This window comes from Taudactylus pleione, unplaced genomic scaffold, assembly GCF_031769625.1.
Source record: "Taudactylus pleione unplaced genomic scaffold, aTauple2 ptg000009l, whole genome shotgun sequence".
Taxonomy (NCBI): Eukaryota; Metazoa; Chordata; class Amphibia; order Anura; family Myobatrachidae; genus Taudactylus; species Taudactylus pleione.
This window is the reverse complement of record NW_028284412.1, coordinates 4,647,429-4,763,554: the sequence shown is the minus strand read 5'-3', so window position 1 is coordinate 4,763,554 and position 116,126 is coordinate 4,647,429. Positions and strand designations below refer to the sequence as shown.

The 116,126-nt window shown below is 44.9% G+C and overlaps 3 protein-coding genes across 5 annotated transcripts; 1 reads left to right on the top strand and 2 right to left on the bottom strand.

Annotated features, from left to right (window-relative positions):
• Positions 1-7,348: 7,348 nt before the first annotated feature.
• CMC4 (C-X9-C motif containing 4) lies at positions 7,349-17,869 on the bottom strand. 2 transcript variants are annotated; one of them, XM_088465955.1, is made up of 4 exons: positions 17,792-17,869; positions 12,126-12,193; positions 11,895-12,037; positions 7,349-7,863 (listed from the first exon to the last, which is right to left on the bottom strand). In XM_088465955.1, the coding sequence occupies exons 2-4, from the start codon at positions 12,184-12,186 to the stop codon at positions 7,840-7,842; spliced, it is 228 nt and encodes a 75-aa protein (XP_088322081.1). In that variant the 5' UTR covers positions 12,187-12,193; positions 17,792-17,869; the 3' UTR covers positions 7,349-7,839. The 2 variants fall into 2 exon arrangements, with proteins under 2 accessions (XP_088322081.1, XP_088322072.1); XM_088465946.1 differs by lacking the exon at positions 7,349-7,863 and having other exon boundaries at positions 11,686-12,037.
• Positions 17,870-18,053: 184 nt separating this feature from the next.
• Positions 18,054-46,712, top strand: BRCC3 (BRCA1/BRCA2-containing complex subunit 3). 2 transcript variants are annotated; one of them, XM_088466996.1, is made up of 8 exons: positions 18,056-18,211; positions 22,888-23,008; positions 30,100-30,186; positions 30,287-30,375; positions 34,334-34,389; positions 44,258-44,389; positions 45,298-45,341; positions 46,182-46,712. In XM_088466996.1, the coding sequence occupies exons 1-8, from the start codon at positions 18,107-18,109 to the stop codon at positions 46,331-46,333; spliced, it is 786 nt and encodes a 261-aa protein (XP_088323122.1). In that variant the 5' UTR covers positions 18,056-18,106; the 3' UTR covers positions 46,334-46,712. The 2 variants fall into 2 exon arrangements, with proteins under 2 accessions (XP_088323132.1, XP_088323122.1); XM_088467006.1 differs by lacking the exons at positions 45,298-45,341; positions 46,182-46,712 and adding an exon at positions 44,849-45,240 and having other exon boundaries at positions 18,054-18,211.
• A 2,883-nt stretch (positions 46,713-49,595) lies between these two features.
• On the bottom strand, positions 49,596-94,014 carry MPP1 (MAGUK p55 scaffold protein 1). The gene is made up of 12 exons (XM_088466987.1): positions 93,557-94,014; positions 93,188-93,316; positions 80,548-80,626; positions 79,974-80,059; positions 78,834-78,902; positions 75,666-75,856; positions 74,168-74,271; positions 73,995-74,075; positions 72,270-72,350; positions 67,791-67,993; positions 67,286-67,357; positions 49,596-50,887 (listed from the first exon to the last, which is right to left on the bottom strand). The coding sequence occupies exons 1-12, from the start codon at positions 93,674-93,676 to the stop codon at positions 50,711-50,713; spliced, it is 1,392 nt and encodes a 463-aa protein (XP_088323113.1). The 5' UTR covers positions 93,677-94,014; the 3' UTR covers positions 49,596-50,710.
• Positions 94,015-116,126: the final 22,112 nt, after the last annotated feature.

Genomic DNA, 116,126 nt, shown 5'->3' with positions numbered 1-116,126 from the left:
TGTTGTCACAGGGTCCTTGCCTTTACCTGGACCTGTATCGTCTGTCTTTGGACCTTAGGAGGGATGTCTCAAGAGCCACGCCGTCAAAGGATTCTCTTGATCTGTCATCAATACGATGCTTAGAGCACGTAAGACAGCTTCTGCTAGGATCTACCACAGAGTGTGGCATACATATTTCCAATGGTGTCCAAGAAATTACGACCCTCAGGTGATTCGGATTTCCAGAGTCAAGCTGGATTGGATCTCGATCTCTGCCTGGCCTCGTTGAAAGTGCATGTGTCTGCTCTCAGTATGGTTCCAATGTAGACTTGCTCCACTACTGGATATCCACACCGTCCTCCGGATTCAACTTCTCTTTGTCCCCCCAGTGGCTCCTTTGGGATTTGGCGGTAGTTCCTTTGGGTCCTCCATTTGAATCACTAGATTTGGTGGAACAAGTGGTTAACGGCTAAGACTCTTTCTTCTGGCGATTGCATCCGCCAAGAGTTGGGGGTGCTATCCTGTTGCTCCTCTTTTCTGATATTTCAACAGGACAGGGCTGTGCTTTGGACTCGCTCTGGGTTCCTTCCTAAAGTTGTCCCTAGTTTACACATTAATGAGGAAATTATAGTCCCAGCCTTTCAATCACTGGACCTCTCGACAGGTGAGGCCCCTTTGGACGTGGTCTGCGCCCGCAGGATTTATGTGGACCGTACCAGTTGCCTCCTAAAATTGGACTCATTTGTGTTCTCAATTTCACAAGAAAGGATGGCCAGCCAACAAACATTGGCTAGATGGCTTTGTTTCACTATCTCTGAGGCCTACACGCAGGCCTTCCTGTTGCGGCTTCTGTTACTGCTCATTCCACTTGCTCTGTGGGTCCCTCATGGGCAGCTCACTGTGGCCCCTCGGCTGTTCAGCTGTGTAAGGCGGCCATGTGGTCTTCTGTCCAGACTTTTCTAAGGTTCTTTGCCTTTGATACCTTTGCCTCTCAGGATGCGTCCTTTGGGCACCGAATTCTACTCAGCGCGAGAGCGTCCCCACCCTTAAAAGGACTGCTTTGGGACATCCCCCAAGGTCTCCCTGTGAAACCTATGGACCCTGAAGAATTATGGTAAGAACTTGCCTTTTAACTTTCTTCGAAGTCCACAGGGCACCCGCCCTGACGCACCTGGCTTCTTATGGGCTGTGGACTCTCATATTACGCGGTTGATCAAAAGTTCTACCTTGCCTATTCAGTCTGCTTCCTCGCTGAAGGATCCCACAGATAAAAAGGTAGAAGCTGGTCTGAAATGTATATATTCCCTTTCAGGAGCCTCTGCTCGCCCATCCATGGCTATTGCTTGGGTAGCCAAAGCAATTGAAGGCTGGACAGATGCCCTCGAGGCGCTCCTTCATGAGGATGCCTCTCAGGACATGATTTCATTTGTGGCTCACATTAGTGAAGCAGCCTCCTACATAGGGGATGCTATGCTGGATGTAAATCTTTTAACCTTCAGAATATCGTCCATGTCAGTGTCTGTCCATCGCTCTCTGTGGCTACGGTCCTGGAAGGCGGATGCAGATGCTAAAAAAAAGCCTTGGAATCACTCCCTTACAATGGGGACATTCTTTTTGGCCCTGACTTGGACAAGATTGTCACTACTTTGGCAGCCTTTAAGACTGCTTTTCTGCTCCAGCTGCTAAATGGACAACGTCCTTTAGAGGGTTTCACCCCCAATATAAACCTAGGGGCCAGTCCTTTCCTCGACAGGATTCCTCGAAATCGGCCAAACCTAGGCTCAAGCAGGTCTGGGCCACCCACTGTCCTGCTGCAAAATCAGAGGATAAACCATCTGCCTGACTGGGCGGGGTTCCCAGGGTAGGAGGCCGACTTCTTCTCTTTGCCCAGCACTGGACTCAGATCATCTCAGACGCTTGGGTACAGGAAGTAGTCTCTTACGGGTACACCCTCTCTTTACTAAGAAGACCACCCCACCAGTTTTTCCACATGGGCTCTCCTTCGGACCCAATCAAAACGCTGCTTATACAACAGGTTATTCAGTCATTACTGCAGGTGGGTGTGATAGTTCCGGTCCCTCTGCCTCAGAGAGGGACAGGTTGTTGTTCCACCTTGTTTCTGGTTCAGAAGCCGAATGGGACTTACCATCCTATTCTCAATCTCAAATTCCCTGAAAAAGTTTCAGGGTGCTCAGGTTTCAGCTGGAAACTCTGCACTCTATGGTGCTAGCTATGGAACCGAGAGACTTTATGGTGTCCTAGGACATTCAGGATGCTTACCTTTTTATATACTTATAGTGCCTTCTCACCAAACATTTCTCAGGTTTGCTGTTCAACTACAACATTTTCAGTTCCAGGCTCTGCCCTTTGAACTTTCTACAGCCCCCCGGGTCTTTACCAAAATTATGGCTGTCAGGGAGTCAGACTACTACCATACCTGGACGACCTCTTGCTATTCGCACACTACCCAGAGGTTCTTCAACAACACCTTCAGGTTACCATTGCCTTTCTGCTAGATCATGGCTGGTTAATCAATTGGAAAAAATCCTTCCTGTTCCCTTCCCAATGAATGGTCCATCTGGGGGCTCTTCTAGATACTCAGGTTCAAAGAATCTTCCCGACAGCGGACAAGATAGCCACACTACAACATGTGCAGACTATGCCACACTCGCCGTGTGTCCATTCACCCAGTGATCAGTGGCATAACTAGGGCAGGGCGAGTGGGGTGCGTGCCCATGGCGCCGCTGGCCACAGTACCGGCCCGCCCTAGTTAGCCAGTGTAGCGCCGACCGCAATGAGTGCGGTCAGCGCTGCACATTTACACAGGACCGGCGCTAGGCTTCCAGCGCTGGTCCTGTGCTGCACACCTGAGCCAGTTCCCTCCCCCTGAGCACTTGCCCAATAGCGCTAGGAGGCGGGCTCAGGCTATGCATAACACATGCATCGCCGTCGGCGATGCGTGTGTTAAACAGCAGCCAATGAGAGTCAGACTCTCATTGCTGCAGCACCCACTGCAAGAGCCGGGCTTCCGTCCGGCTCCTGCAGTGGGTAATGGGACAGACGTCATGAAGTGTGTCCCATAATGCTGAGCGCGCCAGCCCGGGAGGACTGGCGGGCGGCGGGAGCATGGATTCAGGTAAGTATATTTTTTTATATATATATATATATATATATATATATTTTATTTTTTTTTCTTTAACCTATCTGCACTAATGGGGGCACAATGGGGGAGGGGAGTGGCTACTACTGGGGGGACCTCTACTGGGGGTGGGGGTGCAATGGGGGAGGGGTGGCTACTAGTGGGGGCACCATTATTGGGAGGACCTCTACTGGGGGCACTTAATCGGGAGGGGGAACCTCTACTGGGGACTACTACTTGGGGGGGGGAACTACCACTGGGGGCATTATAAAAGGGGCCTACTACTAGAGGCACTGCACTCGGGACCACTACTGGGAGCAATAATAGGAAGGGCCACTACAGGGGGCACTGGATAGGGGGGATCACTACTGGGTGCCTGCATAAGGGGGCCACTACTGGGAAAACTGCATGGGGGGGGAACTACCACTGGGGGCATTATAAAAGGGGCCTACTACTAGAGGCACTGCACTCGGGACCACTACTGGGAGCAATAATAGGAAGGGCCACTACAGGGGGCACTGGATAGGGGGGATCACTACTGGGTGCCTGCATAAGGGGGCCACTACTGGGAAAACTGCATGGGGGGGGAACTACTGCTGGGGGCACTGAGTAAGGGGAACTAATTGGGGGCTGTATAAGGGGGACCACTACTGGGGATACTGTATAAGGGACACTACTATGGGCCTGCATAAGAGGGACCATAATTCCATACTGGGGGTACTGTATAAGGGGTACTACTGGGGTTAAGGTGCATATGGATAGGAATGTTCAGTGTGAAAATAAAGGGGTGTATCATGTTGACACGCCCCATTTTTAAGTGACCACGCCCATTTTTTTGCCACGCGCGCCCACATCTGGGGGGGCTCCCTTTTCAAATTTGCCCTGGGCTCCAAATACCCTAGTTATGCCACTGCCAGTGATGCAGGTCCTGGGATCCATGGTCTCTACCTTCAACATGGTGGAATATGCCCAATTCCATTCAAGACCCCTAAAGCTCTTAATCCGGCTGACCGGTCTGCACTCTTTCAAGGACCATTGGACAATGGTCGAGACAACCCTACCGATCAATATGTTGGAACTTCGAGCGGTATACAAAGCCCTCACTATGGCACAGCATGTTCTTCAAGGACTGCCTGTGCAGGTACAGTCTGACAATGCCATGGCAGTAGCCTACCTCAATCACCAAGGAGGCACTCGCAGTCGGCCAGCCATGTCAGAAATGGATCGCATTCTCATATGGGCCGAAAAACACCTTCCGGCAATCTCAGCCGTCGCCATTCCCAGAGTTCTGATTTATGAAGCGGACTTCCTCAGTTGTCACGATGTGCAAGCCGGAGAATGGTCTCTCCACCCGGAAGTATTTCAACTTCTTGTGGACAGGTGGGGTCTCCCAGAGGTGGATCTCATGGCCTCGCAACACAATCACAAACTGGTGATGTACGGATCAAGAACAAGAGACGCCGCAGCAGTCTTTGTAGACGCATTGTCCATAAAATGAGACATCCCTCTTAATGGCTAAGGCAGAGTTTCCCAAAGTCTGCCATTACAGTCCACGTTTTAGGGATATCCATGCTTGAGCACAGGTGACTTATTTAGTACCTCAATTAATTTGATTTAACCATCTGCACTCAAGCGTGGATATCCCTAATACATGGACTAATGGCAGACTTTGGGAACCTCTAGGCTAAGGGATTCTCTCCTGCTGTAGTACAGGCTATGCCCAGGGCGCATAAACCAGTTTCTGCCAGGATCTATCAGAGTGTGCCATGCTTTCTTTCAGTGGTGTAGTGCCAGACGTTAAGAGCCGCACATTTTTCAGGTCTCTAGAATCCTTGCCTGCCTTCAGTCTGGACTGGAACTTTGACTTCGCCTGGCCTCACTTAAAGTTCATGTCTCTGTTTTGTCTTATTTGGTTCCAACACAAGATTGCTACATTACCGGATGTTCACACCATTGTACAGGGTGTTCTCCGCATTCAACCTCCCTTTGTCCCTCCTTGGGATTTGTCTGTGGTTCTTCAGGCTCTGCAGGGCCCTCCATTTGAACCCCTGGAATCAGTGGATCTCAAATGGTTAACAGCAAAGACTATCTTCTGGCTATTGCTTCTGCCCGAAGGGTGTCAGACTTGGGTGCACTGTCTTGTCGCCCCCCCCTTCTGATTTTTCACCCAGATAGGGTGGTTCTTCGTACTCGCCCTGGTTTTCTTCCCAAGGTGGTCTCTAGATGAGGAAATTGTAGTCCTGGCCTTCTGTTTACCCGGTATTTCAGCTGGAGAGGCTTCCTTGGATGTGTCTCATGCCCTCAGGATCTATGTAGACCGTACTAGTTCCTTTAGGAAAACAGATTCTCTATTTGTCTTCCTATGGATTCCATAAGAAGGGCTGTCCTGCTAACAAACAGACCCTGGCCAGATGGATTTGTATGGCTATCTCTCAGCCCTACTTGCACTCGGGTCTCCCTGTGCCAGCTACCATCACTGCTCATTCCACTCGCTCTGTGGGACATTCGTGGGCAGCTCGCCGTGGCTGAACAGCTTTGTAAGGCGACCACGTGGTCCTCTGTCCACACCTTTCTGCGCTACCCTGAAGAAGAAAATGAGTTCTGGTTTAACTTACCTTTTGTTAACTTCGAAGTCCATAGGGTCCACAGGGCACCTGTCCTGACGCCCCTGGCTTCTCTGGGTTGGTTTCCTGGTCTCCATCTCCCTTGTGTAAGAGTGTCTTTTCTGTGTACCAGTCTTTCTTCTCTCCTGTCCTCCTCCTGCCGCTGGCTTGCTAACTAACTGAAGGGCCTCTGGCTTAGGGGTGGGGTATAGGGGGAAGGACCAGTGCATTATGGGAGTTAACAACTTTAACTGTCTGGTCCTAATCTCCACCTAAACTCCAAGGTATCCCTGTGGGCCCTATGGACTTCAAAGAAAGAGTTAACAAAGGTAAGTTACCATAACACTCATTTTCCATGTCACCCAGCAGGTGCACAGGTGTAGTCATGACTCACTGATACATTTTAAAAGATCCACAGGTGGAGCTAATTATTTCACTTGTGATGCTGTGAGGAGACCTGGAAAACATGCACTATTTGGGGTACTGAGGACCAAGTTTGAGAACCTGTTGTATATAGGATAGCTACATTGATCAGAAGCTCCATATTCTAATGTCACCTTCCTATCTGAGGACAAGGCAATAAAAGAATAAGTAGTCTACCAGAACTGTAAGTTTCCTTTTATGTTCTGTGTTACTGTAGCCCCAAACGGTTTCAAGAATAGGTGGTTTGACTGCTGCAAAGAAGAGAGATTAGGCTTCCCAAATAAGCCTCGAAGGTAACGTGTAGAGTAGGTGTTTTCTCCTGTCGTTCAGAGCCTCTATAAAAATGATCAAGGATCCATAAGGTAACAGATCCTTCAATTCATTAAGTCAGTAATATGTAATCTGTAAAGCCCCAATCTATGGAAAACTTTCTTTAGAGAATAAAAATATTAGGACTTAACACTCTTACTGCAACTTCAGTGAGCCATAAATAAATGTTGACTACAATTTCTGAGTTAAATTTAAACCTGGGCTCTGTTCTAGGGTGCATTTGAAGTTAAAAATCAAACACAGGACAGCAAGCCCTGCAATTGCACTGAAATATAGAGCAGTGTTGGTTTAACTTCAATATGGGTTTAATTATAACCCATCTGCCATGGACAGTCATTTAATTCCATAGTGTTTTCCTAAATTAAACTGCTTACACACTAATACTTCATTTTAATTGCAACATTAAAGTGAACTCTTCCAACCAGTACACCTGCAAGTAGCTGTCATTTATCGTCCCCCTGGCGCTTCCTCCAAATTCCTTGACAACTTTGCTTCCTGGCTCCCTCACTTTCCTCAGACCTTCCCTCCATTATCCTAGGTGACTTCAATATTCCAATTGATATCCCCACTGAATCCTCTGCTTCCAAACTCCTTACCCTAACATCTTCATTGGTCTCTCCCAATGGACCTCCTCACCCATTCAAATCCCCAATGTCTCTTCACCACCCTCAGCTCCTATCCAAAATGCTTGGGACCAGGGGTATTTTGGATAATGGAATATTCCATATTTTGGAATAATTGCATAACATAATGAAATATCTTGGGAATAGGACCCAAATATACACACAGAATGCATTTATGTGTTATATACACCTTATACACACAGCCTGCAGGTAATTTTATACAATATATTCTTTCATTTTGTGGTTCAAATAAAGTTTGTGTACAGAAATGAAATTCATTTATGTTTCATATACACCTTATACACACAGCCTGAAGGTAATTATAAAATATTTATAATAAACTTTGCCTTAGACAAAGTTTGTGTACATTGAATCATCAAAAATCAAAGGTTTCATTATCTCAGTCATGCCAAAATTATTCCTTATTTCTGAATATTTGGATATGGGAGACTCAACCTGTACTAGAAAATAAAATAATTTCCAAATAATTTGCATTCTTTTTATAAATGTGTGGAATAAACTCTTTTGTACTCATTTTACCCTTGATTTCCACATATTATCCCAAACTCCATTACAGTCCAGGTTTTAAGGTTATCTATGCTTGAGTCCAGATGGTTAAATCAAATTGACGGAGGTGTTAATTAAGTCACCTGTGCTCAAGCATGGATATCCTTAAAACCTGGACTGTAATGGTGGAGTTTATACAAAATATCCTTATCACTTCCAGTTCTTTGCTTTCTCTTCATTGAGTGTAAGTTTCCATCATCTGCAGGAGGAGGACAAGACAGTATGTTATATTCCACATTTAGGGCAGGGCACTGGAAGAAAATGGACACCTCCCTCTCTCTAACCCCTGTTTCACCAGTTTGTTTTATACCAGTATCATACATAGGATGTTAGGCATATTATTTGAAATACCTTTATCTGATCATAACACCCTTTAATACTTTATTCCATTTTTCTACTCATCTGATTTGCACACTTTTACATTTAATCAATATATTATTTTTAATGTTTGTACTATTATGCATTTTTTTATATTTCCATCTATTTATATACTTCTAAAAACCTGCACTTTGGTGAATATACCCCTTATAGTTCATTTTCCACTATACTCTTTCATCCGTATACTATTTACTCATCTTCTTTTTACTCATTTACCCTTTAATTATCCATGTCACTGCCTCTTGTCACCATAATAGCACACTAAACTATATAAGACATCTACCAATCTGTTTAAATATCCATTGATTTGTTTTTGTAACTCAAGGTAGCTAACATCATCTGTCTTCTTTTTTCACCACCTATCAATGAACCATGTTGTCCAGAGCAGGCCCGCCAAGAGCCGCGGCGGGCCCGGGTAACGGGGGCGTGGCGGCCACACCCCCTTTGGGAAAAAAAAATATTTTCAGTGCCGCGAAGCGGCGTGTTGGCGATGGGGTGCTCTGAGCCTCCTCAGACCGATGCAAAGCCAGTGGGGGCGCGATCAGTGTGATCGCTCCCCCCCACAGGCATAGGAGACTGCTGTGGCTGTTGCTCACCAGCCACGAGCAGTCTCCCACTGCAGCTCAGAACACGCCGTGTGCTGTGCTGCTGTGAGGGAGGGGGTGGGGCGTTGGGCCCGGGCAATTTGTCCCCGCCCCCCCCTCTCGGCGCCCCTGGTCCTGAGACAACTGACTCTGGACATCCATATCTTCAACACAGTTATGAATGTCTAAGCCTTACTATGGGCTGCGTTATCCTGGCAGTTCTCTAATCTGAATGCTCATGATGCCAATGAGCAGAGCCGGTCTCCATGTTACATTCTCAGGAAGCAGAACAAGACAAACATTCATGGACCTTGTGGTATTTTGAAGATCTTTACCCCTTTTTCTAGCGCAACCTAGAGTTTTGGAACACTCCTAAGGCAACCTAGAGTTTTGGAACACTCCTAAGGCAGTACTCAAACCCGGCCCTCAGAACCCCAAACAGTTCACGTTTTCTAGGTCATCCAGCAGCTGCACAGGTGTATTCATTACTCAGTGACACATTTAAAAAGAGCCACATGTGGAGGTGAGGAGACCTGATAAGCTTGTACTGTTTGGGGTCCTGAGGACCGAGTTGTGTCCTACAGCATTGAATTCTTTACTTTCATGATTTCTCTGTCAGATGTGGGCTCTATTGAACTGGGAGCTTTGAAGCTAGAAGGTCTGCTAAAAAAAAAAAAAATCTATTTGCCATTGCTACAGTAGTTGTATGGTTAGGCCGGCATTTGTCACTGCCTGGAAAGCAAAGATTTCTTATAAGTGGGTGGAATGCACAGAAGGTTTGAAGTAGAGTATGACCATGGAGAAGCTAATGCTGCTAGATTTTTGTACTCTTGATGTGTCACATTGGGATGTAGTTGAGATCCCTACACCAGTCAGAATCCTGGCACCAGCACCCCGATGGTAAGTAGTGGGGTTAGAGGGAAGGTTAGGCACTAGGGAGTGAGGGTTAGGTTTAGGCAGCGGGAGGGGATAGGGTTAGGATACTTAACAACAGGTGTTAGTCATGAGCGCCGGCATCCTGTACCCAACCCATCACCTTATTTAGAGGATGCAACATAGGACTCTGCCAGAATAGCAATGACAGCAGATGCCAGTATGGTGTTGGCTTACACTATCCCATGGTTTCTGCAATCCTTGGACATAAAGGACAATCACACACCTTTCTTGGAGGACAATAATGATGATGAAGCATTTCCTTAATTTTTGCCTACCAGGTGGCCACTTTTAATTTTGGTCCTTTTCTTTTGGCCAGTGTTATGGCCAACTGATCTTCACCAGAGTATTTATTGATGAAGGACCAATTAGGTCAGAAACGCGGTAAGCTGTGGCTCGTATTGAGGTGGACCCTAGGTGACCAGAGGGACGTGATTGCTGTATGCCTGAGACTACAGGGATATCCGGAACCCCTGTCTACCCAACAACTTGGCTACTGGAAATCACTGACCGTTGTTGTGTGCCACTGATGGGTTTTACCAATACGCTTTATATCTTCTATGTTTGTAAGTGCTACTTTATATTAAACATCCAGTTTTAAAAGGATTACTGCATTATTTTTTTTCTGTTTGTGTTTTTTCCCCAACTGATAATGCTATAAGCATAAAGGAAGGGGGAGACACTTTTTTTCAGATCCAAGAGGGATACGTAAAGAATTTCAACAAAGATCCAAACTTACGTCTGGATCTGTACAAATATAGATAATACAGATATTGGTGATTATCCTTATTTGAGTGCTTTGGCACAGGTGACGCATGCACCACTGATTTTTCTGTGAATATGTCTATTAGGCAGCGCAGTTACACTGGTGTAAATATCTTTCTCTGAGTGTCTGCTACTACCAATTCTTGGGGAGAGAGCACTGCAAGGTTGCATGATTCTTATGGGGTACATCCACTAGCAGACTGTACTATATTGTAATCGTATCACAGACTGTGCTGTGCCTACAGTGAACGATCAGTCGTTCAGTGTAGGCTTCCTCCCTCATCCCCGAACATGGCCAATCTGTCGTTATCGGCAGATTGACCAGCATCTTCGGATGATGATAGAGGTCAAAAATGACCAGCGAGAACGCTCAACGCTGGTCGTTTTCGATATTTTCATGGCAGATTTGCGAACAATTGAACTATAACGATATCGTTCAATCGCTCATCTTAATCGGGTAGTGGATTTAGGGGTATATTTACTATAGTGAGCGTTTTCTTAAGTGGAGATGTTGCCCATGGCAACCAATCAGATTCTAGCTATTATCTTCTATAAGGTGTTAAGGGGCACATCCACTTGGTGACTAGTGCAGGACTGAACATATCGTTCAGTCATTCATTAAACTGTGCAGTGCCCACACTGAATGATATATTGCTCACTGCGGGCACCCTTCTTCATCCCTGAACATGGTCAATCTGTCGTTGACCGGCATGTTCAGGCGACGATTGATGTCAGAAACCACCAGCGGGAGCGCACATCGCTCAACATTTTAGTGCTCGATTAATGAGCAATTGAACGATATCGTTATCGTTCAATCGCTCATTAATATCGCCTAGTGGATGTGCGCCTTTAGTTAAATGTTAAGTAGAATCTGATTGGTTGCTATAGGCAACATCTCCACTTCTAAAAACTCTCACTTTAGTAAATTTACCCCTTATGGTAAAGATCCCTTTTCACATCTTAAATAATTGAGGGCCTGTTCCTGAGTCACATATAAAGCGGTCTCAATTCTGGATGGCTACAGTGATTCTAAGTACTACCCACCCCCAGCCCTCTGGCCGCGAGTGCAGCCTTCAACACTACCCTACTCCATGCTTGGTGCAGTAGATCAACTGTAAATGACGTGCACACTCACTGAAAACCCCTTCAACATGTGTATGACCTTGTATGTGCGCACACAATACTGGAGCGAAAACACACAAAATACATAGCATGTCCTACTCTGCATCAGTCCTAAACAAAGATTCAATATGCTTTTGGAAAATCTAAATATACTACTAGTCTAGTAAAAATATTTGGCTATAAACTGTGTGACCTATGCAGAGATTGATGGATTATAAGAATTATTCACTAAAATTAAGTAAGTTTTGTTACATTTATCTATACATACATATAATCACACAATAAAATGTATAAAGTGCATTGTTGGACTTTATAGAGAACATACTTGGATTTGTTTGGAGTCCTATCGTATTTTATAAGTCACTGTCACAACCTGCAGGTTCCAGTCCTAGCTGGACAGCTCTAGATGTCAAAGAAGTAGGTTTTGTTTAGATGAATGCACACTGACCCCTTGGTTTTCAGGTTCTTCCTTAGTCCCTTGCTGCTTATTGAAGCCAGAGCAGCAGACGGAGTTCTGGTTTACCAACTTAGAACAGCAGACATGCATTGCTTGGAACTCGTTCTCACATCTGCTCTCCATGTAATTGTTCACTGTGAATGCAGAACACAAGTTAGACAATTTGCTGAATCGTTAGGGAAATGCCTGATCCACCAACTCGCACTGCTTATGGGAGCTCACCTTGCAGGCACTTCTGGATTGCACATGCTGCTTTCTGGCAGGGATCCTTTTTCCGAGACATCAGCGCCCTGGTATAGTGAGGTGGTTTTTTAGAGAGAGACCTCAATATAAATGATTTCCAAAGTTAACTGGCCAATAAAAAGAAACCTAAAAAAAAGGCTAATCCACACATTATAAAATTAATAAAAAAATTAATAAATATATCAGGCCTGATTCGAAGGTGCACACTAACTGCACGCAATGCCGATATTTACACAGTTGGCCGATGTTGGGAGTACTGCGCATGCATCCCGATGGCTTCCGCTGGGGGTGGCTTGGCAGATGCAGGTGTCTCACTGACAGTGGCTACATCTAAAGACGCAGAAGCGCAGACACAGGACGCCATGTTAAAATGGAGAAATTGCACCTGCCATATGGCTGGTGCAAGCTTCGATGGTGCAGAGGTGATGCATCTAAAAAAGCACTGAGATGGATTAGCGCCACAGCCAGTGGGCGTCTCAGTAGGAAGATCATCGGTTGCGGAATTATCATAAAGACGCGACAAAGGGTTGTACAAAAGTACCACTACCTAAACAGTATGTGGATGAATAAGAGTTGTGCACAATATGGCTGCATCTGTGGCCACTTCGCTTGCTTGGAAATAAATACGGATTTCTGGCTGAAATCAGAGTTGGGCGCATTTATGCCACCGCGTTGCCCCTACACATCCATTTGTATGTGCCCCTATATCCGCGCATGTGCATCAGCCTGTCCTGGGTGCAGGTGATCCATCTGAAGTCAGCTGGATCTCCGTGTACGCTCGCCTGTAAATAGCGCAAAATTCTGTCTAAACGCCATGGAACACTTATCCAACATGTGCAGTTGCTGACAATAATGGGATCTGTCGTGCATGTGACTCTGAACCAGGCCCTATAATATGTATGACAAATGTTCATTCAAATATTATATAATATCAAAAATTTTAATCACTGAATATTCTTTCATAAGGACAAAGCATTTAAGCATCGATATAAAGAACACAAAAATAACATGAAAAATTTAGATAAAACATTAATGAAAAAGTAGAAAAATAGACACGAAAAGTAAAAAATAGACAGAATTATTACATAATACTATACTAGGAGCTGAGTCTCTATTCCACCAGTGGCGGAAGTGTTTAGATGTTTATGTATTTCTCCAAAATTATTTATAATTTTTTAAGGTGCGTACACACGGTACGATATCTATGAACGATAACGATATAATTTAACGATAAATCGCTCATATCGTTAATTTTTATGCAGCTAACGACCAACGATACGCGTTCCCACATGGACGATAACGATATCTATGGTCGTCCGTACATGCAGGCCAACTTGGACGATTTCATCAAGATTTGCCTGTTCAGAGTTGTGGCAGGATGACTTCACTGAAAGATATGTATCATAGATATCTTTCAGTGTGTACCTCCAATATTGTTTGCCCTGCACTACAGAAAGTTCAAGGGAAATCGTTCAGCGATATCGTTGGTTGTGCAGATCGTACCATGTACCACTAATACTCTGGTGGCTAGCCAGCCGCGTTAGTCGGCTGCTGGCCACCGGGAAGAGAGGAGGCGGCCCCGGAGGGGGAATGCACATGGGCCCCCTCCTCTCTAAAGACGCCCCTGCAGGTTGGTGTGGATTGCTATGGCTGGAGGAGAGATTAAGAATATCCCCATGGCTCGTATTACTTGGACTGTAGCTTTGTGGAAGTGGGACTATATAGAGAACTCCCAAGAAAATGATCCTAGGCAATAACCAAGAGCATAGGGCCTGATTCAGACCCACTCGCGAGCGGCTGTCCGCTCGCAAGTGGGTCGATGGTCTGCACTGTGCATGCGCACGACGGAGGGAGCTCCGTCGTGCGCATGCGCGAGACGCGACGAGCGAAGGACTTTCCTTCGCTCGTAGTGTTTGATCAAAGGGGCATGCTGTCGATGTTGATTGACAGCACGCCCCCTTTGGTGGGCGTGCCGGGGGCGTGCCTCCCAGACGGAGGCGTTCCCAAGGGAACGCCTACCGTCAGAAGCCGGCCCCACTGACATCACTAGTGATGTCAGTGGGAGTGATTTTGGCTCTGATAGAGCCAAAATCACTCCTGGCCTTGCGGTTGAGAAACTCAACCGCAGGCTTCTGCTCGCAGTGGCGATGGTCGCGATGGTCAAGACCATCGCGACCATCATCCTGCACGCTCGTATATGCTGTGGGTGGTGACCCACAGCTGTACGAGCAACCAGGAGGACGCTCCATATCTATGGAGATGGGCCCTGATTCAGAGCAAGCGCTCTGGTCAGAGCGTCCGGCTCTGAATCAGGGCCATAGTCTTAGCCAGTCACTTCATCCAGACAGTTACCCACAGTGAGACCCAAGCAGGCTCTTCTGCCCAAGCCATTACTTCACCACCAGCACAGGAGGATCCTTTTGTGGCTCCTACCATTAACCTTAAACCATCACTGATGATTATGACTCGGACAGTCCTATCTGACATTAGGTTTGACTTGGAGAATTTTGAAACGATAAGTTAGGAACTGGGATAAATTCCCGAAAACTGGCTAAACCTAGCCTTTACCTAAAGCTATCCAATTAATGATAGAACCAGCTCCATTAGATGCAGGACACCAGTGTCAGTTTACATGTGGGGCCACGGCAGGCGGCTAACAGATAAAATCAGTATCCAGCAGAGGTCAGGGAAAAATGCTTGCAAACAAGGTCAATAACCAAAAAGGAAAAAAAACTGAAGAATAGTAGTGCTCCATATATGATCTGGTAGTGTGGGAATGCTGCTGCCAGAAAAAGAAGAATGTGCTATTCAACAACACTAATGATAGAATATGTTTGAATCATAATAAAAATTTATTTGGATAGTAAAAAAATGTAATTATTATAAATGGACAATTGCATAATATAGGATATGAAGACCTAAACATTGAACTTTCATTTTGCTCTGTCTGAATACAACAGTTTACTTGCACAAATTTGATCAACACAATCCATTTTGTTTTAGATTTTTTAATGTAATTATATGCATAAATTATGTATTGTCATATGTTTTTCTTATGTACTATTTAGGTCTTCATATCCTATATTATGCAATTGTCCATTTATAATAATTACAGTTTTTTTACTATCCAAATACATTTTTATTATGATTCAAACATATTCTATCATTAGTGTTGCTGAATAGCGCAGCCTATATATTTATTTTTCAGGGTCAATATCCAGGCAATGGTCAAGTTGGCATCAATCCAGTATCCAGGGAAGGGTCCCATCAAAAGGCAGACAGTACCAAGAAGCAGGATTTAGCAACAAACAGCATGGGTGAAACTATCATCGGCTTGAAACAAGGTACCCTGCCATATTAGGAACAGAGGCCCTGATTCAGAGCCGGACGGTCTGACAGAGCGCTCGCTCTGAATCAGCGCCGGGCTTTTTTCTTTATTCAACGGCCTCCTAGCCGCTCGCATAGCTGTGGGTGACCACCCACAGCTATAGCGCGCGGCCAGGAAGGTGGGCGCGATGGTCAAGACCATCGCGACCATCGGGCTTGCGACGAGATCCTTGTGGTACGATCTCGTTGCCGCAAGCCCCAAAGATATTTCGGCTCAAACAGAGCCGAAATCTCTACCACTGATATCACTCGTGATGTCAGTGGGGCCAACACCAGACGGAGGCGTTCACATGGGAACGCCTCCGTTTGGGCAGCCACTCCCACAACCAGCCCCCCAAAGGGGGAGTGCTGTCACTCAACATCGACAGCACGCCCCATTTGGTACGAGACCCGGAGCGACGGAGTGCCCATCGCTATCCGGGTCTCGCACGTGCGCACGACGGAGCCGGCTCCGTCGTGCGCATGCGCTACCATCGACCCGGTTGCGAGCGCTCAGCGCTCACGACCGGGTCTGAATCAGGCCCAGAGATACAATCAGAAGGCCAGAGGAGAGTCAGAGAGACAGAGAGAGACGCTGTACCTATCCAAAGAGGCTACCTGTGTCCCTAAAAAGGATAAAATCTAATATGAGTTCTTGGTTACCCAACAGCTTATATCCTTGCGCTGGATTTGTGTCTGCTAGTCCAACTTGCCAGTAACCAGCTGGCCCAATTATATAACACACTCTAGAAGAGAATCAAGGATAGAACTGCACTGTCGGTGTGTCTATGAATTACAAAAATAATATCGTTTGACCGACAATTTTAAATATTGACCAAGGCTTCTCTCAATTTTTTTTTTTATTTTTAATAAAGATGTATCACATTAACAACACATATTACACTACACACACATATATATAAAACAATAAAAAATGCAATATAGCAATTGTACACATTCTCTAACTAGGGTTAGGCTCCTGTTGGACTGATAATAAAGCAACTTTGTGAGCCTGATGGAAGCAAGAAACAGCTTCTTTTTGTAAGCTAATATTGTCTGATAAAATGACTGTAATCCTGTGTGTTGTGCCTGTGTAATAAAGTTATTTTATTTCACTCACTATTGCTCATTAATTTTGTAGCCACAAGGTGTACCAGACGGAATCGGTATGTAAAGCCGGCGGCTAAACAGCCACTGGATCAAATACCGACAGCGGCAGCCCACCAGGTAGAAATCCCGACAGCTGAAGGTAAGTATCCTAACCTCCCCCCGTTAGTGCCTACACCAAACCGACCCTAAACCTAACCCCCCCTAGTGGTGCCTAACACTAACCCCCTCTTCCCCTACCCTAACCTTCCCAGGGGATGCCTAACCCTAAGTCCCCCGGGGGTCTCTAAACCGAACCCTCCCCCACCCACGGCTAGATGCTGAGACACCCGGCATACCTTCGTTCGGTATGACGGGTGTCGGGATTCCGTAGTGGGGCTAATGATAGGTGTTGGGATTTCGACACCTATCTTTTGTCCCATGTCGGGATATCAGCGGGCGGGATTGCGCCTGCCGGTATCCTGACTGCTTCCCGTACCATACTGGTACATAACGCTGACTACAGTGTCCTCCCAATACTCCATTAAGGTTTACCTGTAGCCCCAACTTTTATTAAACAGTGAGAAGTCTAAAGGTGAGCAGTGACTTGCGGTGAGATAAATGGCTGGGGAGGCACTGGCTAGTATCAGAGCAAGATTTAGATACATATATGAACCCGAGGGTTCATGTGGGCAATATACAAAGGTGCAGCAGTATATAGTGCTGGAAATTTGGTGTGTTTTACTCCACAGTTTTGACTATAAACATGATTAGAATACAAAGAAAATATTTATATTTTCTTTCAATTTTTTCTTATAATTTTTATAGTCAGAACTCTGGAGTATACCTAAGTATGACAGGAAAGGCTCTGCTAACCTGCCTTACCTGACCGCACATCACTGAAGGTGAGGGTAAATTTGTAATACATATATGATACAGATGAGAACAGGTGTTTTCTGTAGTATGTTGAAGACAACATTGCAAAGTTTTATAATAGTGCAAATGAGCACATACCAAATAACTCATGAATGCTCATCTGAAATTGTACTTTCTTGGTGGTCAGTTCTCCCTTTTTATCAGGTGAACATGGTCTCCTTGTAACCAGTGTAGAACAAGAACTCAAACAAATTAGCCATATATATGTACGTATGGCAATACTGTCATGGCATGAACATGTAAGATAAGGCACGTACCCCTGTGCTTGTAAACCTCAATAAGCCTGGATGCAGCAGGCTGATGACGTCAGGGTCCTCCGTGAAAGGGATTTAGACATTATTTACATTACTTGTTTAAAACCATAGTGAATTGTCCCGCTTTTTGGGTGCCTGAATTAGTTAAGTCGCCATTTTATTGAAGATCAAAACTGCTGGTAGTGTACCCAATTGGCCCCAACAAAATGAAGCCGGTAACGGATACAAGTATCTGTAGAAATGTATACTGTATTTTGAAACGCAAATACCGGCACAAGAGCCCGCGTTAGTTGTGTGTGGAAGTGGTGAGGACGGAAGATGGCGGTGCAGGCCGTGCACATAGAAGGAGATGCCTTTCTGGTCTGTGTGGCTCATTCGCTAAGCACTGAGCGGGAGGAGGTCATGGGCTTGTGTATAGGCGAGGTAATCGCAATCACAACGTGTCTTGTATCTCTGTGTTATTCATGTATAGCAGGCGATTGCTTTTCAGTAATAAAGTTCATGGTACTCTATTAGCACGGATTTCCCAGAACTGCCTGTTTTCCAGATTTTCTATTCTTACACTTACTGAGCCATACTAAAAGCCATAATTGTTATGTATTACTTTACTGGTATGTATTGCAGGGAGATTTGCATGTACATATGTACTGTTGAATGAAGGTAGAAACAAGGGTAAAATTCACACCAAAATAAGGAAGGAAATGACATATATCATGGGGCTGCATTACTAATGGGCATGATTCAATCAGTCCCGATCATTGTTCGGGCGCTAATGGATCCCCCAATTAGCTCCGAAGTCCAGCCCAACGCTGGCACTTATCAGGATTTTTTTTTCAGGACCTGATGTGTTCCAAAAAATGATCCCTGAAAAGCACAGTTGTTCCGCCACTGCAATGGCGAAAACACATAGGTTCATGAACTTATCATAGATCCTATGTGTTTTCGGGCGCATTAAACTATTTGTTCGCCCGAAACAAATAGGATAGGGTGAAAAAAAAATGGCTAAAAACATATTATAAAAACAAAAAAATATCAGGGCTAATTGGGTACCGCCCAATGTATTACACTTTCTGTGTTCCATGATAAAAGTCTGATGTCTTTTTGCTAGCGGTTCAGTTTAAACAGACTAATAAACAGTTTCTGGGTCTAGACTCCTTAATGATGAAAACATAATTTTTTAATTTTGAATGTTTAAATGGTGATAACTTAGTCTATCAAAGCAACTTTTGTATTTTAAGATTAATATGGCTTATTTTTTTTTAGTAAACCTATTGGATTAAGTAATTGGCATCTCTTTAGACCCTAGGTCTAATAATCAGCATGTTTTGATGTTTTGGGTGATTTTCAGGGTTTGCCATACAAAAAAAAACTACACAGCGCTGTTCATATGCTCCACTTGCCATGTTATCTTATGACCGTGGAGATTCCGGCGCTCAGAATCCCGACACCGGCATCCTGATCGTCGGAATTCCGAAGGTAAGTAGCGGGGTTTGGGGGAGGGTAAAGCTGGCCACACACTAGACCAACTTACATCCAACCAGCCAACTTGTTGATTGGTTGGAATGAAAATCTGGTAACGTATGGGAGTAAATGATGATCAGCAATTTGCTCCTAAATGCCAGAAAACAGATGAAAATGGTCGTCAGACAAGTTTGTTAAATGTTTGATCTAAACTATTTGTTCAAACAACAGTTTTGGTCCATTTTCCAGCTTTTGGGAGCAAATTGCTGATTGCATTCCTTACCAGATTTTCATTCCAACCAATCAACTAGTTGGCTGGTTGGATGTAAGTTGGTCTAGTGTGTGGCCAGCTTTAGGTTTAGGCACTAGGGGGGGAGGTTAGGGTCAAGCATCGGGGAGAGAGAGTTAGGGGAGGGGGAAGGTTGGAATACCGACAGAATACTGACCGGCAAGTGTCGGTATTCTAACCCTGATGGAATGCCAGCATCGGAATTTTGTCTGCCGAGACCCCTAGCGCTGGCATCCTGCACCTAGTGTTCACTCTAGGTCCGGCAGCAGGCAGGGCGCCGTACCTAGAGCTAGGGTACTATTGCGCACGCCCGAATAGGGGTCGTGGTCAAAGAAAAGGGGGCGTGTCTTTATGACGCGTCCCCTTTTCGTCACTCCTGGGGGCGTGCCCGGCACTTACGGACACGCCGGGCAGCCCCCAAGCACTGCGGTCACAGTGAATGGATGCCAGGCGCATGCGCCCGGCATCCATTCACCGACCGTGACCGCTGCACCACCGTTTTGACCACCCATGGGACACTGTGACCCGTGGGTGGAGACAAAACCCGCAGGATGTCTCAGCAGGGCGCCGCACTGGAGGGCAGGGTGATTTCTGCCCTTCAGAAATAGGGCAGGGCACGGCGCCCCACTAAAACAGCCTAGCGGGAACGCTACTGTACTCATCCCATTATAACCAACACTATAAATAACCTATTTCCTGCGCAACTAGCTGCCAAGAACCCAGTTAGCGTAAGTGTACCCCACTCTAATAACAATATCACAACCACAATACAATACAAGTAACTTAGGTTCGGCGCTCGATGGAATTCTTTCAAAGTCTATTCTATTCCTTGTGGGATATGAAGTATCTCTCTGTATCCAGACAATCTTTACTTGTTTCCCTCAAATCAAAGAGAGAAGGAATTGTAGAATACACCACCAAGAAAAAGAAATATCTTACATCCTAGATTCTTGTTATCAGCTGACATGCCTCCCCCGATATCCTCGTTAATTGCAGCGAATGAAGTATGAAGAAGTTTTATTTGAACAACAATAATGTAGAGTGTTTTTTTATTGTTGTTCAAATAAAACTTCTGTGGTTTCCTGCTATGTTATTTGTATTTCCATGTCCGGAGTTCTTTCGCTGCAATTAACATGGATATCGGGGGAGACATGTCAGTTGATAACAAGAATCTAGGATGTAAGATATTTAATTTTCTTTTTCTTGGTGGTATATTCTAGAAATCCTTCTCTCTTTGATTTGAGGGAAACAAGAAAAGATTGTATGGATACAGAGAGATACTTCATATCCCGCAAGGAATATAATAGACTTTGAAAGAATTTAACTGAGCGCCGAACCTAAGTTATTTGTATTATATTGTGGTTGTGACCCATCCCATAATAACCAGAGATCATTTATTACAGTACAGCTGCATCTTCCAATATTTTGTCAGTAACTGCTGGAAGGAAATTGCTGTTGAAAAATTCTAAAATAGCATTTACTGAGTGTCTGTGGTAACATCTGTACAGTGATTTGTTTATAGCTGTATTTTTTTTTTTTTTTAATGACAATTGTAGAGCTCTGCTTATGCTGGTCATACACTCTACAATTATCTGTCAAATCTGTCTGGTGGGAAGGAAAGTCTGGTCCGTTTTCTAGTGTTTGGGAGCAAATTTCTATTGTCATTTGCTCCCACACATTAACAGGTTTTCATTCCAACCAGCCAGATTGGACAGATATCTGACAGATAATTACATAGTGTATGCCCAGCATTAGTGATACTCCCCTTAGTGGAGGTAAAGGCAGTGTTGCAGGAGTATGTAATCCAGAATGCCATGATTTTCCAACCAGTAAACTACAGCATTCTGAAAATAACAATTCCTATATGAAAATGCTGCATTTTCATATATTTTCTTTCAAATACTGGTGAAACCTACAGTTGACTAATTTTTACCCTTATTTCTATTTTTGTTTAATCTTTTGCAACTGCATTACAAAATGAAAGCACACACTACACCACCTTTCGCTCCCAACCATTGACTTGCCCTCTGCTTTCAAATCTCTTATTGTCCCTGTTCTTAAGAAACCTTGTCTTTGCCCTTCGTCTCGCTCCTCTACTAAGCTAGTGCTCTGCTCCCCTTTGTCTTGAATTAGTTGTCTTCAACTATCTCATCTACTTTCACTCCTCTCATCACTTCTCTTACACTCCTTGATCTACCTGTGGCTTTTGAGACTGTTGATCACTTTGACACACTTTACTCCATTGGCCTTTATGACCCTGCCCTCTTTGGGTTCATCTCCTACTTCTCAGATTGTTCTTCAGTGTCTCAGCTTCTGACTCTTGTTCCCCTCCCTCTTCCTGTCTTCATTGGGGCTAATGCGATTTGTCATTCATTAGTGACTTTAACTGATTTAAACTGGCAGCAGGAAGCAATGCTAAATCAGGTTTGTTTAGGACTGATGCCTGTGGACACTTCTTTGGTCAAAACCACCAATCATCAGGGATTTGACAAACCGCTGTATAGTAAATCTAGCCTTTGTTGTTCACCCCAAGGTTATGTTTATGGCCGTGATCTCTTCGCTATGTAATAGACACCTCCTCTCTGTGAACCCATACTCTCCTTCAGCCTTTACTACCACCTCTACGCAGATAACACCCAAAATCCACCTTTCCTCCCCCCATCTCTCACATTCTGCCCTATCCTGCTAGTCCACTTGCCTCTCCATCAGGTTGACTCAAAGCTTCTTTAGCATGTCCAAACTTCATCTCCCTTGCAAATAACAACTTCATTACTGCTGCTCCATATTCCTTGCCTCACCCTACCATACCCTGCCACTACCTGCAATCCTTTCAAACACTCCCTCAAAACTGACTTCTACATGCACATCTGTCCTACTTCCTTCTAATCTAGACTCATGGCTGAAATGAATTGGAACGCAGGTATTGGGTGGAAGAATAAGCTTGTTACTCACTTTAGAAAAGAAAAGAACACATTCACTTTCGCCCAAAATAATTTTCGTATCCTTCGGCTTGTTGTAATTCTATATAACTTAATTTATAGTGTAAACACTTGGATTAGAGGTAGTATATTAGCCTAATAAATCTTTTTTTGTTTTTCTGCTTGATTCTACCTGGGCTGAGCGATCTCTCAGGTGTCATTCCATTCAATTTATATTTGTTCATGAATCATTTTGAGACCATTATGTAGGCTGTTAGGGCCAGGATGGTTAATGTTAATGAAGATGATTGTGGAATTTGGTCAGTAGTAGTGCATTATTCCTGTGATACCATTGGTGTAAACTGGCACAGTTGTTTTAATGAATAACCAGCAGTGATGGCTATAAAATAAATTGTTATACTGTCTCACAGGTGGACACACAAAGAGTTGTGCACATTCACTCGGTGATCATCTTACGGCGTTCAGACAAGAGGAAGGATCGAGTAGAGATTTCGCCTGAGCAACTGTCGGCAGCTACTACAGAAGCTGATATATCCTAAACTACGTGTGTGCATATGTATGTATGTGTGTGTGTGTGTGTGTGTGTTCTTTGCAGCTTCCTCAGCTTGCAGTAATACCTTGTTGAATCGTCGGTAGGATACAGGCACTCACAATTCACAGTATAAATGCAGGAATTACTTTACACCCTGATGTAGATTCGAACTAAAATCAGGTGTAAGTTACTCCAGAACTGCATGTATCACTTATTTATGATTGGCACCACAGTAACTATATATAGCCATTTACTAGCATACTGCCTTATTTAAATTTTGAGATATAATTGACCTTGAAAGACCATCATGGTTATGAGCATTGATATAGAGGATGGCAGGTTTGGAAGAAAGAATCTCTGTGTGCACCCTATATTGTCTATCAGTTTGCAATCTAGGACAGTTGTGTACACAGATTTGAATGGACAAATATGTCGGCCGTCGTATCGCAAGTCACATAGCAAGGTGCTTTTTGTATGGGCTGCTTAAGACTTTCTACTTCAGGGTCCATAGGGTATCCACAGGATACCTTTGGGTATAGGTGATGACGTCAGGCATCGGGCACCATAGAGTTAAGTTTCAGCCTCCCAGGATGCACTAGGGTCCCCCTCCTATACCCCACCCCCGAGCCAAGGCATCTCAGTTTAGTTTGGTGCCCGGCCGGAGTCGGATGCACCTGTTAGAAGGGGGCCATGAAGAGCCCTTGAAGTTTCTTCAATACAGCTGTGGCTGCACATCTGGAAGTACAGCATGGACAGTCAGTCCTGACGTCCATGTTGTCTTCCCTACACCCCCGCCGGTACCAGAACGCCGGTACTGATCCGGGGATGCTGGTAGGCATCTGGGGTCATAGCTAGCGGTGACCCCAGATGTTTAGGACCATGGCCGGAATCAAGGGGGACAACAGGTAAGCAGCGGGGTCCCGCGGTGGGTCCCCGCTGATACATGGTCCCGAGTCCCCAGGCAGGGGGCTCCCTGGGGACTGGCTGCAGCGTGGAGCCAGGTTCTAACCTGCGCTTCCACTACTCCCCTGGGACAGCAGGACCGCGGCAGAGCGGTAGCGCTGCGGCGTCCCAGGGGTTAAATCCATGCCAGGGGAGCGCGCCTTCCCTGTCTCACAGCCGGCGCCTCCCCCGCTGCACACAGCCCTCTCTGCTCTAGCTGACTGGTCCTGTGTCAGCGCTCCTCCCCCAGGCCGGCCTCCTCTCTGCTCCTCGGTGGCCATCTTTGGAAGAAGCATGGTGAGCGCTGCTGGACGCTGATGAACGGTGGCATCGCGGTCTGGGTCCCCCTGCATACCTCTCCTCCGTTGGATTAAGGTCTGTGTATGCAGCGCTGTGTCCTACCAGGCTCTGAGTCTGTGTAGTTGAGGATCAGCGCTGATGGTGCAGGAATTGATTTCTTTGCATTGTATGTGACCAATGCTAGCGTCTGCTTCCTGTACTTTCATTTTCTATCTGTCAGCATTTAACTGTCCCTGTTCTTTCTGCTAAAGCACTTGCGGTGCGGTGCTTGCAGGGTGGTCTCACACTATACTAACGAGTATCAGTGAGAGGGGTCACATACTTTCCATTGTGTCTGAAAGTGATTTTCCTCTCCAGCTTTTATGTACTACATGCAAGGTACCTATAGCGGAGGGGGACGGTACTGCGGAGGGACTATGTCGACAGTGTTATTCGTTGACGCGGCTGATTACGGTCACGGCACACGGTACAGGAGCCGCCCTGGGCTTGTTTTGCCAAAGCGCTTACAACCCTCGTGGGCCAGTTAGCTCCGCAGCCTGCCTTCACTCAGATGGGTTTGTCCCAGCAGTCAGTGGTGTCGTCACCCATGCAGGGTTTCCCAAGACAATTGATGGTACCCCACAGTCTCCCTATTTCCCCTCCTCAGGTCTCTCATAAGCCTGCGTGGGTTAATTTGTTAACAAGCTCTGTACAGCAGTTGTCAGAAGTGTTGAAAGGGGAGTCTGTGATGCGGCCTCACAAGCGGCCGGTGGCGTCTCTGTCTGCTCCTTATGAGGATGACGACGGGACGTCCGACGATGGGGAGATTCTGGATCTTTCTGACCAGGAACCTCTCCGTCCTAAAGAGTCAGACGCTAAGTCGAAGGTGTATATACATGGCCTTATTCGTGCAGTCCGTACTGCTTTAGTTATTGAGGATGAGGAGCCTCCGGTATCAAAGTCCAAATACGCCTTTTTCAAGGACGTTAAAGGAGGTACCACAGTGTTTCCTCTTTCGGGGCAATTAGTTGACCATCTAGAGGAAGCGTGGAAACAGCCAGGCAAACGATATCAGCCTCAAAGGCGTTTAGCAGTGGCGTATCCATTTGCGGACAATTATTTTGCCAAGTGGGAGTCCCCTCCACAGGTGGATTCTCATGTGACACGCCTTGTCCGTAGTGCCACATTACCCATGCCATCCATGTCCTCCCTTAAGGATGCTACGGACCGCAAGGTGGAGATCTGCCTGAAGTCCGTCTATTCCCTTGCGGCGGGGCAGCACGGCCAGCTGTGGCCATTTGCTGGATTGCCAGAGCTATGGAGCGCTGGGCTGATACGTTGGAGGCGTCCTTCGATTCCGACTGTTCGGCTGAGCAGACGGAGTTGATCGGCAATCTCCGGGATTCGGCCACTTATATCAACGAAGCGGCCTTGGATATTAGTACCCTGGCGTCTTGAATTTCTTCGGCAGCTGTAGCTGCTCGTCGCACATTGTGGTTGCGATCTTGGAAGGTGGACGTGGATTCCAAAAAGGGTTTGGAAGCGTTGCCTTTTAATGGAGAAGTTCTCTTTGGTCCGGACCTGGACAAAATTGTAGCCACGCTGGCGCAGCCAAATCGGCATGTCTCCCGTCTGCTGCAGTTCCTTCCGGTTCAGGTACGCCGGCCTTATAGGGCCCAGGGTAGGCCTAAACCACAGTCCTTTCCCCGACAGGCTGGCCCCAAGAAATCGGCCAAGCCCCGGAAGCAGGCCTGGAGTACCAGACGTCCGGCCCCTAAGCCAGATGACAAGCCTGCGGCCTGACGGTCCGGGCCTCCCTTTGGGGGATCCCAAAGTGGGAGACCGCCTGCTGCAGTTCGCCCGGTGTTGGTCGGTCACCACGACGGACACTTGGGTTCTCGAGGTGGTCTCACACGGGTATGCCCTCTCCTTCCGGCACAGACCCCCGGCTCGATTCTTCACCACGGGTCTACCATCAGACCGGAACAAAGCCACGGATCTGCGGAAGGTCTTGCACACTATGCTCCAGGCTGGAGTTATAGTGCTTGTTCCATTCTCCCAGAGGGGCCAGGGTTTCTATTTCAATCTCTTTTTGGTGCAGAAACCCAATGGGTCGTTTCGTCCGATTCTCAACCTCAAAGCTCTCAACAAGTCTTTGCGGGTGCCTAAGTTTCGGATGGAGACCCTTCGGTCCATCATTCGGGCGCTGGAACCTGGGGACTACATGGTGTCGTTGGACATACAGGACGCTTACCTGCATGTCCCTATTCTTTTGCGCCATCAGCAGTTCCTCAGGTTTGCAAACCGCAGCAACCACTTTCAGTTCCGGGCGTTACCTTTTGGCCTGGCGACAGCATCACGTGTTTTCACCAAGGTGATGGCGGTCATGGCGGCTTCCCTGCGGCTGCAGGGAGTCCACATGTTGCTGTACTTGGGCGACCTTCTCTTAGTGGCAGGATCTCCGGAGCTCCTTCTGCGCCACTTGGACCTGACCATTGCGCTACTGCAATGGCACGGCTAGTTGATAAACTGGCAGAAGTCCACCCTGATCCCGTCTCAGCGGATTCTGCATCTCGGAGCCTTATTGGACTCGGGACAGCAAAGGATCTTTGTGACGGGGGAAAAGATCTCTGCCTTACAGTCGAGGGTGCGCCGTTGTCTGCAGAGGCACCGGGTGTCTCTGCACTCGGTAATGAGGTTACTGGGCTCCATGGTGTCGGTATTCGACATGGTGGAATATGCCCAGTTTCACTCCAGACCTCTGATCCTGTCCAAATGGAATGGACTGCCTCTGAGTCTGAAGTCCCAGACGTTGGTGCTCACTCCGGAGGTTCGCCTGTCTCTAGCCTGGTGGTTGCAGACGACCCATCTCAACAGGGGTCGTCCGTTCTGGGTGGCGAATTGGGTCCTGTTGACAACGGACGCCAGTCTTCGGGGCTGGGGAGCGGTCTCGGGTTCACACTTGTTCCAGGGCAGGTGGACTCCAGCAGATGCAAACCTTCCAATAAACATCTTGGAACTCCGAGCGGTTTTCAGTGCTCTCCAGCAGACACATCGGGTTCTCCAAGATCACCCAGTGCAGGTCCAGTCGGACAACGCTACCACCGTGGCCTACATAAACCGGCAAGGAGGAACCCGAAGTCGGGCGGCTCTCCTAGAGGTGTCTCGGATCCTGGTATGGGCGGAGCACAATCTTCCGGCCATATCAGCTGTCTTCATCCCGGGAGTGCTAAACTGGGAGGCGGACTTTCTCAGTCGCCAGGACGTTCATCCGGGGGAATGGTCCCTGCACCCGAAAGTTTTTCAACTGCTGGTGGACAGGTGGGGTCTTCCAGAGATCGACCTCATGGCGTCCCGGCACAACAACAAGTTGCCGGTGTACGGGTCTCGCACAAGAGACGAAGAGGCGTCTCTGGTGGATGCTCTGTCCGTCCGGTGGACGTTCTGGTTTGCTTATCTATTTCCTCCGTTTTCCCTTCTTCCACAGGAAATCCGGAAATTCAAACAGGAAGGAGGGACGCTCCTGTTGATAGCTCCCGCATGGCCCAGACGGCACTGGTTCTCAGACCTTCAGGGTCTGTCCGTGGACAGTCCTCTGCGGTTACCGCTCCGACCGGACCTTCTGTCAAAGGGTACTTGTCTTCACCCGGACCTGACTCGGCTGTCTTTGACGGCGTGGCTGTTGAGACGGCCATGTTAAGGTCCAGGGGGTTTTCCAGCTCTGTAGTGCGAACCATGCTAAGAGCTCGGAAACCGTCTTCCGCGAGAATATACCATCACGTGTGGCATTCTTTCTTTCAGTGGTGTCGACCGAGAGGTTATGCACCACGGGAGTTTCGTCTGTCTCGTGTACTCGCCTTCCTACAAGCGGGACTAGACCACGGGCTTCGCCTTGCTTCTTTGAAGGTGCAGGTTTCTGCCCTGTCTGTCTGGTTTCACCGTAGGATTGCTACAATCCCTGATGTACGTACCTTTATGCAGGGCGTTCTGCGAATTCAGCCACCTTTTGTTCCACCTGTTGCGCCTTGGGACTTGGCTGTGGTCCTGAGAGCTCTCCAAGGACCGCTGTTTGAACCACTGGGCTCAGTGGATCTTAAATGGCTTACAGCTAAAGGTGCATACACACGATCAGATTTTTTCTTCAGATATGGACGATAACGATTTAAAAATCGTTCAGTCGTTCATATCTGAAGGAAAATCGTTCATATCTGACATGCCTGAACAATGGACGATCAACGATGCGCGTTCCCGTTTGTCAGATAACGATATCTGACATCTGATGGGTTTGCAGTCAGACTTGGACGATTCCATTCATTTTAATGCAGTCAAAAATCGTTCAAATCGTTCACAACTTTGGTCAAATCGTCCAAATCGTTCAAATCGTTTAATCGTTCAGTCGTTCATCTGACAAATCTGACAAGTCTGACAAATCTGACCGTGTGTACGCTCCATAAGACTGTTTTCCTTCTGGCCATAGCTTCGGCCAGACGTGTTTCTGATTTAGGGGCTCTCCTGTAGACCCCCTTTCTTGATTTTTCATGGGAACAGGCCATGCTACGCACTCGTCCTGAATTTCTTCCCAAAGTTGTTTCCCAGTTTCATGTTAACGAGGAAATAGTTGTTCCAGCTTTTAACTCACCTGGCCTTTCAGTGGGTGAGGCCACTTTGGATGTTGTGCGGGCCTTAAGGACTTATGTTGACCGCACTTCTTCGTTTCGGAAGTCGGACGCCTTGTTTGTCCTCTGTGGCTTCCGTAAAAAGGGTTGGCCTGCTTCAAAGCAAACTTTGGCAGCCTGGATCCGTATGGCTATTTCTGAAGCTTATCTTCATGAAGGCCTGCCGGTTCCTCCTTCTGTGACGGCTCATTCCACTAGGTCTGTGGGTCTTCGTGGGCAGCTCGACGTGGTGCCTCTGCAGTCCAGATCTGCAAGGCTGCTACGTGGTCCTCTGTCCATACCTTTGTGAGGTATTATGCGTTTGACACCTTTGCCTCTCAGGATGCTTCCTTCGGGCGGCAGATTCTCCTTTCAGCACAGGAGCATCCCCACCCTTAAAGGATACTGCTTTGGGACATCCCCAAGGTATCCTGTGGATACCCTATGGACCCTGAAGTAGAAAATATGAGATATGGTAAGAACTTACCCTTGTTATCTCTATTTCTACGAAGTCCATAGGTTTCCACAGGACTCCCGCCCTGTCGCACCTGTGCTGCAGATGGGCTTTTCTCTGGTCACCGGTTTTTCCGTCTCCCTCTGGTGAGAATGTGATTCTTGTGTGTGTCCAGATCTTTATTCTCTCTCTTCCTTCTCCTCCTCCGTCCTATGGCTTGGTACCTAACTGAGATGCCTTGGCTCGGGGGCGGAGTATAGGAGGGGGACCTTAGTGCATCCTGGGAGGCTGAAACTTAACTCTATGGTGCCCGATGCCTGACGTCATCACCTATACCCCAAGGTATCCTGTGGAACCCTATGGACTTCGTAGAAATAGAGATAACAAGGGTAAGTTCTTACCATATCTCATATTTTTATATAAGGGAGCCCCATAGTTGCTGTTACAGTAAATCATCCTCTTTTTATTTACTTTTTGTTTTAGTGTGGAATTAAATAGGGTCTATGGTGTATTTCAATATTTAATTTGGTATTTTGTGGTGGTCCTGTAACTTTTTTTTTTTTGTTTATAGCAGTTTCTTTACTGTTTGGTACTCTTACAAAGCTGTTTTTTTGTCTGTGATTGGCAGAACAATGCACGCATGTCAAATACAATAAATGTTTGTGAATGAAGAGTGCTGTAGCTGTATTTGTAATATACATGTTTCCTTGTGATTTTATTATTATTCTCCTACTATGTTTCCCCTTAACACCTCTGCACAGACTGACGGAGATCACTGGACGCCCCGTGCGAGTTGTTGGCTGGTATCACTCCCACCCACATATCACTGTTTGGCCCTCCCATGTCGGTGAGCGTCTTGGGGAAATATACCTGAGGGAGTATACGTAGCTGTAATAGAAAGAGATGAAGGTGGCTCTCATGTGTCCCCTCTTGTCCTTCCCTTCCAGATGTGCGGACTCAGGCCATGTATCAGATGATGGATGTTGGGTTTGTTGGACTAATATTCTCCTGCTTTATAGAGGACAAGAACACAAAGGTCAGTTATAGGACTGAGGAATTCTATATGAGCCATCATTCAGTACATTCAATTTTGGACTAATATTTAACTTACCGTACTATACTGATGTATTTCTAGGAAGGGTATTGTCAAATTATTGTATTTTAGGACCTGAATAAAACCTTTTAGGATAATTTTAAATACAAAGAAACATGTTGCTTTGAGTGTAAAATATCATCATTTAAGTACATCAATGAATGATGGCGAAGCTCCATGTAATTGATGCTATTAGTGTGCCATTGTTTTAATAAAGTTTCATTTATAGTAATATGTTTTCGCGATAAACAGGCTGCTTATCAGGGAGTTTTGAATAAATATAATAGCCCCTGGGGGATGAATCATCTGCTGTAAGTTAGCACGGCTAATTAATTTCCCCCATAGTGTGTGAGCAGCGCTTACAGTTGAGGTGGAAGGGGATGGTGCAGGACACTCTCTTGACCCCCTTGTTGTCACTTAAGGCAATGTGAGTAAATTGAGCATTGTCTAAAAAATACTGCCATGCCTCCCCAGCTCCTGACTGCAGATAGACACAAAGGTGAATATGGAGACATTGGAGCCAATAGAATCCATAACCATTAGTATGCTGTTACTGGCATCAAAAACACAACACACACTGTTAAATACTTATTAGCAGCTGTAGGTGACTGGCCCTAAGCAAAGAGTAACTGTGCGAGCCTTTCTAAATCTTCATATCTATATGTGGAGCTGAATATGTTACTACTAGTAAATATGTAGATGTATTTTCTAATCTCCTTAGGCCAAAGCAATGGTGGTCAAAGCTTCCACTGATCAAATGTATTACCAGTTACTTAGATGTTGCCAACACTCAATGAGAGAACAGCTTTCTCTTTGAGTGTTGAGTGTTGTACAGTCTTTCACACTGAGAACAAGGATACAGTAGTTAAGTGTATAGCGATAATGAACTGTTGTCATCGCTAATTAAGAGTAGGCAGTAAATGTTCTTTTAAGAACGCTTCTCTTCCTCATGGCTTCTTATGGTCCTTTGGATAGAATAGTTGTGGTTGATCCTTGGATTTCCCAAATGATCTCCCAGCCATCTGTAATCGGACAGAGTGGGACAATGTGACTTCTGGGAATTTGTTTATTTTAGGGATGTGCAGGCTCGGATAGTTTTGCACGTTGAAGTCCAGGAATGATGATGTTCGTCCATGCAAGATGACGTTTTGCCTCTTTCTGAGTTCCGTTTTTTTGGAGGGAAAAATCCGAACTCAACGTGCAAACTCGAACCTATCCGAGCCTGCACATCCCTAGTTTATTTACTTGTGATTATCATAATAACATATTCTGCAGAGTTTCCTTTTGCCTTGGAACTGTCAATGCATATGAATCAATGCTGCTACATGCTCATTGATGAACTGAACAGTAATGAGACTTTACTTTGGGGCTGATGCAATTTTGAACACAAGTTAGGCGTAATTGCACCTGTGTTGTGTGCATGGAACTAAGCTTTAATATTCGCCTGTATGTCGAGTTGTACGCGCCTCTGTGGCTGTACCACCCCTATCTGTACGCTTGATTTCATAACCCTCATCAGTGCCAGTGCACACTTTCACCAGCTCAATCCCTGGTGCAAAAGATCCATCTGAAAACAGCACTAATTATGTGCATCTCAGAATTCTGTCATCGCGCCTTCATAACATGCAACCGGCCCATTACCACCCATGTACACCTCTTCATCTGGAAGTGGCAATGCGACTGAGGGCCTGATTCAGCAAGGATCGCATAGAATAGAGTAGATTTATACACGCAGGCAGCTTTGCAATGCGATCCTTGCAATGATGCAGCAGGTGGTGGTGTATGACACCCACTGCTGCATTTGCGATCCCTGAGCTGCGACGGAGGTCGAAGGCTGCGAAGATCGGTGGTCGCGATGGTGGGTGGCCGGCCAGCTGAGTACGCCACAGCTTACTCAGGCTGGACGGTTTGCGAGCCCAGCAGACTACGTCCATGCAGTCCTTGGGCTGACCACTCCCGGAAAACGTCAACTGTCAATCAGGCGGAAGCATTCAAGGGCTTGTGTGCATCTTAGCAAGACCCATTCTGCGCACTCGCAGATCCCCGATAATACTTGCGTGCACTGCTGAATCAGGCCCTGAGTTGCTTTAAGACTCTGCATCTTCCGTACTTCCATACGCTGGAGTCTGTAGCATGCGCAGTGCGAAAACCCCTAGGTATGGCCACAAAACTGACCTGCATTCACCTGTGCAGCAGCCCCTTTGTGTGACATAAATATCGTGATTATGAAGAGCAAATCCACTTGGGAAATATATTAATGTATTAGAGAAAATATAAATCTGCACATGAGTAGATGTAGTCTAATGCTGCTTGTGCAAGTATGACCTACTAGGATATTACTGGTAATTTGTGTTTAAATGGGAATACTGATTTTATTTTTTTATTTTAGTGTTCTCCCCAGAAATTTTTTCCAGCTGGGTGGCAACAAGAAGTTGCCGGGTGGAGGAACACGCAATAATAAAATGATTTAAACCCTGACCTTACAATGATGTAAACTTGAAATAACATTTTATATATTAATTCTCCTCTTATTCTTAGAGGCCCAGTTGTCTGCAGCTTTTTCATAATCAAAGTCTATAGGATCTGGTCCCTCTAGTGAAATCGTCATCACGTTATTTTAGTGCTGGCCCAACAGAATTGATTTTTTATACAGCTCCACAGATACAGTGTCCCCACTGGCAGGCTCCACAGATACAGTGTCCCCACTGGACAGTGCGCCATTGCTTTTATACAGGGGGAGGGATCTCTGCCCTCCAGCCTGACACCACCCTGTGTGATGAGCCGAACTGTACACCCTACTGCCCCGCGCCCTCCCTCCACCAATGCGCCAAGTCCCATCACCCAGAACCCATACTAATGTGTCCTTATTGTCGGCGGACACAGATGCCAGAGGGACTGGGGGACTCCGACGGGAAGAACATGTGAAGCTGCCACAGCTCGGCGTCACATCCGGTTTCCGTGGCAACAAAGACACATTGAGGGTGACCAGGCAACGGGATGCAGCGTATTGGGGCGGCGTAAAGTGCCAGGGCAGTAGGCTGTTTCTTGCCGGATGGTGCGCCCGCAAAAAACAGCCTGGGGAGAACACTGCCATTATAGATCGTTCTTAAAAAACTGAGTGATCCTTGTAGTTTTTTAGCATTTGCAGATGGTCGGTATATAGAGAGAAGTATTTGCATAATCTAAAAGCTAAATAACTTAATTTAAGGCTTAGCTTAGTCTTGGTCTGCTCTAGTTATTCGCATAGGAGACTTAAAGAAAAGACTTACTCAAGCAAAGCACAACAGCAAGACAATGCAATTACATTTATTACACACTACAACAGGCTTTCTACAATCCTTGTTCATCAATTATTGGAATTAAAGTAAAGAAATCTTTGAGAGAGGATCAAACCTAAAATAGCAAATGTTAGAGCTATGGTTAAGTTGGATTCAATTTACACATGTATATTAAAATTGATATAGATGAACCCCTTTTGTCCCAGCGCACTGCAGATGTTGAAATGGGGGAAAATTACAGAGGCGCTCATTGTTGGTAACTGTTGCTGGAGCCAGTAGGGGTGGAGCTTGATGACATCATTGCGTTCTCGGCACAATGAGTTAATAAGCCCTGCCCCTTCACAACAGAAGTCCATTATAAAGTGCTAGGGCATGCTGGGAGAGCACTAAAAGCTCTTTCCCCAAACCTGGCACCCGAAGACTTGGGGGAACCCTCATTTGAAAGACCCGCGTCCTCTCTTTGAATTGCTGTGGACCCTAAGAGGTTATTCATTAGTCTGCTAATCGGAAGGGGAGGGTATTGGGGGAAATCACAAAAGTGTATCTTGTTTGTAATATTTCATTGTTCAATTTCTCATCTGACTTTCATTTATGTTGCTCATTTTTCCACCCCAACTACTCAGACGGGACGTATTCTGTACACCTGTTTCCAGTCAGTCCAAGCCCAGAAGAGCACTGAGTGAGTCATGTTATCATTCCATCTTCTATTGCTTTAGGTTGAACTGTACTTCCACTTACATCATCTTCTAGATCTGGGTCTTTTTTCCCCCCATATATTTTGTTTCTGTTTTTATTCTGTATATTTTTCCATTTACTGTGATGTATCTGTCCTCCTTTTGCTATTTTTCTCCATTTTCTGAGGCATTCGCTGATTATTATTTGAATGATGCAATGCTCTGCTGTACTGGACAGCGGGGAAAGCAGGTCATATATATAAAACAAGGTCATTCTGACAGTGGGTATTATGGCGGTGGAGAGAGTACATTAGTAATGGTAATTATCAGTGGGAGTATGCTAAGAGGTCAATCCTATTAGGTGCGAGTTGCGATTTTCACTCCAAATTCGCATAGCAAATTCATTTTGCAATCCAATTAGCACATCGCACTGATCAGTCAGACTGAATTCGTAACTTTCCACTCGCACCTCCCTGAGGGTGAGAGATGGAAAGGAAAATCTTTATTTTAAGGTTAAACTGTGGGGACACTGTGCAAGTACCCCTTGGACATCTCCCCTAATGACCAAATAGGCATTTGGAGGTTTCTAATTAGCTTATTTAGTCCAATAATTACATGTCATTTATCGAGGTAAAAAAAAAAAAAGTCCTCAAATTACCACAAAATCAACTTTTTCGTTAGTTTAGGCACCCCAAATATAATTACAATAATTTTTTAATTGAAAAATAATTGTTTTTATAATTTTTTTTCCAATTTTTCAAGGTGCCCTCAAAGTACCCCAAAATCACCCTTTCCTATTTTTTTTTTTTTTGCATTTTTTCGTTTCATTCGTTTGAGATTAAACTAAAAAAGTTTGTTTTTTATCATTTTCTTGCATTTAAAAAGAAAAAGCACAAATCAGCCATTTGACACAATTTCAAAACCTATAGTACCTTCCTACTGGCCACAAACAGTCTTCTATACGGTCCAAAAAAATAACAATAGGAGGCGCTGCTCAAATATATAGATAATTTATTAATAGTTCTCAACATTAATAAGACCCATATATATTCATCAACTGGTGTCTTTCCTATTAATTTACCAAATGGTCATATAATAGACATGCATGCACACAATTAACATGAAATAAATTTTAATATTATTTAAAACCAATACATTTAATATATATCGCTAAGCCACAATAGCTTGATATTAATAATTAGAATCCAATATATATTGGCCACTCAATTTTTAATTGGTCATAACCTTCTGCAATCAATACCTCTGAAGACAGTGTATCACCTAGTACACTACTCAATTAGTAGTTGCTTATAATCCTTTGCTGCCAATAATGGCCTCTCCAATTAGTATTAATTAGTAGTCTCAGTCACATGCAATATAGTTTGTAGGATCCAATGTTAGTACCTAAGCATGCTTATTACTTATCATTTTTCATAATTACCACATATGGCTTATCTCACGTTTTTTTCTGTGATCCTCCTTAGTAATTATCCACTGTCCAGATTTATAGAGTGTATCGAGCCAATATTTGATCAGCCTCCTCTCAGCCTGCTGCCAGAGTCTCCACAGTACAGACTGGGGAATTGATTTTAAATAATGCACACCTGTTTTGGAGAGTAATCTCTCACTTTACTCAGTAGCCCACAGAATGACTATAATAGCCTGTTGTATTGTTTCCACTGCACAGTCTAATGGAATGAACTCCACTTCTTGGGAGCAGATTTCTCACTCCTCCTCAGCGTGGATCGCAGGCTGGCTGTGTATGATCTCCACTTGTGTGGCCACAGACCTCTCACTCCTCCGCAGCACAGATTGCAGGCTAGCTGTATATGATCTCAGCACTCTGCCCTGTTCAGTTACAGGCTGGCTGCGTATGGCCTCCACTTTGTGGTTACAGACCTCTCACTCTTCCGCAGCATATATTGAGGACTGGCCGAAAGTGGTCTCAGCGCTCTGTCCTAGTCGTAACGCGTTTCCCCGCCTCCTAATCAGCGGCTTCCTCAGACGAAAAGACGCAATGATCCATACTCTCACATGAGCTTGTTTTTATATGTCGCTCCCATCCTGGCTCCATTGCCTACACCTGTCATCACAGCTGGTACATATTTACCATTCCTCCAGCTCTCATTCACCGGATGCAGACCATATATGGCTCTCCTAAACTTTTAGCCGGAAGTCTTGCGTTCCAGCGGCCATATTTGTTTTTAACACATATTTATTAGATTCTATTTGCATGTTCGTTCCAGCAGCCATTAAGCTTTTAATACAATTTCCTATACTTATACTGCATCAATAACCAATGCTAAAAAAACTATCTATAAATTAATATATTAAATCAAGAGACAGACCAATATTTTAATAATTAGATACCATAATAAATAAAAATAAATACATAGATAAAAATTAATAAATAAACATAAATACATCTTAAAATCCATCTTTTACCTCACCTCTCATATATGATTCATTTATCTGGGTATACTATAGAAATATATAATGTACACAAACAATTGTATACATACATAAATATATATATATATATTTATAAGAATTGTATACTGTTTGATTAGTTGGTAGATATAATTATTCAATAATTCATCAATATGTCTTTTATGTTCCATAAACCTAATTATTATTCCTAAACCTAAATATTCATTTATTGATGAATTCTAGAACCAATCCGTTATATAAACATATTTCAGATTGTCAGGCTGTATGGATAGAATAAACATAGTAGCAATTGAACAGGTTAATAAAACAGCTAAGGGGGGGGGGGGGTGATAGGTTTAACCTTCTTTGTAGGCGGGAGGCTTTTTGGATATATCAACTTAAGACTTTAGATCCAGGAGGCCTTAATGACACCATCGAACTAAATAATATATGAAATTTATGAATTATTATCCCTTATAATCCCTTACATTTATTGATATTTATGTATCTCTCTCTATGAATATTCAGAGTGCTATATCTATGTGGTATTTCTGTCTATTAATTTTTTCCTGTGAATATAGATCAATAGATTATTGAATAATTATATCTACCAACTAATCAAACAGTATACAATTCTTATAGTTTTTTTATATATATATATATATATATATATATATATATGTGTGTGTGTGTATACACTTGTTTGTGTACATTTATTATATATTTCTATAGTATACCCAGATAAATGGGGTCATATATGAGAGGTGAGGTAAAAGATGGATTTTAAGATGTATTTATTTATTAATTTTTATCTATGTATTTATTTATATTTATTATGGTATCTAATTATTAAAATATTGGTCTGTCTCTTGATTTAATATATTAATTTATAGATATAGTATTTTTAGCATTGGTTATTGATGCAGTATAAGTATAGGAAATTGTATTAAAAGTTTAATGGCTGCTGGAACGCACATGCAAATAGAATCTAATAAATATGTGTTAAAAACAAATATGGCCGCTGGAACGCAAGACTTCCGGCTAAAAGTTTAGGAGAGCCATATATGGTCTGCATCCGGTGAATGAGAGCTGGAGGAATGGTAAATATGTACCAGCTGTGATGACAGGTGTAGGCAATGGAGCCAGGATGGGAGCGACATATAAAAACAAGCTCATGTGAGAGTATGGATCATTACGTCTTTTCGTCTGAGGAAGCCGCTGATTAGGAGGCGGGGAAACGCGTTACGACTAGGACAGAGCGCTGAGACCACTTACGGCCAGTACTCAATATATGCTGCTGAAGAGTGAGAGGTCTGTAACCACAAAGTGGAGACCATACGCAGCCAGCCTGTAACTGAACAGGGCAGAGTGCTGAGATCATATACAGCTAGCCTGCAATCTGTGCTGCGGAGGAGTGAGAGGTCTGTGGCCACACAAGTGGAGACCATACGCAGCCAGCCTGTAACTGAACAGGGCAGAGTGCTGAGATCATATACAGCTAGCCTGCAATCTGTGCTGCGGAGGAGTGAGGGGTCTGTAACCACAAAGTGGAGACCATAAGCAGCCAGCCTGTAACTGAACAGGGCAGAGTGCTGAGATCATATACAGCTAACCTGCAATCTGTGCTGCAGAGGAGTGAGAGGTCTGTGGCCACACAAGTGGAGATCATACACAGCCAGCCTGCGATCCACGCTGAGGAGGAGTGAGAAATCTGCTCCCAAGAAGTGGAGTTCATTCCATTAGACTGTGCAGTGGAAACAATACAACAGGCTATTGTAGTCATTCTGTGGGCTACTGAGTAAAGTGAGAGATTACTCTCCAAAACAGGTGTGCATTATTTAAAATCAATTCCCCAGTCTGTACTGTGGAGACTCTGGCAGCAGGCTGAGAGGAGGCTGATCAAATATTGGCTCGATACACTCTATAAATCTGGACAGTGGATAATTACTAAGGAGGATCACAGAAAAAAACGTGAGGTAAGCCATATGTGGTAATAATGAAAAATGATAAGTAATAAGCATGCTTAGGTACTAACATTGGATCCTACTAACTATATTGCATGTGACTGAGACTACTAATTGGAGAGGCCATTATTGGCAGCAAAGGATTATAAGCAACTACTAATTGAGTAGTGTACTAGGTGATACACTGTCTTCAGAGGTATTGATTGCAGAAGGTTATGACCAATTAAAAATTGAGTGGCCAATATATATTGGATTCTAATTATTAATATCAAGGAATTGTGGCTAATGTGGCTTAGCGATATATATTAAATGTATTGGTTTTAAATAATAATAAAATTTATTTCATGTTAATTGTGTGCATGCATGTCTATTATATGACCATTTGGTAAATTAATAGGAAAGACACCAGTTGATGAATATATATGGGTCTTATTAATGTTGAGAACTATTAATAAATTATCTATATATTTGAGCAGCGCCTCCTATTGTTATTATTTTGTGTGGTTTCTCCTGAATTGGATGTAATAATAGCAAACATCCACCATAAGAGGCAGCAGCTCAAATATTGTTGACATTTTGCGGTGGACTGAGCGCCAAGTAAAATACTAATATTTTTCTATACGGTCCTGCTAACGAAATTATCCATTTTGGGGGGCCCAGGATGGTCACACCACATTTTCATGCATTTCTCGCAAATCTCATTTGGCAGTCAATTCGCACCCCTCCGCTGCCAGTAGAGCAAATAGACATTTTTTATTGGATTGTACAATTCTCAGGAGCGCGCTTCACGGCGAAGTGTGCGAATTTAAAGAAACAAACTCGCTACTCGCACCTAATTGGATCGAGTCCTAAGTTCTAATAAAGCCCTGGAATTTCAGAGGGCATCTGAAGATAATGGGCAATGGCTGCAGGAGTGTCATTGTGAGGATTTGCATAAATGGGAAGCAGCACAGGAAAGTCTTTGTATGCATGAGCGAGAGGTGGCTAGCAGCGGTGATGTGCACAGAGGTAGATCTAAGATGGCAAGAGGTAGAGCATGTTGAGATGAGATTTCCGATGAATGAACGGGTGGTGGTTTTAAGGGCTTTGCAGGAAAGGGTGAATATATTTTAATGTATTCTGAAGAAAAAAGGAAGCCAGTGGTGGGATTTGCAAAGCGGTGGAGAGGGGAAGGTCAGTCTTGCTGTGGTGTTTAAGAATGAATGAATCAGGCATAGATGGATGGAGAGTGCCCGATAGGAGAAAGTTACAGAAGCCAAGGTAGGAAGTGATGAGAAAGTGGATAAGAGTTTTGGTAGCTTCAATGGTAAGATAAGGGTATATTGTGACAATATTTCTGAGGTAGGCGACCAGACTGGGAGAGAGGCTGGAGACAAAAAGGAAGCAGGCTTGGGAGAGTGAGGAAATTGCGCTGTTATTGGCAGTTAGGCAGGTTTGAGAGACGTGGTGTCCAGTTGGTTACATAAGATATAAAAGAAGGGGTAAGGTCAAAGGAGACGAGTCCGATTTTGTGGTCATCAATGTAGAGGTGGTACTAGAGGCCGAATGAGCAATTTAATTCCCCAAGAAATAGATTTGTATACTGAAAAAGCAGAGATTCAACAGAGAACTTCTCCATTAATATAGTTTAGAGTGTAAAGGATATACAGTAAGAGCCCTTACAAAAACTTAAATGGGAGAAAATAACTGATTATGATTAAAAACTAGTTAGCAGCCTGTCAAAATGACTGGACATTGTTGCACCCACAAAAAGTCCAGTTGAGTGCTGAATGGGGTCACTTTTCGGTCATTTCTGCTCAGCATCCCGGGGGGGGGGGGGGGGGTGTTTGGGGCTGAGGTGAGGGGCAGCGGAAGCCTTTTTTTTAACTTTTTTTATTTTTGTGTGTAGATGGTGAGTTCTTACTCTTTTTTTGTAGAATGCCACTTACACTTAGGAGGGCCTGCTAATTACTCCTGCTCTCTTGGTCCCCTTTAAAACCATTCAACCCTTCATAACAGATATTGCATGATAAATACATGGGTGCTTTCTTTCTCCAATGCGTCGTATATGACCTCTTCTGGTTGGCTGTGCTGCATGGTCAATCAGAAGATATCGTTAACTATGTAGTACACATCATGTATTGTGTATGGACAACCAGGCGTTATGTCTTTCCGATTTGGCCCCTGAAGACGTCACCTCTTGCCACTCCCAGCCAGTGATCTTAAAGATGGTGTTTCTAGTGTGTGCATGATAAAACAAAAATGAGTGTTCTTGGGTGGCGCTTATTGTTAATAAAAGATGCCTAATGTAGATAAGAATGGGAATAATAGATCACCCAACACTTTCAAGAAAATAGCAATTCCATTTATTCCACAATAAAACAACAAACATTAACAAGACTTAAAAAGCATCCAAATTATGTGCAAATAATATCAAACAAAGAAGTAAGGTTCCAATTGACAGCCTCTCACCAAAGTTTGACGCTGCACTGGGATGGTCCCGGGCTCGGCACCACTGCAGAGGGCTTAAAGAGTCCAAAGTAGGCGGGGTCCCAAAGAACTCCCTCTGGTTCACATGCGGTCACTTCCTGCAACACGTTTCGGATCTCCAAGGATCCTTCCTCAGGCAAGGTCAACTATAACAATAAATAGTATATGATCAAATGACCCATTAAATGGTTCCGTTGCTTAAAGGATTGCACACTCAATATAGTTCTGGGATGAAGGGAAATTGGAACGGCCATCGCGTTGGATTGGCATCGTTGTTTCCTAAGACAAAGTGCTTCACGGAAAAGAGCAGCACTCACCGATAAGTGAGTAAAACTTATCAGAAGACCCAGACACCACCAAGATTGAGATTGTGGTTATCACCAAACCAGGTTGTGACCCCATGTATACTCGTATCTGTAGTCCAATCTTTCTCATGAACATAGGCTCCCTCGTCCATCCCAAACAAATTTGTTTCATTCCTAATAAACAGGTGTTGTATATTGCTAGGAGAATAATTGATCTCATCCATGCTTTTACAGTCTTGGAAATCTCCCATGGCGGATGATGGCATTAAATGCTGATAGAGCCTTCGACCATGGCCTTTCTAGCAGAAGACCCATGTGGAGATGGGGACCAAGGGTGCTGTTTGTAGGGGTTTTTGTTTTGCCATTGGTGTTTCTTCCGCTTCCTTTCCAATTAGTATTGGTAACTAGCCAGGAATGCCTCCTTTCCTTCCCGATTTATATATTAATAACCAAGCCTCTTGCTGCATGCATCTATCTATAATATGCTGATATAACAAGAGTTACAATTGGCTAGGAAGAATATAAAATTGCTTTGTTTGCTGATCTCCTAACCATTGCTAAACCACATATTGGGTCTCATTCAGACCCGGTCGCAAACGCCGATGCGCTCGCAACCGGGTCGATGGTCCCCACAGAGCATGCGCACAACGGAACCGGCTCAGTCATGCGCATGTGGGAGACCCGGCTAGCAACGGGCGCTCCGTCGCTAGGGGTCTCGTAGCAGACGGGGCGAGCTGTCGATGTTGAGTGACAGCTCGCCCCGTTTGCTGGGCGGGCCGGGGGCGTGCCTGGCCAAACGGAGGTGTTCCAGTCGGCAAGCTTGCCGTTTGGGGGCGGCGCCACTGACATCATTGATGATGTCAGTGGGGAACTTCCTGCTAAAACAGAGCAGGAAGTTCTCTGGGGCTTACGAGTGCCCACACCCTTAGGGTCTGGTCGTAAGCCCCGATGGTCGCGATGGTGATGACCATCGCGACCATCACCCTGATCGCAAGCTAAGCTGTGGGTGGTAACCCACAGCTTAGCTTGCGACCTGGAGGCAGCACTTCAAAACAAGAAGTGCCCGCCCTCATTCAGAGTGAGCGATCGCTTCTTGCGATAGACTCTGAATGAGGGCCATTATGCTCCCTGATTTGCTGAAAGAAATTCAGATTTATAGCATTATTGTAAAATAATGCAGACTAATCTGAGATACTCAAACTGAACATCACCACCCTGCTGAACTGCTCTCCATAAAAAGCAGCTTTGCATTCTATTGAAGGCTTAAAATCCTATGACAAAATGTATTCTGCTGATTTCCCCAGATTAATTGAGTTGATGAAATGTGATCTTGCAATTTGGAATAACCTCTTAGTTTGTCCATAAGGCCACAATAAAAAATTAAGTACCTACCTAAACTTTCTCCTGATTCACTTATCTGCTAACATTATGAATGTTTGCAGCGTTCTGTAATATTCATATATGGCCAAATCTGAATATACTGCTTGTCTGGTGTTTGGGTTACGTGATCTGATCATAGAGACCCATTGTAGAGGACACAAGGGGGTTAGATGATGTTTGCATACATAGCGAGATGCCTTCAGTGTCTGACCATCTTTTCGGGTGTATGCACACTGCAGTTTCTGGAAAAAGATGTAAAACGATGTATGGTTTTCTTTGCATGTGGTCAGTAACAGTACATGAAATCCGAACGGTCTTGCTGTCTTTTTTTTATGCTAGAAAAGCCTTTGTTTCTAGTATCCTCATGATAACAACTATTTCTCTTATTAGCATTGCAGTAGAGCTCTGATTGCTTCCAAGTTTTTACAGAATATAAATTGTTTTACCCATATGCTTTAACAGTGTGGTAAACAAATTATTACCTGGGCCATTCCATGTCAAATCAACATACTTTTTGTTAAAATTTTTCCTCACCAGCTCAGATTTTGTTCAAATTTGGTATATGGAGAGTATATATGTAGTCTAAGAAAAATTCTAAATTTTATTTAAATATCTTATGCCGTTTTCAAAATGTGTAAAGTTTTAAAAAATCTGTAAAAAATGCACAATCAGCATATTTAACTATGAACCCATTATCCCCCCACTTTAAAATTTTGACAAACCGTTGTTGACGCACTTTTTGAGATAATCGTGATAAAAAATTTCAGTTTGAATTTGGATAAAGTTTTTCCTCACAAAGCCTATTGTGTTGCATATCATAGGAAAGGGCATAAAAAACACAGCAAAATGACACAACTCCCACCTCCCTCGCTTAATTAGGACAGCTGCTATGGTGATTTGAAAATATGGTGGTTGTGCATTTCTTACAGATTTTTGAAAACTTTACACAGCCATATTTTGGAAACAGCATGATATATTTAAATAGTAATTTGTATTTTTCTTAGACTACATATATACTCTTCATTTACCAAATTTTAACAAAATCTGAGCTGGTGAGGTAAATCAGCGTGTTGATTTGACACGGAATGACCCACCTATGGTATTTTACAATCGCTAGTGAGAATGCTCATAGCAAACACATGTTACTTTTTTTAATTTTTCACTCAAACCACCAATTGGGGGAGCAATTTGTTTCACTTTGCTGCATAACAAATATAAATAAAATGGCAATCATGTACATTTATGAATGTGCCTAACCCTGTTCAATCAATGTAGATCTCCTACTCTATCCTTATTTCACATATATTACTGACCATGTTCAACAGGTATGAAAGAATAGAAATACCACTTCATGTGGTCCCGCATGACACCATAAGGAAAGTTTGTCTGGAGTCCGCTGTGGAGCTACCCAGAATCCTTTGCCAAGAAGAGCAGGACGCTTACCGCAGAATACACAGGTAATTTAAGGGATATTTTTATGTGAAGAAAATACAATTAAATGTTTTAAACACTAGGGAGATGGACTATGGAGGGAAATAGAACACCTATAGTACAATATAAGAGAACATGGAGTCTTGTTGGGACTATTTTATGCCATGGCAGACAGGCTCTCTCTATTCTGAATGTTAGGACACTGGCTTTTGTTAATGGCTCAGAGCTACATAAATCTGCTGGTGCACATTTGGCTTTGAGGAGAAGTTTGCATGTGAAAGATACATAATGGATGGGAAATTATTGGGCAAGTTGCAGCAGCTGTCCAATCCGCTGCGTCTGCATATAAATCTCCATTGTGAAAAAACAGTAACTAAGGATGTTCTGCCTAGAGAAGCATTGTGTAGAATGTCCACAAAACAGCCTAGTTCACTTTTTAATGCTGCATGTCCAGTCTTTCTACTTTGCTCCTCACTCCTTGCTAGTGTAGCCTGGGTTCCAGCTGGCATATGTGAATGGAGGAGGTTTGCACGTAATCATGTGACCCGCTATGAAAAGAAGTGTGTACAACCACTTTAAAGAACTCATCTAAGATAATGGTAAGGATTTGCTCAATATAGCCACTTTTACGTAGATACTTTAATGCCGTTCCCACTGAGGCCTGGACAATTTACCCCAAAAGCTAGGAACCAACTATATTGTTATACACCATTTGTGAGCTAAGCAAACATCAGACTTGTCAATGGCCAGGATATGAATGACTCAAAGTAAAAGGTCTATGGATTGCCAGTGATGAGAAGTAGCACTGTGGAAGGCTAGGCAATTACAGTACATGGTGTATGCGGTGACTATTAGTGAGCACATACATTGTATGAATCTTGTGAAAAGTCCAACATTTATGTACAATATTATAAATACTTTTTCCTCTTCTTAGTCTTGGACATCTGGATTCTGTCACCAAGATTCACAATGGTTCCAGTAAGTGATGTGATATTTTTTTTTTATTATTGCTCGATACAAGCTTCTAAGTGGCAACTAAAGTATAAAATACTGCATCAATCTATAATGCCTTTAGTTTAAAAAAAAATGATCGGTTGTCATTTGTGCATGGACATTTATTTGATGTGTGTTAATGTGTTGAGTCCTGGAATGCCTCAAGAATAGAACTGTGTGATCCCTGTGATCCACACGTGTGCAGCTGCATAGGGCGTCATTTCCTCTCCTGCACGCCACAAAACACCCTCCCACTGTCACCTGCGTGCACCAGTAGTTACACTTTTGATCAGTGTTTTGGAGAACTCTACTTCCTGAATAACACTCTAGTTCCTGTGATATCATTTATACTAAATCACGGGCAACACAGACGGTGTACTAGTTAAGGTTACTGCCTCACAGCACTAAGGTTGTGGATCGATTCCCACCACCCTACCTGTGCGGAGTTTGTATATTCTCCCTGTGCTGGCGTGGGTTTCCTCCGGGTACTCCAAATATATACAGTCAGGCTAATTGTCTCCCACAAAAATTAACCCTAGTGTGTATGTAGATGTAGTAGGGAATATAGAGTGTAAGCTCCACTGGGGCAGGGACTGATGTGAATGGCCAAATAATCTCTGTAAAGCTCTGCAGAATGTGTGCGCGCTATATAAATAACTGGTGGTTAGTAAATAAATAAATAATGAAATGAGTAAGTCAGTGATTAGATTTGAAAATAACTAAAATAAAATATTTTCTCCATGTAGTCTCATTGACTGCTAACTGGTTATTACTGTGCTGGTTACATGGTTCAAGTCTATATTTATCATGGGTATTTATTTCCAGTTTTTACAAAGAACTTATGTGGTCAGATGTCAGCAGTTAGTGGACCACTCCTGCAGTGGCTGGAAGACCGTCTACAACAGAATAAGCAGCGAGCTCAGGAGCTGGAACAAGTCAAGGAGAAACTAATGCAGGAGTTGGAGAACCTGGACTGACATACTTAATAGAGTCTTTGCTATGAAGATCCTCAGCCTGGAGAAATAGTGACGTGACATGAAGTACACATGGTAACCAAAGCTGTCTATGGATTCTGAGAATCTAAAAGTAGATATTTGGGAATGCTGACCCCCATGTGCGCCCATGTCTCCTTATACCCTCATACGACACTTCTGGGTTCAGTAACAGACACACAGACATGTCTCTTTACATTTTTAGGGTATACCTATTATAATAGACGGAGGAGTTGTGTAGTCTGTCGCCTGCCTCATGCTTTTGTTTATATCATTGTTTTGTAAATATACATCTGAGTACAATGATACAACATTTCTTCTTGAGACCTACGGAAATGCCTGTAATAAAGCTCTCTAGACAGATCTCTGTGTGTGTTTTAGAGTTTGTAACTTGGTGTAGAATGGAAGGATGTTTACCTAATCCTATTTGAATTATTCCATTTTATTATTGAATAGTAATACCAGTCATTCCTGTTTAAAAGACTTTAAGATTAGAGAATATCTGCAATATTGTGCCTATGACCACGTTGGTGTGCGTCACACTGCTTACATTATGGTGGCTGTACTGAATGTGATTGCAGTATGTATCGAGAGAAGTCTTATTTACTAAATTGGCTAACCATAGCATGGTGCATTGCCCTCTTTTCCCTGATAAAACTGTTCAAGGGGGGTCACATTTTATCTGGCTGGTGACCGTGGACTCATGCGACATGATCTGCTGACTTGTTAGTGGCAAGCAGGCTATACAAATGTGTTCTTACACATCTTTGCTGCAGTCACACCAGGTCCCATGAGACTCCGCTAGCACCGGGTGTCTTCTTCTTTTTTTTCCCAAAAATGTTTCTAATTCAAAAAGATTCCATGCTACTCTGCTAGCGTTGTGTATCATTTTTTGCCTAAAATGCGTCTCAGTTGCAATGCAATGTGACTATTTCGCCGCAGGAGACTGTGCTGATTAATTTGCTATGTGACACTTGTATATCTCTATGCGACTGAGTCCCTGAATTTGTATAGGAAGTGCAACGATGCAGCGGCCACAGCTTTTTTTTTTTCCATGCCAAGTTCTGTTTATAGGCTCAGTCACTCACATATACAAGTGTCGCATATCAAATTAATCAACAGTCTGCCGGTGCGTCCTAGTCGCATCACACCCAACACTAGCACGGGACCTGGCCGCTCACTCACACCAGGCTGAGTGGCTTATTGAGGCTAGATGGATGAGAACACATCTAAAGGCCGATTCCCCATTCTGCTGATGATAAAAACAATGCCGACCAGCGAACATCGATTAGCGGCGATCCGTTGAGGACTCTGCATAATACAGCATGTTGAAAATCCCTGACTCACTGATTTCAATAATTTTTGGTTCGGAATCTGTGAATCGAGATTGACCAACATGTTGGATTTCACTGGTGCCCCGACCCAGGCATCGGCAGAACGGGAAATTGTCCAGATAGCTGCCTGATGTATGGGCCCCATTAGATTTATCAAGCCTTCTAAAGAGGGCAAGTGGAGGTGTTACCATAGCAACCAATCAGATTTTAGCTACAGTGTAATTTTTCTATTACATGACAGCTAGAATTTGGTTGCTATGGCAACACTTCAATTTGTCCTCTAGGTTTGAAGACTCTCCCCCATGGTTTTGAATCACTGGCAAACCTAGTAATTGGCCTGCCCAAATGATCACTAGCATTGGCTGTCAGAGGCCAGAGACATGCACTATTTCTGCATCTGCCCAGAGAGCAACATAACAGGTGCTGTTATCTCATCCCTGCTAGAGTGTGATTAAATACAGGATAGGAATTGCCTACTATAGCTGCAAAATGGACACTTTGGGATACAAAGTTGAACTTTACCTTAAAAATGGGTGCAAATTGCTACCAAAAAAACTAAACCAGGAAGATATCATTTGTGTCAATATTTGAAGAGTTTATCAGAGATTATATTATGAATAATATAGAAAAACAAAGGTTTGGAATGGTTTTATAAAGGGTGTTACTAACCCTCTCCAATTAGATTTTATAAAAGGTATGTTTCAAATTGAATCTTGGTAAATACTAGGACTATGGGAAAACTCAGACACTGCTATCTAACTGGCTAAAGTATAGGAAGCATGTGTTACTAATTAACATTCAATTATCAGTGGGACACCACAGCGTCCAGTATTGGCCCTGTCCTCTGTATTTAATAATGGTGTTACAGATGTAAATGTTTCTCATTTTAGAATGGGTAGTATCTATTACAACTGATCTCTACTAGTGTTAGTATGCTGGAGATTGTAGTTCTACATCCATCAGCATGCAATAACATGGGCTGTCACTGCTGGTTGGGTACGGGATCCCGGCAGTCAGAATCTCGATGGGGTTACAATCCCAGCGCCTTCAGGTAAGTACCCTAAACCTAACCTCCCCCCTAGTCCCTAACCCCGCTACTTACCGTCGGGATGCTGGTGCTGGGATTCTGACTGGTGTCTGAATCCCAAGAGTGAGCTTCCATACTATTTCCCAAGCATCTAACTGGGAGACATTAGGTATAGGTACTCTCTCATGGTATTCTGTGCCCTCCCAGGTGGATGCTAAAAATGTTATGTATTTGCTTTAAATCCTCTCAGTCCATTGGGAAATCTGGGCACCCTCCCTTTATGCACTTAATTTGCTGTTATTGTTTGTTGTTTTCCACTTTTGTGGCTTTCCTTTTAAGGATTGTTGTTTTTGTTGGGAGAATGTAGTGTCTCCTCGCTTTCTGTACACATGGTTCTGTCCTTCAGGGCCTAGTTATACAAATACTGAAATTACTAGGATGTACGTAACATCTGACAGGCTCCTTTGGGATCTTGCATTGAATTGAATCTGCCTTAGACAGACATGGGAGTTTATCTGAGTACTTATCCTTTCTAGTTTTCTCAGTTCTACAACGATTTATGGTTTACCCTGCCTGTCCATTTTTATGCAAGAGAAATGGTAATTCGCTTATGAAATTGTCCTAGAGTTGAAAGCAAGTGAGTAAGGCAGTACACACCTAGGGGGTCTATTTATCTCCATCCAAGGCTTAGTAAAGTACCAGCCAACCAGCTCATCATTTTTGAAACACAGCCTGTGACATGGCGGGTAAGAGCTGATTGGATGGTACTTTTCTCCATCCAAGGCTTAGTAAATAGATTTACACATCTCTCGCAAGCCCCTTGATCATATTTAAGGCATCCAATATTTGATAAATCCAGCTTAAAAAAAAACAACTTACAAATATGAATATTTTATTCAATATACTTTATTGGTGTACATCCAGATGAATACAATCTCCTAGGGGAGATGTCCTCCTTCCTTGAGATTAAATGGATGTTTTTCCCTGCAACAATGAAAATGTTTCTCGACCTTAACATCAGTACAAATATAATTAACTACTAAGGGAAATGTTGGTTGACGCAGTTGGCACCTTCAAAACAGTTACACATTTTAAAGAGCATGTTATAGAGTGTTGCAGAAGAAAGCTGATGAGGATTCACAAAAATTCTTTCACCATGGAAGCAAACTGGAAGTTTTTTCCATTATTTTAAGTATGTATTTGTGATATGAGGTAAGTATGAAATTCCTTCAGGTGAACCTGCTGATACCTAGCGCAGACCGCCATTTGTGGCTTGGCCAATACTCATGAGAATGCAGTTTATCAAATGGACAATAGTTGTGACATCTAAGAGACACAACAATGAATTATGGCGCCCATACATATGTGACAGATTGCCATAATTCCCCGATTCCCTGACGTCTAGGTCGGGGCATCAGGGATTCCCCAATCCTGACCTAAAAACAATCTGGGACTTTTAACATGTAGAATTTTCCCGATTGATTGATAGACGGCGGTTTTGACCGGGGAATTGCGGCACTGAAGTATATCCTGCATCACACTGTGAACATCCAATATATTAGCTACAATCACTTTGTTTAGCCAAGAGATGTTTTAGCAACATTTTAAAGATTGTTACCCCCATCACTGCAAGACTATAGACTTATTGTGGATTGCTGAATGCAGTTATGAGCCCATCTTAATCAAACAATGGGCAAATAAATTTTTTTTTAACACTTAATGGGCAATGCACTCACAATATTCAATAAGGTGACCATGTTCAAGGCTCTGTAATAAAAGACATGCCTATTATGTCGAGGTTATTTGAACAGCCTCGTACTCTGCTCAGTTTGGCATGGCCATTTCTTCTGTTTGTATATAAATCTTAAAAGAACGTTTAGGTTTCTGTTGAGGAGAGAAAACAAAGCAGCAGCTCTAATCTTGGATACGGAGCTGTTAATGCCCTTGCCTGGAGTGGATACTGGCTTATAGCATGGGGTATAAGATTCTTGAAAAAGCTGGTCAATATACCCAAGTAACTGGCACCCATTGGGAAGAGGCACAAGCCTTATTGAAAGCCCCGAGGAGATCTTGGACAGTTTGCTCCACTTCATTATTAACCAGGATTAGGTCGAAGTATTGTGCGTAGCGAGTGCGAAGAACCTCTGAATCTGCGCGAAGTTTCTGGAGTGCATCGGACTGCGAGGAGAAGAGAGAAACAAATGTAGATAGAATACAAGGGAAAAGCAGTACAAAAATACTGTACAAACTTTATCTTTAGAAGAAAATATTTATTATATGTGAAAGGTACTAAATGTTTACATTTTGCTCAATGTTTGCAACATAATCTTTAATGATTTCCTAACATCATGGTACAGACAATTATTTATAGTCTAGGGCTATATTTTCATAGATACATTCACCCATCAATGTTCTCCACAGAATTTCCACAAACCCGAACGGCAGCATGAGGCAGCCGGGGGGGGGGGGGGATGTAGCACCACACACCCTCATCCCCTCCCACTGCCAGGCGTCCTCCGGGCAGGAGAATGGGTGACTACTAGTCCCCAATGCCTGCGGTGTAGGGTGGGCCCTGACCATTGAGCACCACTGCTGGCCAGCACACTCTTGGAGCCGGGCGGTGTTAGAAAAATGCCAGGAAGAGCATTCATCAAAAAGGTCCTGGGGAGAACACTGCCTATTAGTTTTTTGTTATATTCTGTAATAATTTATTGACTCTGCGTCATTGTACATGTACAATCTACATTCAGGTGCATAAATATTGGGACATTGACAGAATTTTCATATTTTGGCCTCTATTCACCACCACAATGGCTTTTGAAATGAAACAAACAAGATGTGCTTTAACTGCAGACTTTCAGATTTAATTTGAGGGTAATTACATCCAAATCAGGTGAACGGTGTAGGAATTACAACTGTTTCTATATGTGCCTCCCACTTTTTAAGGGGCCAAAAGTAATGGGACAAACTAAACAATCCTAAATCTAACTTTCACTTTTTAATACTTTGTTGCAAATCCTTTGCAGGCAATTACAGCCTCAAGTCTGGAATGCATAGGGGCATATTCAATTAGCCGCGGGACTTCTCCCGCGAGTAATTGTGGGGTGAAAGTCCCGCGGCACGGGGTTAAGCTATTCAATAGAATAGCTTTTCCCCCGCGTCAAAAAAACGGACTCACGCGAGAACACACTGATTCCGAGAGAACTGCGGAATCAGTGTGTTGTTCTTGCTCGCGCGAGGCCGAATAGGGCAGCCTCACGCCGATTTTACCTCGCACCTACATGAGGTGCGAGGTAAAATCAAACAGCGTGGAATCCCCACTAAATGAATCCTGTCCATCGCGCCAATTAGCCACGGGGTAAACCCCGCAGCTAATTGAATATGCCCCATAGACATTACCAGACGCTGGGTTTCATCCCTGGTGAAGCTCTGCCAGGCCTCTACTGCAAATGTCTTCAGTTCCTGCTTGTTCTTGGGGGCATTTTCCCTTCATCAAGTGAAATGCATGCTCAAATCGGATTCAGGTCAGGGGATTGACTTGGCCATCGCATAACATTCCACTTTTTAGCCTTAAAAAAAAAAACTCTTTGGTTGCTTTTGCAGTATGCTTCGGGTCATTGTCCATCTGCACTGTGAAACGCCGTCCAATGAGTTCTGAAGCATTTGACTGAATATGAGCATATAATATTGCCCGAAACACTTCAGAATTCATTCTGCTGCTCGTCAGCAGTCACATCATCAAGAAATACAAGGGAACCAGTTCCATTGGCAGCCATACATGCCTACGCCATGACACTACCACCACCATGCTTCACTGATGAGGTGGTATGCTTTGGATCATGAGCAGTTCCTTTCCTTCTCTATACTCTTCTTTTCCCATCACTCTGGTACAAGTTGATCTTTGTCTCATCTGTCCATAGGATGTTGTTCCAGAACTGTAATGGCTTTTTTAGATGTTGTTTGGAAAACTCTAATCTGGTCTTCCTGTTTTTGAGGCTCACCAATGGTTTACATCTTGTGGTGAACCCTCTATATTCACTCTTGTGAAGTCTGCTCTTGATTGTTGACTTCGACACATATACATCTACCTCCTGGAGAGTGTTCTTGATTTGGCCAACTGTTGTGAAGGGGTTTTTCTTCACCAGGGAAATAATTCTTCTGTCATCCACCACAGTTGTTTTCCGTGGTCTTCCGGGCCTTTTGGTGTTGCTGAGCTCTCCGGTGCGTTCTTTCTTTTTAAGAATGTTCCAAACAGTTGATTTGGCCACACCTAATGATTTTGCCATCTCTCTGATGGGTTTGTTTTGATTTATCAGCCTAATGATGGCTTGCTTCACTGATAGTGACAGCTCTTTGGATCTCGTATTGAGTCGACAGCAACTGATTCCAAATGTCGCACCTAGAATCAACCCCAGACCTTTTCCCTGCTTAATTGATAATGAAATGATGAGGGAATAGCCCACACCTGTCCATGAAATAGCTGTTGAGTTGATAGTCCCACTACTTTTGGCCCCTTACAAAGTGGGAGGCACATATAGAAACCGTTGTAATTCCTACACCGTTCACCTGATTTGGATGTAATTACCCTTAAATTAAATCTGAAAGTCTGCAGTTAAAGCACATCTTGTTTGTTTCATTTCAAAGCCATTGTGGTGGTGAATAGAGGCCACAATATGAAAATTCTGTCAATGTCCCAATATTTATGCACCTGACTGTATATACAATTTTGTTTTCAACTTATAAAACATAGAAAATCATCTGATTGCATTACTCCTGAAATAAGATATTGCTCATGGTTATTTTTTTTTCAATGCAGTACTCACATTATACAAATGTTTAGTCCAGAAGACTTTGATTTGTCAGAAAATACCATTAGTTTATTTAGATCTACTCACATGGCGTATGTGTAACTTTTTATTTTTCTGCCCTCCACCAAAAAATACTTTGTGGTTCTTTCTGCAGTATAAATCCAATTTTATGGGCATTAGAACCACATCTCTGTGCTTTTAAAACATTTTCTGTAGGAGTTACTATCTAGTAATTACCAAACAATAACAACCAAGGCAGATAATCTTTAAAATAAGGGTACCATGATCAGACACCTCCAGTGCCTTCCTAATCTACTTGCTGTAGTGCAGGATGTTGTTGTCTGACGATAACCACAAAAGGAGGCATTTATCATTTTATAAAGTGGAGACTTCACTCTTTCTGATGATTGGCTGACATCAGGGCAGGGGGACCCCATGCTTTCTCCCTGCTGAAGTGTAAGCCCCCCGGCTGATTAAAGGAAAATAGGGGGAACCCTATGTGGGTTTTTCCCTGCTTTTCCTCTACCAGACCAGGCTCAGATGTCCACTGCAGGTTATGATTGATTTATTTATTTTTTTGCAAGAAGGGGGGGGATGTCACACCATTTTTTTAATCATTTCATCACAGTATACAATTGATAAAATCAAAATTATTCTGCAGTACCCCTGTCCTCAACAGGAATAGAACCATAGTTGGCAGCCATGTTAAGCATTCAACATACGACTAAGCCACTGGAGCCAATTATTCAGGGGCAGCACCTATCCCTTTCTGATGGCCCTGATTGTTCTCACTGTTATTGCATAGGGGCTTGTGCAGTATGAGAAGTTTGCACTCTGAATGAGGCCGCTGTCTGCAACTTTATTGCAAGCAATAAGATACTGTACAGTAATGGTGCATACACACGGTCAGATTTTTCTTCTGATCTTTAAAAATAGTTCATATCTGAAGGAAAATCTGACATATCTGTCAGATGAACGATTTGAATGATGCGCGTTCCCGATCGTCAGATAACGATATCTGATGTGTTGTCAGACTTGGACGATTCCATTCATTTTAATGCAGTCAAAAATCGTTCAAATGTTTGGTCAAATCTGACCGTGTGTATGCTCCATTAGCTGTTAGAGGATGTCAGCATTTAACTAGAATACAAGTTTCATCATGAGAAGGTCTAATTTTATTAAAGATTGCACATGTGACATATTAGCAGTCGAGTTTGCGACTTTTACACAGGGCAAAAAAAAAAAGAACCCTGTACACTGCTGCTCTGGTGGCTAGCTGTAATGTAATGTAATTCTGTGAATAGGAGATCTATGCAGTGCTTGCTTTACTGTAGTGATTTTATCGTATGCACTATGACATTTAACAAAAGCGACATCTGGTGATGTAATTACACCTTTGGTATCTCAGTACAATGTGCTGCAACTGAATACGTTATAATGAGTCTCTTACACACACATCGAGCTAGTGTCCATAGGACATGTAGACAAGCAAGAACATATCTGTATGTGCTTAGCATTTAAAAAAAAAAAAAAACCCCTCACTATGTTATCTTGGATACATTTCTCCAGGTTATTTCCTCAGCTGTGTAAAACTCTGGATTTTATTGCTGCCCCAGCAGTTGTATATAACCTTTCATCTACTTCAATATTTTTATCCATCCCATCTATACAAGAGTTTGCATCCACCAGAAGAATGGTCACCTATTTAGTCTTTCAACTGCTACATGATCCTTGGGGGGACATTTGAGCTTCTTCGTGTAACTGGTTACACGTGACGCAGCTTATTGGCACTGAACGAACGCCTCCATTTCTCTGATTATGATACGTTTAATCATGCTATAGACAGGGTATACGGTCATCTTTTTCCTTCATTCCTGATAAAGTGAAGCAGCCAATACAGGATATATATCACCACATCCATAACTTGGAAATTAGACCTTACAGAAGTCTCACCGATCTCATTACTCTTGGTATTAACTGGCTTTAAATTTTTTTTTGTATGGAAACTGTTGGGTAAAGCCATTTTGATCCACTTAATGTGCTCTGCCATCTGCTGCTTTTAGCTGTTACCACCTATCCTGCCAGTAAAGGCCTTCACCAAGTCCTCTGTCAGGACACACTAACGGTTTCTGCCATTTAGCAGATGTTTCTCCTTAGAGGGAGAAGACTTAGGACTCGTGTGAACTACATTGAAGCAGCGCAAGAAAATATCATTACTAAACCAGGGTTACAAAACAAACCGTAACTAGTTTTGTTAGTAATGCGAACCCCTAGTCTGGGACCCTGCATCATCCATATAAGACTAGAATCAGTGTGTCAGAAGCATCTTCCTGCCTTGACAGGAAAGAGAAAGTAATAACCTTCCAGATGTTTAGTCTTTTCCTGAGAAGGGGACAGGGAGGAAGAGAAAATCTCCTTTATTAAAGGACTGCTGCTTCATGACATCCCACAATAGTAACACAGACCAACTGAGCTATAAGCAAGATAACTGTAGATGCTCAAGCCACTACAACTATGTCCTTTAGTAGGAAATTGCCTAAGGGGTCTATTTACTATGCAGTGTTATGGGGGGCATCCACTAGACGATTTTATCCCTGTCCAACCTCTTAACGATTTTCCCTTGAAATATGATCTTCCACTCTGAACGATTTGCAAACGATCTAACAATAAACTATGTTGTTTTAATCTGTGATTGAGAGCTTTCAGCTATAGTGGGAAGACAGGGGTAAACGATCAAGTGAAATTGACCTGCATGTTCAGTCGATGGAGAAGACGATCAAACGACCAGCGGGAGCGCGCATCGTACATCATTAGAAACAATTACTGCACGATTTGCAAACGATGTTATCATTATCGTTCAACTTTCTACTTCAGGGTCCATAGGGGGTCCACAGGGTTGACCTTGGGGTATAGGTTGGGAACCAAATCCGGGCACCACGCAGTTAAAGCTTTTAGCTCCCAGGATGCACTTGGGTCCACTCTCCCTATAACCCCGCCCCCCAGCCAGAGGCACCTCAGTTTAAGTTGGTGCCCGGCCGGAGTTGGGTCACCGTTACTGCAGGGGGGCTGCTTAGCAGCCCCTAAGCTTAAGAGTTTTATTTTATTATTTTTTACTACTCTTCAGAGCGGCAGCATCAGACTGTCCAATGGACGTCTGAGCTGCCGCTCCTACACCCCGCCGGCACTGCGACGCCAGTACAGATCTGGGGATCGCAGCGGGACCCCAGAGTCTGTACTAGCCGGGCTCTGGAGGAATCCCTGGGCTGCTGCCGGATCGACGGGGACAGGTAAGTCGCGTGGTCACCGCTTGCGGTGATCCACATGTGAATATGCAGCCTTATGCCTCCGCTCTCTGGGGACAGACCGGAGGCGCTAGCGGTGGCGGCGGGCTCCCCCTCCATGGAGGCATACCCCGCGTGTCCACAGCCCACCAGGGATTATAGCAGCAGCAGGAGCCGGCATCCCGGGGGGTTAATTGCTAGCCAGGGGAGGAAGCCTTCCCTGTCTAGCAGCTCCTCCCCTCAGCTCAGCGCGCCTTTCAATAATACAGTCTGGCGTCGCTGAGCTGCTTCCTCCGCGGGCCACGCTTCTTCTGAGGTCTCCAGTGGCCATTTTCTCTCTGTGGTGCTGCAGAACTCTTAGGATGTCAGTGAGCCCAGTCCCCCTGCATACCTGGCCATTTTGGGTGAGTGTACACAGCGCTATAGCCTTCCCAGACACTGAATCTGGGCAGTTGAATGTAGCGACATTGTGCAGTATATTATATGTCATGCTTATGTATGTGTATATATATTTTTCTGCATTGTATGTGACTTATGCTAGTGCTGACTGTCTGCTTTTTCTCTCACCTGTCAGTGTATATCTATCCCCTTTCTTTATCTGCCCTAATACAGGTGGACCTGGGGTGGTTCTGAGACCTCACATATATATATTTGTTAATATCTGTGAGGTTTGTCACATACTGTTGCGTGCTGCACGTTGCCATATTTTAGATGGAACTGTGAGTTGCATACGCTGATAATGGGTCCCTGCAGCTAATCTTAGCGTCAGTCAGGACCGGTATGGCGCTGCTTAATATTTCCGTCAAGATAGTCACATATATCTGACCAGGAGATTGCACACGATACTGCACCCATTATTGCTATCCTGCAAGTCATAGCCTGCAGGAATTAGTGTGGAGGATTTTAACTCAGAAAGGTTTATGTATGCGGCACCATCTGGTGCAGGGCCCCTTGCACGACCCCCTTAAAGGGCGGTTTGTTTCTCAGGATCCTCTCCTTTGAGGATCGCCGGGCGGGCCCCATTGTCGTCACTCGCTTGGAGTTACTTCACCATACTGCCCTTTTGAACTCTGGGTATCTCGCAATTTCTTGCAATTTACCCCTGTGCAACAGACTGTCGCTCCCCGCCGGGGTTTTTCACAGTACATGAATTACCTCCGATACCACATCGGTCTGTCATTCCCCTTGCAGGGATTACCACAACGGCCACCCTGGTGGATGTCGTTTTATACGAAATACTAATTGGCGTGATATACGCCCTGTGGTTACTGACCAGTGGCTCTGCCGTGAACTGGATGGTATATTCGGCTCTTTCCCTCTCACATGGGGGGAGCCGATTTCAAGTATTATTATCCCTGCTTTGGGGCTGGTAGCCAGGTTCATTCTGGATATAGAGAATGTCGATCCTGCACCTGTATCATACATCTCCCGTTTTCTGCCCAAGGGTGGATCTCATAGCGGGAGTCTGGCTGTCGCCAGATACGAGGAGTCACGAAGGCCTCCTGTTTCCCATTCCCTGAGGGTCCTCACAAGTAATGGAAATCCCCTTCTGGGATGGATTTGTATGTTAATCATCGGGTTACAGGCATTAATACGCCTCCCATCCCGGCCTGGACGGATTTTACGGATCCGTAGGTGGTAACTTTGCCTGAAATCAATGTACTCGTTTTCAGGGCCTGTTGCCCGTCCTACCATGGCCATCGCATGGTGATGCTTTTGTGACGTTTTTCCCCTCCAACACGTCTGAGGTTCAAATATCTTTTGCCGCTCACATAAAATATGCAGTGGTCATATGTGGGATTACCTCATGGGATGCCGGTCTTCTAACTTTCAGGGTTTCGGCGGCGTCTGTATCCGCCGCAGTACCCTATGGCTGCGTTATGGGAAAGCAGAGGTGCACACTCCTTCCATGGGGAAGATCTTGTTTGGTCCTGACCTTGACAAGATCGTTGCATCATTGGCAGTATCACTAATGGGGAGATACCGTCTTTAGCTACTCCCACTACATTCGGACTAACTCTGTTAAGTCTTTTTGTCCTCAGGGTCAGCCTAAAGGCCTGTTTTTTCCTAGGCTGTCGGCCTCCATGGGGGCCACCATATCCAGTACCGAGCAGTCCTGGACTTCCGGACGACCCTGTTTCTACACCTGAGGATATACCCTCAGCCTGACGGGACAGGTCTACATCTGGGGAATTTCCAGAGTGAGGTACTGATTCTCAACGGCCTCTCATTGCTCAGGCAGCCTCCTCACAGGCATTGTTACACGGGCCCTTCTTCAGACCTGATCAGGGCCTTACAATCCCAGAAAGCTATACAGTCTTTGTGGTAAGCAGAGCTATTTCGGCCAACCTCACTATCTCAGTGAGGGACTGGTTGTTCTACTTTCTTTCTGGGGCGGTGACCGACTGGTCCTCCTTTGCCTATACTCTGTCTCAAATCCCTGAATCAGATTCCAACGGTGCCTTGACTCAGGTGGAATCGTCCATGCTTCATCATCCGATGTTTGGAACCTGGGGTTTTTCTGGTATATCCGAGTATTCAGGATACGTACCTACGGGTACATACAGAGCCCTCTCATCAGCATGGGTTCAGGTTTGCTGTGCCACAGCAACACTTGTAAGTTTCGGGCTCTGCCTTTTGGGGCTGTCCTCAACTCCACCGGGGTTTACCAGCTTTATGGATTTTCTGACAGTTCACCTGTTCAGTGTATCCGAATGCTCCTTTCTCTGGACGGTCTCCTGCTTTTAGCAGGATCACCAAGGTACTTTACCGCCAGGTCAGGATAACCGTGGCTTCTTCTCGGCACAGATAATTAGTCAACGGAGAAAAAGTCCTCCCTGCATCCCTCACAGGGTTTTCTTCATCTGGGAGCACTGCTGGATTCTCAGAATCTGAGAATTTTTCTGGCGTAAGACAAGATCTCCACTCTTCAACTTGGAGTGTGCGGATATCTACACAGTCGACATATGTCATTACTCTTTGTGATGCGTGGTCTACCAGAGTGTCTACCTTTTGGTAGGGTGGAATGTGCTCAGTTCCATTCCAGGCCTTGCCATAATTGACTCCCCTCCAGATGGATCGAGTTTTTTCCATCGGATCGCTGTTCGAACGATGATACTTTCTCTGGAGGCGAGTTGGTCTCTGTCCGGGTGGCTATGGCCATCTCGTCCAGGGTGTTCTTTGCTACAGACAGTGTCTGGTCCGCATTCGTTTCGGGGCAGTTGGACGTCTGTCGTTTCTGCCCTGCCACTTAACTTGTTGATACTTTAGGCTGTCTTGGACCTTCACTCTGGCCTAACCCATATGTCACGGTAAACCTGAATAGGTTCAGTCCGACAGTGTCACAACAGTGACTTCCATCTAGGCAACACTGGTAGTTGGGTGGCAATGTCAGGAATGTTACCCATTCTGACATAGTACAAGGGTCTTCTCCTGGCCAACTCTGCGGTGTTTATTCCCGGAGCTCTCCATTGGGAAGCGGGCTTCCTCAGCCGTCACGGCGTGCATCCCGGGGACTAGTCTCTTCTCCAAGAGAGGTTTCAACTCCTGGTGAGCAGAGGGGGGCCTCCCTGAGGGGATTGATCCCCATGGCCTTCTGACTCGATCACACATTACCGGTGTTACAGTCCAGCTCTAGGAGTACTGAAGCTACCTTCAGTGACTCTTTGTCAGTGAAGTGGTCCTTCCACTTTGTGTACCTGTGTCCTCCGGTCTCCCTTCTTCCTCGAGGTCTTCGGAAGTTTAATTCGAGACGGAGGGGCTTTCCTTCTGGGGGCTCCAGGTCGTCCCAGACATCACTGGTACTAAGATTTTTCGGAGTCTCCTCATCGATGCTCCGTTCCTCCTGTCTCAGGGTCCTTGTTTTTCCCTGGATCGCTTGTCTTTAACTGCGCCCCTACTGTGGTCCTCGGGCTTCCCTGGCTCTGTCTTCATTGAGATGTTTAGAGCAGATAGGCCAGACTTTGCTGGGATCTGCCACGGACTGTGGCATACATAATTCTTATGGTATCATACCTGTCGATACGATCCTCCGGTGTCCAGGATTTCCAGATATTCTGGCATTCCTTCCAGCTGGCTTGGGTTTCACCCTTGGCCTGGCCTTCCTGACAGTGCGGATCTCTACACTGTCGGTATGGTTAAGATATGGAATTGCTCCGCTCTGGTATCCAGTTCATCCTCTGGAGTGTTTTCTGGATTATGCCTCCACTTGTCCTCCCTAGGGACTCCTGGGGAGTTAGTAGCGGTTCTTTGTTCCCTCCGGGGACAGTCAATGGAACCGCTGGTTGTGATAGCCATTACATGGTCTATTGTTTTTTCTCTCTCTCTCTCTCGTTTTCTCTCTCTCTCTCTCTCGTTTTCTCTCTCTCGCTCTCTCGCTCTCTCTCTCTCGCTCTCTCGTTTTCTCTCTCTCTCTCTCTTTTTAAATCAACCAGGAGAGTGTCTGAATTGGGAGTGTTCTCATGTGACTCCCTCTTCTGGAGGGCATCATGTCAGGGTGTGAGTTGCTCTCGCCCTGTGTTTCTTCTTAAAGTGGTTTTTAGGTTCCATATTATTCTGGAACTTATGGTATGGCCATTCAGTTCCCAGTCCTCTCGGCTGGTGTGGCCTCATGGACTGTGGTCCGGCCTCTTTGGCTTTGTGATCCGTTCAAGTTCCTTATGGTAATCGGACTCCTTATTGGTGGTCTGCGGTTTCTGGTTTTAACAGGAAACGATGGCCGGCCTATAATGAAATGTTGGCTGGATGGCCTCGTATGTCTTCCTCTGGGGCCTACCCATGGGTGGGCTTTTCTGTCGTTGAGGCTTGTTTTTTTTCTCGGGCCGTGTAACCCTAGTGGGCGGCTCGTCGTGGCGCCTCGGCTGTTTTGCCTTACTAGGTGTCCACGTGGTCTTCTGTCCATACCTTTTTAAGGTTCTAGGCATTGGTTTCCTTTGCCTCTCAGGATGCTTCCTTTTTGGCAACGGATTCTCCTCTCAGCACAGGAGCGTCCCCACCCTTGGTTGAACTGCTTTGCGACATCCCCAAGGTCAACCCTGTGGACCCCCTATGGACCCTGAAGTAGAAAACAAGAGATATGGTAAGAACTTATCTTTGTTATCTCTGTTTCTACGAAGTCCATAGGGTCCACAGGGCGCCCACCCTGACGCACCTGGCTTCATATGGGCTGTGTTACTGGTCACCGGTTTCCCGTCTCCTTTTCTGTGAGTATGGTTCTAGAGTGTTCCAGTTTTCTCTCTCTTTCTCTCCTCCTCCGGCCTTTGGCTACTTACAAACTGAGGTGCCTCTGGCTGGGGGGCGGGGTTATAGGGAGAGTGGACCCAAGTGCATCCTGGGAGCTAAAAGCTTTAACTGTGTGGTGCCCGGATTTGGTTCCCAACCTATACCCCAAGGTCAACCCTGTGGACCCTATGGACTTCGTAGAAACAGAGATAACAAAGGTAAGTTCTTACCATATCTCTTGTTTTATCGTCTAGTGGATACCCCCCTTTAGGAGACAGAGTGAAAAGTGATAAGATGCCAGCCAATCAGCTCCCAACTGTAATTTTTTCAATCACAGCCTATGATCATCGCTCCCTTGCTGACAACTTCTCCCACTTATTGATGCTCAGCATGTGACAGGCAGCTTAGAAGGAACCAATCAGTCCCTTCTGTGCAGGAAGCAGCAGCCAACGCAGTCTCGTGTGATTATCGGCCCCTCCAAGTTCTTTCCACTGCTTAGTGGGGAACAGAAGTTCCCTTCTCCGTCAGTGAGCTCCAGAATGCCAATTCAAAGGCATTTTGGGGCACAGAAACAGGCCACTGCCATCACAACCCAGCCCCTCATTGAAGAGGACAGGATTTAATCTCATATGAAGTAGATAGTATGGGCCAGCCAGGAGCATAAATAGGCCAGCACGTGACCATGCCAGGCAAGTGGTTAAAACCTACTGCTTTATGGTGAAGGATGGTGGTGTTTGCATAGAAGTCAATGGAAAGATTTGGGTACTAGCTGAGGCACTTAAGAGCACTGTACGGAACATAAGAAACTGAGGAAATTTGACTGCCCTGACCAGAGCATCAGAATCTATAAACCTTAGTCCAATTCTAAAGAGACAGCTGAAGCAGACTCTTCCCAATGCTATAGCAGGATTGGAAGGGACCTCTTATAGCCCCCGGCAGTAAAAGCAGTCTCAAAAGCACCTCTCCAAGGAGGACGTGGCCTAAGCCAGGCTAGTTCCTTGGTAGCTGGAGAAAACCCCTGGACTACCTGGAAACCCTAGGAGCAGACTAACAGTTGCTGCGCTGTCAGGAGAAAAGCTTGTGCTAAAGCTCCTGGTTGTTTCCCTTTAGCACTGAAAAGGCCTGCAGGCAACGTGGGTCAATGCATTTGTGTTTCACAAGCAGAACAAACCAGACCCCAGATCTGACCTTGCCACAGAAAATTTAGTTTGACATTTTTACACAGGTACCCTCTTTTCTGGACATACTCCCCTTTACAGACATGCTGAAACACAGGGTAATGTAGGAGTAGACAATACAGATTTAACAAGCTAAATGAAGTCACCATGTACCAATTTTACAAGTACAACAGTTTAAAAATTCTCATTGCTATAGCCTGCTTGTAAATATATGAAAAAACTCCCCTCAAACCCTAATGGTACAGATGGAATCTGTATGCCATGTTAGATGTCGGGATACCTCCTGTCAATATACCAACAACAGCATCCGATGGTTGGTATCAAATGTACCCTGCCCACTGCTTCAGGTTTATGCCAATATTGCATTCATCAGGTAGCAGACATTACATTACTGTAACTGCAAACCTGAGCTGGCATCCATACTCATGTCTTGTGAATGAAACCACTCACTCAGCCAGCTTTGAAACTTAGTCTTTTCCCTGTTACACAATAATGTGCTCACTTGTGTTTTACATCCGTTTCTCCCTTCGGTTGTGCAACAGGTGCCAAGTTCCCAGGCTCCTCACAATACCCCATTGCTTAAGGTGCCCACCCAGGGATGAAAGAAATCGAGGTATTCATTTTAATATAATGAAAAGGTGTGTCACAAAAATGCAGCTTTTGCATGGACATGACTGCGCAGGATATGTTAAAGGGTATAAACATGTAGCTTGCCTTTTTTTTTTACTTGGTTGTAATGTTGTGTGGGAAGGGTGACAAGCCTATGAAGATGAACAAGCAAAGGTTTGACCAAAAGGTTATAGGATATTCTGCTTCCCTGCTAGCTATAATTATGTCAACTTGTATATCCCACATAAGGACATCCAGGGAGATTACCTGCCAGATCCTTGCTAACACCAGTCATAAAAAGGCGCGTGTCCTGTTTAGGGACAGAGATCAAATAATTGTTGTTTATACCCACAGACAGTCAGGCTACAGCAGTGTAGGTTTAATAACTTAATCTAGCGTTCCCACTAGGCTATTTTAGCGGGGCGTGGCACCCTGCCCCCTTCTGGAGGACAAAAAGCACCCTGCCCTCCAGGAGGAGGACGACAAAAAGGACCCTGCCCTCACAGCCTGCGGGTGCCGTTCTCACCCGCAGGACGCAGTGTCCCGCGGGTGGAGAAACATGCAGTGACCCAGTCACCGCCGCAGAATAGACGCCGGGCCCATGCGCCCGGCATCTATTCTCCCTTTCTGCAGCGCTTGGTGGCTGCCCGGCATGTCCATAAGCACCGGGCACACCCCCAAGTATGACGAAAAGGGGACATGTCTTATAGACACACCCCTTTTCAGGCACACGCATAAGGTTGCCCTCTCTAGCTCCGGCGCCCTACCTGCCACCGGAGCTAGAGAGAACACCATTAATCCATGTGCACGTTTCTACCCTTTGATTTTATTTTTTGGAATTGTAATTTGTGTGAACCTTTTTATTTATAATAATCTTGGAACATTGCTTCGAAGATATTCTTGAATTAAAACATTACTTTTGGACTGTGTTTTTATGACCCAAGGCCTCATTTGGCCCATGTTACCTATTTTTACTAAGTGTGCATAATCATATAGGCTTACCCTGTATTTAATACTAAAGTTCCTCTTTGCTGGTGGCAGTTCGGTTTATTTAACCACGCGTTCTCAGGTAGCCAGTATAAGTCATGGGCAGTGATCCTCAGATTGGCGTATCTGGAGAAATCAGCCAGTGGTCTGTAACAGTCTTCTTTAAATAAATATTGTTTGGGTACCAGGATGTATTTTATAGATTCCAAAGAAATTCCACACCTTTTACCCAGACTCCAATTGAAAGCCCCAAAACCTGTGCTACACATTATGCACTTTTCTTCAAAGCTACAGATTTTCCACTACACTCATGTTACATTTGTCCACCCACAAGGTGGAGAATAAAGTGACAAGAGAACATAGGAAATAAGGCCAGATTATTGAGAATGCACAAACAATTGAGGCAGATATTTTCATTCTTGACAACAGATCCTATAATGTAAGGAAGGAGTTTGTGGATATCCAACAGTTTCATTGGTGAAACGATCGTTCAGACACACTACACAATAAATGAGGCAGATCAACAGGTTATTGGCAAATCAGCCCAATAATTGGATAGTGTGTAGATAGCTTACTAATTCATCTCACAGTAAACTAATGATAGCTTACTAATTCATCTCACAGTAAAGCTCCATAGACACAGGATGATTCGCTCCATAAGCGACATTGGCCAGTGTGTCCCCAGCAGGGGTGTACTCAGTGTCGTTCATTGTTTTGGGGCAAAAACTGAATGATATTTTGGATGACTGAACGATAACATTATCAAACAATCACCCAAAATATCACTGCATGTGTACACACCTAGAGAGCCAAAAGAGAAATTCACTGTGGAAACGCACGCCACACAAATTATCACAACAAATATCAGAAGGATTCCTCTATACCAGAGGTTCCCAAACTTCACCATTACAGTCCAGGTTTTGAGGATATCCATGCTTGAGCACAGATTGACTTAATTAAGTAGTCAGTTAATCTGCTTTAGCCATCTGGAGTTAAGCATGGCTATCCTTAGACACCTGGACTATAATGGCAGTTTGGAAGCTTCTGCTCTATACATTTGATTTTACCTGCTTAAGAGACCACAATTTGTTCTTTGTAACCATATTACTCCTAAAAACACTAATTAAATATATGTAAACACCTCTGAAGGTTCTCTTTTAAAAAGGGATACAGTTAAAAGACCGACAGTTGGGATGCTGGCACCGGAATCCGACACCAGTCAGACTCCCGGCATCACAATGCTAAGTAGCAGGATTAGGCACTAGAGGGCAAGAGTTATGTTTAGGGTGCAGAGAAGGGGAGGTTAGGTTTAGGCACCAGGGAGGATTAGGGTAGGGAGAGAGGGAAGGTTAGAATACTGACCAACAAGTGCCAGGATTCTAACCCTGACAGAATGCCAGGGTCAGGAGTCTGACCGCCAACATCCCGTACCCATCCCCTTTTAAATAGTCCACACAATCTAGATTGCTAATTGCAATTTAAGCGATTCAGAATGGTTTCGCAGTTTGGGTCTTGGTTGCAACGCCATGAGACCAATCTGATCAAAAAGATGCTACAACATTCAGCACGCCACATGGCATATTGAGGCTAGGCGTAGGACACATCTGTACATGTTGAACCCCTACCATGGGCATCTTAGTCATAACCACAAAGACCACTAGTGCAGAGGTACCCAAACACAGCCCTCAGGGCATTCCAACAGTTCAGGAATCAGAGATATTATGGATGAGTACGGGTGTTGACGCAAATTGAGAGCGGTACCAATTAATCACCTGTGGTCAAGCACAGATCCTTAAAACCTGGACTGTTAGGGTGCCATGAGGATAGAGACTGTTCTAACCACTAGGGCAGAGGTTTCCAGTCATTTTAAAAGCAGTCTTCATCCCATAACCCCAGCCAAATAGGCCTCTGTCAAAGTAACTGGATTCCTATTCCAGCTACAGTAGCCAAGTTTATGGGAAAAGGAACCCTCCAATTATTTGTATTAACATAGGCATCAGACACTAGAGGCCGATTCGGACATGCCCACAAGTCTGTTTTGCAGATGGATCTTCCAACTTTTATCACTGCACATACTTTGTAGTAGAGCTAATGCAACTTTGATACAAGCTTGTCTCCAAATCTCCATTTACAGGTCAGTGGGTGTACCTGGGCGTTCACATGTAGGATAAGTGATCCAAGGGTGTGTTGTGGGCATGCAGGCAATATTGCAGCTATTCACAAGTGATTTTATGCAGCAATCAGATTTCAGAGCTCTTTCCACAAGGCTAGGGGCTGATGCAAATGCGTGCCTGTATAGATGATATCAATCTGCATATGAACGTAGTTAAGGGTGGTGCAGCCACACAGATGTGATCAACTCTGAATTCAGGCAAATACCTGCCTTTATCTCCAAGCACAGAAGACCTGTAACTGCTTCCTACAGAAATCAGGACTGCTCACCATGCACAAACCGTTACTGCTTTTTACACAGCAGTATTTTCATTCACTCACCTGATCGGTAACAGTGGGAGATATAAACACAATGAAAGGCGCCAATTCTGCTGTACGAACCATCTTCAGGGTCTAGGAAACAAAATTCCAGGTGAGTTGTCCCGCAGTATGGGAAAATAGCAAAAAACATATACAAGCTCTATTGTACATTGTGCTAAACTATTGTTATGCAAAGACCAAAGCTTGGTTATGCGTGATGCTGCTGCATCCTAGCACTGGTTAATGAGCGGATGAAACAAACCAAGAAAAAAGGAGTAGAGGTATTCCTGTCATTCTAGATACAGCGTACAGGATGTACACAGAAGTGCTCAGAATACAGATACAGGAGGTGACTACTGCCAGCGACAAGTCTGTACCCTGCCTGGGGTATAATCCTAGTAGGAATACTATTAATACAATACTTCAGTGTCCCTATCCGGGCCTAACTAGGGCACCACTTATTCCCAACATTAGCCACAGGGTATGGTTTTTACAGTAACCACATTAATCTGTAGAAAATTCTCACCTGTGGCTCTATGTCGAGAACGGCCACCTTTCCTTCTTTATGGATGTCCTTTACAGTCTGGATCTTTGTCCCAAACATGAATCCACTAAAACTGCCAAACTCCAGAAACTGATTTTCTGAGATCCCTTGGCTCATTTCCTCCACTGACACAAAATGATAGGCGGCTCCATCCTCTTCTCCACGCTTTGGGGGCCGAGAGGTGTCTTGGGAGGAAAAAAAAAAAAAAATTAAGTCTAGAGACTTTTCTAGAATCTTCTGCCAAATCACCTCTTAAAATTTCCACCCGATCCTGGCAACTGGATGAACTATGCTGTTCGTTACATCTCTGCCTATGCACTCACTGGATTGTATCACAATGCTACTTAAAAGTAAACTAAAGATTTGAAATAAATAAATAAATAATAATAATGTTTAATTCTACTGCTATGTCCTCAATGGGCATCGCACACTTCCAATATAACAGGCTTAAAAGGAGTGCTGGCCATACACGGGATGACTGATCACACAATTTGGGCAGTTTGTACAGGTTGGACAGACCAATCATTTGAAAAAAAAGAGTTGTATTAGGAGTCTTCTGCAACCACAATGCGCGTCCCCTCCATCATCTAGTTGGATTGCAGATCAGATGGTTTTGCAGAGATCTCAACTGATCGTGTAGGACAGTGATTTTCAACCTTTCAACTTGAGTCACACAGCTCAAGATTTTAAAATTGCCAAGGCACACCATCCGGCAATGCGGGGTGCGAGACAGATGAAAAAACACACATACATTGGCCTCCGCAGGAAAAAAACACACATACATTGGCCTCCGCAGGAATAAAACACACATACATTGGCCTCCGCAGGAATAAAACACACATACATTGGCCTCCGCAGGAATAAAACACACATACATTGGCCTCCGCAGGAATAAAACACACATACATTGGCCCCACAGAAAAAACATTTATATTGGCTGGCCACACAGAATAAACCACAATGCTCTCCACACAAAAAAATCAACACTGGCTGACCCCTACAGAAAAAACCCCACATTGCTCCCATGTTAAAAATAAATAAAGATTTATTGGCACCTACCAGGCTGTGCACAGCTGTCAGTGCAGCAGAGTGCAGCCGTCGGGTGGAGTGGGCCGGTAAGCACACTAGAGGACAGGCGGAGAGCACAGGTGGAGCGAGAGGGAGGGCTGGGGGAATCAGGCGGGATGACTGGCTGGCTGAGCGGGCAGGCGTGACCTGTGATATCACGCCGCCGCGCCTACAGAGTCACGGCCCGGGAGCGCCTGAGCTTCCCAGAAGAGCTCAGCGGCAGCACTGCCCGGGCCGCAATGACTGTACTGCAGTAATCTGATCGGCGGCTCTGACAGCAGACTCCAACGGCGGCTTGGCACACTAAACTACCCACGGCACACCGGTGTGCCGCGGCACAGCGGTTGAAAACCGCTGGTGTAGGAATTGACACATTATGTGATCAAATCGTATGGTCGTATGTGAAATAGTTGCATTTTAAATACAGATAGTCCTGTATCTGAAGGGAAGAATTTTCAAGGGAAATCGTACAACTGATCTGACCAACTTTTGAATCTCTGTGTATGGCCACCTTCAGTCTCTCGGTGTTGCGTTAGAGATGCACTGGATGCCTGCTAGATAGCTACAGACACCTCCAGCCAGTGCTGTCAGAGCATGGAGCCATCTTGAGAGCTATCTAGGAGGATTGGAAGGAGTGGAGGATGTTCAAAAATCAAAGAATGGGGACCATAGAGGATGGGAAGGGAGTGACCCCTTTCAGCACTTGGAGCCCCCCCAACTGCCCAGCAAGGCAAGGGAGAAAAGAGGAGACACCAGGGTGCAAGAGTCTGGAAGGTCATGGGGGAGGCAGCACGAGGCTGGTGAGAACATTGGGGGATGTGACAGGAGAGGCACAGGGGAGTGAAACTATATGGCAGCCACACTAGCTCACAACACAGCAGAAAAAATGTTCAAATTACTAGTACACAATGAAAAGCATTTGCAATGTCTGATCTATGCAGCCAACTAGCAGTAGACACTTCAATGGCTGAGCAATACCATTACCAACTTTTTGAAGCCATATGGCCTGCATAACAGACCACTTTGAAGGGGTAAATCTGCAAAGCAAAATAGTGGCTTTGAATAAAACTGCAGCTTTAAATTTCCTGTTTGAACACCCGGGAAAAGTGGTGGCTTTGTTTAGTAAATTTACCCCCAAGATGTCTGAAAAATATAAAAAAAAAATGCACCAAGTATCTTACAGAAAAAGTGGATTAGTGAATTTCTCCACATTTTCCACCTAAAGGAATGAACAGAAATCCCCAATGCTGCACTGGGAAGTGTTCCTTTTCCGATAAAGAAACGGCCATGCTCAGTCTAGGTACATAGTGAGCTGCCAGAGCGCAGAGCCTGCCATATACATCTGTATAGAAATAGTCAGCTCAACCATGTGGGTATTAAGGGTATTGTGTGATCAAATACATTCATCTTGGCAGGACACGAGTCTACAAAATAATTTTCCACCAGAAAGGCAACGGTGGCTTATATACAAGTATATATGATAAAATGTAGATAATGTGGTAGAATATATAATACCACATGATCTAATCCCTTCTTAAAATGGCAAGACCACAATGTAAAAATATAATTCTATTTTAAAGTGACTTGCATTAAAATATATTAGGTTAATACATCCATATTTAGCAATATACAATGGTAACCAAGTTGTACTTTAGAACAGTCCGCAATAAACAGTCCGTCTGTAGAGCATTATGGTTTCGTTAAATCGCTCCAAATAATAGCGGCTACTGTGCAGCTTTGAGACTGCCTGTCCCACCCTCACCATAATTATAATTTAACCTAATTCAGAGAGGTTAGTTAATGCAGCAACGTCACAGGCAGCTTGGTGATGAAGTCACAGAAATAGGGAGGAATTCATTAGGAGTGAAGTTCTATATGCTGCACTTAAAGAACCATTTGTTTAGCAGATTTAGGTTTCATTAGAAATTAACTGAGCTTTATTACAGGGTTTTATTTATTTATTAAAGGCTTGTTTCATCTTTATGGTCCTGATCACTGAACATTTACCAGCATTAAAACTAGTAGATGTTAGCTAGAAAGTAATGTTAAGATGTAACAGTAGGCCCACGGATTTGCTTTATGCTTTTTTTTACATCCAGACAAAAGTCACTATTTTAAAAATACCAACAAGACATTGTAGCACCTAGAGGGAATATTCGGAGTGACCATTACAGACACTATGGGCTCGATCCAATTAGGTGCAATGGCGTTAAAACGCCGGCAATGGCTTATTAGCTTAGCACTTTCAGGCGAATCCAGACGGTAGTCAAGCACGGCCACTGTTGCGATGACTCGCACACGCAAGTACATCGCACCTAATTGGATTGAGTCCTGAGTTTAGAGTAATAGTCCTTATGTAATATTTAATTTTAGTCTTTATCAGAAGGCCAACTCCACCCAAAACTCACATTTGTGTACTGACATGGAGTCCCACATTAATTAAGGTGTATTTTTACCCAAAGGTTCATTTAGGAGGGGGCGACCATTTTTTCCCCCCATCCTGTACAGAGATACATTCAGTATCTCAGCGCAGGGAATGTCAGTGTTTAGAAAACCGGCGCAGGAATCTCTAAACCTGTCAGAATCCTGGCTACCCTGAAGGTTAGTAGCAAGGTTGGGGGAAGGTTAGGATACCTACCGACAGGTGTCTGTATCCTAACCAGTCAGGATTTTGTCCACCGGGATTCCGAGCGACAGCATCCCGTACCCACTTTCACACCATATGGCTTAGGGGGAAATTAAATTCTTAGCGATGTGCTGCCAAACACTGATGTCCAGCTGCGCACAGTACAGTTTAATATGGCAGGCAATGGTCACTCATTTTTCTGAGTACCTCTATAGGGTGCAAGGAAAATGAGCAAAGATTGGTTGCCAAGTGGCTTTGCCCAACTTCACAAGAAATTACATAGCGTCCAAATGTATTTAAATAAAAAACACAAACAGGAGCTCCAAAAGAAGAGCGTCCCGAAATGTGTTTGAAGTGATGGCTGATTCGGTCACTTCTTTGGAACCCTGGTGTTGTTCTGCTGACCACACCTGGTCATTGCTGGGGAGGCCTCTTATGGAACCCTCTCCCAGTCATTTCTGAGTTATGTATCCCATAGGCTACAGTGGCTAACACTTGCTTCTACGGTCAAAAGGAGGGCCTGTGGTAAATATCTGATGTCCTTCAATGCTGAATCCCAGGGATCCTCTATTTGTGGTTACCTCCCCGAAAACACATCCTGGGGAGTCCGAATGTAAACACTTAATGATTCTACAAAAGCAGGTACAACACTTCCACTAAATTCTTCAACAGGGAATGGAAATGGAGAAGACAAAATGGACAAAAGCAACAGTGGAATGACCAAAGGTATTAATAGTGTACAAAAGGTAAAGGTATGAGACACTCACGTGGTGCAGGGTAGCTGAATCGGTCAGGATATTTGGTAAGCAAAGTATTTTTTATGTGACTGCGCCCAACTCCATTGACACCTGTAATAGAAAAGAAATGTTAAAAAAAATACCCAAATATTTACTGTTCTGAAAAAAGAAATGCATTTAGAATGTACACATGTACCTAAAACTAATTTGGCCCCTTTATGCTTAGTAAAAGTCTGCAAAGGTGTAGAAGTTTAACTGCAAACACATTTCTGCAGGCAACGCTGCTCTTTCAGGCCACACAAACACACTGTACAGTGCACTTAGCCTTGGAGTAAAGCTGGGTACACAGACATCAGATCTGTCAGCAGACGAATGCACAGAGCGTTCGATTGGTATGGATTTGGTCAGAATGCCGACTGCTGGGATTCCAGTGGTCAGAATGCAGTCGCCAGAATCCCGACACTTGTCAGAATACTGGTCCTGGCATCCCAACTGCCGGAATCCTGAAGACAAGTACTGGGGTTAGGGGGAGGGTTAGGCTTACTTACCTGGGGGCTTCTGCATTCTAACCTGGTCAGGATGCCGGCATTGGGATTCTGACTGCCGGGATCCCAAGCGCTGGCATCCTGTATCCAACCTGATCAGTAAGCTATACACACTTACCAGTCAGCCACTCAATATGAGGGCCTGACATCACAACTAGGCAGGCCTTTAAGTTTGCTCATAGTTGTGATGTCAGTGTCAATGATCCCGGCATAGGCTGTGCTGTAGGGCCGGCCTGATAGGTCTGTGAATGTTTTTCAGACCTATCAGGTGTACTCACCTGCAGATCTGCTACAGATTTATCACTTGTCAATCCAACGAGCAATATACCATACCTACAAGCATGTACCCAGCATTAGCCTCAACCACTCAGGTTATACATTTTACAGTTGTGTAGAACAAAATGCTGTGCCTGTGTCCAGCAGATGAATCTGCTCCCAACTCTAAATCAACCCCAAAACACAGAGTAATGACTTTCCATACCAGTTTATGGATGGCACCAATATATGCCATTTGGGGGGCACTAGATGCAGAAGTAAACCTACCACGAACTACCACTACTTGACAACACAGGTGATGCTCTTTATATCCACAATGGGAGAGATGCTACTTTTTGACTCTTCCATAATTTGACAGGAATATTACAAAACATGGACCACCACAAATAAAGCAGCTACTTTAGAATTGTATCACATGAATATGAGTTTTCCATCTCTAGAATGTAGAACCGCTACTCCCAGCTCCTATTTGCTCTAAATGAATAGCCTGCTTGCTGCCTAGGAATACTAACAGAAAATGGCCTTTGATGAGAAGGAATGTTTGGAAAGAACTGCTCTGGGTGTGCAGAAGGCAGATGGCCCCATAGGAAGTGGGAGTGACTGATACACATACTGTTACAGATCAGTGACCTTCCATCAATCCTCTCACATGGGATTCCGGCATTCAGAATTCAGCTGCCGGAATCCCAACAGTATGTAGTGGGGTTAGGGGGAGGGTTAGGCAAAGGGAAGGGGGGGTTAGCAGACTGACAGGTACGGGTATGCTAACCCTGTCGGGATGCTGGCGTCTGATTTTGGCCGCTGGGGTCCCAAACGCCAGCATCTTGTTCTATAATGGTGCAGTCTTACTCAATATATCACTTATGGACATGTGATAAAATAGTAGAGAATTATTCTCAATGTAAGCAAAGTATATTTTATGATAACTACTGACCAATCAGCACCAGGGTTCTCCTTGTGAAAGCTGGGAGGGACACGACTTCCTCATAGGAGACCACATCCAACTGATCAAAGACTGCAGATGGGAAGAAAGGTTCATTCAAAACATGTACCGGTTACACATGTTAATGAGAGTCCATGAAACAATGGGTCTGCATTTATACTCACTAGAACTATGTTTTGCCAGGTATTTATCTTTGCATTTCTTCTTTTTGCCGAATGGGCTGCAGCTTTGAGGTATCTGATTACTTGTATTGGAGCTTGCCACACGCCTGAAACAATCCAGGTACAGAAGGAGATAAAACATAAGGGACAGCTGATCTCACATTAGTACTACAGTATAAGGCACAGTTGCAGACCTGTTCCCTGGGTACAGTCTGGATCTGCATCTCTAGGAGGCAGATTTAGGGTTGGACAGAAATGTAGTGTCTGTGCTTATGCACAGAAATAAGTGCCTACATTTGTCTGTATGCAGAGCTACACACCTTTTGTGTTACACAACTCTTCCCCCTTATCAGTGCACTTGATTTGCTACTACTCATTGTCCACTTGCACATAACCAATACAAAGTGAAAATGATATGCTTGGAACCACTGGCATTGTTTCATAGCACACAATTCAATTTACTTGTCCTCACTGAATTTACCTACTTGAGAATGCGCCACTATGCCCCTTTGGTACAAGTCTTTGTAACACATGTACTTGCGTGCGCAGAGCAAAACACAAGATACACTCTGCAATCAGGCGTGTGTGCAACAATGCATCAGTCCCTGTGGTGTGGAGAGGGAGAGGGTTCGTGCACTACTTACCCAGGCCAGCAACACATCAGACAAGGAGAGTGGAGACTGCAGTAACTTACATGGTGTTCCCATCTGGATTTAACAAACCCACATTCCATAATATGCCTATACTGATATGTACAGTATGATGAAAGATTAAAGGGATTTCTTTTTATTACAATACTTTTACTGTATTTAATTTTAGCAACAGATAAAACCTTATTTGTATTAATGGTCACTTACAAAATAACCTATAAAATAAAAATAAAAAATAGGAGAGACATTAAAGTAAATACGAGGCAAAGACCTGCCCCCCAAAACGCTTTACTGGAGCAGCCCTACAATATGGTTGCTGGCTGGCCTGGTGCCAATCAACATTTGCTCTGGCTTTGAAAGGAACCTTAGTCATGGCAAAAAGACAAAACCTGGGGGAAAAAAAAAAATAAATTTTATGTAAGAATAAATAAAAGGGAATGTCTCAGGAAGGGAATACATACGATTTACCCAACAGCTGAGCAGAGTGACGGGCTCCCGGTGTACGCAAAAGTGACAGGTGTCGGGATATCGACGGCTGTCATTTAACCCCTTTCCGGGATTAGACAGTCGGGAAGCAGACAGTCGGGATTCCGTCCATCGGCTTCCCCTCAGGAAGTTATCCCCACCAATAACAGTTTCAGATTTATTTGCTGAGTGAACCTTTCAATCAATTTTTAACACTTCACTGGAGTGATGTACTGCTATTACGCCCCATTGGAATCTATCCTGTGTCCTAAATGTATATTAATTTAGGTTATCTTTACCAACACAATAGGGGTAGTAGTAAGCAACATTTCTTATCTCTTAAAATCAGTTAGGGGCCCACCATATTTTTACAGCATCAGACTTACCACTCTTGCAGTTCTGGTGAAGGTATAAGGCCAGCCTTCTCTGCTCCTTCTGTCTTTCCTTGCCACCAGTTGGAATCATCCTTGTTTATAATTTGCAGTACATCCCCAGTGCGGAAACGCAAGCCTGCCTCTCGGCATGGAATAAGTGGATCAGACAGAGGGTCGTAATCGAACAGCGCTCGCACAAACATCTGATAAAAATAAATACAGTTAACAATGGAAACAATATTGTTATATATAAATTTATTCTACTTTTTGGGATTTACTGGGGGGGAAAAAAAAAAAAAAAAAAACAGGGCAGCAGTGGTTAGCATTGCTGCTTTACAGCACTGGGCCAAGGGATGATTCCGGCCTTGTAACAGAAGTGGTCCATTGCTCATGTAGTACACACTTTAGATTGTACGTTCCAATTGTGCAGTCATGAATTATTTTGAAAGCACTACATAAGGTGGCATATTACATTTTCCTAATCTGATGAACATGATTGGGAGCCTGATTCAGAAACTACAAATGCTGAGGTTTACGTATTTGAGCAATTATCAGCGATCTGCGCACGCATCAGAGTCTGCACCAAATTTTATAACTGTTGGCGTTCACAGCAAGGATTTGGCACAATGATTGACATTCAGGGACAGTATGTGGGAGGTAACAAGTGGTGGCTCAAACGCAGGCGCGTTGCGAACGGTTTTGGGACAGGTCGCAAACTGCTTTTGCAATCTGGTAAGCAAATATTATGGCTCCAGCATACATCCATGCTGGGTTTGCTCGACCTGGCTTATTTCAATATACCCCTTTCACACTTGCTGCAGCAATAACCGGGGTTTACTGTGCAGTGAGAGAGCAACCCATCATTTCAACCCTGGTCACAAGAAGGGTTGAACACTTGTTAAACCCGATTCGCAGGGCAGTGGGAACTGGTAACCTGGGTTAAGGCAACCCGGGTCCCGTTCCCTGCATATGAAGAGCCGGCGGTTGGAGATGGTCTCATCGCCAAATGCCAGGTCACCATGCGATAGTGGTGCTGTCACTGATCCAGCATTAGTGCAGGGTATGGCCGCCAGTCAGAAAGGGGTCTCAGCTGGGTCGCACATGTGAACAAACTCCTGGGTGCGACCCAGCATTCAGATTTGAAAGGTTTTAGTAGCCATACGGTTACTCAAACCTTCCATGATGGACTGATCTGCTTCAGAAACTTCAAGTCCATGCGATTGCTTACAAAGCTGAAGAAGCTGCGACATTTGCACGCAGATGCAGAATACAAATACACAGCAGTCACGGCATCAGGGGGAATTGGTATGAAATTCGATAACAGGCAGCGGCAGCCCGACATCAGCAGAGATCCCGGCAGCGGAAGCCCGACAGCGCTGGAAATCCAGATCATGGATAGGTAAGTATTGTCTAACCTAACCCACCTAACCCTACTTAGGTTTAGGCAGCGGGGAAGGGGGTGGTTAGGGTTAGGCACTCCTAAGTCACCCGGGGGGGTGCCTAACCCTAACCCTCCCTCCCCCTGGCCTAACCCTCCCGGGGGGGGTGCCTAATCCTAAGTCCCCCCTGGGAGCCCTAAACCTAACCCTCCCCCCGCAGCTGTCCGCTCGCGGCGCCCGGCATCACTACGATCGGGATGCCGGGCGCCGGTCTCCCGGCGTCTTCATCTAGACGCCCGGCATTTCACCCTTGCCGGGATATGACAGTCGGGAATCCGGCTGCCGGTATTTAGGCAGTCGGCTTCCCGATTGCATACCCATCAGAGTCCATCTCTGATTTAAGCCCTAATAGAGTAACAGTTATTTCCAAAAACGGTTATACAGCAATTTCTATTGGCAAATGCATGGTAAGATGACAGTACCTACAATCTAAAGAGCTGGGTGGATCACAAGGTTAGTCGTCACCAAGTCCAAATTAGCTGCAGACAGTCCCAGTGGAAACTAACTGCCCCGTCCTGGACTGGCTGGTGGCAGGGCAGCCCACACTCCGTAACGCCAGCTCAGTTATATTGGAGGCACAGTACTACACTAGAGCCCTGAGAAGTCTAGCAGTGCCAGAAAAATGGCAGTCTGACTTTCAGCCTATGGAAGTGAAATTCTGCTTGGATGTAGCACCCGAGACCAAGAATGGCACAATTAGGCTGTCCTTGTTTAATACACCTAAAGATCTATGCATGTCTACCATGCTTGGCAAAAGAGGTTGGAGAGTTTAATTTAATGAATTAAATAGTAGCTCTTGTGACACCAGCCTTAGAGCTTGTGCACACAACCATCTTTAAATCTGTTTCACCATTCAGTTTGACTGGTTTGTGAAAGGGAGATTGATAAATCACAAACAATTGATCTTTATGAAGCGATGCGGGGGCAACGCATATAAGTGGTTTACCAAAACAGATAGAGGATGGCTTTCTCCTGTGTCCTCAGCCCATCAAGAAATCTAAAGTATCCATCTCCTCCACATTTATCCATCAATAACCAGTTTGGATTAGAAGCCTGGGGATATCCAGCCCAAGAGTTCCAAAGTGGCCTCCATGACATCAGTATTTCAGTCGCAGCTGCCATTTACCCCCACACCCTGTCCACTCTAACTAGGGTCTCTGCTTCAGACTCACCTTTGGGCTAAACAGATGAGCCACAGGACAATGCAGACTTACCTACCTTTTGCTTCTCCTCCCTGGGAGAAGCAGGTGGGTTGTGACAGAAGCGGGGCCCGACAGGTCACATCATTAAGCCTCCTTCACTGCAAATTGTCGCGACTGGCTTACATTTAAATAGGGGGCAGGGTTAAATGACAATTCATGGAGAAATGTGCAATTAAGCCCCACCCCCTACATGGGGACCTGCAATCACTGCAGAAATTCTCCCTTCACTAGGAAGCTGGCAGAATGCAGGAGAAGTGCCTACCCTTCCGGGGTTGCTACCCGAAAAATCGGGAGCCTCGCGCAAAAACTAGCCCTTGTAAGTAGGCTATAAAGCCCAACAACACATTCATAAATGAATACATTGGAATTCTGTATTTTTTTTAATAAGGAAGACTTATGTTAGACTGACAGGACCAAGGTGTAGGTTTATAATAGAAGAAAAAAAAGTGGTTACTGTTGTCAAAAAAGGAGCAAGGATTTAAATGAGAACATAGGAAAGCAGCAAGTAAAGTTTTTATACATAGGAATAGTAGCCATACCTGCAGTGGAGGCTTGCGGTTGCTTTGTGCTGGTGACACTTTCACAGTTACAGTTCCTTTGCTCTCTTTCTAGAGAGGAAAACAAAATCACATTACATACTTCAGTCGGGCAAGCATTCCCCGACACCAGATTAATTTTTTTTTTAGTGGTGGCAAACCCTGGCACTCCAGCTGCTGTGGGACCACATATCCTAGCATGCCCTGCCAGTTTTAGCATTCCCTAATAGCAAAACTCTGGCAGTGCATGCTGGGATATATAGTCCCACAGCAGTTGGAGTGCCAGGGTTCGCCACTACTGTCCTAGACTGATCCCTTTGGGATTAACTGAAGTCTGGTTGCTTGAGTCAGTTGCTGGATAACGTCAGACAGCGATATGGAGACAGCATGCGTGTCTTCATATCACCAAACCAATCTGGGCAGCCATGTGCTCATAAGACGAATACAGCAAACACACCAGATTTGGGGCTTGGAGCCCTGACCTACACGAAGGGAAATGGTCAGAATGAGCCCTTGAGCCCTTTAAGGAGTCAATTCAAAGTATTTACAGCCTGGGCATATGATAATAGGCCTGGGCTCACACAAACCTAGGTGGGTGGAATAAATTATACGCACGCCATGCATAAAAAGTAATTGAGAAACAAACACCATGATTGCTTAGTTGACAGATCCACATTTAAAGGGTTGATTCAGAGTCCGATGGATACAATGCATGCGTGAATGTGAATCTCCATCCTATTCCAGTTTATTCAAATCTCGGTCACATCTGTCTCTGAAGTTGGGGGTTTAGGGCAGGAAATTGGCAGCAACAATGAGAGCACAGGGTACTGGCCTGACTTGTGATCGTACCATGGGCATGTATCTAATGGTCTGTGCCATTCCGAGTCATGTGTACGGGGAAGGGAAGCCTGTTTGACGAATCACTTGCACCTAGCATGGGGCTGGTGTAAATGCCAATACTAATGATGGTGGTTGCTGCTGTTGGCGTAAAAGTCAATGCGTGCCACTGGTTTCCACTAGAATAAAATAAGCTGAATGGAATTTCAAATTAGCATAATCAGTAAACGCAGCTTCCCGAATATTTGCCTCCAAATCGGCCCCTAGGCGTTCGCATCCTTCCCATCCCAAACACCAGTATCTCACCAGTACGCTCTGCAGGTGATCCACACTTTGATTCTGGACACTTTTTCCATTTATTTCAAGGATTTCATCACCAACATGAAGGGAACCTGAGAGTAAAAACAAATTGATTTAAGAACAAATATCTGAAGTTCAAGCACAAAGTAGACATAGATAGGGCCGATCGCATACTTCTATACAAGTACATAAAAGTCTACATTATAGGGGGTTGTGTTGATTTGTAAAGCACTGTAGTAGCATCAGGATAAGCATCAATGAAAACATTGTACCAGCTAATGACGAGGATGATGGGTGGATGCATGGCACTGCATATTGAAAGCAGTCTATAAGGATTGGCATAGCCTGTGGGATTTGAGACTGTTGGAATAATTTGGCTATTCTGGCATAGCATCATCAATAACATTCACACTAAAATAAAACTTTAATGGTAAAGATACTTAATAACTTAACACCATATGAACCAATTTTATAACCATATTAGACTACACTTTAACTTCTAAAGACCACATGTTGGCAGAATAAAGTAATGATCTATATTAGAGGAACAGTGCACCTGGAGAGCTAATAAAACAGTCACCTTGTCGGTGGATAAGTCCTCCATGCAGAATTCGTGCAACAGTACATCTTTGTTGTGAATTCAACTTGAGCGTGATACCCTGCAAAAATGCAGTGACAGATAGGAGTCAATACACAATTAAAGTGGGCTCTTGTAAATGGTTACCCCAGATTGCCCAATACATTATATTAAAAAAAAAAAAAAAACTCACCTCTGTATATTTTACAGTACATAGGTGATTTTTATCTGTAGCACCTTCTGCTACTCCAAGTTTTATTGTACTCAATGCCTGGGATGGTTGTGCTATAACTTTAAGGTAGGCTAATTATTTCCTAAGACATGTCAAATGGATAATGTTTTCCTGTGCGATATATCACCACCACCATACACTGCTAGAAAGGGTCCTGTGCTGGTTGTGGAAATTACAGGGGAACCCTACTCATTTTCTCCCCCTGTAATTCCAGAACCAGATCAGAGTCTGGTGCTGGTTGTGCCAAGTACAGGGGAACCCTACACAATTTCCCTGTACTTACACAACCAGGACTGGCTATGAAAAGTCCAATGCTGGTTGTGTATTTAGAGGGGGGACACCCCACGTCTTTTTTTTTTAAACATCAACTCTTTACAAGCTTTAACAATAAAATACATATATACATCAGTGAGATGCAAGTATGTATATGTCAAAACAAACTACTCATGCTGAAAACGAAAGCATGAAGCAGCTCTATTCATTTCGGGCTTTGAAGTTAGTTTTGGAGTGGGATTTGCCTTTGATTTTTGCATTTTCATGTCCAAATAAAAACAGCAAATCCCTTCATAAACTGAAACCAGATCAAATTAGAGTGGAAAATCAAAAGCAAATCCATTCTCTTAGTAAATTTGAGATTTGCTAAAAGATTTTGCTGTTAAAGTTATTATATTCGATCTCAGATTTCAGAGATTCATAAAAATGAATCTCTAATCGAAATTTAGTAAATTTACTCCCAGGTCTCCTCATAGTACAGGCTGAGTTTCCCATATCCAAATATTCTGAAATACAGAATTTTAAAGCATGACTGAGATGGTGATGCCTTTGCTTTTTTTTATGGTTCAAATGTAGACAAACTTTGTTTAATGCACAAAATTAATACAAATATTGTATAACATCTTCAGTCTGTGTATATGAAACAAATGCATTCTGTGTTTTGATTTAAGTCCCATTCCCAAGTTATTTCATTATGGTATGCAAATATTCCAAAATACAGAAAAATCAGATCCAAAATACTTCTGGTCCCAAGCATTTTGTATACAGGTTGAGTCTCCCAAATCCAGAGACAAATACAGATCCGTGCCTTTAAGCCGACAGCCACACTGCCAATAACAACACTTTAATGTGGTGAGCTTTATATTGGGCAAGATCCTTCTAATTGTAGGCTAGAATATTTCATTGGTGTGTGGCTTATTTGTTCTAGCACAGTTGTAGCCTTAGGGAGGGATGCCTCATACAGTCTCCAATGTCAACAAAACTTATATCTCAACTCTCCGCTATTGCTTCTTTCTATTCTTTTGGTCGTTACCTTCCTCATATCAAAAGGTTTCACAACACATAATTAAATCCTTAATACTGAAACCAGCAGCATTTCAAAGGAATCTGACGAGGGGAGAAATGTGTTCCAGCGATTGTAGCTCAGCAGTTTAGCCTGTAAATGATCAATCTTTGGGATCCATTTAGCCAAGAAAAATATGGGTCTCCATAGCAACAAAAGGCTTCATCCTGAAGCGCTTTCATGGGCAGGTAAGCTCTATACTCACTTTACCCGTGTGTACACAAAACATTCTAGTGTTTGCTACCAATGTCACAATAAACGATCATGTACAAGCTGCAGAAATTAAAAATAAACATCTTTTCCTTTAACTGCACCATACATATCCATTTCACAGTTTTGACTATTTGAGATGTGCACCCCAGCCTAGTAGAAGTCGTCCTCCCCTTTCTGTGGTAGGCATACTGGATGTTCAGAGATTCCTGCAGTCAGTCCCAGACGGACTGAAACAGTAGTTTAGCTTTTCCCTTAATACCCCCTTTCAGATCTAAAATCCCAGCTTCAACCCAGGTCGGACCTAGGACACAGAGCCCGGGTTGAAGCCGGGATACCCCTTTCACACGATTATTCCCGGGTCATCCCCCTTCACAGCAAACCCAGGTCTTGCAGTGACCTGGGTCTTTTGGCATTCAGTGAGCTCTTGAAGATTCTCTCATCTCCAAGCGCCATTGTCCCCGGCCAATCAGCTTGTTTAAGGCATGACCTGCGTCTAAAAGACCCGGGTAGCACCTTTCACACTAGAGCCGGCCCTTTTACCCAGGTTGCAAGTCCCAGGAAAAATCCTGCTAGCTAGCAGGGTCGCGGGTCCAGGACTGACAACTCGGGTAGCACCCATGGGTTGATGCGCGTTCACGTGCAAAAACCCAGGATTTTGGCTCAAGTCCGAAAGGGGTATTACTGACATTATCTGGCATAAGAACAGATCTTAAGACATAGCCATTACCCTCTATATTCACTTGGCAAAGGGGATCCTCCTGTCCAAAAGGTTAAAAAGATAAGATCTCTTTAATCTTAAGCAGTGACTCACCTAATTTAATATCCATACAAACAGATGAATAGTATGGGTGACCAAATTATGCATTCTGTCAAGCTGGCTGTATTGCAAAATATCCTAAGTACAGCTGAAGGGCAATGCAAAAGATTAGCTTCATCAGATTTGTCGGCCTTTCAAACCACATTCTCCTGGTAGGAGAGTTACTCCACAGAGACCCAGTTTTAGGGATTTTCTAGATCACAGGTTCTCAAACTCGGTCCTCAGGACCCCAAACAGGGCATATTTTCCAGGTCTCCTCACAGAATCACAAGTGAAATAATTACATCACCTGTAGATCTTAAAATGTGTCAGTGAGTAATGAATATACCTGTGCACCTGCTGGGAGACCTGGAAAATGTGAACTGTGCGGCGTCCTGAGAACAGAGTTTGAGAACCACTGTTCTAGATGGTATCAATTACCAAGTGTTATTGCACGGATGATCCTCAGAGTCTTCATCTTTTAGGCAGGCATAACCGTGCCATAGGATCCCCACTTCATATTTGATGATTGCCCAATCCTGCTCCCCTTCTTGGAAAGTTTGCCTTGAATAGGGTAATCATGGGATGGTATAACCCTAACAACTCAGCTGTTTGGCTCCTGAATTTGATTATTATCTCATATCCGGCTATAAGTAAATCACTGCTTAAGCATTTCAATAATGCTACTAAATAAGTCATTCCTGTTCACTTCCCTACCCAGACAGAAGGTTTTGCTAGATTAGATCAATATATGGACATTTTCTGTTGGGTGCTGATAAGTGAGGATTTGTCTACAGTCTGGGGACACTGGTTGGAATTCAAGGAATCAAATTATTGCCTGCACTTAAATTGGAGTTTGCACTCTCGTGTGTACATGCTTATTCAGTTTATTTAGATTCCTCGATCACCAGCTTCTCAGTCTTGTCTCAGATGAGGGCCGGCTCTTTGCCTCGTCATACTTCGTCTCAGGTTATATGTCAAAACTTATTTACTGTGGCTCTGATCTCCATGGCTATACAGACTTTAGAAGCAGATTTGTTGTTTAGTGTAATGCTACAATTTCAGTCTAATTTTTCTCAGACACTTATTTGTGAAAAAGATATGGTAAGAACTTACCCTTGTTTTATCTCGATTTCTACGAAGTCCATAGGGTTCCACAGGATACCTTTGGGTATTTGATTACATCAGGCATCAGACAGAGTTAAATTTTCATCCTCCCAGGATGTACTGGGGTCACTCTCCTATACCCTGCCCCAAGGCATCTCAGTATCGTAACAAGCAATAGGCCGGAGGAGGAGAACAAAGAAGAAAGTCTGGAACACACAAGAATCACATTCTCACCAAAAGGAGACGGAAAAACCAGTGACCAGATCAAAGCCCATCTGCAGTACAGGTGTGACAGTCCTGTGGAACCCTATGGACTTCTTAGAAATAGAGATAACATGGTAAGAACTTACCAATCTCTTATTTTCTACATCAGGGTCCATAGGGTATCCACAGAATACCTTGGGGATGTCCCAATGCAGTATCCTTTAAGGGTGGGGACGCTCCTGTGCTGGAAGGAGAATCCACCGCCCGAAGGAAGCATCCTGAGAGGCAAAGGTATCAAATGCATAATACCTCACAAAAGGTATGGACAGAAGTCCACGTGGCTGCCTTGCACAGCTGAACTGCAGAGGCACCACGGCAAGCTGCCCATGAAGGACCCACAAACAGAGTAGAGTGAGCTTTAAGAGGATGGTACAGACAGACACTCATGAATATAAGCCTCAGAAATTGCCATGCGAATCAATCCTGCCAAGGTTTGCTTAGTGGCAGGCCAACCCTTCTTTTGGAAACCATAAATGATAGTTAGATTTCCTAAATGACCTGGTACGGTCAACAAATCCTAAAAGCCCGTACCACATCCAAGGAGGCCTCACCAGCAGATAGGTCTGGGGAAATAAAAGCCGGTACTATAATTTACTCATTGATGTGGAAACTAGATACCACCTTAGGTAGGAACCCAGGGCGAGTGCGCAGCACTGCCCTGTCCCTATGAAAAATTAGGAATGTGGGGCAACATGAAAGAGCCAAAATCTGACTCTCCTGGCCAAGGCAATGGCTAGAAGAAACAGTCTTAGCTGTGAGCAATTTAAATCCACTGAGCCCAGTGGTTCAAATGGTGGTCCTTGGAGAGCGCCAAGGACCACAGCCAAGTCCCAAGTAGCGACAGGTGGAACAAAGGGAGGCTGTATGCACAGTACACCTTGCATAAAAGTGTGGACATCAGGAAGTGTAGCAATCCTACGCTGAAACCACAGAGGGCGGAAATCTGCACCTTCAGTGAAGCAAGGAGACTACCTTGATCTAAGCCCGCTTGTAGGAAAGCCAAAATCCTGGAGGATCATAGCCTCTAGGTTGGTACCATTCAAAGAAAGTATGCCACTCAGGTAAATTCTTGCAGAAGCCAGCTTCCGAGCATGGTGTTAACAGAGCTGGAAAAACCCTTGAACCTCAAGAGGGCAGTCTCAACAGCCACGCCGTCAAAGACACAACCCAGGACTGGGTGATGGGAAGGACCTTGACACAACAGGTCCGGATGTAGAGGCAACCGCATCGGAGCGTCTATGGATAGGCTCCTGAGATCTGACCAGTGCCGTCTGGGCCACGCTGGAGCCATCAGCAGGAGCGTGCCGCCTTCTTGCTTGAAACTGCGGATCACTCGAGGAAGAAGGGAGAAGGTATGCAAACTGGAAGGTCCACCGGACCAACAGAGCGTCTACCAGAAGCGCCTCTGTCTCGTTCTTGACCCGCACACAGGAAGCTTGTTGTGTCGGGAGGCCATGAGGTCCATCTCTGGAAAGCCCCACTTGTTCACCAATAGCTGAAACACCTCCTGGTGAAGAAACCACTCTCCTGGATGCACGTCTTGATGGCTGAGAAAGTCTGCTTCCCAGTTGAGGACACCTGGTATGAAAACTGGCGAGATGGCAGGGAGATTGCCTTCCACCCACGCTAGAATGCGAGACACATCTATCAGGGCCGTCTGACTGCGGGTTCCTCCTTGGCGGTTTATGTAAGCCACCATGGTGGCATAGCCCGTGCAGGTGCAGTCGGACATTCCGTGGACATGTCTTGCTTGTTGGAGAGCTTTGAATACTGCCCTTAGTTCCAAGATGTTGATTGGAAGCGCAGATTCTGCTGGCGTGCACCTTACCTGGAAGAAATGTGGACCAGAAACTGCTCCCCATCCTCGAAGACTGGAGTCCGTCGTCAGAGGGACCCAGTCTGCAATCCAAAAGGGGCGCCCCCTGTTCAGGTGAGTAGCCTGCAGCCACCAGGCTAACGACAGACATACCTCTGGTGACAGCACCATTGTCTGTCTTTATCCGGTGGGGCAACCCATTCCATCTGGAGGGGATCAACTTCTGCAGAGGTCTGGAGTGAAACTGGGCAAACTCCACCATGTCGAACATAGACACCATGGAACCCAGTAACCTCATCGCCAAGTGAATAGACACCCGGCGACTCTGCAGGCAACCGCATACTTTTGCCTGTAATGCAGAGATCTTTTTCTCAGTCACAAAGATCCTCTGATGTTGGGAGTCCAAGAGGGCGATATGGAGGATCCTCTGATGGCACCAGTGATGACTTTTTCCAGTTTATCAGCCAGCCGTGAGCCTGCAACACAGATTCAATTGCAGATGGCGCTGAAGGATCTCTGGAGACCATGCCAACAGCAGAAGGTCATCCATATAGGGCAACAAGCGGATCCCCTGCATCCGCAGGTGGGCTGCCATGACTGCAGTAAACACTCGAGACGCTGTGGCCAGACCAAAGGGCAATGCCTGAAATTGGAAGTGTTGGTCTCCTACTGCAAACCTGAGGAAACGCTGGTGTTGAGACAATGGGAATATGCAGGTAAGCATCCTGAATATCTAGCGACACCATAAAATCTCCCGGCTTTATTGCCAAAATGATGGAACACAGGGTCTCCATCCTGGACAGAGGAACCCTCAAGAATTTGTTGAGTGATTTGAGGTTGAGCCTATAAGACCCATTGGGTTTCTGTACTCAAAAAAGATTGGAGTAATACCCCGATCCTCTCTGGGACAATGGGACTGGCACTATAACTCCAACCTGGACGATAGAGTGGATCAACTTCCGTAATTCCTGGGCCTTGTCTTGGTCTGACTGCAGGCCCGTGGTGAAAAACCAGCTGGGAGGACTCCGCCGGAAGGAGAGGGCATACCTCTGAGAGACCACTTCTCTTACCCAAGTGTTCACTGTTGTGAGACCAGCACTGGGCGAACTGCAGAAGCCGGCCTCCAACTTTGGGGGCTTATAGTCAGACTTGGGAGTTGGACGTCTTGTACTCCAAGCCTGCTTCTTTGGCTTGGCAGATTTCTTGGCCCCTGCCTGTCTAGGAAAGGACTGCAGTTTGAACTTACCCTGGGAACTATAGGGCCGTAAGGACGAAGTACCAGACCCTGATGGGACTGTCGCCAATAGCAGACTTAGCTGCTGCCAGAGTGGCCACAATTTTGTCCAGATCAGGGCCAAACAGGACCTGTCCATTAAAGGACAAGCATTCCAATCCTTTTTGGAATCTGCGTCTGCTTTCCAAGAATGCAACCAGAGGGTATAGTCATCTGTAATAACCAAGGCCGCACGGACTGCCTGTATAATCCCAGATATATATATATATATATATATATATATATATATATATATATATATATATATATATATATATATATTAGACTTGGACTCCACCTCCTTAGTACGAGGGAGCTCCTGGTCTGAGGTCAAAAAACTCCCCGTCAGACATTGTCATCCTCATCATAAGCAGCCTTTAATGTCTCAGACAGCTCATTATCAGGCCGCAATGATGGCTCCCCCTGTAAAACATTAGTCAGGTGCTGTACCGTATTGGGCAATGAGTTTACCCACGCAGGTTCCTGGGAGACCTGGGGGGGGGGCGAAAGTGGGAGACACTGGGGTACCATCAGCTGTCTAGGGAACCCCTGCATGGGTGATGACCCTACCGACTGCTGCGATAACCCCATTTGGGGAAAAGCAGGGGGCGTCGCCAGCTGGCCCACAAGGGTTGTAAGTGCCTTAGCAAAACAAGCCCAGGGCGGTTCCTGCACAGGCGCAGTTTCAGAAATCGGGCGTGAAGCTATAATATGCCCGACAAATCTTCAGTGTGCCCTTCACCCTCCGATATTGGTACAGTACATGCGGTACACGTTCGCTGGAGAGGAAATCACGTTCACTCTCAGACATGGTGTATTCGACTCCCCTCAGACAATATTTTTACTGTGAGGCAATGATTACCCTGCAACACCGCACGGGCTTTTGCAGAAGAACAGGGATAGTAAAATGGCTGACAGTCAGAAGTGAAAGTACAGGCAGACAGTGCTAGCATTAAGTCACATACAATGCAGAAATAACTCCCTGCACTATCAGCAGTGAAATAAACTACGCAGACCCTGGTAGGAAACAGTGCAGCATACTCTGACCTTACTTTGGAGGAGAGTTATGCGGGGGAACCTGGACCGCGATGCCACCTGTATCAGCTTCCAACAGAGTTTGTTCCTCGGCGGCCATTTTCTAATGAAGTGTGCAGAGAGAAGGCGGGCCCGGGGGAGGAGCACTGACAGCCCGCCAGACCGCAGTGGAGAGGCACTGTGCAGCGGGGGAGGCGCCAGCTGTTAAAAGACAGGGAAGGCGCGCTCCACTGGCATGCTATTAACCCCTGGGACGCCGCGCTGTACTGCTCATGCTGCGGCCTGCTGTCCCTGGTGGTCTAGTGGAAGCGCAGGTTAATACCTGGCTCCACATGCAGCCTGTCCCCAGGGAGCCCCCTGCTTTGAGACCTATATGACTTACCGGCGGGTACCCTCCGTAGGACCCCGCCACTTACCTGCCCACTTGAATCTGGCCAGTCCAGGTAATCCGGTGTCACTGCCAGCTGTGACCCCAGATACCTACCAGCGTTCTGGTCGGGCGGGGTGGAGCCACAGCATGGACATCAGTACTGACTGTCCATGGCTGTACAGCTCATTTGTGCAGCCACAGCTGTTTGTAGAAAACTTCAGGGGCCACTCTGCTTGCAAGTGATCCGACTCCTGGCCAGACACCAACGAAACTGAGATGCCTTGGCTCGGGGGCGGGATATAGGAGAGGGACCCCAGTGCATCCTGGGAGGATGAAAATGTAACTCTGGTGTCCGATGCCTGACATCATTACCCCAAGGTATCCTGTGAATATACCCTATGGACCCTGATGTAGAAAGTTAAGAGAGTTTTTTCCTGATATGTTGATTGCCTGAGTCTGCAGCAATAAAAACATATTGCAAAATAAAATGTCTGAAGAAACCTGCACAAAAATATAAGGTAGAATTGCCCTAGTGGGAGCATAGAAGTCGATGCAAGATACAAGTTACAGGAAATTCGCTAATATGCTCAAATTGACCATATTTGATATTTAAATAACCATAAACCATGTACGCTGGGAGATATCAGATTACATTTTATAGATCTAACTATGTATTGCAACACCAGATTACAAATGTCAAAGGTGCAATTTAATGTCTGCCAAACGGTGTAATTTTATATGTGCTTGCTCTCTTACAAAGTTACAGAAATCAATGTTCTATTTAGAACATTATGAAGGTCAGACTTCACTTGAAGTTTAATATTTGTGTTGTGTCTTAACCATCATCTGAAAAAAGTATGTTGACCTTCCATTCTAAAACAGATTACATCTAAATTGGTGGCAGCTAAAAGCAGCATTTTGTTACACTTGACAATATCCACTAACATTTTCATTACTTGTATGACATTCTGTAAAGCTGTTCCTGTATTCATAACATCCTCATCCAACGCCCTATAGCAGGCATGTCAAACTCAATACCAACCGGGCCAAATATTCAAGGTCTAAGTGTGTGGGCCTCAAGGATAAAAAGGGAAAAAAAAAAAAAAAAAAAAAGAAGGTCTTCTATGCAATTTTTAAAGGTTTGTTAATAAAAACAAATGCAGTGCCCCCCCCCCTGTAGTAGTGCCCCTTATGCAATGCCCCCTGAAGCTGTGCTCATTATGCAACACCCCCTGTATTAGAGCCTCAGCCCCTTATGAAATGCCCCAGTAGTGCTCATTATGCAGTGCCTCCAGTAATGCCCCTAATGGTGCCCCCCGTAATGCCCATTATACTGTGCCTCCTCCCAGTGTAGAACAGGCCTCACTGCAGTACTTACCTCTCTTCACACTGGCCACCGCTCCCGCCTAGACGCTGCAGCTAACTGGATCCAGCAGGTGCAGGCTCCTCTCATCGCGGCTGACATGACATCACCCGCGCACTGCATCACTGGGAACGCTGGCCTCTGAAGCGATCAGAGGCTTCTTTAGTCTGATCGCTTCAGAGACCAGCGTTCCCAGTTTTAAATACAGTAAACACTGCCCAATCGGAGCTGAGCTGTAGGTCTATCATGTTATATGGTATCACTAATATTATACAAGTCATGCCAGTTGGGGATGTTGGGTTTTGCTTCTTTCACTTTTAGGTGGTGAGAAAATTCAGTTAGGGGCGAGCTGGCTCACCATGGGAGCAAGTCCAGCTAAATGCAGTACTTATAGTAGCACCGGACTTGCTGTTGGTTTGCAGTCCCGTAGGACTGTGTGCAAATTTCTGTGACTTCCCATTGCCCCCCTCATGACTAAGTGAAACACCCCATTAAAGAATAAAAGGCTAATAAAGATGTACTTTTATAGATCTGTTTATTAGGATTTTTCAAACATTGTCCATGAACAACGCAAGAAACAAACCAAAATGTTTGTTTTTTTTAAAAAGGAAAAGCAGCACAAATAAGTTTATAATCTGCAAGATGCATGAAAATGCTTATTTACCCACTTTGTAGTAGACTGGACAGGATGGGATGCTGGCACTCAGGATCCTGTCCCCCTCCCCCTGCAACCCGACCCTCCCCATAGTGTCTAACCCCAGCATGGTAGCATCTATGATGTTTAAAATTAGGGTGTACAGTCCAAACCCTCTTCCTACCAATCAAAAGGAGTCAGAATAGTAACCCAGAAGAAGAACAAATACCATTATATATAAGCTGCACTATACCACCAATCACTAGTGATGGTCTCACTAGTCTTAGTGACCTTTTCTACTTATTCACAGCCTCTTATTAGGTGGTGTTGTCCCAGCAGGACTTCAATGATAAAACACAGCTGATTAATTTAACATGGCTTTATTAACTTTACATAGCTCCAACATATGCCTTTGCACTTACAAATATTGGTTGCATGTGTACATACAGACTACATTCTTTAGAATCACAAATCGATCCATTATTAAATGCAGAATCTCCAAATTATTTAGGGGTCTATTTACTAAGCAGTGTTAGGAGAGAGTGAAAAGTGATAATGTGCCAGCCAATCAGCTCCCAACTGCCATCTCACAGGCAGTGTTTGAAATATGACAGATGGGAGCTGATTGGCTGGCCCCTTATCACTTTTCCCTCTGTCTCCTAACACTGCTTAGTAAATAGACCCCTTAGAGTTCCTTGAACATTTACTAAATGTTGGTGAAGACTATTTAAGAAGCATTGCATAGATACATGTAGCACCCGCAATACCTTTACCGCTGACTCCGGAGGGTGAAAGCAGCATATAGTACATGTTCAATCATTTTTCTCCATTATTTTTTGCTGTTGTTGAAAGCGGTTTCCTGTCCAATGCTAAAGTGAGAACCAGCAAAGCATGTGTATACAGGACTAGCTAGCGATGTAGCAAGACTTCTCACTGCTGCCTGCTGAGTATCACTATTTCTATTGCCACATATTAGCAAATAGACCATATAGCGTGCTGTATTAGACAATAAGTACAGTTTTCTAACTGCAGTGCTAAAATGCAATGATGCTTACAACGCTGACCAAAAGTCATCCACAACTAAATTCGTATATTTGGTCAGTCATCACCACACTTACACCAGCCCTATGCTAGGTGATATATGAAAAAAAAAAAAATCAAAGAACAGCACAATTTTTCCTGAACATTTCCTATGTGAAAACACTCCATTACAGCCCAGTTGCATCCCCTCAGTCACAAATTGAGATGCCCTCAGTTCTAGAGCATGAATAGTGCAAAGTCACCCAATTTATGTCCCACTAACAGACTTGCGTTCAACTCTGCATTGGCTCCAAAACGTACACACTATACCAAGCACAAAAACAGGCCACCAGTTATATACCATCATTCATCTCTAGATAAATGGAGTTTCACGATTTTACACAACCATTTAATTTCCTCCTTCTACAACTAAAAGTACACTTCTCTATTATACACAAACTTTAGCAGCTTATACAAAAAAAATTTTATTTTTTTTTATTTTTATTTTTTTAAGAACATTACAAGTTAATCCTGAAGACAGAACTGCAGACAGCAAGTCTGGTACATAAAGAACTGACAACAGAGAAATGACTGCAGAGTACTGCACAGCCTGCAACAGCAGCTCTGCTTCCTAACAAAGGATGTTTACAAGAGAAGATCTCAACATCGGTCATGGAACATTTAACACATACTGTTCTATATTTCACAATATGACCAGATGCCCATTAACCTACAGGTGTAGGATACATTTTTAGTCTAGTCTTAAGTGGAACTTTACTTTTCAGGGCTGGGTTAAGAGTTATAGGGCCCAAGGGCAACTAACTGGTGGGGGGCCCTGCTAGTCAAATTAATATGCTAGTAATGTCATTAAAAATGTAAATACTCCCCTAGTTCACATTATGCCACAGTGCCACCCTCCAGGCTGATGTAGCCATGTGTGGGGGCTCCTGGGTGACCATCCTGTCCACCCTGTTAATCTAGCACAGTCACTATTCTTTAACCTAAATATACTTCATTATTAACCTTCGCATTGTAAAATAATCTTAACCCTATAGTTACGCTCACCCTACTCCCATGTTACTCATAGGCCATTCTACAGCCCTGCATTCACAACACCCTGACACTCTCACATTTAAAGAGTGACCCCAAAATGATACTCCTACACCCGGATCCCTACTACTCACCATGGGCTCCTCCGTCTCTCGGTCAAACTGCACCAGCCGGACTTTCTTCTTTTCCTCGGGGCCCCCGGGAGCCGCGGATCCATTAACGTAGAATTCCTCGGTCATAGCCCCGGGAGCGGAGGTAAAAGCCTGGAAAATAGAGATTACAACGAAGAGTTTGCGGAGCAGCATGGGTTAATTACCCCCCCTAGAGTTATCTATTACGCTGCACTTCACACTCGCTGCTGATTCATCATTTCTTCAAACTGCAGACGATAAGACGGAGCAAAGACCGGCCTGCAGATGATCGCACCTCCCCTGTCCGGCAGAGCATTGCACCCTCTCGCATACGTTGTGTATAGCCGGGCAGACATCGGTCCCCCCCTTTACCTGCGCTGTAGCCCTGTTCTGCAGCAGAGTCTCCAGGTAGAGGTCGGAGAGTGCGGAGCGCATGCTGGGACCGTCACACGGATGGCTGCCCATCTCCGAGCGCTCCAACTTCAGCGTCATCCCCTCGCTCAGCAGCTCCCCGGCCGGGTCCTCCTGTCTTATGTAGCTCAGCCGCTTCCTTACAGCCTCTGTGCTGCTGCTGCACTCTCACCTATTTATCTCAATGGAAGAGGCTGAGTCAGGGAAGGAGCAGTGACAGGGAGAGACCTGCCCGGCCAGCACAATCCTCACACAGGGGCGTCGCACTGCCCAATGACATAGCCGTAGGGGCGAGTGATCAGCCGCCCTCTATGGGAGCGCTGTAGCTGGGTGTAGGTGCTGCAGCCGGACGGATGGGCAGTCGCCAGCTCACGCTCAGCCTGGCACAGTGGCCACCGGGAAGCGACAGGCGTAATCGCGCACCCTCCATTATTTATAGTGTGTTCTCCTGGGTCATGTGACGCCCAGTAACCGATCATGTGATGAGAGACTGGCTGCGGAGGAAGGGCTCACGTGACTGGGCGCAGGGGGAGGAGCCCTGTTGTTATTCATTCAGAATCATTTGCTGTAAGCACCACTACACTAGTCACGGTCCACACAGTAGGGACAATGGTTATGGGAGTCGGGGAGCAGCACTGGTCTTTGGGCCTGATTCACTACCGATTGCAATAGCGATTATGCACGCAGTCTCACTGCGATAGTATGCTTATCCATTGCAATCGCTATGCCGTTGCAGCGCAACATAAGGACTTTACCTTAGTCACATCAGTAATACTTAGACTGCGAAACCATCGGTACAATCGAGTACCATCGCAGCCTCACGCACACTTTCACAAGCTCTGACCTTACTCAGGAATTGCTAACTTCATTGCACGCTATGAGGCCTCAGGCTGCGCAGGGCACTGCAGTGGATAATTTATGCACGCCCACGCAACAGTGTTCAAGCGCACTGGCACGCCTGCATTTCTCCGACCACCCCACCCCCATCACCACCCACAAATGGCACTTCCTGTCAATCACTCTGCAATGGGTTTGCGTAGTCACTGCGATCTCAATCCCGATCGCAGTGGACGATTCGCGCACTGCACGCGCAGAACGCAACAGTCACAGTTGCGATAAGTAATGAATCAGGCCGTTTGTTGTGTAATCTCATTGTAGATGTGTCTATGTTATTTTTACTACACATACAGTACCTGAGATTTCTACATCTTATGGTGCATACACATGGTCAGATCTGTCAGATGAACGATTTTAAAACAATTTGAACAATTTCACACAGTATTAAAATGAATGGAATTGTCCAAATCTGACTGCAAACACATCAGATGTCAGACATCGTTACCTGACAAGCGGGAACGCGCATCGTTCATCGTTGCAGGCTCACATGTCAGATTTTCTTTCAAATATGAACGATTTTTAAAATACAGTAGTTATCGTTCAAATCTGACACAAAATCTGACCGTATGTATGCACCATTACCATATATGATTGATAGTATTTATTTAAAGTGTGTAGTATAGTTTAGTCAGTTTCTTATTCATTTGGAATCATAAAAGCCTTTTCAAACAGATGAAATTTAGGAGCTGATTGGTTAGAGCACCATTTTCATACGCAACGAGCAGTGGCATCTTTAGAGAGGAGGGGGCCCATGTGCATCCCCCGTCACAGGCCCCCTCCTCTCAACTCGGCGGCCGGCTGGCCGGCCACCGCAGAATCAGTAGACTCTAGAGTCTACTTCGCATGCGCAGATCGCCGGGGAAATGGCGCAGCCTCCATTCCCCCCCCAGAGGTCCCGCTGCCATTAGTGGCTGTTGGAATATTATTTTCCAACAGCCATCCGCTGTGCGTTTCTGACTGGTCGCACAGCCTGGAGTAGTCACGAAGATTTGCAGGTGGCTCTAATTATTTCACATGTGATTCTGTGAGAAGACCTGGAAAACATGCGCTCTAAGGGCCTGATTCAGACCCACTCGCGAGCGGCTGTCCGCTCGCAAGTGGGTCGATGTTATGGACTGAGCATGCGCACGACGGAGGGAGCTCCGTCGTGCGCATGCGCCAGACGCGACGAGCGAAGGAAAGTCCTTCGCTCGTGTCCGATCAAAGGGGGCGTGCTGTCAATGTTGATTGACAGCACGCCCCCTTTGGTGGGCGTGCCGGGGGCATGCCTCCCTGACGGGGGCGTTCCCACGGGAACGCCTCCCGTCAAAAGCCGGCCCACTGACATCACTAGTGATGTCAGTGGGAGTGATTTGGCTCTGATAGAGCCAAAATCACTCCGGAGCTTGCGGTTGAAAACCTCAACCGCAGGCTCCGGCTCGCAAATTCGATGGTCGCGATGGTCTCGACCATCGCGACCATCACAATGCACGCTCGTATAGCCTGTGGGTGGTGACCCACAGCTATACGAGCGTCCAGGAGGACGCTCCATGAAAATGGAGCCCGGCCCTCATTCAGAGCGTGCGCTCTGCTCAGAGCGTACGGCTCTGAATGAGGGCCTAAGTGTCTCAAGCACTGGATTTGGGACGCCCTGGTATGGCACACATATATTACACAGCCAACACAAGGAGAACATATAAACTCCACACCGATAGTGCCTTGGTCAGGATTTGCGCTCACGACCTTAGGGCTGTGAAACAGCAATGCTAACCACTATGCCAACCATGCTACCCACTTGATCTGAATTAAGCAAGTAATGTCTAAGCTTCTTAAACATTTGTTATTTACATCTGCCTATTTTGTTCTGTTGGCAAAACAGTGTAACATTTGAGGAATATAAGTGATGGTGGGGATGTAAGGAGAAATGCATGTTCATTATATGTCACTAGAATGCACTCTGTGTTGTAAATTGACTATTAGAATTGGGGACAGTATGTGCTGTGTATTGTACAAAGTCCACTATACTGATCAGTACAGGTTGAGTCTCCCATATCCAAAATGCTTGGGACCGGGGGTATTCTGGATAACGGAATATTCCATATTTTGAATATTTGCATATCATATTGAAATATCTTGGGAATGGGACCAAATATTCACACAGAATGCATTTATGTGTTATATACACCTTATACACACAGCCTGCAGGTAATTTTATACAATATTTTCAATAATTTTGTGGCTCAAGCAAAGTTTGTGTACAGAAATGAAATTCATTTATGTTTCATATCCACCTTATACACACAGCCTGAAGGTAAGTTTATACAATATTTTTAATAATTTGTGCCTTAGATAAAGTTTGTGTACATTATCTCAGTCATGCTAAAATTATTCTGTATTTCGGAATATTTGGATATGGGAGACTCAACCTGTATATACTGCAGTGGTCAGTATAATGCATTTTGCATTGTATATTTTTCAATATTATATGTGTCCCTAGAATGCTTAGCGTATTATAGACTGGCGATTACAATGTCCTCTGGTTTGTGTATGGGTCATTAGACTACAATTTGTATGCAAAGCTGGACAAATCCTTGTATCCATAGCAATAACAAGATGCACCATGGAGACTGGAGTATGTCCCCCTGCTTTGCTTCCCCCTTCACATCTGCCCTGGAAGCTGGGTGTGAATAATAGCCCTTTTTACAGTCTATCTGCAAGGAACAATCAGAACTGGTTCTCAGGAATTCAAGGTCCCATGGACAGTTTTATGACGTACTGTACTGTTACTTTGTTTATTGTTGTATTTATCTTCCTGAATTCCTGGCTTATATCGGGGTAAGGAGGATTCACTATAGTGTGGCTCTGGCCAGTTCTAATGGTGCTCAGAGGATGCATTTGAAAGGGGGGAGGTGCAGGAGGACAATGTCCAAAGGATCACTGTAATGTGATAGGGACATGGGAGCCTATTTATCAAATAATATTTGCGGGATGTTCTTTTTGGGGGATACTTGCAAATATTAAGGATCCCCCCGAATGTATGAAAGAGAGACCGCAGCTGATATCTCCAATATCTGCAGTGTCCCTCCATTTTCGATAGCTGCTACCACCCTCCCTAGGTTTCTAAGGGGGTTGAAAAGCTGTCAGATTTACCAAGGTACGAAATGCAAAACGTTCCAGAGTTTGGGCGTGATCGCATAATACAATCTGCAGATGGCATTACCCCAGGCTTGCCTACCCTCCCGATTTGGTCGGGAGCCTCCCGAATATCGGGTGCCGCTCCCGACCCCCCGGAAAGGCAGGCAAGCCTCCCGGCTGCCGCCTACCCCCCCAGACTAATAGTAAAAACCCCCGCTGGCGGGGGGCCCGATGACGCGATTCGCGCTGAATCGCGTCATCGTGGCTCCGCCCCCTGCTTCACAATGTCTTTTTCCGGCACTGTAAAGAGGGGGCGGGGCCACGATGACGCGATCGTGCGGTCACACCCCGGCCCCGCCCCCAAAACGGCGTCATAGCCCGGCCACGCCCCCCACACAATGCAGGCATTCATCTCCCTCCCGGAAGGAGGGAGCTGAATGTCGGCAACTATGCGTTACCCTATAGTAGCCTATGGCGTACTATTTTGAGAGGGTTCCACCTATACAGAAGGGAAATTATTGCTTTTGCGATCATTTCACTTCTTTACACTTCTTTTCAGAGTCCCTGTCCCTACATGTGATATTTAGTACATTTTAGCAAATGGGAATTTGTTATTGTCGCCAATAGCAGCAATAAGAAATTCTAATGATCGAGTCTGAAACCCAATAATTAGTAAATATGCCCCATGGTCTAGGAAAACGTGATAGGGGTGTATTCATCATCACTTAATTTCTACAAAAGCAGGTGAAAATGCACATTTTCACCTACAATTGTAGAAATTAAGTTATCAAGCTATTTATCAAGAAGGTAATGCAGGAGATATCACAGATATTTCCTACTTACCTTCCTCTCGCGTACTAGTGTATGGGGACAGAATTCATCAAGCTCCGAAAATACAATATTTTCGGAGCTTGAGTGCGGGAGCATTCCCCATCTTCAGATGCCGTCTTCACCCGCTCCGGGCTCGCAACCCGCTCCTTCCCTATGGAAAGGAGTCCCTCCTGGAGGCCGCGCCATTTCCCCGGCAACCTGCGCATGAGCAGTAGACTCTGGGCACACTCTAGTGCCCAGAGTCTACTGATTCTGCGGTGGCCAGCCAGCCGCATCAGTCGGCTGCCGGCCGCCGAGGTGATAGGAGGGGGCCCCCTCCTCTCTAAAGACGCCCCGGGATGGAATTTATAGGCTAGCCATTGTTAGGTGTGATACTACATTATCTGCCAACATATAACCTTGCAATCCTAGATTTCTTCTTTGGTACTCCATCTAGATTTCTTCTTTGGTACTCCATGGCAGCGCCTATAATTGGTGGCTTCCCTTCTAAGTTAGGTAGAGTCAGTTATTGAGAATATTAGCACCTTTCTCCTAATGGACTCTAAGCACTACATATTTAGTAAAATGTGAGGTAGCCATTTTGGGTGCAGTCAGTTACTATTCTAGGTCGTTCACATCAGTTCTTGCCTAGAGCTTAACTAACTGCACTAGCACACACATACATACTGTACATACTGGGGTCCATTTTAGTCACAATCAAATGAACTTACTTTTGTGGGAGGAAACCAGAATACCCAGTGGAAACCCATCCAAACACGGGGAGGACATACCGTACAAACTCTACACCAATAGGGCCTTATTGGAAATCGAATCCAGTAGTCTAGTGCGATGATACAGAAATACTAACCACTGTGCTTATAAAACACCAGCTAAATGGTATATAATGAAGCTTCTTCTCTTCCCCTCTGCATTATTCCTTTAAATATAGGTAGGTCCTTCAGTGGTTTGTTTCTGTAGTGCAGCAGCTTACCTTCTCTAGAGTCCCTGCAACATACCATCTGATGCAGTCAGCCGAAGATGAGCTTGTGGGGAAAACTAGTCTGCTGCTTATGGGAGCAGATCTGGTTGTAAATTAAAAAAACAAACAAACTAGTGTTTGGTGGGAAGCAAGTGTTTTGAGCACGTGTGTACACCGCATACTAACCGACTTCGTTTTCATCCTTTCCAGGAGCAGCCCGGAGAGCTGCTGCTGCAGGCTGGTTCGGGGGGCTTAGCCGGACTCGTGATGTAATTAGACCTCGCCCCTTTTTCGGGAAAAGTCCGCGACACACGGGTCCGCGATGAGGCGGGGCTAGAGGACGCGAATCGCACTGTTTAGCCACGCCCCCTTTTTGCGGACTTGCAAATTCCCCATTAAATCTCCCCATCCTGCCAACTTCACTAGGAAGTGGCCAGGATGCGGGAGATCTGCCTACACTTCCAGGGGTGCAGGTGGGCTACCTTAAAAATTGGGAGCCACCCACGACTTCTGGGCAAGTAGGGTGCACCGCCTTATTACAGAAGTCCCAGGCAGACTAATTATGGGACAACCCTCCTTGAATCTCTCCACCCCCATACACCTTGCCTCTATCACATTTCTTCTCCTCCTGCATCTTACTGTGTTCCACCCTTATTTTTTAAAACAATTTTTAACTCCCCACCCCTACAAAGTCCCATCCCCACCTTCCTACCAACTTTTGGCTCTTTACACCTCCCATAGGGACCACCCAAATTGCCTCTTGCTAATTTGCCATGATTTCTCCTATCCCCTGGTGAACCACCTACCATGGCTCCTTCTATATCTTTGTAAGACCGTCCACCTTGCCTAGGGTGAACACTCAACTGGCAATCACCACTCTCAGTCACATAATAAAAACAGCGCCTATCCAGAGTCAGTCGCCTGGATAACTGAACCTCTTCACAATTAGAAGGCCAGAAGTAAATTAACTACTGCAGAGGGGGAGCATAATAGAGGATGTTCATGGGGGGTGTGGGGGGGGGGGGCACAATAATCAACTGGCTGATCTGCTTTTATGGAGAAGTGAGCTTTAAGGGCTCATTTGAAGGTGTGGATAATGGAAGAGTGTATCATAGGGTCAGGAATTGCGTTCCAGAGCAGTAGAGGAGCACATGGAAAATCTTGAATGCGGGAAGGGAGGCAGCAGTCAGGGGAGGAGCAGAGAAGGTTGTAGAGAGATAAAATGAATTGGAGGTTGGAGATGTAGGGGCGAATGGGTTGACTGAGAGCTTTATGGGCCTCATTCAGAGGCGGTCGGAGGATGCAAGCGGTCACTCAGAAACTGGGCGGCCACTTGCATCCTGACCACCCGCCTCTGTTGCGGTCGTTAGGCTGTGGGTTAACACCCACAGCTCTAACGACCGCTCGGGTGATGGTCGCGATGGTCAGAGACCATCGCGGCTTACGACGAGACCCTAGGGTAGGGTCTCACTTGTCGTAAGCCCCGGAGAGCTTCTGGCTCTGTCAGAGCCGGAAGCTCTCCACTGACATCACCAGTGATGTCAGTGGGACCTCCCCCAAACGGCAGGCGTTCCCATGGGAACGCCTCCGCTTGGGCTGCCACCCCCCCGGCCCGCCTTCCAAACGGGGCGAGCTGTCAATCAACATCGACAGCTCGCCCCCTTTGGATCGAGACCCGCTACGACCGGCGCTGTCGGTCGTAGCGGATCTCACGCATGCGCACGACGGCGCCGGCGTGTGCATGCTCTGTGGGGGCCATCGACCCAGTCCGAGCGCATTGGCGCTAACGACCGGGTCTGAATGACCCCCTATATGTGAGTGTGAGGAGTTTGAGTTGCACTGAGAGGTGGTGAGGTTCAGGGGTGTGTCTCACTCTGCGACCTGCGAGCCCGTATGCAAGGAATATGGCTCCATTATCTCAATTCCCACGTCCATTCTGCAAGACCATAGACTCACTCAGGACAGCAACAATCTAATGATCTGTGACCAATACTGTTGCAGATGCTGCAACATTTTATGCTGGTGCCTGGATTTTCAAAGCCGCAGGTGGGCTTCTAAATACATCACCCTACAGCGACATTTGCATATTTCCACATTGCAGCTGCATACACAGACACAGCAGCCACAGCATTAGCTTACAGCTCTGAATCAGGCCTTAACCAGTGATGTGATTGAGAGGTAAGACAAACGCAGTGTAAACTGTGTTCCCATGTCCATAATAGGCAGTAATAGGAATGTAGCCTGGTAAGCACTGATTTGATGTATGCTCTCTACTGGGAGGTTAAGGTAAATGGCCTTAGCGTGCCCAGCATTGTAGCCATGTGTTTTTCTGGCTGTAATAGTGGAGTCCATGTTACAAATCCTCTTGCTGGCCAGGTTATTAGTACCATGGATTTTGCACCAGACTGGTTGAGTAGATTGAGAAACGCTGTTTTATTTTTGTTGTTGTTTTTTTTACATTTAATTTGAGTAGTTAATTTATACAGACAGGCGTTCGCGCATACAGGGCCTGATTCAGTAAGGAATGCACAGGAGAAAACGTGCGCACCCGTCCGCTGCGAGAATATGCTAATCAATGCATACGCACGGAGACTGCAGCACAAGATGCAGACACCCAGTGCCATATTAAGTCGCCCATCTCCCTTTACGCAAAGCCTGATCAGTACACAACATAGCGTAAACATTGGTAACATCAAGAACCATCGGACCCATTTGCATATTAGTGATTGACCTGACCTGCCGCAGGATTTTGGCCGCTTCCTGTGTAGAGCTTATGGTATGGCTGCGTATGCCGCAGTGCCTTAATTATGCACGTCCCTAGAACTTCCACAACGGCCATTTTCCAGGCAATTTTGACAGCACTGATACCGGCGCCGACGTGGGACTCCGGAGGTGAGGCAAGTATTAAAAATATGGGTGCAGGGTGTGCGCTCCCCTGTACCCAGGGGCCCGTGTGCCCCGCACACCCTGCACCCTTTATAGATATGCTCCCGAGTAGTTAACAAAAGAACACAAACAAATATATAGAAATCAAAGATCATAATGCAGCGATTTTGTTACTTGTTCTAGATAGGCAAAAAAGGGAAAGTAGGTAAAAAAGGGAAGGGAAACATGAGAAAGTGGGTCTAAAGATGCGACGATATCAGGAACGTCTCAGTACTGTGGAGGTATTGAACAGAAACTATGGTCTCCTAGTATGATGGTATGTAGGAAGAGTGTTATGCGATAGGGATCTAATGTATTCCATCACAAATATATACCATATTCTATGTCAGCACACTCATAGGGGTATATTTACTAAAGTGAGATTTTTTAAAAGTGGAGATGTTGCCCATAGCAACCAATCAGATTCTAGCTATTATCTTCTAGAAGGTGCTAGTAGAATCTGATTGGTTGCTATGGGCAACATTTCCACTTCTAAAAACTCTCACTTTAGTAAATACACCCCTATGAGTGGAAGAACAGGGGATTTCTAATTTCTGGCTATAACTAGCTTAGATGCATTGCAAATATGTATTATCAGTTTATCAGTAGTTTGCTCACTGAACACAAGGGCCTATGAAGTAGGAGCACTAGAGGATCATTGGGCTCACTTATAGTGTTGATCTGCTTAAAATGATATTTCAGATACGTTGAGTGGTAGAGCACTCAACCAAATACGTAGAAGAGCATTGACCACACCACAGATCCTCCAACATTGATAGGATTAGAAGGGAAAAAGCAATTTTGGCTGGCCATCTTCAAAACCTGCCCATCTCAATCCCCAAGTTTCTGTCCCATGCCTCCACAAATACTTTCCAAATGAAGTAGAGTAGTATACCATAGATCAGTGATTTTCAACCTTTCAACTCAAGGTACACTAGGTAAGATTTTAAAAATTACCAAGGCACACCATCCGGCGTGCGCGACCTATGAAAAAATTGGCCTCCACAGGAAAAAAAAAAGACAAACACACACACACACACACACACACACACACACAATATTGGCCCCCACAGGAATATAATGCACATACATTGGCCCCCACAGAAAAATATAACATTGGCCCCCAGAGAAACAAAAATAAAAAAATAAAAACACATTGCTCCCCTCAGGAAAAACACATCACATTGACAGACCACATGGAATAAATATAAACCACATTCCCACAAAAAAAAAAAAAATTGTCTGCCCTCACAGAAAAATATGAACCACATTGATAACCACTTACCTACCTGTCAGTGCAGAGTTGTCAGCAGCATGAGGGCATGCAGGGGGCGGGCATGCAGGCAGGAGAGCAGTCTGGCTGTCTTGCGGAGAGCGGGCATGGCGGGCTGGCTGGAAACGCGGTGTGCATGACGTGATGTCACGCCGCCGCGTCTAGGCAGGTCACGGCCCGGGTGCGCCTGAGCCTCCCAGAGGAGCTCAGCGGCAGCGCTGCCCGGTCCGCAGTTCTGTAATGTGACCAGCGGCTCTGACCGGTTGAAAATCGCTGCCATAGAAAAAACACCCTTGAAGCTAACTGTGTAAATATGATATGCAGTCAGGAAGCAGACGGTCGAAATGCCGACCGCCGGCTTCCCGACTGTACAATCCCGACGGGACTAATGATAATCCCGACGCCTATCATCCCTACGCAGGGAGCCCATCGCACGGCATACCAAACGAAGGGGCGGCGGGCACGTACAGCCGCGGGGTGGTATAGGTTAAGGGCTCCCATGGGGGACAGGGTTAGGCACCCCCCCGGGAGGGTTAGGGTTAAGCTAGGGGAGGGGGGGTTAGGGTTAGGCTGCGGGGACAGGGGGGGGGGTTGGGTTTAGGCACTTATGGGGGGGTTAGGCACCCCTAAGTGAGGGTTAGTGGGAGGAGAGGGTTAGTTATAGTTAGTTTACTTACCCATCGGGATCTTCACTGGTCCCGGTCTTCTGGCGTCGAGATTTGAACTGCCGGACATAGGTCCGGCAGTCATTCATATCGATCCCGTAAATATGTTTACAGTAAAATGGGGAATGTAAAGCTCTCATCAGCGAGCCTGAACAACACTGATAATCTGCAGGCATTAGAAATGAAGGGAGATCCTAATATGTATGTGTGTACATGTGATAGGGAATACAGACTGTAAGCTCCACTGGGGCAGGGACTGATGTGAATGGCCAAATATTCTCTGTAAAGTGCTGCGGAATATGTGCATGCTATAGAAATAACTAGTAATAAATAAATAATGGAGAGGGATATGTTATCAACCAAAAATGTCTGTTTGCAGTATCCCAAATAGAGAGAGAGTAAACAAATTAAAGGAAGGGCATAGGCAAGGACTGACCTGTGGATCCCAGCCGGCCATTGGAGATAGTTAATACTAGGGGTGTGCACCGGCCACTTTTCGTGTTTTGGTTTTGGATCTGGATCTTTCTTCGTGTTTTGGATCTGGATTGGTTTTGCCAAAACCACCCTTCCGTGTTTTGGGTTCTGGGTTTTGTGTTTTGGATCTGTATTTTTTTGAAAAAAAGCATAAAAACAGCTAAAATCACAGAATGTGTTGGTTTTTCTGCTCCTATGCTATTATTAACCTCAATAACCTTAATTTCCACTCATTTCCAGTCTATTCTGAACACTTCACACTTCACAATAGTGCTTTTATGTCCAAAAGGTTGCACCGAGGTAGCTGGATGGCTATGCTAAGCGACACGAGTGGGCGGCACAAACACATGGCCCATCTAGGAGTGACCCTGCAGTGGCAGACAGGATGGCAGTTTGAAAAACTAGGCCCCAAACAGTACATAATGCAAAGAAAAAAAAGAGGTGCAAGATGGAATTGTCCTTGGGCCCTCCCACCCACCCTTATGTTGTATAAACAGGACATGCACACTTTAACAAACCAATCATTTCAGCGCCAGGGTCTGCCACACGACTGTGGCTGAAATGATTGGTTCGTTTGGGCCCCCACAAAACAAGCTGGCAATTAATCTGTCCCTGCACAAACTGGCTCTACAGAGGCAAGATGTCATCTTCATCCTCCTCATTCACCAATTCCTCACCCTCTTCAGTGTTGTGTACATCCTCATCCTCACAGAGTATTAACTCGTCCCCGCTGGAATCCACCACCACAGGTCCCTCTGTACGTTCTGGAGGCTGGTCTCCCTTGAAGAGTTGATAATTCATTTTTATGAACATCATCTCCACATTTTGTGGAAGCAACCTCCTACGCCTTTCGCTGACAAGGTTCCCGGCTGCACTAAACACTCTATCGGAGTGCACACTGGAGGGGGGCAACTCAGGTAAAATAGAGCCAGTTTGCACAGGGGCCTCCAAATTGCCTCTTTTTCCTGCCAGTACAGGTATGGACTATCTGACATGCCTACTTTAATGCTGTCACCGATGTAATCCTTTAACAGACAGACGCACGCTTGTCGCTGCTGCTTTGAGGATGCAGGTGTGGCTACAGTCCACACAATTCACAAAGACAGAAAAAAAAAAGATTTTTTTTTTTTTGTGGAGCGCACTTTGAGGGTTACACCACCCTTTTAACAGACAGACGCACGCTTGTCGCTGCTGCTTTGAGGATGCAGGTGCGGCTACAGCCCACACATTTCACAAAGACAGAAAAAAAAAGAAGAATTTTTTATTTTTTGTGGGGTGCACTTTGGGGGTTACAGCACCCTTTAACGGACAAGCCAGCTGGCCCTTTACTTATGCAGGCGCACGCTTGGCGCTGCTCCTTTGTTGATGCACATGCAGCCAAGTGCACACAATTCACAAACACAGAAAATAATTCCTCCACCAATCTGTCAGTGGTGAGACATGTAGTGACAGTAGACATGTCAGAAATTGTTGGCACGTCCTTCAGTCCAGACCAGATGTCCAAACCGGCCCTTGACTTATGATACAGGCGCACGCTTGGCGCTGCTGCTGTGTTGATGCACGTGCGGCTACTGCGCATACATTTTGCACACAAACACAGAAAAAAAGAATTGTTTATTTTTTGTGGAGTGCACTTTGGGGGTTACACCACCCTTTAACAGACTTATGGGACTCAGGCGCACGCCTGGCGCTGCTCCTTTGTTGATGCACGTGCAGCCACAGTGCACACAATTCACAAACACAGAAAATATTTTTTTATTTTGTTTGGAGTGCACTTTGGGGGTTACAACACCCTTTAACGGTCAAGCCAGCCGGCCCTTTACTTATGACACAGGCGCACGCTTGGCGCTACTTTGTTGATGCACGTGCGGCTACTGCGCACACAATTCACAAACACAAAAAATATATATATTTTTATTTTTTTTGGAGTGCACTTTGGGGGTTACAGCACCCTTTAACGGACAAGCCAGTCGGCCCTTTACTTATGGGACACAGGCGCACGCTTGGCGCTACTTTGTTGATAACCGTGCGGCCACAGTGCACACAATTCACAAACACAGAAATTAATTTTTTATTTTGTTTGGAGTGCACTTTGGGGGTTACAGCACCCTTTAATGGACGAGCCAGCCGGCCCTTTACTTATGACACAGGCGCACGCTTGGCGCTACTTTGTTGATGCACATGTGGCTACTGCGCACAGAATTCACAGACACAGAATTTTTTTTAATTTTTTTTCCACTTGGGTGGAGCACCCCTGATGGACAAAGCACCCCCTGGACAACACTACAGCACCCCTTTAGGACTGGGACACTGCACAGGACTTTGGAGTTGACACAGCCCCTATGGACAACTGACTGCACAACACAGCCCAGCCAGCCCCTATGGACTTTGGAGGAGTGGACACAGCCCCTATGGACAACAGCAGCACAGCACAACACAGCCAGCCCCTATGGACTTTGGAAGAGTGGACACAACACAGCCAGCCCCTATGGACAACAGCAGCACAACACTACACTGCACTGCACTACACTACATAGCCCAGCCAGCCCTAACTCCCACCCTCCCTCTTCACTGTCCACAGCCGAGTGAGAAAATGGCGCCGACGCGGGTACCTTATATAGAATCCAAAACCCGCGAGACCCGGAAGGCGGGATGATGACGTTTTGCCTTGATTTTAGATCCGAGTCAGGCGGGAAAAGTCGAGCCCGACTCGGATTGGCCTCGGATCGGGGGGGGTTTGGATTTCAGGGATCCAAACCCGCTCACCCCTAGTTAATTCTCATGTTGGGAGTCAAGGCATTCTCAATGTCTACCCACATTTTTGAGTTTGATTTAAAATAGCAGTAGACAACAGAGTTGAGCCACATTACAATAGTTTTGAAAACCGGGAGACCTAAACCATTTTTTTATGACAATGCCATTGTTGATCTACTGAGTACTGGCTGCTTCTCATTCCAGATACAGAAAATGTACCAAATAATGACTGTAGGGATGTAAAAGTAGCAGTAGGAACCCAGGCAGGGTTTCGAACAGGATTTGGAACTGATATAGAAGGTGAGGAACAGCGTTAATTTTTAATAGCATATATCCACTCTATCCAATAATGTATAACAACTTCCAGTTTGATATGTCTTGGAGCTTATGTGTCAGGGGAATGTAATGCTCATGATATAATTGAGAAGATTGCAAATGCACGCAACCAGCTCATCTTCACAAATCAGAAGTATTATTCACAATGGCGTGCAGCCAGTCGAGATGGGGAAGGGAGTCCAGAAGCCCTTCAGAAGGTGCATGTAGTATAAGATTATCTTTGGCACATGTGGGACAAGATAAAAAGAATATACAGATGTGTCCTTTCTTACTTATGCTTCAGTCGCACCAAATAGCCCCTCTCGGCACGTCAGATCCCATGCGATATTTGTGTGAGTCTGAATCTGCGTAGAAAGGGCTTAGATGCGAGCGGCCGCAGCTTTTCCTCATGCCAAGTTCCGTTGTTCTTCATCTGCAACTTTGGACAGGTGTAAAACCAGTTCCTGTGGAATTAAAGTCACAGCCCGGCATGTTTTGTACACAGTCAGGCTTTTCACTGTATCTACAATACAAATAAGACTCAAAATTTAAAGAAAAATAAAGGTAACACTCCTTTCGGAGCCTTTCGGAGCATCTGTTGTGGTGGGCGGCTTGTGCTTTGTGGTGTACGGTCAACCAGTAAGTAAGGATACATCTGTAGATTACACTGTATACAATGATAAGAATATTACCGTCCCAATCTTTCACATACACAGTTCTCCCAGATTCCATCACTCATTTACATCATTTGAAGTATCTTCTATCAGAACTTTCACCCATTTCTCTCGTTGGCACGTTGCTGCCATCTATCGCCCACCTGGGCCACCCCAACAATTCTGGAACATTTCTCTGCCTGGCTCCCTCACTTCTTATCCTCTGACATCTCCACCATCATCACGGGTTATTTTAATATCCCTATTGGCAGTCCACAATCTCCTCATGCCTTCGAACTACTCTCTCTAACCTCCACTCTCAGCCTCTCCCAATGGACTGACTCCTCTACTCATCAGTAGGGCCACTGCCTTGATCTTGTATTCACCAGACTATGGGCCCAATTCAGACCTGATTCAGACCTGGACGCTAAGCCGCAGATGCAAGCTAATGGTGATTGTCGCCCGTCTGCGCATGCATTGCAGTGCACGTACCAGTCATTGCGATCGGGAATCCTGCGCTCTTAACACAAAGACTGAGCGCTACTTTGAGTGACAGATAGAGCCATTTGTGGGTGGTAACAGGGGAAGGTGCTTGTGAACAGGGGAGTGGTGCTGCGAACGCAGGAGTGTCTGGGCGTCAAAACGGAGTGTTATGGGTGTGCATAATTAGCATGGAAGCATCATTGTACACGTCACTTGGTTGTATTTCAGCCTGCAGTGATCGCAGTGCTTGCGGTGGAGTAGGGTCTACCTCAAGCGCTGCGTGCAGCTCCGATCAATCATACACTTTCTGGAGATTATGCGTGTTAAGAAAGAAAAGTGGGCGTCTTTATACCGGCATACGCTCATTCTGCCGTCACTCTCTAAGACATAGAGGGCGTCCTTACACTAGACAGTGCGATCGTGGGATTGGCATACCCGGCCCCTTTTGGAAGCGAGAGAGCACAGCTTAACGTCCGTGTCTGAATCGACCCCTATGCTTAATTTCTGAATTCACTAATGCTTCCTTCTCTCAGATCACAACCTTATCACCTGTACTCACTCCACTGTTACGTCAACCACAATGTTATTAAAATCAACCAAGCCTCCTCAGACCCGCAGAAATATTAATGGTATTAATTTTGAACAACTAGCCACCTCTCTGTGACAACAACTCTCTCCAATTTCTACATTTACTGCTCCTGAGACGGCTGTATCACACCTCAACCAGACTCTAGAAATTGCCCTCGATTAAGTGGCTCCAGCTACCCATCACACTCCACGTAGACTTAGATGTCAATCGTGGCATTCCAAATTAACAAGACACCTACAAAAAAAAACTCACATAAAGTACAACCTCAGTGGCGCAAATCTCATACTCCAAGTGATTTCTTCACATATATAAAAGACTATATACAACTCTTAATGCTCTGGACACATCCAAACAAACATATTTCCAGTCTGTCATCTCTGCCCAAGCCTCTAACCATTTTTAATACATTGAAATCATTTATTACCCCTCCCTCACCCATCCCTACTATCAGTGCACAAGATCTTGCTTCCTATTTCAAGTACAAGATTAATATCATCCTAAATGAAATAGTAGCCTCTTCCTCTGCCAGTGATCTGCTCAATTCCCTACCTGAACCCGCTGGCACATTCTCTTCATTTGACCCCCACAAATGAAGATGAAGTATCTACACTCTTCTCATCCTCCTACTCTACTACCTCTCCTCTAGATCCTATACCCTCACAAATCTTGGATGGCATCTCGCCACCTCAAACTTAACATATCCAAAACAGAAATTATATTTGCACCGGCCAATAGTAGTTACCATCCTGAGATCTCTCTCTCTATCACTCTAATCCATGCACTCATTATTTCCCGCATTGACTATTGCAATAGTCTCCTTACTGGTCTTCCCAAAAACAGACACGTGCCACTACAATCCATTTTGAATGAAGCTGATCTTCCACGCCAAACGTTCATTGTCTGCTGGGGCGCTCTGTCAAAACCTCCATTGGTTGCCGGTTATCTACCGTATTCAATATAAAATACTTTCACTTACACATAAAGCTGTTAACCATACATACAACTAGGGATGTGCAGGCTCGGATAGGTTCGAGTTTGCACGTTGAGTTCGGATTTTTCCCTCCAAAAAAACGGAACTCAGAAAGAGGCAAAACGTCATCTTACATGGACGAACATCATCATTCCTGGACAAAAGTCCAGGAATGATGATGTTCGTCCATGTAAGATGACGTTTTGCCTCTGAGTTCCGTTTGTTTGGAGGGAAAAATCCGAACTCAACGTGCAAACTCGAACCTATCCGAGCCTGCACATCCCTACATACAACATACATCTCTTCACTTATCTCAAAATATCTCCCAACCCGACATCTCTGCGTCTCTCATCCACACTCATTACTTGTTCCCATTCACGGTTAAAATACTTTTTCCGGGCTGCACCCACTCTGTGGAATGCCCTCCCAAGCACAATAAGACTTTCCGCTAGTCTCCGAACCTTCAAGTGTTCCTTGAAAACTAATCTCACATAACCTCCATAGCTTCCCTATCCAATTACATCCCTTCTTACAGTACACACATAACCTCACATATTTTCTCTTTCTTCACTGACATTCTCGCAACCCTAGGCCAACATTCCTGTGTGACTGGATTATACAGCACACCAAGAATCTGTCTGGAACAATTTGCAATATGTAGCACCTATCCTTGTGTATCAATGCCTATCTTCCTATAGATTGTAAGCTTGCGAGCAGGGCCCTCTTACCTTTAGGTCTGTCTGTTACTACCCAGTTTTATTCTATTACTGTTTACAATTGTAAAGTGCAACAGAATATGCTGTGCTATATAAGAAACTGTTATTAAATAAAATTTTGGCTAAATAGGGTTTACTCATCTATTCCTGTGAGGTAGGATTTACTTCCAACCAGAATAATAGATAAAATATTCTCTCTCAACTGTAGTCATTAAAACTCCATTTATTTGAAAAGAAAATTAGCTGGTGGTACAGCATATACAACAGTCCAATTGTTGTCTCACAATGTTCCAGGAGATGCAGATCATAATGATTTCTTAACGATCCCATGTGGGAGCTACTTCTTAAAAGTAGAGATGAGCGATTCGGTTTAGGCTCGGATCTTCCCACCAAGTTTGGATCTCAGAACAAGGCAAGACATCTTTCATGGGCAAAACATCTTTGAAAGGAGACTTTTTGCCTCATTCTGATATCCGAACTTGGCAGGAAATTTTGAGCCAAATCCGAACCGCTCATCTCTATTTAAAAAGTAATCTTTCTGGTATAGGAAAGTGAGCTTCTGTAATTCGCTTGACATCCATTTCATAAGAAGCATACAGAATTGTTGAATCTAAGGTGCAGATTTACTAAAGCTTCTAAAACAGACAAGTGGAGGTGTTGGCCATAGCAACCAATTATATTCTGTCTATCATTTTCTGGGATGCATTAGAGAAATAGCTACAATCTGATTAGTTGCTTTGGGGAGGGGGGAGGGGGGGGAAGAGGAGAGAGAGAGATAAGGCACTTGTCGGACTTCTTAAAAAAAAAAAACAACATCTCCTGCTTTCATCAGTGTTTTGGACTATATTAAATTCGTCAGCAGAGTATTTGGCAAGATGTATAAATGCATACATATATACAGTAATTATAATTAGTCACTAGATTTAATTAATAATACAATAAATGTGTGTGATGCAGTTAGCATGGCTGCCTGTAGGTGGTGCAATAATCCCAACATATGACTGGCCAACAAACAGTTGTCAGTAAAAAGAACCTTTTTTAACGGGATAAAAAGTGGAAACTAGAAGTCAATGCAAAGTATCTCATGGAATTGAATATAATAATTTTGTAAATAACGCAAGATACTGTACGTATTCTATTAACTTGTGTAAAACAGCTTGTAGCTTAATATAGAACAACAGGTATGGTAATTGTAATACGTAATGTTCCATAAATCCCTGGGCCTTGATTCAGAGTCAGATGCAAGTGGAAATGTGGATGAACCAGGCGGATCTCAGCATACTGTGCATGCACCAAAGAAAGAAATCAGCGACTCACAAGTGCCGACTCATACAATACATTGTATGTAAGGAGTATCTGGGCAGAAACTGGGCGGCGACCAAGCGAACGCACTAAACTGTTCCGTTTTGTGGGAGAGTCATAGAAGTGTTGTGGGTGTGTCAGAAGTGTTGTGGGAGTGTCAGAAGTGTTGTGGGTGTGTCATAGAAGTGTTGTGGGTGTGTCATAGAAGTGTTGTGGGTGTGTCAGAAGTGTTGTGGGAGTGTCATAGAAGTGTTGTTGGGTGTGTCAGACAACTTTTGTGATTGATCGTAGTGTGTTGACGTAGGTGGGAAGCCTATTTCAGGATGATCTTTTGCAACCAGCATGGGGTCCCCATACTAATGGTGATGGCTGCGGATGGAAAAACAGCGGGCAGGATAGGTTTACACTTGCGGAGTCTAATTAGGCTGCCTCGGACGAACGGAAAAACGTTGGTGGATGGATCCAACTCAGTAGTACATAATGTCAACATATTAATTTAGGGTTAGGCAAACTTCTGTTGGGGTTAAGGTTAGGCTGCAAGTAGGGTAAGGTTTAAAATCCTATTGCTGACATAACAATATATGACCGTCAACATGTTAAATGTCGACATTCAGACCATGTGAACATGAGTTTTGAGAAGAGGAAGAGATGTATTTTGGTGCAGCTTTTGTAATAGCTGGAGTGTTAGAAATATTTTGCATTTGATTTGGTAGAATACATACAACCAATGTAAGAACTGTCAGAGTGAAGAGGAAGAAGAAAAACATTTTGAAAATTAACTTCTGCATTCAAAATAGATTATATAGATTAAGATAGATTATGGGGGACAGTCTAGTTAGGGGAGGAACAGTGAGAAGTCAGGAGATTACAGATGCATGTATTACATTGTCTTGTAGAAGACGTGCTATTTTGCACCTGTCATTCGCCAGGTTGCTAGCTGTTGTGCCTGACATTGCTCCCCCACTTCCTTTTTCTCCATCCCCATTTCCCTCCATCTCCCCCATGCTCCCTTACCTTTTTTTCTACTCCCCCTCTTTTCTCTCTGCCCACTTCTTTAGCGGCAGCATTGCAAAGAGAGAGGGGAGGGGAAGGGAGGGGGAGCGCTTCATCCCCACCACAGCCAGCCTGTCACCACTGCATCCCCATTACAGTTTGCCCCCCACCGCTGCAACCCCTCCACAGCCAGCCCCTAACACTGCATCACCACCACAGCCAGCCCCCTCCTCACTACACACCCCTCCCAACACACACACACACCTCTCTTCTGTAAACAGAATGGAAAAACATTAAATTATGCATTAGGAACATTTTGTTCTGTCACTGTGACTACTGTACGATCACTGTTGCCTTGGATCTGCCACCCTGGGAGTTCAGGGTTCCAGCCCTTCTCCCCCGGCAGTAATGGTGATGTGGGGGTGGCTCTCTCAGCCGGCTGCAGGATCTGTTTGATCGGAATAATATATCGTACACATCGTACGGTATAGTGTGTATGCCCGATCCGTTCACAACGATCGTTCATTGCATCGTTCCATCTGCTGTTCTGTATGGCAGATAGGATGATGCTATGAATGACGTGGTACACATCGTGTAGTGTGTATGTACAATCGCACAACCACAAAATATATTGGTCCAATCTTTTCCTCTGAAGACATCACCTGAACTGCCGGTGATCTACACAATGAGTGCATAGGGCTTCATTCAGAGCCGCTCGTAAGCGGCCGCTTGTTCGTTCCGAGCGATGTTTGCACATCTGCGCATGCGTACGGATTGTAATACGCATGCGTGAACCAGTCAGTGCGGCCGAAAATCGTGTGCTCGCTAAATAGCGAATGCCTGCTATTTTGAGTGACAGGAGGAGGCGTATGTGGGTGGTAACAGGGGAAGGTGCTTGAAAACGGGGAGTGGAGATCAGAACGCAGGCGTGCCAAAAGGTAAAAACGGGCGTTTTAAGGGTGTGCATAATTAACACAGCAGCGTCATTGACCACGTCACTTGGTTATTTTATAGTCAGAACTGCTCGCAAGATTGCGGTAGGAAAAACCAACTACAAGAATAGCGAGCAGTTCAGACGCCGTTCAATGTACTCGATTAATCTAATAAATAGCGGACATGACGTATGATGCGAGCGGCCAGGGGGCGTTTTTTCAAAAATTACGACCACAAGTTTTGTTCGCTCGTTCAGACATAGAGGCGTCAACAGACCGCAAAGAGCGAACAGTTAATTTGAATAGCCACCCCCTGTTTCTGAACGAGCAAGCGCAAATAGTGTCCGGCTCTGAATCAGACCCATAGTACAAGAGAAACGATTCATTTTATACAATCCCCCGACACAATATATTGTGCCGTCATTCGGAAGGTTGCATAGTATGTACAGTCTATGGGCCTGATTCGGACTCAAAGTCGATGTTTTAAGTGGAACGATTGTTTGCCACTGCGCATGTGCCATAGCTGCAAAGCGGACGAGTGCCAATTGATTAGCGATAATGCAGACATAGAAGAATCCCTTTGCGGAGTGAGTGACAGGTAGTCAGCATTTGTGGCAGGTAATGTGGGGGTGGCCAGACAAATGCAGGCATGTTAATATAAAAGCATCTTAGGAAGAAGGGGGTGGATACAATTGACGTATTCAATGGATACTACAGTTTGTATAAAAAAAACAAGTGATTTATTAACGGAGGATAAAATTAAATTGCAAGTATCGTTGACAATTAATATTAAAAAACATATAACACACAATATGTATAATTAGCACATTTAAATCCTACTCCTTTAGCTATAGCTTAATGACCGGCACACCTAATTTCCAGCAGAGTCAACCAGTCTAGTTAGAATGTATCTAATGTTTACAAGTTCAGGCAAACGCAGGCATGTTGGGACCGTTTAAAGTCCGTTTCATGAGAGCACTGGGCATGTCAGGAGAGATGCAGTGTTTCAGACAGGTCAGACTTGACCCGGAAGGGGGCATGCCCTGCGCACGGCATCTATTCACCCTGCGGAAAATGGAAACCGATACTTTTCCCACCCATGGGGCACTGCGGCCCACAGGTGGGGATGGCTGATGGCAGGCAGTTACAAAGGGCGCCGCCATAAGGGCAGGATGCATTTTGTCATTTTTAAATCAGGACATGCGTGGCTGAAACAGCCTAGTGGGAACACTACACTATAGGATATTATAGAATAGATACAGTCAGGTGCATAAATATTGGGACATTGACAGAATTTTCATATTTTGGCCTCTATTCACCACCACAATGGCTTTGAAATGAAACAAACAAGATGCGCTTTAACTGAAGACTTTCAGATTTAATTTGAGGGTAATTACATCCAAATTGGGTGAACGGTGTAGGAATTACAACGGTTTCTATATGTGCCTCCCACTTTTTAAGGGGCCAAAAGTAATGGGACTATCAACTCAAAAGCTATTTCATGGACAGGTGTGGGCTATTCCCTCATTATTTCATTATCAAGTAAGCAGGTAAAAGGTCTGGATTTGATTCTAGGTGTGACATTTGCATTTGGAATCAGTTGCTGTCGACTCTTAATATGAGATCCAAAGAGCTGTCACTATCAGCGAAGCAAGCCAACATTAGGCTGAAAAATCAAAACAAACCC

Excerpts from the sequence above, each read along its gene's own strand:
- CMC4 (XM_088465946.1), bottom strand. The coding sequence starts at position 12,186 with ATGTCTCGGAAAAAGGATCCCTGCCAGAAAGCAGCATGTGCAATCCAG. Across the intron at positions 12,038-12,125 it reads AATCCAGAAGTGCCTGCAAG|TGAACAATTACATGGAGAGC; the intron begins GTGAGCTCCCAT and ends CTGCATTCACAG.
- BRCC3 (XM_088466996.1), top strand. The coding sequence starts at position 18,107 with ATGGCGGTGCAGGCCGTGCACATAGAAGGAGATGCCTTTCTGGTCTGT. Across the intron at positions 18,212-22,887 it reads TGGGCTTGTGTATAGGCGAG|GTGGACACACAAAGAGTTGT; the intron begins GTAATCGCAATC and ends ACTGTCTCACAG. Across the intron at positions 23,009-30,099 it reads AGCTACTACAGAAGCTGATA|GACTGACGGAGATCACTGGA; the intron begins TATCCTAAACTA and ends CACCTCTGCACA.
- MPP1 (XM_088466987.1), bottom strand. The coding sequence starts at position 93,676 with ATGACGCTGAAGTTGGAGCGCTCGGAGATGGGCAGCCATCCGTGTGAC. Across the intron at positions 75,857-78,833 it reads ACCGCAAGCCTCCACTGCAG|ATGTTTGTGCGAGCGCTGTT; the intron begins GTATGGCTACTA and ends TATTTTTATCAG. Across the intron at positions 50,888-67,285 it reads CTCCCACTGTTACCGATCAG|TCCGATGCACTCCAGAAACT; the intron begins GTGAGTGAATGA and ends TTCTCCTCGCAG.